Source organism: Lepidothrix coronata, unplaced genomic scaffold, assembly GCF_001604755.1.
Source record: "Lepidothrix coronata isolate B3197 unplaced genomic scaffold, Lepidothrix_coronata-1.0 Scaffold62, whole genome shotgun sequence".
Taxonomy (NCBI): domain Eukaryota; kingdom Metazoa; phylum Chordata; class Aves; order Passeriformes; family Pipridae; genus Lepidothrix; species Lepidothrix coronata.
The window spans coordinates 3,472,810-3,616,988 of record NW_016690242.1 but is presented as its reverse complement, the minus strand read 5'-3'; the positions used below and the strand labels follow the sequence as shown (position 1 = coordinate 3,616,988).

At 38.6% G+C, this 144,179-nt stretch overlaps 1 protein-coding gene across 4 annotated transcripts; it reads left to right on the top strand.

Annotated features, from left to right (window-relative positions):
* Window positions 1-56,551: 56,551 nt before the first annotated feature.
* On the top strand, window positions 56,552-134,408 carry LOC108498682 (calcium-binding mitochondrial carrier protein Aralar2). 4 transcript variants are annotated; one of them, XM_017817675.1, is made up of 16 exons: window positions 56,642-56,668; window positions 58,885-58,899; window positions 62,621-62,635; window positions 80,149-80,202; window positions 84,790-84,932; window positions 91,507-91,622; window positions 110,208-110,347; window positions 116,362-116,508; window positions 118,071-118,209; window positions 119,047-119,140; window positions 119,317-119,401; window positions 121,566-121,650; window positions 122,112-122,270; window positions 129,028-129,080; window positions 130,120-130,200; window positions 134,337-134,408. In XM_017817675.1, exons 1-16 carry the CDS (start codon window positions 56,657-56,659, stop codon window positions 134,391-134,393), a joined length of 1,395 nt encoding a protein of 464 aa, XP_017673164.1. In that variant the 5' UTR covers window positions 56,642-56,656; the 3' UTR covers window positions 134,394-134,408. The 4 variants fall into 4 exon arrangements, with proteins under 4 accessions (XP_017673167.1, XP_017673166.1, XP_017673164.1 ...); XM_017817679.1 differs by lacking the exon at window positions 134,337-134,408 and adding an exon at window positions 130,293-130,334; XM_017817677.1 differs by lacking the exon at window positions 62,621-62,635 and having other exon boundaries at window positions 56,613-56,668.
* Window positions 134,409-144,179: the final 9,771 nt, after the last annotated feature.

Genomic DNA, 144,179 nt, shown 5'->3' with positions numbered 1-144,179 from the left:
GTAGATCTTGTTCTAGTCCCACCTCAATAAAATGTCTCTTACTCTACATAGACACAATTTTTGCAGACTTATTCCTGCCTGGAGAGTTCAGACTAGAGCAAGAAGATCAAGAAGAGATGCTATACTTGAAGACTGAAAGGCATCAGGAGCACTGCGTAGAGAGTTGCTTGCCTCAAGTTCTCTGCTGGCAAGTAGCGGAAGCTTTGCATACAGTTAGAAACAAAAATTTTCTTAGATCTGAGTGAAAACTGAAAAGAAATATGAAAGGGAAGGAAAAGAGCAGGCATCATGCTTCAACTTCTCCCTTAGTTTTAGACACTGAGGAATAGCTAAAACATAAGTGTAGAGTGGGCAGGAGCCTAAATCCAACTAAGGTGTTAAACCATTTGTGTGCTGCAGGGGAGAAATTAGTGTGCAGAGCAGAAACATTTATCTCATTGTTTACATTCGATCTGCACATGTTAAACTTTGATAATTTCTTGTGTTCAATATCAGTTTTCCTCCTGCTATGTGTGTGTGCATACATCTGTGTGTGGGGTGCTCACACAGATTTAAAGCCACTTTTCTCTGGTAAACTTTTAAGAGCTTAAGTGTAAAACATTACGCAAGCAAGTATTTCTGTGAAGCTTTGGAAGATATTCAGAAAGTCTTGTTATCGGCTTCTTGTTGGCAGGCTCATGGCATGCTTAAAACACAGTGCCAGCCAGCGTTAACAAACAACCTTTTATTCCTCTACCACATCAGTTCCTCAGTGCTGAATGTTTCTACTCATATGGCAATATTTTAGCAAGCTGTTGAGTTTTACTCCACTGTAACTTCAAGGACCAAAGAGCTGCGCTTTTTCAAAGTTTCAGAGGAATGGAATAAATTTAGGTTAAGTAACAATGATTATTCTAGGCAAAGATTTCCTTCATTTAACCTCCCCATAACCAAAAAATGCAAGCAGCATTACCACTCATTAAAAAAAAAACTAATGAATTTCCAAGGGAAATTAGAGAATCAGTCCTAAAGTATTTGGATTAGAGAATCTAATTCTGCAGCCTCTTTGCATATGAAGCAAAAAGCAGAGTGGATAAGAGCCACATGCTACGCAGTTTCTCAGCCTGGCAGATTTATTTTTCATTCCCCCTCTCTCTGGTCGGAACCCCTGTTTCATTCTCTGTACCCTTCTTGCTCCCATAAAGTTATTTTCTTTAATTTCCCTAGAGTGGTTGTAAATTCAGACCTATATTTAAATTTTTACAGAGATCTGACCTATGTTCTGCTTGACCTCCAGCGCCAGGACTTGGCCTCACCTTCAGAAATGATCTGAGTGCTCAGTCACCGGCAGGTGAGTCCTGGCTGCACTTTGAGTGAGGATACAATGGCTGCTTTGCTGCAGAAAGAGAAGTTTGCACACCTACAAAACACACTGACTAGCACAGGGAACTCGATCTTTCAAAGACTTCCTCACCACCTTTTAATTTTGAAGCATTCCCAAGGAAAGTCAACAAATCAAGACCAGATGTATCTTCTCTGGTGGTGCTTGAGGGGCTGCCCAGGTTCTGAAATTGCCATGGGTTTTAATGGTCTTACAGTGGGGCAGCACCCAGGAATGCAGGGCATGGTGGTGGGCTCTAGCACCCTCCTGTCCAGGACAGAGTGTGGCTCCCCAGGAAACTGTCTCAGGAGCTGTGGCACTAGGAGGCCCACATTTCTTACATCTCCATCTCACATTTGTTTAGTTTAAAAGGTAAACCCTTTTTCTGTCCCTGACTTTCAATCCCTCAGACCTCAGCATGCAGTAGGAAACTGGTGAATTATGTTTTGCAACAATTATATATCTGAAGGACAGTACTACTACACCCAGGTGCCCCTTTGTTTTCCTATTGCACCTCTGCAGCAATTTTATCCTACTCTACCTGTACAACCTCCAAACTGAGCAATTGTCTTCAGACAGTCAGCATTTCGGTTCCACTGCTGGCCCAGCCAGTCTTTCCTCAGCTACATGTCAGTTTGACTCTAAAAAGTTTTCAGGTAGTGAGTGGAAGACATGGGTGGAGGGATTTCTGTCATGCCGAAAAAGCAAATATCCTTCCTCTTCCATAAAAATGAGCTTAGAAGTGGAGAATAACATACCATGCAGAGAGAGAGGGCAAGGGAAGGAGGAGGTTCTTGTGGCTACATTGCTGGACAAGGTCTCAGAGATCTGGATTTAGTTCATCACCTGACCTAGGTTTGCCTGAGTGTTGTTAAGGCTTTTACTGACCCTTTCCACTGATTCAGATGTGCCATGAGTAGCTCTACCTCAGCTTCCAAATTGCCAGGCACGATGTTCCTCCACCTCCTGAGCCCCTGTACATAAATCATAACAAGTCTGAGAAAAAATATGCTTTGAGCAGAAACAGTGAGCTGAATTTTGCTTGTGAGATGGGACCTGTGAGTCTTTTTTGACAGGTATTTTGTGATCCCTGCTCCTGCCATAATGTTGAAGAACAGGAGGGAGATGATGGGAGCTAGGATGCAGAGGCGCTAGATACCTGCCACAAAGGAAACTGCAGGCTTCACCCAGAAGACATTTGCAATGTTGTTTCAAAGCCATGGTCAGATTCCCAGAAATTTGCATCTCGTTATGGACATTTGCCAGGCAGGAGAACATGGCAGTATCCTTCTAATGAACTGTTCCTGCAAATGACGAGCTCGGCTCCTTCACATGTGCCTGTGTGCATGCATATGGGGCACTATTATGAGCATCTTTTTAGGGATATCTCAGCCTGTGTATTGAAGCCCTGAAATATGATGCTGAAAGAAATTCTGGAAACCAGGATAAAGCCAGAAACGGGTGCAAACACAATTAGAATGTGTGGTGTGCCGTCTGCCTCTTTAATAAATGTTTGCCTGCAATGAAATACAATTAACATGTAAGATAATGCAGTTTACCTCATTTAGCTCTTCACTGGGTTTATAAACAAATTCTGCCAGTTAACTGTCCTTGTTAAGCAGATGCACTCACCATACATGAGCTAAAACACACCGCAGACTGCAAACTGGAACAGGTGCAGGGATTATAATGGGATGATGAATTTGTCAATTTACCAGCTCTACATGTTGACAACAAAGAATGCTTTTTATTTAAAACACTCTATATTGAAAAGCACTTTTTTTCTAAGTTTAAGGAGTACAAGGTGAAGGGAAAAAATGCAATAAACCTTCATAATGCATTCTAACTTCTAATGATGGTACAGGAGGTGTTTCAGATAAATTCTACGTACTTTGTACTAATTAAGAAGGCCAATTATGCTGATCATTTTGAAATGGAGGAATTACTGGAGGAAAACATAAGGAAAGTTTCTGATTCCTCTGAGGAGGTGCTGTGAGCAAGGAAGCTATGGCAGAGAGGAAGCCACGTAGGGAGAGCTGTAGAGGCTGTGCTATGAGGCTATGCTGTACATAGCACAAGATGACCTCCACAGAGAACTGACTGCTTATGTTAATATTTTATTCACATTACAATTGATTCCAATGCTGGTTTTGTGCTTATTCAAATTACCATCAAGTCTGATTTCCACAGGCATTCTGTGCCAAACAATGCTCACAGGCATCTCTCCAGTTCAGAGACACCACAAAAGGATACAACTCCAAGTGAGTTAGCAATTTGCACCTTTAAACACCTAAATACCTCGAAATCTGGGCTCTTGTGCCTGGATTCCTAACATTACCTTCAATGCTTCATGCTCAATCTTGCTCAGAAGCACCCTGAAGGACAGTCATCTCTCTTCAAAGTTGTCTTCTTGAACCTTTGCTTTGTGATGTTAGCTAATATTGGAACGTATTAATTGCTATTAATTGTCTCATCACTCTCAATGATTTTATGTAGTTTTCCAAGAACAATTCAGTTTAGGTGAAGTTTCTTTGTCTTTGCTTTTCAGTTAGGGCTGGATCCTCACCCAGCATAAATCAAGTAGTTGAAGGAGCTAAGCCAATGTACATTTCTAGGGAACATTGTGCCTATACTGTGAATAACAGCTGAAACATTACTATTCTCAGCTACTTTTTCAAATAAATTATGCTAGTTTTAAGCGTAGATAATGAAAGCTTGGAATCAGCCTTGGTGTAAATGCATATAACTCCTTTGACAGCAGGAATGTTTCATTTGGTTACCCCATAGCTGAATTTAGCCCAGTCAGTTCAGCCTGGCATTATCAGTGGGAAGATGTGGCTGTGAGTTCATGAAATGTCACAGTCTTTTAGCTACAAAGGTGACACTTTAAATTGTCTTAAAGAGTAAGTGTGCATTTAATTTACATTTAGCAGGATGGTTACTGTATATCATTTAAATACTAAATCAGTCTAAGGTTTAGTATGTGCACTAAGGTTAAAGAGTAACAGTAACTAGAGAGAATGGGGCAATTCACCCCTGATTAAAGGGGTTGTCTCAGTGGAGCTCCAAAAGGGAACCTCTTGACTCTTTTTTGTTTGTTTGTTTGTTTTCTGTTGTTTTGTTGTGTTTTTTTTTCAAAATCTTTCAGCACAGAACATAGAAGACAAACTAAACACTTATTTGCTCATCTAGGTGGTAAACCTAAAGAAAGATTAGTGTTCCCAAAGGCTGACTTTCCTACCACTGACACCGCTGCTCCCCAAAATTGTGGCTATATTCTTCAAACACATTTTGACTGCTGATGCGCCTTTTAAAACTGCATATCTAGGTCTGAAAGGCACAGGATAAGCAGCCAGAAACACAGAGAGGTTTTTTCTGGGAGGGGGGCAGGATAGCAAGACTTTTTATTGTAAGGTGAAATGTCAAAATGTAAAGCGATCATTCCAGAATAAAAAAATCCCCACAAAGCGTTTCTCTGAAATGGAAATAGTTGATCACATGTGTGTTCCAGTATCTGGAGTTTTTTAATGTATCTTTTTTTTTTAATATCATTAAGCCTATTATGTTAAAACATTAAATGAAAACCTTGATATAAAAACTTGTCTTTCTGGGAAATTGAAGTGCTGTATTATTAGAGGGTAGAAAGGTTTATTTTTCTCTCTTATATTTCAAAAAAGATTCTCATCAAAGGTCAGAAATTTTTGCAAAGTATTTTTACCTTTGGCAGTTTTAGGTAGGGAAACAGTGTGTGTAAAAGATTACTGTAGCTTTAGTAAGCAGAGCATTATCAGGCTAATTTTCTACATACACACAGAGGATGGATGTTTGAACACAGTTCTGCCTGCAGGTGCTTTAACCAATTGCTGGAATTTCTATTCTATGCAGAAATGTTCTTTAACTTTCGGTCATCTTCCTCTCTGAAAAATTTCAAATATTGCTGGATATTAAGGGAAAAAAATGGAGAGGAAGTGAAAAACATCCTCCTCTCCTTTTAAAGGCAAATGTCATGGCTCTGCATCTGAATTTTTTTTCTTTCAGGAATTTAAGGCTGCGAGTTGCAATTCCTGGACAAAGCAGCAGTTGTTCTAGCCCAACTGCATAATTTTAGCTACAAATGAGAAATGGACCTTTACAGTTTTTGAAAGCATATACAAAAATCTCAGAAACAAGAACATGACAACAGGATCTTCCATCTACAGGAGGCAAATGGAAAATTCTCGGTGCTTAAACATGCGGCAAATAGTTCAATTTGGCATTATCAGTGACTACTGGCTTCTTCTGTTTGTTTATTTTTTTTACATCATTAGACAGAAAATATCAGATGAGGTCCAACAGGCTTCGTAAATCTGAATTTTGCTCTGACACCTTCATTTACAGCTGTATGTGACAAAAAGTGTATAACAGAGAGCAAGCTCAAATTCTTGGCTTTGAAGTGAAAATTGTCATCAATTGAAAGTATGTTAGAGGCAGTTTTACTGAGGAAACACTAAGTCTAGAATATGTTTGATCAAAGCTTCCTTTTATACCTTTTGATTTACAGGAGGATTCCTGAGCTGAGAGGAATCTTGCCCATGTTTTAAAATTTAGGGTTGAGCAAGACAATGGAGGGGCAGGCTCTGCCAAAGCCACTGAGAAAATACACACAATCACTTCACTGGGACCAAAGATTCATCTGAGGTTTGCTTCAGACCGATCTCTAACACTACACCTTCTGTGGCAGCTTGACAAGTAAGGCTGCGTATTTTTCTATTTATAGGATAAAGGATAAAGCCTAAAGTAAAAGCACTTAATGCACGTAGCACTGGGAGATCATATATTAAATAGAAGATTTTTTTTTTTTAAACTCTTTCAGCCTTGAACCATAGTAAAAAGTTTTGGGAAATAGTGCATTTACATCCAAGATGACATTTTTTGTATCCTCTGAGGATTTAAGACCCAAGGGTCATATTTGATTTGCCAACTATGGAAAAAAACCCTGTTGTTATTGTAAGTTACTTTAAGTCACTCTTGCTCTGCAGCGCCTGCCATGCTCATGCTTTTACTTGATGGTACGTGTAAAGTGTTTTAAAGTGGTTTACCTTGACTAGATTGATTGCCTTTACATACATATATGAATATATATATATATATATGTATGTATGTAGCCGTGAATATATATGAACACAAAAATAACTGAGACAAACTATTTTCTGTTAGCCAACACTGAGAACCTGTGGGGTTGCCTGAAACTGAGAATCACCAAGGATTTGGCTGTGTATGGTAAATAGTTTTTCCTCAGCGTGCTCTGGAGATCATCGACCTTTGATGAACCCGTACATTGTTTGGCAGCTGTCCCTGTGCTCTGTGAATCTCACTACACTTCCCCAGCAGTAATTGTTCATTAGGCAACACCTCACCACTGCAGGGCAGAAACTGCTATGGACAGGCCTTGGCAGAGGGTACAAGTGCCTTGTTTGCAGTAGCAAACAGAGGCAACGTCCGAGTTGGAGTCCAGGACTCTCTCATCCCATTCCCACCTTCAGTCCATAGATATTCCAATGCCAAGAAAGAGGATGGATAATGTGGTTCTTCCTCAGCATCTTATTCTGAATTTTTGAGCTTGTGTATCTTGGTAAGCAGCTGTCAAATTAAACAAAATAGGAGTGGAGGAGGAAGAACTAGATGTCAGAGCCCAACTCTAGTCTGCTTCCATTTAGCCTAGTTCATGCACTGACATTTTCAAACAATGCATTCAATTTTTTTATACTAAAAATGAAAAAAGCATATTTTCCCCTTTAAGCCTGTGACCTTGTCTTTTGCTGATGACTTCAGTCATTGTTTGTAATAGTCAAACCCCTGGGGGAAAGAACAGAGTGATTCATTGGTGTTTGGGGCACTTGAATTTATAGACCACTAAACAGACTGAAATTATTCTTACTTGAATCTTGCACGAGACAGTGTTCAAAACTAGAAATGTTGCCAAACCGAAGCCCTAGATCCGGATTCATATTTCAGTGGGCAGTGCAACCTGTTTCCATAGCAGGACGAGATGTATAGAGAACTTCTGAAAAGATCTCTGTTATGATTAGTCAAATTTATGAGCATTCACTTTATGAAGGAACCCACCACTATGTAAATATTAGACAGCTTTACTGACAAGGAAGGTAAAGCATGGTGTAAATCTCTGCCAACATATATGTGCTAGACAGAGCATAAATTATTTCTCAAAAAGAGGTACTGGCTTGAGATGTTAGAGTGTCCCCTGCCAGCAGCTGCTGACCACTGTAAGCTGCCACCCTCCCTGGTGGGAGCTTATCTGGGCACTTCCTCACCCACTTTATGTTATCATCAGCAGTTTTGTTTATCTGGCTCCTGTAGCTGTATGTCCGGCACTCGAGAAAGCTCAAATGAAGGGCAGAATTTGATAACTCCCAGCGGTGGGATGGGTTGAACAGGTCTACAGTATTGCAGGGGTGCCAGGAGCATCATGTTGTCTTTGAAGTGCTATCTTCTGGGCAGTGCCAATTAACTTGTTCACAAGAGAAAGCTAAAGCCGGGATTATATACTCCACTTCACCCAACTCTGAGCCAGCAGTGGTTTTCATTTTGCAAACCAGGACCTGAGAGGTGAGGATTTGCAAATCCAGATCTCCTTTGATTTTTGTCTGTAATAAAAATAGGTCGGATGTAGAACTCATTGCTAACTCCGAGGAAAATTTTGAATTTAATTGGAATTAGCCTGACCTGCCGTCTGGATTCAACTTTGCAAAACTAAGTTCTGACAGACAAGCTCTTGTGAAATCCAAACAATCTCCACTTTGGTTATCTCTGCTATGCGTATTTCAATAGCTCTTTGCCAGCTACGATGCTTATGATAATAAGAATAACAGAAACCAAAGTCAAACCACAAGTTAAGCTGCTTATTATATAATTTAATTAAACTCCACTGCACTTTCTCTTCCAATTCCCAACTTACAAGGGTTGAATTGTTAGGTACATTTTTCACATTGAGATTCTGAAGAGTTTATTTTGACCTGGCAAATGATTTTAAGTCTGAGGAAAAGCAGGTCGAGCAGTGGTGAAATAAAATAGGAAGTATGCAGTTTCTTCTCACCAAGCCTGGTATCTGCGTGACTCCAGCACACAAAGAGCTGGTGTGAATTTCAGGTCCTGTGTCTGCCTTAAATCAAGGCATTTGCAGAAATTAGTCATGACAAGGTTTACCCAGTGGTCTTTGCTAAAGGAGTATTTTGGGGGGGAACTTCTACATCAGATGCTTGTGACTTATTGGCTTCATGAGGTCACATGTACCACTGAGTTAGGAAGGAAGGAAAAAACATGTAGTTATTAGTGAGCCCCTCCCCTCCCTTCCCCCCTACTTTCCCCCCTCCTTCCTCCCTCTCTTTATTCCTCTTGCGTGTGCAGTTTCCTTCACAATATCTGCTAAACTTGCACAGTCAGGACAAAACTATCCCTCTTTCTTTCACAATGCAAGGTCCAGTGTTCCCTTTCTGCATGCACATATATTGATTTATATCCCTTCAACCAATTGACAGATTGTCCCATAACACACCATTTAACTTCTGTGTCGCCAGGACATTTGTTGTCTCCCCTTCATTCTTCTTTCCCCCTACTTTGGCTTTAAAGGCCACATTTTCCAAGAGGGAGACAATCATGAGAAATAATGTTTTTTTGAAAAGAGAGTGATTGTCACTGAAACTGATATGTCTGTGTGATAACAAAAACTGTCATTGCCTCACATGGAACATGTGCCCCAGGGACTGGGAAGAACAAAGAGATCCTTAGAGAGGAGCAACGAGCCATGTGCGTCCTCTCATCTCTGTGGCACCAGGCAGAGCCCACAAGCCATTTTTCTCATACGCCACTGGGACAGATAAATGAAGGAGCCATTTGAACTGTTTCCATTTAAGGAAGGAGTTAAATATTTGAGTCATTCTTTTCAGCTATATTATTCCTTCTGCAGCTTAGAGGCACACAGTTGCTAGAGGAAAGACCAGGGACAAACTGCTTCTTCCAAATGTTGGGGTTGATTATGCAAGTTCTCCACCTATCAACAGAAATATCATCTCAGGATTCCAGTCTTTTCTTCTGTCCTCTCCCTAAGCATCAGCTCTTCAGTTCTCTGGAGGGAAGCAGGTCACCTTCTCCTCATGTTTGCTATTTTAGCAGACTGAAGCCATAAAGAGTACTTTTGTTTCCTGAAGTATTTCCTAGAGAACAGATGATACCAATATACCAAGTTTCTGGATGGCAAATGTCAAGCTTTCTGCCGTCTGTTTAATCAACTGATCTGCTGCTATCTGCCAGCTATTAGCTGTTAATTCATTTCATTGCATCAGCTGCACAGTGTCACCACTCACATCCTTTGTGTCACTTTTCTCTATCCTCACGAGATGCAAAACGAATAACTTGCAAAACAGTAACTGCAATCACATCTGAAAATGAGCCCTAAACAAAATTAAATAACATTAGTTGTGCTGATCAATGACCACTATTAAGGCTGTACAATAAAAGGAAATGCAGCTCAGCTCTAGTTGGAGGAAATAGGACCCTGTGGGCCACTCCGAGGTTGGTAACTTTTCCCTCTGAGGGATCCTGTAGGCATTCATTCAATCAGCAATATTTTCCCTAGTGTACATGATAGTAACAAACAGGACTTTTTTTATTGACTTAGTACGTGACCAGGATGTGTGAGCTCTGTCTGCAGAAGCCTTGCATACCAAAGTGGGATTGCTGAGGGAACAGGGACATACGGCTGGCTTGCCTTGCCTGAGCTAGAGATACAGAACTAAGGTGAAACTCAGATAGGTCTCAGGTTCCCATATCTCAGGAAGTGTGCCATGGTACTGAGGTATAGATACCACCAGAAGCTTGCTGGTTGCTTAAAACAGACAGTACCTGTTGCTATTGCTGCTGCTGGATGGTAATATGATACTTTTGCCACTGCTGAGGGTGCACTTGGCAAAAAAAAAAAAAGTTTGGGAACTACTGAAGACAATCACATCATGGCTAGCCTTCGCTAATGAAGATTTGGGGAAGACAATTTTTTGTTAAATTACTTTCTTACAACTGAATCTTCTGAACTATAGGACATAAAATGAACTATCTATATTATTGACAATGGGTTGGATCCTCAAATTTTTTAAAGTTCCTAAATACTACTCACGGACCATGACTTCAACTGGCTTCTAGTTTATAAAAACAATCTGTAATCCCAATATCTTTGAGAATCAGGACTAAAATAGTATAACCAGGTGCAAAGCAGTAGTTCAATATAGACACATAAGAGAAGATAATTCTTCATGCAAAACTGCTGCTTGTCTTATTTTCTTATATGGCAAAATGTCCAAGAGGATATTATGGCTCATTATAAGATTGCATATAAAATGAAACATAATCCTGCACTTCTTATTTCTACATTCCAAACCACAAAGTTAAACTATAATATTCAGCAGCAGTAGTTGCTTAATACTGTCAAAAAGCATAAAACATTAAGAATGTGTTTTGCTGAGAAGAATATAACAGACGATATCCATGTAGGGGATTAATCCCAGGGATCTTAAACATGTCCACTAGGAGAAAAAGACAGCATGAATAGTCTTTGCACCTATGTTTGCACAGAATGCTTGAAGGTGTTTGTCTAAGGTATTCATTTGGGCTCAGAAAATCTTTCCAAGGGTAACTCAAACCCACAATAAAAATACTTTAATAAATCATATAGCATGCGTCCATCTAGCCCCATCCCACTGCTTTGGGCTGCAGCTGCAGAGGTCGTAGAGACTCTATAACTTCCAGTGGTGCCAGCAGCACTCACATAGCTGTACTGGGGCTGTATTAGGGCTGCCCAGAGCTGTTGGACAGAAGCTCTTGCATCCCTCTGCAATGCTGCTGAACAAAGGACCATTATTCCAAAAATTTCTCTGCTATAGACAGAAAAACAACAACAACAAGGCAAGCTGAATGGCCATCAAGAGCAATTACAACCACAGAGCACATGATGCACTATTGATTTAATCTGTTTCTCTATTAAAATTACCTCAGACTGTGTTTGTTTACAAGCTGTTTTATCAGATTCAGGCAGTGCTAATTATAAAGCAAAGCCAGCAGAAGTGTGCTCTCCACAAGGGTTCTCGGGGCTCAGGAGAGCTCCCACCCTTTACCCAAAAGCCCCACAGTCTTGGTGGGACACATACCTGGGAGCTGTGCTGGAACCAGGACAGGAGAAAGCACAGGATGCTATGTGAATGGGAATCAGAGATGTTTTGCTCTCTATAAATCCAAATGGATGAACTGTATACAGCATTAACAGTTGCTAATAGTGAATAATTTTGCAATACCGTAAATATAGCATTTGTTCCAGGTTGTGGATCTAAGTGCAAATCTAGCTTGCTGCACATAGGTAAATAAGACAAACCAGACTTTATTTTGTCTTGATACTTAGAGAAAAGAGGCAGTTAACTGCTGTTGCGTATGGCTGTAGCAGCCACATCTCTTTCTCTCAGCAGGACTTGCTGATTAATGAGTGCACAATCCCTATCAGAAAGCAGGCTGTGGTGCTGCAGCATCACCCAGCTCCCTCCTTCAAGCCATTAGGAGATCCCACCAATGCCCCACCATAGTCTGCTGGTCATGAGTCCCCGCCAGACAAAACTACAGTCCTTGCCCTGAAGTGCTCACGGCATAAGATTTCAAAAGTGGACACAAGTCACACAAAAAAACCACATGAAAAACAGCCCAAACCCCTAGACTGGTGGAGTAGTGTCCTCTGTGAGGGCATGGTCCCGTTGGCACCTACTCCACTGAGATGTTTCCCTGAGAGTCCAAGGTGAGATGAAGGAAGGCCAGGTGTACCAAAACTAGGCTCTATCCTCCTGCATACATCTATCTACAAATTTGCACCTATTAAAAAAAAAAAAAACAAACAAAAAACCCAACAAAACCCACTCCAAAGTCTCTGGTTGGTAGTTGCTGATCGCAAGTCAACTGATTTTCCTCTTAGACACACTTCTGCTCATGTACCTCTCCTCCAAAATCCAGCGCTAGATCTGGTGTTACCAGTTATCCCGTACACTTTGTCTTTAGTGTTATCTGCAGGTACTGGCTATCACAGCCTGTCAGAATGCCTCATGCTGAATGACTCACAGGACAAGATGCCTTTACCAGCCTTGCTGCGCTGTGGTTTCTGAATGACTCTGTGCATGTACAAGAAACACCCCTCTGATACAAGCAGCTTGTTTATCTTGTAAAAATTACTTCTAAATCTTACATTTCCCTTCCAGCTCATCTATTATTTGTGGGAAAGCAGAGAGTTTCTTTTTATTCCTGTCTGTCTTCCATTAAACTAAAGGACTCTATAAATCAATAATAACCTTTTAGAGATGAACCTCTTTGTAATTATGTCTGCAAAGCTAGGTAATTGTTTGCATATTTTTATAGAGAAATAAAGAAGAGAAACATGTGTTCAATGCGATTGAAACAGAAAAAAAAATAATAAAAAAATAAATAAAACTCCTTATCAGCATAGATCACATTCACGCTTTTCACCAACATTTTATATTACTCTTACCCAATTAATTTCTTTTACACAAGACTAAAATCACTCAACCAGACAACAGTGCACACATGGGAGAGGGGAAAGTACAGTCTCTCAATTGGGATCTGATTTGGATTTTATTACAATATGGTCTTTATTAAGGATAATAATCTACAACCTCTGAGTTAAGGGAATGGTTGATTTCAGTCAAATCAATCTCTGTGTATCTCTCTGATGCCTCACTGACATTTCCCAACAGGAAGGGGCTAAGAGCCCAAACGGGAGTGATCTCCGATTAAGAAACAACACAGACATCTTGAAGGCACTTGGTTTGTAGAATAAGATGACAGCAACCAGAGCGCCCTGGGGCACTTTTCCAGGATGTCTACTCCCTGTGTGCCAGCCATCTGGGTTCATTTAAAGTCTCTGCCTGGCCCTGCATGTTTGTGTGTGCGCACACACGCGTGTGCGAGTGGAAGGTGGGGAGCAGTGGTGGAGGCAGTGTCTCAGGTTGCAGGCTTCAGTGTGGGCTGTGCTGGGGGCTAAACCCTCCCGCCTGGACCTTCTCAAATCCGCCAACATCATCTGCTGGTGCCTCCAGAGGAGCAATTTCAGCAGGACCAGCTGCAGGGGGGATGTTTAGCATATTCTTTATTCAAAGTGAAAGACGTTAAGCAGGAAATTTCAGGAGCCCCCTTGTTCAGAGAAAGTGAGAGGAGGATCAGGGGAGAAAATAGAAACTGGAAAACATCCATGAAATTAGTCCCAAATCATTGCCTATACTGAGCATTTCCTGACAAGCTGTCTGTCACATATTTGTAGCAGGTTATGCAAAAGTCTCCTTTGCCAGTAGCATATCCACATGACTAATGTAAAAACTCAGCTACCACTGTTTCAGAAACTACATCCGCCAATGTGTTTTATTTGGAATTAATTTTAAAAAGGAACATAATAATTTTTGAAGGGAGAACTCACATAGGATATGGCCAGCAGACAGCTTTGAGCCATACGTTTCCTCTTCTTATTATCCCAAATCTAAGACATTTTAAAAGATGAGTGTATCAGACTGAACAGGCGTGCTGCCCCTGTGCCTCGCCTCTCAGGCAGTTCACCCTGGGCAAACGAGCTTCAGTATGGCTGGGGTAGTCCCAAAGAGCTGCAGAACTGGGAGGGACAGAAGGACTTGGAATTCTGCAGTCTCACAGGAATGGGAAATAGGTAGAAATTCAGAAGGACAATATCAATTCTGAAGATACAAAGCCAGGAAACCTCCTTGGGAAAAAAATCAAGTGGATTCACAGCATGCTGAATTGAGTAGCATGACACTAAGTTTAAAGGAGGACCATCTGGATCAAATAATCACTGAACATGCAGGGCTGAATATATAACAGAATGAGAATTTATTTTTTATTTGTGCTTTTATGCATTAAAGTGTAAGAGAAATTGAATAAACTATACAATTTTGATAGCAAAATTTTAAATTCTAATTTTAGATGTTTAATTTTAAAAACCACCAATTACTTCTAGAATTTTCAGATTGGTTTCGTTGAATTTAGTGATTTTGTTCAATGCTTTTCACCAGTCACAGTCTAAGGGCCTAATTTGAGAAATGAGGATGTCGTGCAGGTAGGAGATAGAGCTGTAACAGTAACATTAACTAGAGAGTGTGGGGCACAAAGGAATGACCCACATCCATGCAAGAGCAGCTCAACTTTTATATTCTAACAGACAAAGGCAGGACCATTTTAATATCTCCATAGAAAAAATGCCTACAGATGAAGAATTGTGCTGCAGGTTTTGCCAAAAAAGGAGGGTGTTTCCTGCTCAAAATTATATTACCTCTGTGGTTGTGCTGATTATGTCACTAGGTACCAGATTTTCCAGGTGAGATCTGCAATGGGTGGCAACGGTTTCACAGGCAGGTCTCTGCTTCTGGTGGGGTCACTGGCATACCTCCTTGACGTGTACTGCAGGACAGGTGAACAAGAAAAAACATCCAGCTCCTGCTATATTTTATCACTCTGACTGATGAGGAGATCCATGGATCTCACTACATCTGCAGAGGTGCAGAGAGGCATCTCCTCCCACTGCCAGGCTCTCATTAGCCATCTCCTAACGGCCTCAGCTCACCAAATTGCTCATTGCTCATAAGCAGCTGTATTATCTACTGGCTCTCAGTGAAGTATGATCAAAGAAAATGGTAGCACATAAGTAAATGTCCTCCTGGGGCTTTACTGTAAGGTTGTATCTGTGTATTCAGGTTTATATGAGTACATTCTCTGTCTGAGCCAAAATGAAAAAATTTATGAGGGAGGATTTAGCCAGATGGGACTTTGCCATGCTTGATGAGATGTGTCCAACTTTTTGAAGCAAAAAAGCAAAACCGGAAAAAAATTGTGGAATTGCCTACTGTGGAAATGTATCCTCTGATGCCATGTGGCAATACATGTGGTGAAGGGCCAGCATCTGAGAAAAATTCAACACAGGAGAGCAGATTACACTAATTCTGCTGACCATTCCCCAGGTTAATTTGTTATTCTTTCAATGTTAATGTCTTGCCTTTTTTTTTTTTTCAGAAGTCTTTAATGAAGCAAAAGTCTGCTTTTTTTTTTTTTTTGGTGCAGTATAAAACACATGATAAGAAACAGTTTCTGCTGAGCATAAAGTGTATGGAGCAAATAGCTACACATTAGAAAAAGTAATTGCAACAGATGCACAAAGGAAGAACCAGAAACAATACACAGGTCTTTGCAGTCCCATTTCTGTGTCACATCAGTTGGACCTTACTGAATAGCCCATTGAAAAATAATTATGATTGGAATGAAGTGGCATTAAGACAAAAATTGCAAATTCATTCCCTGAGTAGCTCCTCTGAAGCTGGTGGAGTTGCCCTAGGGATGAATTTAGTCAGGTATATGCCAACTGGCCGTAAGACATAATTTGAACTTTACCTTTGCCAAATGAGCAAATATACACACGCCATTTATTGCCAGTTCTGTTGGTTTAAGAGGTGCTCTGTATTTCAAAGCTAACATTTGTACCACTTGTTGCTGTGGTTGTCTTTTATTAACACAGCAAATAGCTAATGAAAATCTATGGCCTTGGAAAAAACCAGCTCGTAAGTTAGGACTTATAAATAAGTTTGCCTGTCATATATACGCAGCATGGTACCCTGCTACTTTTTGTCTCATTCAGTCAGCCCATTTATAAGGATACAAAATCATCGCGTACAAAGGTTGCAAGGAAATTTTTTTTCCAAGAGGAAACAAGCCTGGCTCAACTGCAAACAGCTCATGCTCTATTTAAAACCAGGCAGCATTCATTTCTCATGCCAGAGAGCCCAATTCATCCAGGGCGTTAACTCCACAAACTCCAGCAAACTTCTACCAGAGATTAATTTAGTCCGAAGTGCTTTAAAATCTCGCTTAATTTATACATGTTTCAGTTTGGCTTTAAAGCCATTGGGACGCTCCCTTCTCCCACAGGACCGGGTGTCGCTGTGCTGCCTCCCCCCTACCAGTCCAATGCAGTGGGACATGTCCTTGCTGTCCCTCAGCAGAGCACAAAGGGAGATAGATGGCTGAAAGCTATCCCCTTTCTGAGCTGTTCTCCTTCCTCAAGTCTCCTGTTCTGCAGAAAATGTGATGCCAACCTGACTATAATACAGTGTGACCCATCCAGCAGTCACATCTGTCACCAGTTTGGGGCAGGCATTTTGTGAGATTACACTTCCTTCAAGGAAGCCAAGTTGGTTTTTATTAACAAGATGACAGCTTTTACATAGGTCCATTTAGTACAGTTTTGGATTCCCACATGTGCAAGGGTGCATTTCTGTAAAGTAGAAATAAACTGTATCAAGTTCACCTTATCAGTAACTCCCTGGCCTGCACCAGAAAGTAGTTTAACCCATAACATTCAAACATCACAAACTTGTATTGTTTGAAGTGTCCTTTACCTTCCTTTAATGTTGAATATAACATATCTGTCTCTTAACAGGAAATTTGACTTGTGAATGTCCACCCTAAAGATGCCATTAATATATGGCATGAAAGCATGGTGCCCTGACAAGGGATTTGCATTCCAGCTGTAATCACTAGACTTTCACTAATGGGAGCTATATGGGTCGGATTTGCAGAAGCTCCTCCCAGAATAATTAAAGCATTGAGCTGTTAGGATTTTTTAAACAAGGTTTCTGGCCCTCTACAAAGCATGTGTGCTATATATCCTTAAACATGACATGTTTTCCTCAAGGAGTTCCTTGTCAAGAATCTTTGTATTTAATAGTGGGTGATGATGAGAATATGCCCTAAATGAAATGTAATTGAAAATGAGATTATGTAACTTTACTTCCTCCATAAGTAGACTTTCCCTTGACATATTGTAGTCAGGGTTTGTACTAAAGTCTTTAGTGTTAAGCAAACTGACAAATACAAGGTTTAAGGAATCTTAGCACTGAGATCTGATTAACATCTGCTGGTCTTCTGCAGCAGGAGGAAGCAGAGCTGTGTTCCAGAAGAATAAACTTAAAAGAACAAAATCCAGCAAGTGACAAATTTAAAAACAAAACAAAACAAAACAAAAAACCAACAAACAACTTAGTTTAAGGTGAAAATCCTGATGTCTCTCAAATAAATCAGACATCAAAACAAACAAGCTTTAATTTACTAATTACCTTATTGGTTGTCAAATAAAATTTTAGTCACTATTAGCCCAGCTGCATATGCTCCTTTCCAACAGCTCTTGAAGAGCATGGACAGAGTTCTTCTTTTATTAAAGACAGCTAAATTGAATATTTTTTTTACATCCAGGCAATATTTTGCTTGAAAGTTTTCATTCCCTTTCAGCAGGCAAAACACAGTCTGATTAACTGATTCTCAGTGAGACCTCAATTAGAATTTGACCTGCAATTCCCCTTCAAACCAAAAATTAAGAGTCAATTTACTATTTTAAATAATGCAACAGTGACTGCACTTTTAATGTCCATATGCTGTCAAAACAATAATTGAGTTTGTTGCCTACAAAATACCAACTTCCAAAAATACTGTAGAGGGAAAAAATGATGGGCTACTCTTTTGCAGTGGACCTGATTCTTTTTAAACTTGGCCTGTGATTCTGCAAGTGATATTATTTCTGAAAAAAAACTGTGTGTCTTTTTCAATTTTTTTTTAACCATTATTTTTTAACCATTAAAGACTTGCAATTTATGTTGTGGAGTGGTTATGGCAGCAAAAAAATATTCTTTTTTTCTTTGCAAAACTGATGGAAGTTACTATCAGTAAATAGTTTTACTCACCATGTTTATCATAAACCTGCAGCAAGATTACTGGCTTGTAGGTTTAGTTGAATCAGTCTGGATTTTTCTCATACAGCTTCTTTCTGAAAATGAGGCAGCTATCTGCTCCACCTTTCCCATCTTTGCCAGGCAAATAGCGCTTCTGTCCTTGAGTTAGACCACAGGTGAATGAAATGATCAGTAAAAGTAATTACAGTATCAGCAGGAGCTAAGCTTCTGCCGATACTGCTGCTCCCATCTTAATTTTCAGTTAAACCAAATCACTCTGTAAAGTGTCTGGGGATGAGGTTTAGGCATCTGAGATTAGAAATTGAGATTAGAAATATCTTTCTGCTGGGGGCAGTCCCCTCTGGCCGTGTATTTAACACACATCCAGGTGGAAGGAGATGTCAGTTTGAGTAAAACTATTGCTCCCACTGCGCTGTGGAAGTTACGATAATGCACTTACAGGAATCACAGCACTGGTTGCATGGCCGAGGAGAGGAAAGAAATAAAACAACTGTTGATCTTTGAGGCAAACAAATAAGCAGCACCAAAAGGATGCTGCTACAGCTTGCTGACTCAGGTCCTCCACCTAAAAAGCTGTGATACACAAGAGGAAGCTGGGTCCTGATCTGAACACAACCACACCATGTTACAAGCAAAGAAGAGGGAGCCCTGATAGTGAGGGTCACTGTCTTACTCCCCTCTCTATGGGGCAACTAAATGTGGGACAAAAATTCTTTCTGATAAAGTAGATTTGCACATCTGCATTTCTAAACACTGCAAAAGATGAGTAGAATGAACTTTATGTTCAGAGAGGGTTTCTTATTAATATATTTTCATCTGCTTGGGTAGGTTCGTTGACCGGAATTCCATTGGAGTTTAGGACAATCAACAAACCAGAATTTTTCTTTTGTGAGAAATAAAGAGGATGTCTACCAAACATTCTTTACTAAATGGGTAATTCCATCAGTGTATACCCTTTCTTATATTTTGCATGAGACACTATAATATACTCTGTCTACTGCAGGAACATTTCAGTTTCCTAAAAAGGTGAGACTGAGGCTTAGAGACAAAGCAGGGCACAGGGAGCAGTCAAAGACAGTGGAACACAGCCATGGCAGCTGTGGTTCCTCATTCCTGACTAGTTGAATGCCAAGCATATCCCACTGAGACATTTCATGTGCAGAACAGTTGTTCCATGCTTATGCAGTAGTAAATACATGTGTGAATGAGGCTGCAAGTGCTGTAAAACGTTATAAATTGGGGAGCTGGTACCTGTTACTGAGAAGCTCGGGGTTTCCTGGAACCTCCTGGCACCGGTTTTGATCCTTAATATCTCAACTGGGGTAAATTACCACTGTAATGATTCAAATAACTCTGAAGAGCATGGGCTTGATCCACAGAGGCACAGTTCAGCAGGAAGGGCTCCACACCAGGACTATGACTACTTCAGCTTCAGCCTGTCAACAGGGGGGCAGGGGGCAGTGGCTGGGGACCTCCAGTCAATGTGCCCAGGGCTCTTCTGGCCCTGAGGTTGGCTGGCATGGGATGGTCTGTGTCCATGCTATTAAACTGTCAATACCCCCCAGTCAGTTTAAAGGGTGAATGATTGATTTCTAGTGCCTGGAAACATTCTTCAAGGCTATTTAATGTATTAGTATGGATATAGTCAATCTGAACTAACAACCAAGTCCAGAAAAGGAGCTGCAGTCCAGCTGTGGAGAAGGAGCATCACCAGCTGTCCATAGCCAGGAGGCAAGGATGGGGAGATCAGAAGTATTGCTCCAATTTAGTAACATGTTGCTGTTTTTCTGTTTGCTGTCCCCTATAGCAGGCATATTTTCCTTCCTTGTCCTTTGGGTCTCACTGATAGTGAGCGGAGAAATATTGTCACCTGTGAGCACTCAGACACACCATCATGTTTCTGTGTTCCTTTCATGGGATGGAGATTGAGACTATAATATCTAAGTAAATGACCCACATACACCTCCAAACACAAGATTATTGCTGTATAGATTTTCGAACAAATAAGTGTGGCATCAGAGAGCCAGAGTTTCAGTTTCAGTAATAAGTCAGCTGAAATGTGTGGAAAACTCACTCATCTCCAGACATATGTTAATTCTACAGCATGCAAATCTGACTGATACATGTTTTAACTAACAGAAGAAAGAATTCATGATGATGGAGTGTAGTTTATCAACAAACTTTCAATGACAAAGCTGTCGAATCCCAATGCAGTTCTCTATCCATTGAGATGTAATTTTTCAGCAGTTCCAGCGAAGCCCTGCAGCTTTTCCAATGGAACTAACACCCAATTTTTTGTTTTATTTGGGCTGGTCTGTTTCTTGGAGTCTTCCTATCATGCACATATGCCATTTTCTAGCCCGATTCTCCCTTGTAGTACTCAGCTGGAAGCTCTTCCATCCAAGCCACCACCTACAGGCATGGTGGAAGTGGGCCACAAAACAGCCAGGATCAGACAAAGCCCAGAAAACATTTGAAGAGAAACTGCAAAGAGGAAGAGAACAATACTGTCTGAGACCGGGGTGAAAGTTTCGCTGTCTCTTTCCTTCCAGAGTCTTTTTTCCAGTGTTTGCTCAATTTTTTATATTATCCCCTGCACTACTTTATGCTTGCATCCCTGGGATCCCTTTTTTTCTGCCAATGCCTCAATGTCCTGTCCTGCTCTGCATGATATATTCTTTGCTTTTCAATTTCCCCTACGCTTACCAATCCTCATGTAGTCTTAAAGCTTAGTGAAATGGATGTTGAATTCTTTTTCTGTTACATGTGGCTCATTTTCTTTTTATGACTGCTGCATTTTCTACTTCTTATCTGTATTTGTATGTAAATATAATTTCAAATTCCCATTACATAAAAGAGGGACAGCTAGCACAAATGGCCAGCAGAGCTATTGAAAAGCCACCACAGGACATACATCTATATGAAAGAATACACTGCTTTTTGATACCAGTAGTTGCAAGGTCATTAATGGCAGGAATAGGAGACAAACAGTGTTAATAACAGGCTAGTGAGGAACTGAAGGGGCTTCATGCTTCCCATGAAAGCTTTCAGGATTTTTTTCAAATCCTTCTCTGACAGGAAAGGAACAAGAGGACTGGGAGATTTCATCCACCCTGGTTGTTTCTTTGGTACACCATAGCCAAAGCAGGATGCCGTGAGAATGGGCGTTTCCTACACGGCCAATGAATACATTATACATAGGCCCTGGCAGCAGTGGAACAACCTTTATCTGCCCTTTTCTACCTGCAGTCCTCTGAATTCATAGAGGATTTAGATTTTATCTTTCAAGGTAATTGCAGAGATCCTCACTCCATGGAGAAAACAAAGAGGTTATGAGAGATTCAAAAAGGCAACAGAGAATGTTACAGTGTGTTTGCTTTGACACTTTCCATATTAAATCTTCATACTCTCAAGATGCATCCATTTGGATGGAAATCAGTGAGGTGACTCATTCCCATGTGACAGTGAGTGAGAATTTGGCTCAATTACATAATTTGTCCTAAAACTTGAAAACAGGGTTTTCTCCAACAATAGTCCGATAAAGAAAGCTGGGATCTTGCTTTCATTTCTGCTGTTTACAAGTTTAATTTAGGTTAGGTTAGACCTCTGCTAACTAAAAAATGAACAATTGTGATCAGCTGTTCACTGACCAGCTGATCAAGAACTGCTTGTTTAATTAGGGAAGAGGAATAATTAGCTTGTCAACATTTAGACCCCAGAAAACTCTAGCGGAAGGCTACATTGAAGGATTCCTATTGCCGTATTTATTGACCTTTAAACTCTTCATCTCTTCTGTCATTGATGTTTAATAGAGTCACTTAGGCTGTCAGGCTAATAACTAAGATAATGAAGTAGTCTAGGACCTTGGTTTACTGCTTTGTTATTCTAATGCTAATTTTAGAATGCTAAAAATAGGTTCACTAAAAATAAGACATTGTGGGTGGGTTTTTCTTCTAAAACAATTGAGCTTCTGTTACTCCCCTCCCAAAACTATTAAGACATCATTAGATTTCAAAGAGGTTATTTTGTAGTAAGAGTTAATCATCATTTTTGCAGTGAAGGGCTTCGTAAACCAAATTCCTGGGGTGATTGTGTCTGAGGAATAAAGAAAGATGAATTTGTTACTTGTTTACAAATCCATATTGCTAAACATAAAGGGAAAATAACACATGTCAGAGTATGTGCATCAGTAAGGTGAGTCATTTTATTATAAGGACAATATCTTTAAAAATCAAAGTCACCAAAGCAGAAGTGATCTCTACTAAAATATTTGAATAGCATGTTGATTGCATGGGGTGTTTGTAAGGACAATGTAGGTTCTTTAGATGTTTACCTAGCCGCTTTTTTTAACCTCGAGTTTCTCAAATTATTTAAATGTGATTTTGTTTAGTAAATTTCTGTGTGCAAAGTATTTGAGCTTCAGATAATGTTGATATAGCTCCAATTTCTTTATTTACCCCTAGGTTACTGGTATATATTCTTACCGTTGCAGCCATTTTAATATATTCATGTTTTGGTATAACTAGCAGTATGCATAGATGAAAGCAGTGTATGACTCTGCAGGAAAAAAACATGCTCCCAGAATCAAATTCTGAGGAGAAAAAGAAAGCATTTAAGTATGTTTTTAAAAAGACTTGCTTGACACATATTTCTCACAAATCACTTTATTAGAAAACCCTTCTCTGTCTTGGTTTTATTTGCAGATTTTTTGTTTTCTTTTTTCTTCACACAAAAGCCCCATCTCTTCAGATACTCTCTCATGCCCGAAATCTGAAATCCATTTACAAATTTTTACTCTTCTTTTAAAATAAAATAACTTTTTTTTCTCAGCCTAGACAATACCTGTGAAGAGTACTATGAGATTTGGACAATTAAAAGCATTGAAGGATGTGTTTTTTCAGGAAAATGTGTTGGATATTGATTTATATATTGGAAAATTATATTTCAATGGGATTTTTCTTAATAGGAATAAAAGAAAATAAATTTCTTACATTTTGGATCTTTTTTCCCAAGATGTCAGCTCCTCTTCATTTTAAAATTCTCTGTTCACTACACAACATCAGTTTGACCTGTCATCTTTGCAGCCATAAGGACACTTGACTCTTCTATTGGTCAGCAGCTCAGCAATTGATAATTTTTTTTTCCTCCTGTTGAGAAAAATAATTTCCTTAGTTCCCATCTCTTCAGACGGCATTCTCTGAAATGGATGGCCTTAGATGTCCCATAGCCTGACAAATTTCCCAGATTATTATTTTGGAGCACACGGCTGATTGTACCAGACAGGGGGAATAACACTACTGCTACTCTCAGTCTGTTGAAACCCCTGTCTCTCCCAGCCCCCTACTGACTTGTGATTTAATGCTGTGTGCTCTGTCTAATAAAAAAATTCCTCCAGGCTGAAACCCTATCAGTTTTATTTGTCTGGTAACCCCTGTGCACAAGTTAAGACACAACACAAACAACAGTAATGTCTTTGATACTGGTTACACTATTTACTGCACTTTCATACAGTACTTAAACCTGGTGGCAGCTTCAGTGTTAATTCAGAACAACTGCTATGATCTCGCACAGATTATGCTGTCTTCTGGGTCACATCTTTCTCCTTGTGGATCCCTGGCTTTGAATGAGATGAGGTTTTGCCTTTAGTGAAAAATCTTTTCTGGAATTTCTTCACTATTACTCCAGGCCAAGCAGGCTGTCAAAGGCTTCATTCAGAAAAAAGATTTTTATCCAACTAAGCTAAGTCATGCTGATCTCTTCCAAAAGGACATCCTACCAAAAGTACATTCCCCTGCATCACAGTATCTTCTGATACATCAATTCCCATGCTTCCCTCCAGCATCAGTGGGAGCAGCTGTTGAAGTTGGAAGGCAGCATGGAGCATCAGTCCCGTGGGGTATTTTTCTATTTTTAGTCCAAAGCAATGCTTTTGTTAACTGTCTGTGAACTTCTCAAGTTGCAGTTTTAGGGAATGAGGGAGTTCTGGGTGAGAGATCAGGTGGTATCAGAGACAACCACAATTCACAGGCATACTGACTCACCCCATGCTCTTGGGGTTGCTTACTGACCTTCATACTGTATTAATGTGGTGATGTTTCAGTGCCCCCATTTTTTGGCTGCTGATAGAAAGCACATATGCCTGGGAAAGCAGCTTCTACATGTCAACATGCTTGCTCTAAATGGATATCTCAGTTAGGCACAGCTCTGGTGGAATATATATCAGTGTTTTAATCAGTCCTCCCCACAGGGAAGAGATCTTTTTTGTCAAGTGCACCACACATAGATCACAGCGTTGTTGTAGACAGTGGACTTGGGGGTTACTATTTCAAAATAAGATATGCTTATAGAAATACATATCCATTACTATGCCAATAGAATAATTTTATTCCCATAATTTGCAAGTGTTCTAGTATTCTCCCAAAGATAAATTTTGATTTAAAAAAAAGTTTCTTTCTGCAGAAATGCTAATGAAGACCATATTTCATCTGCACCTTCAAGTTATTTCTCTGATGAGCATTCTCTCTACTCTCTAATTATTCTGAATTTGTCCTTGGCATATACCTGCTAGCATGTCAGTTCTCACTGCTCCGGGAACAGCTGCTGCACTTTACTCTGGTTTTTCTTTTCTTAAGGGTTATTATCAGGGAATTCACCACTTCCATCCAAACTTGCAAGCTTTCCCAGCTAGCATGAGCTAATCAGCACCTCATTAGACCAAGCTTACACAGGAGCTTAGTCTCCAATCTCCATGCAGTGAAAAACTGGCTGCATCACTGATTACAAGGGAAGGAGGGTTGTGTCAGCAGCCATGCTGTTCTGAATCGCCAGAGCACAGTTAAGGACATACTTCCTGGCTACATATCACCTCAGCAGAGACCACAAAAGCAGCTTCAACATGCTCCCTGATCCTATGGCCATGAGCCTGCCTGCTGGAGACACCTCCACCCGCCAGCACACATCTCCTGTGATAGCATATCAGAGCCCACGCCTCCATGCCCTTACATGATTTGCTCCCAGACAGAGCCTTTTTCTTCTGTTTCTGTGGTACAGGCAGGGAACTCAAGCCTTCTGTCTTCTGAATTGACCACACAGATGTGCCACCATACCTGCTACTCATAGAAAGAGGGCTTTCTGCCACCACAGGGCATCAATCCCACACAGAAATCCCAGTGCACCAACCGTATTTACATCTGAAAAAAAGCGATTTATTTTTGGCTCTCACCGATAGTTATCTGCTGCAAGATGACATCAGTCTCATCTGCAGATGGGCTCACCTCACCTTGACAAAACCTAGAAATTACCTCTCTTCTTTTCCCAAATAGCTGATGACAAGTTCTTGGGCAAGATTGCACTGCGCTCGTCTCTGGCCAGGCTCCTTGGCTCCACCAGAAAGAAGCACTTGAGGCCTTGAACAGTGGGCTGCAGAGGGAATGCGGGATGCCAAGGGACATGCCAGCATATATTGGCTGCAGAGCAGAAATCAATCAGACAGCAGTATCGCAAGGGATAGGAGCAAACTAACTGTAAGATCTCCCCATAATTAGGCTTCTACCCCAAGTTCCCCCTTTCCTCTGTTGCAAAAAGCCACTTTGGCCCAGTGGAGACAACCACTACTACTAGAAACCTGCTGCAGATTTCCTACATGGTTTTCCTAGTCTTAGGCAAATGACTTGACTACGTCAAGGCATTTCCCGGCAACCAAGATTAGGCACCTGAATCCTGCCCTAGGTGGCAGTAGTAGGACAAAGAGAGATGTGGAGCGCTTGTCTCTGGTGGGTGTCCTACCTCGGATACGGCCCTTTAGCATTGCCTAAGCCTATATTTAACCATGCACATGAAAACGAAAACTCATTGATGCTGCACTGCCAGCTGTAGCTTGCAGGCACATCAAGAGGGAAAAAACCTCAGTATTTCTACTCATGGTCAGCCAGAGCTCATTTTTTGAGGGTATCAATATTTCTCTTGCAAGTTATCTTCTGTAGAACATAATTGTATGACCTTCTCATTAACAGAAAGACCTCAATGCCTGAGTCTGCCCTACTCAGTGCTTACTACAACAGCCTTATAGTGCCTGCTCACTCAGTTGCAAACAGTGCATGTTGGTACACTCACGACTTGGGTTAGTGCTAGTTCAGCACTGTCCCGAGTAAACACTGCAGCCACTCATCTAGTCTCCTGTTTTTGCATGCCTGGATATTTCAGGAACACATTTGAGCTACATGTTTCACCACAGCTGTATTGACTCTGAATGAGAAATGGCAGCCTTAAAAAACACTCCAGCTCTCTAACTCAGTGAAGGGATTTCCAAATTGTGAACTGAATGTCTTTAATGTCAGAGATATTACAATTCTTTTTGGCTATTCAATATAATTGGATGGCTTACCTATTTGCTGTGCCCTTATGGGCTTTGTAAAGCTATTTCTTTTGTTTAGAAAACACCTTTACTACACTCTAAGAAGCACCTGAAAAATATTTTACCAAGTGACTGAGGACTTTGAAGGAAGCCAGAGTCTTTGCCACAGATGCCTTTAATCTGAGACATAGCTATGCTTTTATTTATACATTTATATTATATATGTGTAGGTCTGTGTATACATACATGAAGACATTTATTTTAGAAGGGTCTCAAATTATTTAATCAGCTTGCTTTCAATATGGATTATTTTCTTACAGATGCACTCATGGTACTTAAAAAGTTTATAAATGAAGATTGTACCAAAAATTACAATGCAGAGTTTATAATCTCACACATATTAAAAATAGCTGCTTTTCCCTTTGTGGGAATGCAGTGGCATTCTGCCATCGTCCATGCGCACAACTGCCTCACTGTGGGATTCGTTAAGCAGGCATAGCTGACTCACGAGCTAAGTGACTGTATGATTTAGCTAATTTGACTCAGATGTATGAGAACCTAAAGACAGTGTATATGCAGCTGATGTGCCATAGGGGATAAAGGTTTTGCTAGCTACCACAGTAGCAGCACTGCATTTTACTGACAACGGCATGATGACTCCATTTTTGGATGTTTAAGTAAAGAAAGGGTTTGTATGTGCAGGGAAAGATTGGTTTTCCGTGGAACAGCTTGAAGTCCTGTAGGTGCTGAGCTCAGCTTACACAAGATTTTTCTCAGAAGGCGAGCTGGGAGCTGGCTTTATGTCCACAAGTCAGTATTTATTATCTTTTCTGTGCCAAATCCTTCCATCTCCTGTGTACTGAATTGATCACTGGTTTATTATTTTGAAAACAATAATTTGAGTGCCTATTTCAGGCAGCAGTTTCTTTTTTCTTCTTTCTTCCTCCTGATCCTAGTTTGCCACTGTTTGCCTCTGTGCAGTGACTTGCTGCATACACATAGCCCTGGACATATCCCAAACTGGTTAATGACACCCTTCCTACCTCAAATGACTCACCCTTTGCTTCCAAAAAGTCATCTCTTTTCCTTTCCTATGGACTGTCATATAGTGCTGCTGGAGAAAAATTATCTGCTATATTTAAGTGGTATGCATGTCTATTATTTCACCAGTGTTTGAATAAGTCTTTTCAGGATTGCTCCAGATGAAAGGAGGAGGTGTTAATTGCTGTTATTATTAGCCAGAAATGCAGCTGAAAAACTTTATTTCAAACTGGATGCAGACATTGCTCCCCAAGAGAGTTTCTGGGCATGACATCCAAAGAATTTTGGTGCTACTTGTCTTCCTCAAACTGCTACTGGAATACAAAGCTCAGTTGCAGCATCCTAAAACAGATTAATTTCCAGAGCAGCTTTGACTCTCCAGCAGACACCTCTCAGCCCAGGGCCACCCCACCACCTTGTAGGGCCATTGGAGATATTTTTGAGAAAGGACTTTCTGAAGTCCTATTACCACTTCCTAGTTCCCATCAACCAGACATAAAAATAGAAGATATGAGATTTTCCAAAGTAAGAAGGATCATTTTAAGATGATGTTTGAGGGGCATGAGATTTTTCAAAAGAAAATTTCTGATCAGTAGATCTCATGGCACCAAAGTTTTTTAAAGTCTGCTAATCTCAACAATAGGCTCTGAAGAATAAAAGCAGGCACTTCATTAAGTAGAACCATAGTGCCACGACTCCCAGCTGTGATTTAGCTAGAAATATTTCAAAAGTCTCTGTCAATGTAATATTTAAACACTGTACAGGGAATATAAAAATGCGAAGACCGACCCAGAAGGACAGCATATCAATTCAGAGGTGAGAAGTCATATCATATTTCATCAAATGTAATTCTATTCATTTATTCAGTTGCACCCCACTGCCAGCCATTGTAGGAAGCAACAAATGTGGTATTCAAAAGTCTTGAGGCTCCTCCCAGAATAAATGAATAGCACTGGCTCAAACTCCACTCAAAATTTCTGGGCTCACTAAGCAGCCTCCCAAGGGGCTCTCAGAAGATGACAACTCCATGTGTGTCAGTGCAGGGGCTTTGCGCCGAGGGTCTTTCACAGGGGAAATGGTGCTTGGCTTGAGAACACACACCAGGTCATGTCTGGGGCCACATGCTTGCATTCATTAGAGGGAACATCCCTGTAGGCAAGTGCCTCGTCATCACACCACTTCCCATGAGCTGAACAGTTTTACAAGCTTAGCACAATTCTCTTAGTCCTGCCTTCAAGTCCTTGAAAAGTGCAGCCTCCTCCCGTTTTGCCAATTCCCTTCCCAAACCATCCATTGTAACCTTCTGGTGCACACAGAGGTCACACAGCTCTGCCACTGTCCTCATAACTCTTCCCTTCAGGAGTTCTGCCAGTGTTAGGGGTTTCTTGCTCGAGGATGACCACAGCTCCCCTTGTCCTTCAGCAGGATCTCTGCTAGAGAACTGTGTTGCCCACCACAACACTCTGCCCTCTTTCTTTCGTATGTTCTTCTGAACCTCTCCATCAGTTCTGTCTTGTGCAATATTTTTGTTTTGCCTCCTGTCTGGCACTTCTCACTCTGTCTTTCCGTGAGCAGCAGGTCATTGTGGTGTTAGCAGGCTTGTACTGCTGAGTCCTTCCTGCATAAGAAATTAGGATTTATATCTAACCAAGCTAATTTAATGATTGCCTGCAGGTTGTGAAAGGAAGAAAAGAGAAATCAGTCTCTCCGGCTGTACAAGATCTTTTTGCACTGTTACCACTGACAGGAAATCTTATTAATCAACAAACTACAAATTCAAACAACAATTGAACAAAACCCATGTGCTTGTAATGTGCTCTGAAGTCCAGAAGCACTCCAGAGGAGGTGGAAGAGCAACAGGAGAACCACAAGGCTGGGACCTTGCCTAGAATAAAGGACATATCATAGGACAATCAAAAAACAGTACTCAGAAAGATCTCCACCATTGCACCATAGTATTGGATCAGAGGAAGCATCTCATCAGATTTCAGTGCAAGTCTGGAGAAAGCATGGCAGATGAAGCAAGCACATCGAACTGCTGGGTCACACAAACAAAACACATTTGTTACATGTCTCTTTTCTCAAATCCCAGCAACATATCTGAGCATATATCCAAAATGTATATGAAGGCTGAAAGTAATTTAACCCAAACTTGGTGTAATCTATGAGGATTAGGATATAGAAGAGCTATAAAAAGTACTTAATTTAAGTTCAAACTTCAAAATGTTCAGAAATGCAAAATTGGACAGTGGCACAATTAAAATTTTAGCTTCTTTGTAGTTGCTTAAATTTTCAATATGTTAGCTCAGATGTTTTCCCATTAAAAGAGGGCCAGTAACGTTGTTAATTCTTGCAATTTTATCATGGATTTTTAAGTACTTTAAAAAATCAAATGACAACAAAGGTCTCCAAATTAATTTTTAAAGATGATGCTAAATATCACAGCATATAAAAGTCTCATGTTTGAGGATTTAATGCACTCAACCATTCTTGAATACAGTGGGATAAAACAGGATATAGCAAGCATGCATGTATCTGGGAACAGTGTGGGAATAGCTGCTTTTATTATGGAAGTCATCAGGTGTAACTACAGAGGTCAAACATCACCCTTCATTCTGGAGATGAATCAAGTTTTAGAGAGTTTTAGATCTCATTTATTGCAATGTCTTGCCTTATTTAATGTAGTAATGGAAGTCATTTCATGGGCTCTAAGCCTTTCCCCTGCTTGAATGCAAAGAACACAGAAGTCTCCCTTAACCACCAACATAAATCTAGGTAGTCTTCCAAAAGAGATCAGCCAGATGATCAGAGAAATATGATTAGGCAGTTTCAGCAGAGGAATTTATGTGTCTTCCCCAACTAATGGGGATGGAGTATTAGCAGATGTGATTCACTCCTTGTTTAACAGTTCTCCTGCAGAAGTAAAGGGGAGTCCTTCTCATCACAATTCAAATTCTCTTTGGCATCAAAAGGGAACACCAGGGGCAAAAACTGAGTGCTTTTGAAACATAGAAACATAGAATCATAGAATGTTAAGGAATTGGAATGAAACTCCCATCAACAGTATTTTCAAATCAGACCCAGTTTTATTGGTGAGTTGTATACTATGATATAATGTAATAGGCACAAATAGCTTTTTTGCTCAGACTGCAGGAGAAGAAAATAAAAAGAGGGGATGATTTGCTTTTTGAGATGCTAAAGGACTTTTGCCATGCAAAGTGGAGCATTCTGTGCTATATTTCATCCCTCTGCTACAGCAACGTTTACTATTTTGTCCTGCTTTTTCCTATTTCCTCTTTACAACCTTACCAAAGAAAAGTTTACTTTTTGTCACCATAACATCTTTGCCCCAGACAGAAACACACCTAAATAACCCTTGTGAGTTTGCTGCCAAGGCTACTCTATGAATGAGCTGGCAGGGAATGCTGTTGGAGGCACACAAACAGCACCCCTTCCCAGGGATGTTGCACCTTGTTTTCACACTCTGCCTGTCTGCCCTTGCTCACCTTGGGACACGACCTCCCACCTGGATGGTGGCTTTTGGCTTCCAGCAAACAGGGCAGTGGTAAAGAAGCCGTTTGGTTGGTTGTCCCCATCCATGGACTGAATCCATCCAGGCATCATCACCCACCAGAGACTGTTTATTTATTTCATGTCTTTTACCGGCTCCATGGCAAAAGCTGTAAATACTGTCTTTTATCCCTCTTAAAACTCAGAAGAAATGTGAATGTTGTCTTAGCACATTTGAGAATGAACTCCTTTGAGAGAAAAACAAAACACATTTTGCATGCACTTAGCAAGAGTTTTCTCCAACATGTGTGAAGGGCTCTTTATTTTGCAGAAATATGAAGAGGATAAGGTCCATGGCCCATAGTCCTACTGATGTGGGGTGCTCATACTCTCTGTCTGGCCCAGAGCAGCAGGAGGGGTATTTGGTAACCTTCCCAAGAACGGGAATTTCTGCATCTGCACTATATTTAAGTCACTTTTAATGGGACGAGTGAAAATACAGGTAAGGGATTTGGGTTCAGCTATTGAAACCCCAAGAGACCAGAGAAAATATAGTGGAGAATTATATCCATTGAGGGATTAGGGGGCTGGGCAGGAGATATTTGGGCTGACCAGGTGTGAGATCAGGAATGTAAAGGGCAGAGCTCAGCCTGATGCTCATTTCAAGACAAGAGTTACTAAAAAAATATAAAAATATAGCAGAAAATCAGTGGGAACTTAAGGAACTCAGCATTTGTCCATTTGAAAGGTCTTCACACTTTGGGATAGCCAGGGCATGGTTGGCGTGAAAAGACTACTTTTGTGTTCTTGCAGAGCTTTTGCTTTTTCACACTGAATTTCTGCAGCAATGCCTTAGCAATGTGCATGTTGGAATTGAAAGAATATATATCGTCATTTACCGAAACACAAGCTGGTAACACTGGTTCAAAATATTATATCCTTCTAGTCTTGTGGTATAAGAGTGACAAGAAATAATAAGGCACAGAAATATGCATCATCATTCTACTAATTTGCCTTTTTATCCCATTTTAATATTTTTCATAGCTTTTCTTGCATGGATTTTCTGCACAGATTTCCTCTCATCCTCATTTCTGAGAAGTGGCCTTTAGGCAGAAACCCCTTTGCTTCACAGTAACCATAAGTGCATACCACAGAGAAAAGGTGGACTGGTGCTGCTAAGAGCCCGGACTGGTGTGACAGCCCCACACACAGTGCTCGAACCTCCACTGCCCTTTCCTCTTCCACACCTCCACTGCAAGAGCTACAGCAACTCCTCTTTGTTTTGGAGATGTCCCTTTTCTCGAAGCACTGATGTCCTATCACTTAACATAAGGTGAATAGAAACACTGATTTTTTGTTGACTTAGCCCTGCTGCTCACCTTTTGGAGTCACACTGTGGCCAAAGGTCTCTGTAAGTAAGCACTGGGCTAAGGAAAACCTGTTTGCATATTGCAGTTGTAAAGGCTTACATGAAAATGTGAGTGATTGTACATGCTTGCAATTACTAATTTGTCCTAGTGGGTAAACAGAAATGTCAGTGGTCAGGGAATAAACAGGTTTACACATCCTGTGTGTAAACCTGGGGCTGTGCCCTTCTTCCATTGTTAGCTATTTACATTATGAAAATCTAATTGACAGTTAAGATGCCAGAGGTTAAAAATATTCTGCAAACTTAGCTGAAAAAAAACAACTGTCAAGAGTTCAGGTAGTTTCTATTTTTTTTAATGTACTGTCAGTAACACATTCACATTTCAAGAGGCTCTCGTATAAATATTTACTTGCAAATGCCAGTGGAACAGAAAACTACATAGTGACTCTTGATGCTCTGAATGAGGATTTGAGCCTAAATTGACCAACTGTTTTATACGGACTGCCTTGGTAAATCTGCTGCCTCATTTCCAGATAATCTCATTTACTCTTTATCACCTAAATATTTGTGGAAAATTGTTTACTTCTGATTTTGATAAAGCCCCTATATTTTCAAGTATCATCTGCAATGTTGTATAGAGGACTGCATCCCCAAATGTTGTAAAGCAGGATAACTACAGTGAACTTAAAGAGGAGAGCTTGGTATAAATGAGCTGAAGGTCTGGCCAGCCTAACCTATGTGAAGAATTAACAGCTTTATTTTTAAACTGTTTGTAGATTAAGGTAAACTGGTAATGGTAATAATGCAATTGGCAATTGGCTTCTAAGCTTTACCAGATTTTTATCATAATAGCTGTTAGGAGGCAAATCAATGGCCTTTAATGAGGACTTACAAATACACCCTGTAATATCTTCCTCCCTTTGTCATAGATGTTCTGAGGTTCAGGGTCTGAAAAATTAACTTTGTCTTCCTGGTGGACTCCTCTCTGAAACCTCAGCTGTCTTGAGATCAAAGAAGATCCCTTGTTTGTGTTGTCATTTTGAGTGACAGATCAGCAATGGGTAATGCAGTTGATTAACCCCTACTATGAAAATAATAATATGTCTTCCTGAGTTAGATCGGTAAAATCAAAGTGATAGTCTAACACAACTTAATTTCATCCTTCAGAAAGAAGTCATTCTTGAGCTCACTATAGCTTCAGAGATCTTTGTTTTTTTGGTAACTGTTTCCTAATTAACCATTTCACTGTCCAACCCAACATTTCATTTGTCTTTTTTCACTATAACACATTTTCTTTTTTTCTTTGCATCATTTTCCCCCTTCTTTTAATAGTTGGGAATTATTTTAATGAAACAATTTGGAGGAAAATCTACATGTGGAGGCCATCAGGAAGCAGTGAATATTTGTGGCAGCGGCACCATGAATCACAAGTTTCTGTAAAATCTGCCAGCAATATCAGTCAAATTCTCCCTGGACATCTGTGTGTGTCACGGAGTTCTTTCTGAGGTCTTTCTACATGCTGCAAGAGAAATCTGTTTAGCTAAAGTTCATAACTCATGAAGGTGAGAAGCACAACTGAGCTTTTAGGTGGTAACTGGAAGGTGAGTTGACAAGGCATTTGTGGGGGGACCAGATTTCTGTTGACAGGGAGAGAAAGGATACAACCTGCCTTTTGGCATTGTGGTCAATGCTTTTCTTGCCATATTTGCAGTTCATTTTCTCTAGATGCTCACTTTCAGACATAATGCTGACTGTACTGGAAATGTGAATATTTGAATATGCACTTGGAAAATTTCTAGCACGTGGGCACACGCCATATAACATTTGCAATCCTGACATCTATATTAGCTGGAAATTGCAAAATGGCCATATGAGATCAGCTGGTTTGCTCTGCAGTAGTGACCGGTACTAGCTGCTTCAAAGAAAAATGCACAAATCCTTGCAATAAACTTTTACAGGATAGTTTGTCCCTAAGGTAGTTTCCCTCTTATTTTTCCGTGTTAAAGATGGCTCTTTAACTGGCACATAAAGGGTCACCAATTCTCAATCTCTTGCTACTTAATTTAAAAATATTTTCATACTATTAATGTTTTACAGAAAGTTACTGTCAATGCAAATTTCAAATCTTTTTTTCCTCGTGTTTTTAATCTTATTAAATTTTTAACATCAGGGTTACTTTAGTAACAGGCTCCTAGTTTCCCTAGCACTTTCAGACAAAAGGAGAAAGTCTGTCTTTTGCATGGCTGGAGATGCAAATTCTCTTTGCAACTCTTGCTTTTCAGAACAGTCTGGCAACTACTTAGGTGAAACCCAACTCTTCAGAAGAGATGGTTACCTCACATCAGTTCCGTTGCCCAGTTTATTTTTTCATGAATGTTTTTGCAAACTCATGGGGCACAAAAAAGAAGCAGCCAGAGTCAGAAGAAAGAGGGATTTAATTTTAAAGGTATCCATTGCATCATCTTGCAGCAAGAAGAGAGAAACACAGAGAAATATCTATAGAATATCTATCAGTGAGTGAATGAGTGACTCATTCCTTCCCTGCTTTATTTAGGTTGAATAGTAGATTCCCTCACTCTGATTTCTCCTATAGTCACTCTCTCCCAGAAGAACCCAACACATTGAACTATCTGATGTCTATTTTGTATTTGTGTTCCTGTGATCTCAGACACCTGGCTTGGTCCTAAGGTGCCAAGTCCAGTGCTAGGGCAGTTCTATTTTCTCTAGTACGTTGTATAGCCAGTAAATAACTTTGAGGCTGTCTAGCATTACCAAGGTAGTATGGGAAGGTCAGGCTCAGAGTATCTGTGAACTTTGACATGAAGCATTTGTTAACTTTGCCCCCTCAAACTAAAAGCAAAGGCTGAAGCAGAGGCACATCTGCCATCTTGCATTGCTAGTTGTAGTAAATTCCCTCTGTTTCTTTTACACTGCAACCTGTCCATGTGAACCCTGTCTTTCACCAGCTTTCAAGCGTTCAACTACCCACACTTGTAGGTGCTGGGAGGAGGAGTGGAGGACCAGCAGATGTGGAGCTGTGGCACTTCCTCAGTCTCTTGGGAAAGATTCTTCACATTTGCTCAATCAACTCATGTACATGCTGTGTCATGATGACATGTCATGTCAGCTGGATAATAAAGTGCCACAGCCAAACCTGTGGCAGTGCAATAGGATACTCTTTGCCATTCCTACCTGCCCTGTCTGATGCTGCAGGTAGCAGTGTGTGCTGTTTGAGGTGCCAGCCTGCAGAGTGCATGAACTATTGCACATCTCAAAGCAAGGTGGAATGACAAAGCCAAGTATACTAAGAAATTAATCAATTGGTTTTCTTTTTTGATGGTATTTCCTCCTGATACCTTTCCACAGGCATAAATTGCTCTGACATTTTCAGACTCTTACACCTAAAATACCAGGATATTCACTTCCATCTGATGGGAACAAGAAATTGTTTCATGTCACAACATGGGATTTACTCAATTTACCCAACTGAATTAATGTCAGGATTTTATGTTAAAAGTTCAGGATGCTTATTAACTTTTGGGAGAAAACACAAAAGCTCTATTATACACCTTTACTGTATTAAAAAAAAAAACACAACAAAATCTTTGATGTGTTCAGTATGCAACTTTTTGAAGTTTCAAATAGTATAGCAGGCGAAGCGTGGAGCACAGAGCCTTTGCTTTGGTCCCCGAATCTATTAACCTGTGATCTCAAGCAATAAGCAACTAATAAAAGCAAAATTAAGATACTGGAACAGATTTTCTTATAAAATTAGACCTTTTTTTTGTTTTAGCAGTCTCAGAGTCTCAGCAGCTTCTGCATGCTAACAGAAATTAAACTACTTTCAAAGGGAATAGCAAGCTGTATAGTCAGAGAGAGAGAGAGAGTTTAAAACCCTTCACATTCATTAAAATGTATTTGAAGAATGATAAATCTTCCTTGCATGTCAGACAGCCATCTTTTCTGCTTTATTTTAAAGGCTACTTTCCAGAGATCTGAGAGTAAACAAGCATGAAAAGGCCTCTTTTACTGCACAATTTTTTACTTCCCTCCCCCCCCCAATAAAAGTGTGTTTATAGCTTCATATGCAGGACTGGAAAGGAAAGGATGTGAGTAAGAAAGATTAAAGGTATAAAATCCACAGGCTACATTTGAAGGTAACTTTAGGAAGCTTTTTTCAATGAAGAATATGAAAATAAATTATTTCCCTCATTTGTTTAAACCCAACTATTGCGACTTCCTTTTTTTCCCCCCTATTTTTGCATATATAATTTTATTACTTGGTATCAGCTTTTATCTGAACCTAATGAAGGCCCAGCAAAACCTAAATACAGTAATGACATTTTCTGCACTAACTGAACATACAGCATCAAGTGGTAAGTTTTAGAAACAATTTCAATTTAACTAGGAGACTAGCCAGCTTTATGTAGCTACAACATTGCAATTGATTCTAATTTTTAGGTGTCAAATGGGATGGCTAACTACTCCTACTGTAAGATTTATGGTGTGGCTGTTTTCATAAATACAGATTATTTAGAAAGAAAAGGAAAATCTTCAAGCATTGTAATGGTCACCTTTTACTGATCTAATTAAGGTAGGAACAATTTACATCAGCAGAGTCACAGGGTTTTCTTTTCAACTTTCTTGCCCATAAAATCACAAAGCGTCTTGTCTATACTGTCTGCAGTGAAGGAAGGATTATATAATTTCTGCATTCATACCATACAGTATTAAGAATGCTACATTAGTTTAGTTGAAAGGAGACATAAACCCCATCTAATATATTTTGTAATTAAGGCAAGTGACTTTGCGCATTCTCTGTGTTCAGCCATGCCTTCTATTCAGGGAGGGAACAGTATTGCTCTATTCTCCCCTTGCTATGTGCATCATGGAACTCATCACCCATTTTAATATTGCTCTCTGGCTCCAGATAGTGCTCTCACCTTCCCTTTCATTTGGAATTGCCACCGTACTCTGTAAGAGTCACAGCGAGTATCTCATGTTGAGACATCTTAATTCCACTCCTAATGCCATCTGACCTTCTAATCATGATTTTCATGCAAAGCAAATATGGCCTAAATGATCGGGAAATGTGCATTTTCCTGCCTCACTCACAGAAAAAAAAGCCTTTGGATGTAAATATCTACCCCTTTTTGAAAGACATCTTGTATTTGCTCTAAATATATGTATTTTCCTAATGACTTTCTGATATATTTTAGAGCACCAAATATCACCATTAGCATATTACAATACAAAGCAATTTTTGAGAGGAGGATATTCAGAGAGGCAAAGCATTATCCGAGGATATTACCTAATTTCAGTTCCCTCTCTCATAGGTTTTCTGCATGACCTCAGGACATTCTCTTAGGATAAAATTTCTGAGAGGGATTTGTACATTAAGCCTTGATCTAGAAAAGAGCTTATGTGATTAAAATGGAACTTAGGGAGGTTTTAAGTACCTGTGACTGAGACTGCAATCCTGCCAATTCCTGCTCAACTACAGCTTAACCTCAGAGGCACCGGAGGAACATATCAGCCTGAATTTTTATTATTTCTTAAAATGCTTTAGAGGCACAAGGTAGTGCAAAAGACATGACGCCATTCCAAAGCACACAATCGTCCTTTAGCAACATATATGGAAAATGAATGGTAATGAAAGGCCCAGTGGTTTTACTATGGGAACCGGACACTGGTTTTCTTCTCATTTGGGGCTTGCAAACGATAATATTATTGACTTTCATTTAACAAGGCTATGATATTCAGATATTCCCAGGTTTAATTTCCAATTATTTCAGTAGGATCTGACAGCCCATACAATTATGAGGTTTGTTCTTTGAATGCAGAATTTGCTTTTGAAGATGTGACTTACATATTTTGGTGATGTTACTTGTGGTACCTCTGGTTCCCAGCTATTCATCGGTGAAAGGAGCTTGAAGGTGCTTCCCTGCTTACCAAGCTCTTATGCTAGGTAAGCGTATTAAAAAACATGTAGCTCCTAGGTGCTAGTGGAAATCTGTACCAGATTAGTTTTGGTTGAATTCTACTCAGCTAAAATTCATGTTACATTAGAAATAATTTTAAATACAGAACAGCCCCAGGATGTGTTAGAAATTAAAATTACACTATGATAAGTGCTGGAATTGCCATGAAAGAGACACCTTAATATTCTGGTCCTTCTCTGAAATTCTAGAGTTTGGACATTGTTCGGTTCGCCTTTTTTTCTGAAATGATTAAATCAAAGTTGTCAAAAAAGTGGAGTAAACAAGTGCCACATGTCAGAAAAAAAAGGCTCTTCAAGAGTCTTTCAAAATCCGAGAAAGTAATGCATTTGTTGTGCTAATGTGACAGTCATTTGTGCAAAGTTATGTGCTGGTCAGAAGGAATTATGTATATTGTAGTTTTTAGGAAATTACTATATTTTGCAAAATGTCTCATTGCTGGTCTGTAGAACCTGAAGAGAGAATGGGAATCTAAATGTTGCAAGTATCCTCCTGATGTAAAGGGACATTGATACAAACAAGTTCTTAAAACTGGAATATTTCCTTCCACTCCTACATATTTAAAGTTGTTTAGTTGTTTAAAGTTGTTTTGTTTTCCAAGTAGTTGTTTTACTAGGTAAGAAACTATTTTCATTATTTTATGCATATTTTCCTGTTTACTTATCCAAATTAGTTTAAAATAACTCTAATAACTCTAATGAGGGACCTTTGGGAAACATTTTTCTTTGGAAATTGTTTCACGCTCTCGCAGATATTTCTGCTTGGAACTTACTCCTGTTACTCTACTCACAAATGTAATTTGTTAAAATAATCACATTAACTTTTAATCCTTGCAACCATTCTCTTCCAAGGCTTTTCAAGGTAACAGGCAGTGCTTAATCCAGCTCTCTACCCTCCTCCCTTGGCCTCCTCTGCAGCCACTTACATGTCTCATTCTTCATTTGCACCCCAGGCTTTCTAGCCCCAGATGACCACCAATACCAGAAAACACTGTGAGATGGTCCTGGAGCTCAGCTTCAGGCCAGGCAGGCGAGGATGCTGGTAAACTTTACTGTCCATGTGAGCTGTTGGTGCTGCAGCCAAAAGAAGCAATTCATGACCACCTGGGCATATGTCTGGGGGATGCCTCCACCTGAGACTTCTTGCTACCCTCACCCTGACTTCTTTGCACACCCTCTGCAGAACTCCTGCTCCATGAGCACTGAGGGCGAAAGAAGCATCATCTTGACAAGGTGCAATACTTTGCAGAGCAAGTCATTCAGATTACGTCATTGGTGTGCTAAACCCTGCTTTAGCTTAAATATTCTTGCCTACTTTTCACTCACTTAAGCAGCTCCTGCCTGCGCAGTCTCCTGTTTAGCAATAGCCACTCTCAGCTGGCTGTCCTGGCTCTGTATCTAGGAGACTTTTTGGCTTACTATGTGTACTGAGTTAAATGTTCGGTTTGCAGGGTTTTTTGTATCTGAGCTTAGCTGTGTGGTTTGTTTAGTTCCTGGAGTCTGGGGTTGGCCATCTGAATTCCTAGGTTTTGTGTGTCTGAAGCAAACCAGTTTGGTTTTGCAAAAATATTCTACAGTATGACAGGCTCTTGAATAGCAATCAGTGTTCAGCAGCTATGACAGACAGCAGTATCCACAGGAACTGGGTAATCTATGGAGACTCAAGTAATTGACATGTTAATGGTTAAAAAAAAATTAACTCATTCTAGGAAAATGAATGGCATGGTAGTTTTTTTCAAAAGGTTGTGATGTCAACATCAATAATTGGCCCTTAGAATATTAGCATAATGGAAATATTAGCAATGGCTGTGTTCCACAGGGAAGAAAACAATCTGTCACAAGGAAACATAATAGTAAACTAGTTAGAGTATAATAAATACAACATATACTTAAAGCCTAAAGGCTTATTTGTATGTTACGATTGCTACAAAACCTCTTACTGTATAATTGCTAATGATTTAATCAAGTGTTTGAATTTCAAGCCCTCTCCATGACAGCAAATTAAGACCTTTTAAACCTGAAGGTTGGGGCAGGCACCTATTTTTGAGAATGGGCACGTGTACTGCATCACACTAACCCACCCAAATCTCTGGTCTGAGGGTATTTCAGTAATGTGAACAGTCATTAGGACTAGACTTCCCAGGCACTGAAGATGAAGAAAAAGGTCTCATCTACTAAGTGGCCATATGGTATGTAACAGCTTTCTGTAACATATATGGCAAGGTATGACGTTTATACCAAATCATCTTTCACTTACTGGTCATAGCCTAACTTTTCTTTTTTGAAGTTACTTATCATAATATACGTATACTATTTAAGTGCCTGAAATTATCTAGTTCTGTAATGACATGATTTTCCACACATTGCCAGGAGGAAGATATCAATAAAAACAAGCAGTTAGATTTAGCTTTATGCTGTTTTCTATAAGCTAACACTGATTTAAAGAGGCCTCTGCTAGCTCCTGTTTCCAGCTTTCTGTAGGAGAGGAAATGCTGGTTTATTCAGGAGCTCTACTTCCTTTACTAGAAGAGTCCTCTGTTACACATAAATTAGTCTGTATAAATACAAACCACGTTTGAGAAAGTTACTCCCAAAATGCTGTTATGCTGCTGTCTGACAGCCATGCAGCCAGTGGGAGCAAAGATGTATAGCTGCCGTTTTTCACTGAGGGAACAAAGGGACATGCTAAGCTACTATGTCTTTTCTTTGTTGATATTGGACACTTATTCTGGACAAAGTGATCCAGAGGAAGATAAATAAAAAAGACTTTGATTTTTCAAAATAGTGACTTTGAATTGGCCGGAAAAGAAAAATAAAGAAAGCCAGTACCGTGTTACCACATGCCAGGAGACAGTGGTAAGTTTTTATTTTTATAGCACATTCTGGAAAACATCAGGGAAGGAAAAAAAATATCATAGAATCACATAATTATAACTGTCTATATTAGGAATTAAAATGCGTTTTCATATCACTTCTCTTATGTTGCACCTTAGGAGCTTTTGCACATTTTAGATAATAAACAACATTTACAATTAAAGACATTAGTAAAAAATACAAAATTTATTTGCATTTTGATTGGAGGAAAATATCAAAGTAAATTTGTCTCAGTTTCTGAGCTTCCACCTTTGAAAGTGATCTTTGATGTTTCTGTTGGCTGAAGTGGGCCTCTGGACGCGTGGGAAGCTCTCCCCTTGTGCCTGATTGCACGACTGGGACTTCATGTGGTAGGTCTTTGAATGTTCACCACTTTACACAGAAAAGGCTCTGATCTGATTACCACACTGTAACCAATGCAAGTCTAGAAAAAGGGAAAATGGAAGAACTGCATAATTTTCATCCTTGTATCCAAAATAGTAAGCCCATTAAGATGTCATCTGTAAAATACTTTTTTTTTTACTTTACAGTGAAAGTGGCTTTTGGGCTTTTGTGGAAACCTTCATTCTTTCTTTTGAAGTTTATAAAAAGCTGTCACTCCTATATTGAGACACAATCCTGAATGACCTCTGCAGACCTCAGTGGACTACATATGTGGATTCTTCTGGCCACATTGGAGACCATTTTGTCATTGCCTTCAACATTTTATGTGTGAAAGGCTGGTTGAACTGGGCAGTGAAACCAGTCTGACATTTCATAGAGCTGAGCACCTTTAAAAATGGAGTGCACCTTGTAAATAGCAAAAAGCAGAAGCTGAGGCTTCTTGAGGCCACGGAGACAACGAGCTCTGCTGTGGGGCAGCACAGACACATGGCTACAGGCGTCTTGTGTGATGTGATGATAGCAGGGCCAAAGTGTGCCTAAAAAGGGCATATCACTACAGTTCCTCATTGCTGGGCACAACTAATAATTACCTATTGATAATTCCACGGAATTAAGTCTCTTTTATACCACTGTAAAGCTTATTCTTACACAGTGTAATATAGTAACAAGCAGAGAGATCCCTGCTTGTTCCAAACAAGCCAGCCCTGGCATCAGAAGAAATAAAATTACACTTTCCAATGCTGAGACTAGCAGTACAACACCCCTGTCTCATCAGCATGTATCAAACCTAACCTGGATTGAATAAAAACTATGACCAAGGGGCCAGACACTCCACCGAAGTTATTTTGGAGTCCTTTTCAAAGACAAAGAAAAGAACAAGCACATCTCTAATATATTTTTGTGAAGGCAAAATTTATGATTTATAAATTAAATTTATTATTTTGCCTTCTATAGAAAAAATAATACATTTTTTAAATCCTACTGATTCATTATATCACATCTAACATAGCAAAGGTCCAATCTCTGCTGGAGTCATTGCTACTAACATAAAATGAATAAATGGTAACAAAACAAACCATAATAGGGAACAGCTGAATACCTAGACTGGATTACTCAAATGCTAGAAAATCCATGAGCTTTAGTAAAAAGTGGAACCAAAGAGAATAGACAGTAAAAAGTTCTTTTGAGGTAATGCAAATGCTTGTAATCAAACTCAAATCTGAAGAGGTAACTATCTGATGAACAAAGCATCCAAAAGAAGGCAAAAATGATGAAGCAATATAAAAAGAGAGCTTCTTATCTCAGGATGTATGTGCAGCCTGAGTTCCATCTCAGGCAATACAGCATTCTTATTACTCAAAAGTAGTCATTCTTTCAATGCACAATAAAAATTACCCACAGAACACAATTCTAAGTTAAAAAAAAAAAGAAAAAAATCTCAGAAAGAAAAGATCAGTGGAGAGAAGTTATCTTCTCTTGGCTCCAGCAGCATTTTCTAAAATTCAAACACAATTTGTGGACTCAACACAGTTTTATTCTAGTAAATGTGACAGGATGGGATTCTTAGTATTCATAACAAAAAATAATAATCTGCTTGGTCTTGAGTAGTGGCACTGTGTAGTGGTGTGTTCAAAAATGTAGTTATATGCAGTGGAAAAGGGCATCTCTTTTTGTAGTTTTAGATTTATTGCCTTTCAATTTCTTTGAAAGTCAATCTGCTTTCGAATTTTTGAGAGAGCAGAGACTACCAAGATCCTTTTTTTTTTCTAGAGTAATCCTTTTCTTACAACATAAAAACTATCTTCTTCATGAAGCAAACACCTTCAGATGCTTTCAGTGTCCTCTCAGACTCTTCTCTTTTCCTTCCTGTAACCCCTAGACTTTTGCTTACTTTTACTTGATCAATGTTTTGAGATTAACATGATGAAAATCAAATATGATATCCAGAGTCAGATACCCACAACTGCAGCTGTATCAGAAATACCATCATTGTTTACTGCTATAATTCCATTACATTATAAGGACTATTAGTTTCTTTCACTCTTAGTAACCTAGCATGTTTTTTGCTCCTGCTTTCTGTTTTCTCCCTGGTGACTTTGATGTGTATGGTAGGATGTTGAAAGCAGTCTAAGGACTCCACATGTGATGTAATGGGCTAAAAGGAGCAGGTACCTTTCACAACAGTTTTCGTCTTTTCTATTAATCTCACAAAGTGTGTGAGCCTGTACAGAGACAGAGGAAGTACCAAACCAGCATTTAAATACATTTTCCTGCTTACTATCACTGATTTTTCCTGTAGACCCTAAGGAGTCAAGTACATAAACTAAAAGGATTTCCTCACCATTCCCTCCATGCCCATATCCTCTTCCCCCTTGTAGTTCTACCTCAAAAAGGAATCCCTATGGATGCCCAGTTTCACCTAGCCAGAGCTGGAAACAAGCAAAAGAAATGCAGACATAAACAAAAGAAAATTTAGGTGTAACATTATGAATATTCTCCTAATTTCAGTATTTATTACCAGTTTCCATAGAAAATGTTGACATTTGTATCACCTGAATCTATTGTAGCTGAACTAGAGAAACAACTAAGAAGCTGAACAGGATGGACTTTTCCTTGGGATGAAATTGGCTTAATTAATCCTTGCTATGTTCACATGCCAGGATTTACAGAAGACAGTTTTTAGACAAGCAGACATGATCCTAAATATGAATGTGGATTCATCTAAGGAAAGCTCACAGCAAATAATCAGAGGTGCCAGAATTCATGGTTATTCAATTGAGGAGAGAACTTCTGTAAGGTGCTTCCTGAATCAGTTATGGCTATGGTATGACATGAGGGAAGAACTACAGACAAAAGTGAAGAAGAGGACACCCTTGTGACTGCATTCCATAGCCAGTGGTCAACTACTATAAATGCCATAACATACAATGTGGGCAAATATCAGCTTTACCTAAAGTTATAGATTGTATACAGAGTTTGGATCAATGGCTCATTTTTCTTTAGAGTCTTCTCCACTCCAGCAAATAATCCTGTTGACCTCAGAAGGATTTAACTCACATGAACCAAGGCCATTAGATCTGCTCTGGAGAATGTGATTAGTTTCTTTAACAAAGTCTTGCTGTGTGTATCCTATGTTGAAATCTGAATTCTAAGCCATTGTTTATGCTGTCATAGACCCCTTAGCTAAAATTGCCTGCCTGGGACCTTAAGGAAAATGCCCATCACAAAACTGTCCTAACAAGTAAACATGTTTGTAACCTGAGTCTACTTTTGCTTTCTAAAGGCTAGTTTGGGAGAGTTGCAAAACCTCAGACTCCTCCAGTTCATTCATTGCAATTGTTGCTCATAGCTGTGGTTGTTTTCCTTTGGACGCTTGCTCTCCTTTTCCTGCTCTGTGGCCTGTTTTGCACAGTTCACTCACTCAGGCCATGGAAATAGCTTCCCTTGGAAAATAACACTGGAGATCTGCAACTTAAAAATGTCACAACAATGCAGAAACAACTGCAGAGAAACATTCAGAAGAAAATGACAAGTTTTCAGGAATGTCCTTTAGCTTGAAAAGCGATCCTTTATAAAATGGGACACACTGAAGATAAACTGAATTTCTCAGAACTATCAATACATCTCCGCAATGGAAGATTATTTTTTGTGTTCACTTTGCTTTAATGAGAAATAGGATTTACAGCTAATGACACCTTTAGAATAAAATTAGAGCATTGCTTTGTTTTGTTTTTCAAGGAGCAGTGAACATTAATAATTTATAATTAATTAACCTATAATTAACAAATTAAACCTTTCACTTCAGCCTTTGGTTTCTTCTCAGTTAACTTTGTTCTTCAAGAGCTGTAGCCTTTAACCAGTTTTTTTTCTGTGAATTTATTAAAAAGCTTTTCCCTCAACCTTCAGACAACCCAGCATGACAACTGCAGAGTGAATCTTCCAGGCATCAGATGAAAGCAGTCATATATATGTGACTTCGACTCCAGAGAACTGTAAGAATACACTGCAGCACATCAAAACTTCACTTTCCACTAAAAATGAGTGTGCATATTGTCAGTGTAATTTATTATTTTTTACTTATTCAGCAAGAGAACTGTGCAAACCTAAAGGTGGGATCTGTGATCTTTATTAACACTAACTTCCAAATTCAGGTGTGCACCTCACTCCTCCGTGAAACAAGTTATGCTTTAGGCTACTGCTCATCATGAGGAATGAAATCCCTGAGAAAACCATTAAGGAAGAGTGTATCTCTAGAGGACACTGCTAAACCATCAGTGTTGCAATAGTATCTGTAATCTGTTAGCTTTTGTTTTTAAAGCTGGGATCCCAACTTTTACGTCCAAAGCTGTATTCATGTAAATGTTTTTATTTTCTCTGGTAGTGTAGAATTGATATTCCTTTTGCATTTGCAAATATAAATTGCAATTCACCCTACACTTACAATTAGTTCTAAATCAAAGAAATAAAATTGGATACCAGCTGAAGCAAAAGGCAACAAAGAAATTAGTGAACTGTACAAACTCCATTTCTAATTGGAATGCTTTCTACTGTCACAAGATTATTTCTACAACTGCGACAAAAAACATTTTCCTCCAGAAATTTTAGTTCTGTCTTGCCAAAGTAAATATTCTTAATCTGTTGCAATTTTTTGTCATGCTTTAAGGACCAACATACATCTGTTTGAGGCTTTAAAATGTCTGATCAATGATCATTTCAAGGGATGTCAAAATTGTCTATAGAGTCCATTCTGTGCAGCCTTTTACTCTTCTAGGAGACAGAACATACAAAGCATTTTAATTCTGACAAAAAATACTGTGTTTAATCTGAGCTATTTTTTGTAACTTGTCCTTTTCTTCAAAGCAAGTGGAATCTCTCATCTAGCACTTCAATACAACAAGTAATCACACATATTTTTCTGCCATTCTACTGTTTCTAATTATACCTACTTACATTCTATGTCTCAAAAAAGAAAAGAATGCAATAAAGAAAAAATGGGATTACACAAATAACTTATTCATCATGCAATTGGAGGTAAAATATAAAGTTTATTTCAGCATTTGCTATTATAAAATCTTATTTTCAACTGCCTACAGATTAAACCATCACTCTGGGCCATAAGTAGCTGGCTGCTCACAGTAATATTTTTTCGAAAGTTTGAACAGAACTGATGCAGTCATTCTGAAGAACAAGGTGAAAGGAATGTCTTTTCAATGCTAATTTTTTTCAGAAAGTTAGCTGTGGCATCCACTGTACTCTGGGACAGATGGATGAAAACTAATAGACAGCTAATGCTTGTATTAGAGATGTGCTTTTTTATTACCTCATGCCAGTAAAATGACCTAATTTGGACAAGATGAAAACTTTGGAAAATTTTAAGTCCACAGATTTGCAGTAATGGTTTGCTCAGGGTTGGTACCTAAATTCTTCAAATATTTGTTCTACATTGAGCCAGCAGCTGAAGGATGTTGGCTCTCCGCATTTCCACAGAATGGCTACTCTTTGTTGTTGTTGGCTAATGCAGCACTTTAGACCCAAACTACAATTAGAGAACTTCTTTTCTGCTTCCAGTGCACAAAAGAGGATAAAATGGCTCAACCAAGGCGCAAGAGAAACAATTCAGAACTGATGTATTGGGAAAAAGAAGCAGAATTTGAGGTAAAAAAACTGACACCAAGCAATAGGAATTATTGAAAAATTTTAAATGAGATGGCAAAGGACTTCAAGCACCGGACTAGGAAAGGAAACCAGATGAACTGAAGAAGGATGAGGTTGCAACTACTCAGATTAGAAATGAGTCAGAGAGGGTAAGGCTGCTCATTGACAGAAAGAATGTAAGGGGGACCATGAAGAGAAAGGCAATTGGCCAGATATGTAATTTCTTGAGGAGTAGCTGTTGGGAAAAAATCAAGACATTTTCTTCAGCAGAGGAAAATGAGTTAGGAATAATTAAAATCATCTGCCACCAAGCAACTGAGGACCGCCACCATTTCAGCAAGTATTTCTGAAGCTTTCTCTGGCTGTTGTGTGCCCACTGTGAGTCACACTGTGCGAAAATTTGCTCAGTGGTCAAAGTCCCTGTGGGATAAAGTATTCTGAGGCAATGTCAGTTCGTGGACCTTGGACCTGCAGAACCTTACAAGGAGGCTTCTCTGGGGCTGCAGTACCTCCTGACTCTATTCAAGAAAAAACACAACTTTGGGATCACGTTCCCAGCTATTTCACCATCCTTTCATGGGCATGACACAGTGAAGCTAGGATATCTCTTCAGGTGCCACAGGTTATGAAAAACATCTGACTAGGCATTTCAGGACCTTTAATAGAAGCTGAATGCAGGTTAGTTATGCAAGACAGACAGAGATACTGACCTCTGAAAAGCTGGCAGGAGCTTTTGGAATCACCTTCTGATATGCATCAACTAGCTGACAAGTAATGATTAACAAATTCCATATATCAACTTTAGACCACATAGCTGAGGTCAGAATAAATGGTTCATGTTAATGATTTACATAAGCATTTCAAACTCCCTGGCACCAAAGTGAGTATCTTTGATTTTAGCAACAAGAATATAGAAGATCTGTCTGAAGGGAATCTGAAAGCTCAGCTATCATGATACTTCAGTATCTAAAGTTCCTCCCTGAAATAGAAAGTGGGATCATAGACACTTAAGCTCAGCTTGTTTCTACATAATCACTCATGGACTATTTTCTTCCTCCAGAGATAAAGCTCTGACTTGAACTAAAAAGACTCTCAAAAGATACGCTTTGTTAAGCTTCACTTAAAATGTGCCAATGCAAATTTAGGTAGACAATCCCACAAAAATCGATCAGAACTCATCTCAGTTCTTGTCCAAAAAGTCCTGAACAACAGGCGTGCAAAAGGCATTGCAGGTCAGAAAACTCAGGCCTTTCAGAATAATAAGGAAAGCATGTTCTGGAGCTGAAAGTCATTTCTGTTCATGCCCAATCTTTGAACAATACGAATCCCCTACTTGATGTCAAATAGAACAAGGGAATAGAGAGCAGGCTGTTAGTTTGCTTAGTTTTTAAGGCAAAATAAACCAAGACCAGAATCTCCATTATATACCTAGGAACATATTTGGGAACCAAGTAAAGAATGACAGACTGGAAGATAAGCATTGTATTTTGCAACTGCCCAGAGTCAAGAAGTCTGACAGATGTGTCTCATTCACTATAAGAGTTCCAGCTGCTAAGTGCTATTCTATATGGAATTCTGAACAATACAACAATATTAGTAGGTACCTTTAGGAGTCTCTTAGAGATTCAATTCCCCCAATAACCCATAATATTAAGTAGGCACCAATACTTTTCTGAAGTTCCAAATGTTTTTCAGATTCAAAATCTATGTGGACCTCATCAAGCCCAGTATCAAAGAGGCAAAATGAAAGTGAGCGGATCCATGTGAAAAGAAAGTGCCAGTCCCTTATGGAAGAACAAACCAACCTCTAGGTCTTCAGTGCTGGTGACCACCTTAGCATCTGATTCGTGGCTGAGGATTCAAGAAGGGTATTGCTTTCAAATCTTGGGAGCAAAAGTTGCACATATTCTCTCAATAAATACACCCTACCAATTTGAGCTATCTGGCTGAATTTAGTAACAAGCCTCACAGTGATTGTGTGTGCTCTTCACTGACAGGGATATTCTAGAAGAAGAGGAAACTACACAGGCCTCGAGTGCATTTTATGACTATTTCTCTGATGCTCCTAGAGAAGGCTAAGGTAAGGGATTTCCTCACCAGGCAATGAACATTTAAGTAATAAGCACTTTAAGTCACTCTATATTAATATAAACAAGAAAGCAGTACATGACAAAGTGGTTCTTCTTACCACAGCACAGAAGAACATTTTTTTTCCTTTTGCAAGTTTTCCTTTCTTTCTCTGGAAAAGGACACTTTGCTGACTCACATCTGATTAGCTCTGTTACTGTAGTAGAAGCAGTGGAAAAGGAGAAAAGATCTGGATTCTTTTCTGCCTTATACATCTCTATCCACCCTCAATATAATAAAGGATAAATCGTATTTCCAGATCGGAATTTTCCTACTGATTTCAGTGAGCAAAGCAGGGGATTTTCTTTATCTATTGTTTAAATCTTGCTAACTTCAGAAATAGTGGACTAAACAATCAAAACATCTGTTTCAGTTCAACTTTCAGGAACTTAGTGGAAAGCTGTGAAAATCTCCTTTTGATAGGTACGTGTGGACATTGGGCTGGAAAAGCTCTGAGATGCCGAACAAAAGCTGCACAATGCACTTTTACTGAGTCACCACCAACCATACAACTCATCCTGAGAAATATCAAACCTAGTTCTGAATCACGAAACAGTAGACCCAGATGGTTTCTTTCCACCTCATTAAGGCTGTTCCAACCAAACTGAAAACAACAGCAAACAAAATTAAAAGAGAAAAGAGGAGAGAAGCAATTTACCAAGCAAGAAGCTGTGTGAACAGAGCAGCCTAGAAAGTGATTTCCTGTGGATTCTTCTGGAGTTTAAAGAGATCAGTAGCTGGGCCGACGTCTTTCCCTGTAGTTAGGCTTTCCTAGTCCCTCTTTAGATATGGATTCTTTGGAGTCTATCAGGATACGAACTTACAGTGTAGTGTGGTCTTCAGTGGAAGAAATAAGAAGTCTTTATCGTGCCATTGTTTTTTACAAAATGTGGATGAATGTAATACCTCAGGCCTGGTTGAAACTGGATACCTGCTGACTTCTGACCAGATGCATACAAAAGCAATGTGACCTGCATTTCTTGGTAATGAAATTAAAAACAAGTACTCCAAATAATTAGAAGTTACCATCTTCCCAAGGTAAACACACTTGCTATCAATGCTCCCAATCTCATAAGTCATTAAAAACCTTTTGAACTTTTGCCTTAATCCATCTTATTTTAACAAAACAAATACCAAAAGCTGGCATATGCTGATAACAGAGAGGTGTAAATACCAAGGTGGGTGATAGTCTTTGACTTTAAGCAAAGCACTGAAACTAATGGAAAAGCTCCAATTGGCTTTAATGGACTTTGAGCCAGACCATCTTTCTTCAGCTACGGAAAAAGTCTAGCTCATAGTGGGTATTTTGGAAATGTGTATTAATAATTAATAGAAGTTGCATCTCCATGGAAAATAAAAAATGATGGGTTTTGGCTGGAGAATGAAAGAAAACACAGAGTTTCAGGATGACCAAATGTTTGTATTTTCAAACACGTAGGTTGAAGCTAAAAGAAACTCAGTGCTTTTTATAAAACTCTGCAGAGGTTCTATTACTTTCTGCAAAGTCTTAGCTAACGAAAATCCGGCTGTCCTCTTGTACACAATATATGTTCAGTGTGTGCAGACACTCATACATACAGTTTATAGACCTACAAATGTTGTTAAATGATGCCTAGTCTCTTCTGTGAGTAAAGTCTGATTAAAGTAGTGTATCTATTCAATGGATTTAGTAACAGATTTCAGTTTATCTTGTTAGGGATAATACTTTATATTCTAGGTATTTTGGTGACTAAGGTTAACTTTATAAATAGCAAATTAATATACTGTGTTAAAAATCTGATCTACTTTTGCTTTTTATTTTGCAGTGATTGACTGAGCTATTATAATTTTTTTCCTCTTCATAAATGCTTCAGTTTTGAGATGATCTCTCTTTGGCATTTTAATTTGGAGTCAGAATTTTATTTAGTTAATAAATAAAATTACAAAAAAAAAAAAGGTAATTTACGCTTTGATAAACCTCCATGTTAGCTTCCAGCCGTGAATAATGGCCAGTGAGCATGCAATGTGGCTGGTACAGGTTCGATTTGGTGTAAGGTGAAACAATTCTAATGTTATTGTTAGGAGCCGGCATTTGCACTTATGCAAATTTTCACTGGTTCAGAATAACAATGACTTAATGCAGCAGCACAGTTCAGCACTTGACATGTAAACACAACTGTTACTGTGATTTATTTTTTTATATCCCTCTTATTAATAAAACCCAAGAAAAATATAGATAACTCCTATATCTATAATATAATTTATATTCAGTACTTATCTTACAAAATGTGATACTATTAGTACAGAGTATGATAAATATTCTAAGCATACACAACTTGTGCTAGGTGATAAAATATTCTGAGCATGTCCTAAAATGATTCTCTCATCAGAGATGGCTTGTTACCTCCACCATCAGCAGATACTGATAATTAATCAACTGAAATGAATCTTTACAGAATAAACAAATCTGTTATACATGAAGGATGATTATGTTCTTTTGGCTGTGAAGATTTTTCATAACTTATTCATGCCAGTGGTGTGCCTGAGTTATGAAGTATTTTTCCCTTATGAAATAAATATAGTATCTTTCATTTGTCCTATGTCCCCTCTATTTTCTGGGATTTACCAATGTAAATCAGCACAAATCTACCACCTATGCTAATTTACACCAACAGAAGAACTAACCCCCTACTCATCATCAGCAGCAATGTTTCTTGAGTTATTTCAGAGGCATTCCTAAAACATAGCCCTGGTAAAGCATTTTCAGCAGCAATGCCTGTGTAAATGCCATTATCAGCCATAAGACAGAATCATAGTTGTCTCCTTCCAACTTTGCGAATTCTACTCTCCTGGTAGACGTGATAGAACACACTGGGGGATAGTGTTGCATTTTCAGATGGGAAAGCCATGAAAATATGCTACCATTTGTATGGATTTTTTAATGAATTATTCATACTTCTGCATTCTGCTTTTACATTCACTTTTCCTTGAACTATTTAAATGACCAGTTTAGTTTTTCACTGGAAGAAATACTGATAGACAATGAATTTTAGACATGCACATAAAAGTGCTTGAAAATCTTGTTCTAAGAAACAGGGAATAAGATCGTGTTTGGCTGACCTTCTCAGCAATCACAGATAAACAACAGACTTTAAAATACAAATATGTGTGACTTTAAAAAAAAATCAGCAAAAAAAAAGAAAATACCGACAATCATCAGACAATGTTATAAAATAACCAGAAAAACAGCAAATATATTTGAGGAAATCGTGATCTGCAGTGAATATCCTTCAAACAGAGAAAGAAGAATTGTGAATGATTCATTCAGACTGAGTCATACTTTATTTTATTAGAGAAATTCTCAGGGTTAGGCCTACTGTGCGAGCACAAATTCTTGGCTAAGAGTTACTAAAACTGATGTGCTAATTCACATCAGCCAGACATCCTTTATTAAAAACAAAACAAAAAACCCACAGAAAGAACAAAAAACCCACACCAAATCCTTGACCTAAGAAAGGGGATACTGCTTCCTGCCTTTCCTTGAGACTTTCCTGAAGGACAGGAGTCAATAAAGAGTTTTAAGAAATGAGATCTGCTCAGGAAAACCTTGTACTCATTTCTTTTTAACATTCAGCTCTTTCCTACTAGGAATGAGGCCACTTGTTTATTTCTACTATAAGCTATACTTTTGTGAAAACATACTTGGTGCAAGTTTTGTGGAAAGTTAGCAAAATATCCATGGTGCTGAACATACAATATAACCCAAAAGAAGCTACCTGGAAGACAGTTTCGATATTGTGAGACAGAGAGAAGACGTACTGAAGAAAACAGCTCAATAATTTGGATAGTGTCACAGGTCTTGAGGGCCTTGGGTCAGTCTTTGCTTTATCTCAGCCTTTCACTAGGGTAAGTAGTGCGTCCAGATCTTTCCAGATCTGAATTTTCCTGACCCAGTCTTCTCCAGACCTCCCCCGATGCACTTGGATCTTTCTAGATCCAAGAAGATATTTTCTTGTCTTTAAGGTACACACTGCAATGCCTAAATTTCTGGCATGCATCTGCCCATGCAAAATCCAGAACATTGTATGAGAAGTCATAGAAAGAGTAACGAAGGCAGTAATAGAGTAATGAATAAGATCCAAAATAGCTGACACACTGAGCTCTGCATTACACTACTGAACATGTAGATGTTAATTCTTTATTAGTCCTTTACCAAGTCTAAAAAATCATGAACCCCAGGCTGTCAGTCTCTCCAGGGTAATTGCTAACAAGCTCAGCAAAGATCTTATGTGCCTATTGAGATAGAGTTGCCTTGCTATACAACACCCTAATAGTTAAAACACCAAGTAGGGAATCAGCTCTCATTCTCTCTTCTACATGAAAACAATCAAAGCCTAATTTTTCATCTAAAGGACTGTGTCCAGATACTTGTTTGTGGCTTCTTTTGGAAACAAGCTACAGCTCTTCCTGCAAAACCCATGTATGTAAAAACAAACTCAAGATGCCCTGTATCAGAAGAGGGAACAAGAAGAAGCTAACTCCAGGTTGTTTCTCACTGTAGAAGGGAGCCCTGGAATCAGTGTGCTCTTGTTTGGGAGCGCTACATGTAAAACACATAAAAACCCATTGGCTGGGGAGACACAATGTCCTAACTTCTCCAAGAAATACTTTTGTGCTTTGTAATGAAAACTGACTCACAACTTTACCCTCATCCCATTACATTTTATCATACAAAAGAGTCATGCTTCTCTCCCAGCATGACTTGGATTTTCCTCTGCACAATGACAAGTCTTCACTAGAAAGAATGAAAAATGTTCCTCCTCTACTCCCCAGAGCAGTCTATGGCTTTGTGGTTAAAACATACTGAAAGGAGTATGACACATGGGCCTGAATCTAACCTCAGTCAACAGGAGACTTTGAAAACAAGTTGCTTATGTGGCCAAGGAGAGTGCTATAATCCACTACAGTCATATTGCATGCCATTTAAAATGTGACCTTAGCCTTCATTGTCTTTTCTATGAAGATAAGGAACTTGGGCCTGTATGTGCACATTGGACATGGTCAGAGACCTCTCAGGCCAAACTCAGATTCTCATGTAAACAAGGCAAGGACCTTCCAGTCTTGTCAGGAGAAAGGCAGTGCTGAAGGCATGCTCAGGACTTGAGGCACACGAAGCTCTCAAAGGATGGGAAGTGAGGCAGATTCAGACTAGATAAAGGCAACTGGCTCAGGACCATGTGGCAGTATAACGTGAGAATTGTAGTAATTTTCTTAGCAGTCTTAATATGGAAAAAAAAGTCCCATTGAAGCCCGTTTTCACAAAAATAAAGCTCAATAGGACTGACTTTCAGTCTCACATTTAAATATCCTGACTTCTGAATATACACAGAATGTTGTATTTGTATTCTAAGACAATTGTTATGCTATTTTCTCTATGTAGTTTTTCTCTTCTTGGTGGTATCATTAAAATAATTGGAGATTGTTTTCCATTGTTTATAAATGGACTGCTATTATCTATTCATTTATGACAAGGTGACAGTATTTACTTATCTAGTTTGCAGATAGGCACTACATAATCTGTTTCTTGTGTTTATTTGAAAAGGTGTTTCAGGTTGGAGGAAGGCTCCAAGTCTCCTATTTTCTAGGACAGGGAGATGCAGCAAGAAAGGTTGTGCTGTCTCATGGAACAGCTGAGCACATGCAGCAGGCACAGGGATGTGGGGCAGGTAGAAAAGAAAGAGAATCCAGCAAGTGGGAGGGTTTTTATAAGAAGGTGAGACTGGGAAACTGCTGAGGAGATAGATATGTTGCTGGGCCTCACAGGGACACAGGGGAGACTGTACAGTCTGCTGAAACACAGAAAGTAGTTAATTCATTGAACTGAAAACATAAAAAGAGCCATCCTGTCAACATTTATAGGGGGCAAGTGGAGATGTGTTTATGAATCCTTATAATTTCTCTACTGTGAAGATGCATTTAGGAACCCTGATCATTCCTCTACTGTCTCCAAGACAATTAAAAACAATTAAAGAGTTAATTGTTCTGTTTTATAACCTGTTTTGTATCTGTCTTTGAGATCCTTTGCCCTTTTAATATCTTTACAGAACTCCGTTTAGAGAAAGTGCTGGAAGACCTACCTCAAAGCTATGACTAACTTGATACATAATTATCAACTCAAAAACTTGCCCCGGAGCCATTCTTACAAGTAACCTTTTAGTTACACACACGGGGCAAGGTCTCTGCCTCCTCTACCGACCCCAGTCTATCCCAAAATCCCCCCAGGAGCCAGAAGCTCTGAGGCCAGCCAGAGCGGACATTGGCAGCGCTGGCGATTGCCCTGGTGGCAGCCACAGCCTGCATGGCAAATGGTGCATCGGCAAACATGCCCGGACAGGCTGTCCGTGGGCAGTCTGCAAACTGCCTGTGGTGCTGAGCGTGCCGTACGTGTGGCCATCCCGGGTACAGGCCTGGGGCTGCTTGTGTGTCATGCTCATGCTGACTTGGAAACTAAAACAGCATTGGCAAAATTTGATTGAAGGCACAGATCGTTCTTGGGACATCCCAGAATAACTGGGGATGCTGCAACTCGATGAAACATCCCTCAAACAGCAGCCTGACTTGCAGGGAAGCAAACATCAGGGTTTGCTGTGCAGGTGTCGGTATCCTGCTGCTTGTCCCGGTGTCCTCGTGTCCAGCACAGTCCGGCACACGGCGGGGACATCCCTGGGGTCAGCAGCACGAGCCTCCAGCTGGCGACAGGGTCAGTGTCTCCAGCGGCCGCAGAGGCCCTCGGAGTTAGGAGTGTCTCTGCGCCCGCTGAGCCACCAGCGGTTACCGAGGAGGAGTCCCGAGGGCGACCGGGTCCCCTCGCAGGGGTGAGGCAGTGCTCGCTCCGCAACGCCGGCGACCCGCCGGGGCCGAGGCCGCATCTCCCGCCGCCTCGCCCGGCGCCCAGCGCGGGACCCGCGGGGCCGGCCCGGGCCGTGCCGGGCGATCACGGGGCCGCGGCGGGGCCGGGCGGGGGCGGCGCCCCGTCCTTGCCTGGGAAAGCGGCGGTGACGGCCGGCGCTGGCGGGCTGGTGCGCAGGCGGGGAAGCTGCGCGCCGCGGTCGGAAGGGAGGGGAGCGGAGGAAGGGAAGGGACGGGAAGGGGTGGCCGCGCCGGGCACAGCATGGCTGCCAAGGTAAGGCACCGCCGCCGGCGGGCGGGGAGGCGGCGGGCGGCGCGGGCGGCGGCGGGGAAGGGGCCGCGGCGGGGCGGCTGCCGGGCTTGACCTCGGGCCTGTCCTTGGTGAAACCCGGCGGTGGCGCCTCCTCCTCCTCGCGGCTCGGCGGCCCCGGGGGAGCCGGGGCTGGGCTACGGGCGGCCCCCCGAGCCGGCGGGGCTGGTGCCGGCGCGGCAGGGTCCGCACCTGCCCTCGCCGGGAGCAGCGGCCTGCGCTCTGCCTGCGCTGCACCATCGGCGGCAATGACACTGCGCGGCCGCTCTGCCCGCGCCGGTGCCCGTCCCGCCGTGCCCCTGCCGGTCCCGGTGCCAGTGCCGGTGCCGGCTTGAACCCACACTGCCCCGCCGCCGGGAACCCGCGCCCCGGCCCGGCCGCGGCTCCGCCGAGCGCTGTTGGGCCCGGCAGTGCCTCAGTGAGAGCCCCGCCGGGCGCATAGTTACACAATGTAGAGGCGCATAAATATACGCGCACACACATGTTACACACGCACACGTTTTTGGAGAGGATGCAGCGGGTCCTCGGGACAGTGGCTGGCGGGTCCGGGAGTGGGCACAGATGTTGGCCCTGTCCTGCTTGCAGGCCTTAGCACCGTAGTCCCTTTTTGCTTTTTCTCCCATTTTGGCCATATATACCCATTTTTACCTTCTCTTTCCTCATTTGGTTATAATTTTCAACCCTTTTCACTACTCAGTGCTCTCCTGTCAGGCTGATACCTGCTATTTAGGTTTTTTTGCTGATCAGAAGGATAAATTAATTGAAATACTTTAATTAATTGCCTAGTAATACACTTTCATCCCAGAAAAAAAAATTAGCTATTATCTGGATCAAGGCCATATCAAATGGCAGATAAAATTATGTTTAGTGTTGGCGTTTCACAACTTAACTACTTTTGTTACGTTTCATTTTTGAATACTGAGACTTTAAAAAGAAATTACTCCATGTACTTCTTTTGTTGACATCTGTGATGAAGCATACACTGAGGAAACGTCAGAACACAAAGCATCCTCAAACAACTCAATGCAGCACATGTGCCTGGTCTGGCTGGATTTGTATGCTCCTTTATTTCAGTGAGTGCATGACAGAGCTGCTCCTGTCAGCACCTTCCTCAGTATGAACTTAGGTTATCTGAACAGCATGCTGTTATAATAAATTGAGCAGTATGTGATTCGTCATTGCAAGGATATATGAAACAATCATCCCCAGATCTTGCGTTTACTATTTGTAAATCTCAGCTGTCCTGTCTAGCTTTTTTTTTATTTTTGATTGCCCACTGTTCCATACACACAGCATATCAGTTACATCTTACCAAACTATTGGTGTTTAAAGACTTTAAAGTCTTCCATTCACTGAATTTATAAACGTGTTACTTACCTTTTCCCCTCCAAGCAGTAGTTCATAACTGGCAATCTATTTGAATCCATTCTAGTCACATACACCTTAATAATACTGTATATATAGTTAGTGTTTGTCTAATCAGGTAAACATGCATGGTCCATTCTACACATTTGCATGGTGTCCTTTTTCTCTTAGTGAGGTTTATTACGCAGTTCATATCTCCAAAATCTACACAAGCATGTGTTGGAAAGACTCAACACTTAACAAGACACTGAACTGAATATTGTACGTTTCGGGTGACGTCAGGCTTGGCAGAGAGATATCCAATAAAAAGAATAATGGCTTAATCCTAGCATTATGAGCAACCTTGGTGCATTGCAAAACATAGATACAGCACTTTGTGCCGTAGGGTGTACAGCCCTCACATAGGGGCTGTACACCTAAGAAGGCTTCCATTTGGAAGCTTAGATGTGTTTTGAGTGACTTATGTTAAAAAAAAAAAACAACACAGCAAAAAACTGGGAGCAGCTAGAATGGATCAATTATTGTGTTACCTTGTGAGACCTCAAGGCGCTTTTGTCTTCTTGAGTTGACACAGTTGCTGTTAAACACAGGTGAATTTCTATTTTTATTGAGATCAGTAGCAAAATGTAAGTAGCATTTCTGCTCTAACAGTAACATCTGAGCTTAGGTTCTGCAAGCACACATATGAATAACTTTGCCACGGAAAGAGCTTCTGGGCCTGAAGTTACTCACATGTGCTTGCAGGCATGGGCCTTGATTTGTGTTCTAACTTCCTCACTGATGCATCTCAGTAATGTTTGCCTTTTTCACCTCAGCCAAACAATGGACTGGTGAGTCAAATGCTTTTTCTAAAATTTCTTCAGTACCTTTTCCTTGCCAGTATCCTGCATGACTGCTTCCTTTAATTTTTTAATTATACCCTTTTGGCCATATGAGTATTTGGGATTGAATGTAATTTGTCTTCACTTGCAAGATTTCAAATGTTGACATTTTAAGCAGACTCTAGGAATTCAATCTGTCAAAAGGAAAACACAAACGGGATACTGTTAAGGCTGCGTAGTTAAGCACTCAGGTATCAAGAAATGGGCATTACAGTCCCATTTAATTTTCTTTGTTGTATATTACTCGATGTTTTGCAACTTATACAATGTTTCAAACAATGTATGTTGCACATCAGTGTCTTTTCTTAAATTTTGAAAAAATTTTCTGAAAATGTTTTGGGAAAACTCGGCTGTAAATTGTATTCACACAAATTACCAGTGAAAACCGCAGGTGAGATTTTCCAGTTGATTATTACTCCATTGGTAACTAAATTGCCATCCTAGGTGCTGGCTTCTATTTCTGCATTGTGCAAAAAATAGGCTATGTGGAACATCTTTATGACAACGCATGTACAAAGCACTAATGTTTTATATACTGTGTCATGCTTATTTCTTCATTTTGAGTGTTTAACAATGCAATCACAATGTTGTTTTTCTGCCCTTTAGCCAGATAGTTCTAAAGAGAAGTTACAGAGTCAGTCTAGCTAATGCCCCTTGCCATTCACCTGGTGTGTATTTTTCAGCAAAATTAAATGTTTGTGTTGAGTGACTGTCAGTTACCCTTGATCCCTATACTGCTACACAGTTCTGGACATAGCTGTTGTCTCATGCATGTGCAAATTGTGACTTGCTGTCTTTTTAAAGTCCTACTGCTTGGTAAAATATAAACATATTTTCAGTGGGAAGTTCTGACATACTTCTCTGTGAGACTTCTTTCTATAGCTGATTTTGCCTGTGCTATTGTGCTACTTTGTCTGTTCAACTTAAGGTCAGAAGCTTATTTTTGTAATGGGAGCTAGTATATATAATATTTTTAAACTGTATTTCATAACCACTAAGCTGCATTCAAAACAGTTAAAAATTGCATTAATGAAAATTCCAAACTCAAATAATTTTGTGACATAAATCAAAGCCTAGAAAACTGTAAAAACAGTGGGCCTAGCACGGAAGCACTTGAACACCATTAAACTTCATCTATGCTATGAATAGCATGTGAGTAAATTTCAATACTTGTACTGAACTGCATAGTAATGATACAAGAGTTAATTTTTAAATACTGTGGAGTATCTCTCTACTTGTGATGTAATTGGTTTTTTCGTGTGCGTGTGTGAACTTTTATCCATTGGACATATACTGGTTACCTGTATTACCCAGATTTAAAATTGTTGTCTTATGTACAAAGTGAACATAAATATTGCATGCTAAAAAAGCTTGTAAAATGGCTGTTCAAGTGAAGGCATGAACCTTATATCAGTACCTGGTGAGACTATTTGCACGCTTTAATTTTATGTGCATGCATAAGTCTTTCGAAGAACAAGTGCCTGACTGTCTGAAATATATACATAATGTAACACAAAGAGATTTGTTGCTGACTTATGTGACAATATTTGGGATAGTTCTAATGCAAGGTAAAGAAAATTTATTTTGCAGTTTTCATGTATTTAACAGGTTTTTTTAATTTTCTTTCCTCTTGTGTTTTTCTGGAACTGTTTACTATGGAAGCTGTATCAGTGGAGTTATATGTTCTTTCTGGTTACTGCCATATTTACCTCTAAAATCCTAAACCATATCAAAAACAGTTAATCCCAATCACAGGCTCCTTGTATGCCTTGGTGTTATTATAGTCAGACATTTCCAGCTGAACACCCCAGTCCTGCAGTATGCATCACCTTGGCTGAATTAATTGGAGTTGCCTCAGGCCCTGACTGTACAAGCCTTTTTATTTGCAGAAATGATCCAGTGCTTGCACTCGGTGATGTGAATTAGTGAGGTTTGGATAAGCGATGGTTCAAATGCAGACATCATGGCAATGCAAGTCCAAGTGAACATAATTCCAAACAGTGCCGAAACTATCGGATGCTGGTGCATCCATACTGTTTTGATAATTTTGCTATCATGCACACCCAGCATGTCCCTTCATGCATCATGCAGCTCCACTGAGCCTGTTCGTTCAGCTCCTTCTCCCATGCTTCTCTCCCCTGTGCTAGCAGTAGGGTGGGATGTGCCTGGGAACAGACTGGATTCGCTCTTCTTGCCCTCAGTGATGCCATTCTTCCCTTCCTCCATCAAAATGGAAGAGAAGAATTGCATTGCACTGCATATGAATTTGTTGGGCCCTCAGAAAGGAAGAGGTGAGGGATTCTAGCATGATGGGCTACTGTGTCCATGAAAGGAATGGAGTCCCTTGTGGACAGGCTCCAGCCACTCTTTGAGAAATGTGGTTGGTGAGTAAGGAGAGGTCCATCTCTGTTTACCTGAAGCACAACTGAGTTTGTGTACTTAATGGTACATGACTTAATACCATCATAGCACTTAATGGTACTGTGGTAATTTTTTTGGATGTGATATCACTAAGTAATATCCACATGGACAGTCCTGTTGCTAGTCTGTACAGGTCCAGTGGTGCTTACTGATGTGTAGTTATATTTTGGAATTGTGCAGAAGTATGTAAATTCTTAAACACTATATGTATCATGAGACTCTTCTTTCCACTTTCCCCCTCAGAAAAAACATGTATTTATGCTGCTTATGACTTATTACTGCATCTTGATACCTTAAGAGAGCAGCATTTGCCTGATAGAAGAACATTGAATTTGTATGAGCGCTGATAACTTCAAACCTTCTCTAAGTGCAAAGTAGCATGAATGATGACTGCAGCTGAAATAGAGGAGAAACCAAATAATTTACTCCCCATTGCTGTCCTCCATGCCATTGTTTATGTGTTTAGTTTCATTTGGTTTCTTTTACTACTTAAGTCTTTGCTTATGACATTTACTCTTAGGAGGAATGCTTGAGTCCTAGTCTCACAAGACACACAGCAGTTTACAGGGCCAACTGGCAAGAATAATCCTAGGAAAGGCACTCATGGAGAGACTCTGCCATGGAAGAAGTCCATACAGCTCTCTTCTACAGTGAACACTGGGTTACCCCAAAAAGGAGCTTTATTACACTGAGGTTTTTGTTTCAATTGAATTTATCTGTTTCTTTGTACTACTATTTCCTCCCTGCCCCCCACCTTTCTTTCTCAGAGCAAAGTGAGGGCTAGAGGAGGTGATGAACGAGGTTGCTATATGTCTTCAATGTGTTAGAGATGTACTGATAGCATCACATGTTGCAACTACCACTTGTTTTAACAAGTTTTTGAAACTTGCTCTTTTCTGTTATGTTGTCCCTGTAAGAGGAATTGCAGGGTGACTTTGCTTCATGTACAGCCTAGGAGAGTGCTACTAGACCTGGTAGTTATGTGTACGTCTTGTCTCTCGTGATGCCTGCTGAAAAGTATTTAAAGTTACCTGGATCTTACCAAGTCAGGAAATGAATTCCTCTTTCCATGCAGCTTTGGGTACCAGGAGGTTAGAGAAGCATTTCCAAATGTGCTTCAAACAATATGTTAAAGGCACTGCTCCTCACGCTGTAATGTGCAGAAGCTTACAGCCCTGAATGGTAACAATGTGTCTTCTGACCACCTTGTTTAGGCCAATGTTTATTTTATTTATCTATGTTGTCCCAGGAGTATGACAAGGAGGTACGTGATACTGTATTTCCTGGAAGATGGCATGAACGTGCTGCTTCATTTTTGCTTTTTATCTATGGAATTGCCACTGCTTTGGCTGTAGAATGGCTTTATCATACTGAATAGAGCCTGTATGTTTGTATGGTGCCAAACCTAAACTTGCATAAGGCCTCTGTGCACTACTTGGCTTTACTAATAATGCTGTTTTCCTTCAGCTACAACACAATCTTCAGAAAGAGCAACTGATGTTTTATGGTGCTAGATAACTATGGCTAGTAAAATGTGAGGTTGCATATTTTCTGGTGCATTTTCTGTCTGGAAGGTATTTGTATTTCAGTCATTTGCAGGGAGACAAAGAGGTCCTTATAAAAATACTCTATATTCAATTGCTTTGGAGTAAAGCAATTTCAACTGAAGCTGTGTGAAAACACTTAAAGGAACACTGTAAATGCATTTTTCATAAATTTTTCAAATAATGTCATGCTATTTACAAGTTCTTAGAAACATGTAATTGCAATTATATTCTTTACCAAAAATGTTACTTGACCTGCACAAAATCCAGCATGTTAAAGGATGAAATTGCTCTTAAGGAATGGGTTGTTGGCATTTTTCTTTCTCTCTGAAGATGAAAAAAAGAAATATTTGAGAGAGAGAGGGGAAATAAATGCTTGTACACTAAACTGTAGAGAAGGAACAGAAGAAATACAGCTTGTTGCAGGACTAATCACATTCCTCTTGTTGGATACTTGTGAGGTCCCTAATGTCAGCTGCTGGATTCATATACTTATAATGTTTTGCATGCCCAGGCAGCCTGCAAAAAGTGTTTTTATGCTGACCAGTAAGGTCCACTCTTTGGATCCTTGGAGATCTGCCTTGCACTCTGGCTTACTCTTGGCCATGTGAAAACCTGAACCTGCAATTTAGGCAAAGGTGACTTTTTGGTGCTCTTTAAATTAACATCTACATGCCTAACTTTTTTATCCACTTGACTTTGGAAGTAGAATTAGGAAACCTACTTGAGGTGTTAGGAATAGGTACCACAACAGCCGGTGTGCTGACTAGAGAGCATCTAAGGCAGCCAGTGGGAAATTAAAAGATAGGAATGTCCCAGAAGGACCTTCAAATGGCAAGGTTTGCACCTCTGTTTCAGGCAGGACTGTTGTGTAGTCACAATACAAGGAGTGGGAGGACAGACAAGTGGGCCAGAACCTGATTCAGTTTCTAGCAATTAGGGTACCCAGCTGGGAGGGGGGACATTTGGATTCTCTGTTGCCAGCGATGTTGATGCATTTTGCATGAATGATACCTCCACCTGCCACAGTTTTGGAGGGTTGCTGTGCTTGATGCTTACTACAGTTGTGCCAATGCACATTAGACATGTTGCATGTGTGGTTGCTGGGCTGGAGCTGGGGTGCAGGGTCAGCATATCTGAAATGTCTCTACATGCTCAGGCAGGGCTGTGGCAGTGCTGGGTGTGCACCTTGGTGAAAACCTTAAATTGCATGTGACTTTCTGCTCATGTATGGAATGGTTTTTGCATCATGCTGTGACTGAGGTAGTGGAGGATGCTAATGCATCTGACCCTCAAAGTGGGTCAAAGTGGAGTTTGGAAATACACAAACACATGTTTTATTTGTAGAGAGCACACTGAGATTGGCAGACTTGTGCCCAGACAGCCAAACCTTTTAAAATAATTTTAAAATCTTCTTAGTATCATCACTACTTCCATAGTTTTAGGAGCTTATTGGTTCTTTTTTGGAGTCCAAGGCTAGGCTAGACCAGATCTCTGTGACTGGTTCTTTGCCTGTTTTGGCTTCCTAATACCGGGCTGTTTGTCTTTCTTCTCTGATGCCAGGGCTGAACTTGGTGTAGCTGTTCTTTTGGTTAGGTTGGTGTGGAGCTGTTTGTTTCCTGAACTGCCAGGTCACTGCATTTTTTAAAAGCCAGTGGTAGCCATGAAGCTGTGATTTGACTTGGATAATTCAGTAGTAATGTAAGGGTGCTGGGTTGAATTATAGGGGATAACTGAGTTAGCAAAAACTGACAGTTGTTTTTTTTTTTTAAATATTAGTTTTGTTTCTTTAAATCAGATCAGTTCTCTAATATGGTTCACAGCAAAGCAGCTTAAAGAGTTATGTGGATGTCTCTGAGCACAGAAATACATTAGGCTGGAAACCTGCAGAGGGTTTTGTATGACCACTATAGGACTATTTACTGCCTTGCATTTATAGATACTTTTGCATTTTCCACTTCTCAGCAGAAGGCAGGGTTTTTTTACCAAAATTAGCTCTATGCTTGGGTATCAGGCAGTTTTGTTTGTTGTCAGCCCTTCATGCTTGATTCATGCTGGGATAGCCATCCCATGGGCAGGACTTTTTTCCTAAAGGTAGGAGCCATGGTACAAGAATATAACCATGGGGATATAACTGTAAGTATTACATAGGCAAAACTGTGAGGTTGTCATAGAACTAATTGTTCAACTAATTATCCACTAGTTATTTAAATGCCAGTGGGCAATAGTTTAAATGTTCAGAAGAGAGAAAGTGAAAAATGGACCGGAAATATCAAGAAAACTTTGTCATTGTTTTCCTTTTAAGTATTTATACTCAACTCTTTGAAAGTGTTTTGTCCCATTTTCTCTATATGTTCCAGGAACTGGACTGATAGGAACATTTTTAAAAGAAATTTTCCAAGAAAGCAGAAATAAAAATTCAGACTGCCCTTGTGAATGGTTTGTAGTGTTGTGTTGTTTTTGTTTTAAAAAGATGTTTCTCTGATTGGCTTATTTATATATTCAAATGTGAACTGACTTAGCTGTAGAAGGAGTGACTGGCCTCTTGTGTTAGGCAAGTTTATAGTTGTATTTGCCTTAATTATTCTCTCTGGTTCCTACATGTTTTTCTAACACTGCTGATCAGTCCTAGCTCAACACCACACACAGAAGATGACTGCAGTCTTACTCTGTAGGAGTCAGGCAGCTGATGAAATCCTAACTCTCAGAAATGAAATCCTAACTCTTCAGAAATGTGAGAAATTAAAGGGGGATGACCTTAGTGCTGAAGGTGAAGAAACCTTGAGTGCCATGCAGTAATTTGTGGTTTTTTCCTTAGGTCAGTAGTTTTTGAATCATTGATACATATGTGAATTGTTAAGCACTATGACATTTTATGAATTATCCATATCAAAACATATAGAGATCAAAATTAAAAACCTAGTTACAGAGAGATTTCACGTGTTTGTGTTTGAGGTTACTGTTGCCTTTATGACTATGATTTCCACATGACCTCAGTTTTGTTCCTCATCATCCAGTCCGCCTTAGCATAAATAGCTTTGGGTTGTCTCTTCAGCAGAAGACCCAGTCTCAAAGACTTTGGATCAGAGCTGGAGGGAGCTTCCTCTGCGAACAGATACCTGAGACCTTTTATGGGAGTTATCATTGTGTTGGTTTTTTGTTGTTTTGGTTTGTTTCCCCCTCCCCCCCGATATCATATTTGGAAAACTTGGCCAATCTGAGTTTATTGTAATAAATAGTACTACTGCAACTTGTGATTGCTTTAGTTATTCTAAAATACTTTTCCATTCTTGAGTGACAATATTTCTTTGCTCTTCACTCAGCCTGTCTTGTCTCCTTAGTCTTTCCACATTTTTGGCATTCATGCTGTTAATATTTTAGGTGGCTGTGGTTGCAATGAATAGGACAGATAACCTCTCTTGAAACTGTTAATTCTTTATTACGGACTCTCCTTATGAGAGGTAAAGAGTTCCCAGCCATATTAGTGCTGTTTAAAATATTACTACTTCTCTTTGATTAAAAACAGGTGCAAATAATGAAAAAAGGTGTTAACACAGCATCATATTGCATACTGTTGGATTAAAGAAATTTGTTTTAATGTGGAGTGAGACACACAAACATGTGTCTTTATTAAGACCTGTAGGATCATCTCTTTTGTAAAGTGCAGTGCTTCACAGAAAGCAGATAAAGACTGTACTGCTCCAGCACCTCTCTTGGGTATCTGGGACAGACTGTCTGACAGCAAAACAGACTGATCAGGGAGGCAAATTGATATACTGATATACAAATTTGATATACGAAAATGATATACTGTAATTTGAAGAAGAATCTTTTAGAAATTGACTTTTTTTAAGCACATTAAGTGCTTTTTGACCAGCATATATTATTTGTTAAAAGCTGCCAGAATACAGAATTAAATTCACCTGCTAAGGTGTAAGTTTTGGTGAACCAGCGATGATAGTCCTAGAGCTGTAGTTATCTGTAGAACTATTGTTATATTATATTGAGATTAACCACAGATTATATAGCTGGAACTTGCTTGTGTCTTCTGTTCAAAATAGAAATATCAAGAGAATACTTTTACTTGAAGAGTATTAGCATGTAGTCTTTAAGTTATTTTCCAATCTTCAAGTCTCACTGTAAATCAGTCCCATGTGAAGATAATATACTCTGAAACTCTTGAAATCTGTTTTTTAAAAAAAAATCCATCAGTATGAAAATTTCAAGGCTTTTATATGCTATTTTTGCATTGATGGGACCCCATCAGAAGAGTAATACATGTGCTTTTTACAACTATGATTGTTATGGCCTTGATGATTAGGGCAACTGAAGAATTGGAAAGAGTAACCTTAATTCCAAAGCTGGAATACAGAAGAAGGTGTTGTGTAGCTAGATGACTACAGTTATTTGCCAGCTTTATAAATAGGTAGAAGCAGACCTTGTTTTCCCTCCTCCTTCAGATGTCTTTATGTAATTACTGTTCTGAAGTATTAAAACCATGGCTGTTGAACAGCTGTAAAGCAAATTTAAAGTATAACATTTCTGAGCAGTTGTGGAACTGCACAGGGAGGGAAGTGTGAGGGATCAAAGTCTTAGTATTTCTTATATAGTTGAACAAATTTCTTAGACTAAAAACTTTAGGAAAAGAATGAGAACAGTGATTTGATGTATTTGAATTGCATTTATCATTTCCCCAATAGAGTTTATTCTTTCTCCTTCTATTTTTGACACTGTGATCTTGTTGGTACTTCCTTTGTAATTGAAATTGATTTACTGGACTTCAAATTGTTATGTAAAATGTCATTGATCACAGATTTTTCCAGCTCCATGTGCTATTTTGTATTTATCTTTTCACATTTTTCAGTCTCTGATCTTTTTTCACTGAGAATTTAAAAATATTCTTTCCTGGAGCCAACCTTCATTTCTATCTGAGAAGTGAAGTTTAAACTTAACAGGAAATGGAAGGTTCAAAGAAGGCGCTGTGGCAGGTTGGAGTCTTTTTTTAGTGCTAGCTTTGCAAGGAGATGAGAAGAGAAAAATAACTACCACTCTCTGTGCTTTGTTTTTCTTTCTGACATTGCGTACTGGGAAAAATGCCTGTAGATTTCAGGATATGGAAGGGCACACATTTTTCTACCTTCTTCCTGATAGTGTTTGCATACTGCCTAAAAGTGCACTTAGTTGACAGGGGAGGATGCTTTCACAAGGATGATCCTAAGCCAGATGCCAATCATCCAGCTAGTAGGAGGAAGACATTCTAATTGTCTTTATATTTAAGTTGCTGTTTCTTATCCCAACTTACCTGAACTCTCTCAGCCAGTAGAATCATCATTTATTTGGGGTTTTGGGGTTTTGCCTCAGCCAATGGATATTTAATTCTGGGAAGTTACCAGATGTGCGCACTTCATCAGAGTAAAGCAGTAAATTAGAATGGTATTAAAGGAATAAATTAGAGAAAATTATTCAGTGTTGGACTAGCTTGAGTGCCATCTGACTACATCTTTCATCAAAGACTGATAGATGTTAATCAAAATGCAGGTAACATCTCCAAAACATAAAGGGCTGTCAGTGGGATCATGACACAAACATTCTATGTCTGTGCATGCAGCTCTGGTTTAGAGGTGTGTGTTCAAATGTGTGCGCCTATCGTTTCCAACACTGAGAAATGAAATCTCCCCCTTTAATACCTCTTAGTACTTTTGTGTGTTTGTGGTGTTGCTTTGCATCTTTTCTGCAGTTCTTTTACGCCAGATGCCCACTACATCTACTTGGTCAAGTCTGGGTCTGGTATGTGCTCTTAACTGGGGGAAGAGAGACTAGGATGTTGCCACATATCAGTAGCAAGGCAGGAGTCTCCCTGCTTAAAGGACTTAATTGAAAAGTATATTCTGCAGAAGAAGTCAAGCATTATCATCTGTCCTTTGTTATGGGACTTCCCTGTCACATCCATCCATTGCATGACCTGGTATATAGATCTTAATTTAGGATAGAAAAGATCTGAAAATTTGTATTTCTGAACAAACAGCTGTTACTATTGTCATTTTCTGTGCCTTGGAAATACAATCTATTTCCACTCTTCCCTGGATCCTTGGCTACTAAAACCTCTTGGTCACGTATTTTATTATTGTAGGTCTTTATCATGTTTGACAACTACTATTTGATGAAACATCACTCATTTAACAGATCTTTGACAGAAGAAACCTTTAAGTGAGGCACTGAGTATGAAAAGCCATTAGAAAAACCACGGTATGTAAAAATACTGCGTCTGCCTGATTCCTGCTCTCAACCCATTGTGCAGTCTGAACTTGACTGGAGAAATCTTCACGTGTTTAGGGGAAGAAATTTTTGAATAATTTCACATTTCCATTAAAATAGTTTTTGTCACTGACATCAAGTCAGCCTTCCTCCTTCCTGTCACTTCACCTGTCTAAGACTGCTTGCCATTGTGTGTCAGTCTAACTGGAAACTACTTGCTAAAGATCATGAATTAGTCCCATGTTGATGCTGTTCAAAAGGAAGAAAAACATGGCAACAACAAACTTTCTGCAATTGCTTTTGCTCTGTTAACAGACCTAGATCAATCTGCATCTTTTCTTTCAAGACTGACTGGTGTTAAGCAGCAGGTTCAGTCTTTTCTGCATTGTGAACATTATACTACAAAAGTTTTGAGCTTCTCAGAGTAAAGAAAATGATAGTGACTGTAAAACTCTTGCAATTTGCTTTTGATTTTCCATAACATGTAACATACAGCTTCAGTATCTCAATTGTGAGAATAGCCCAAACCAGAATACTTAATTCTCAAGTGTGTAAACATTCAACCCAAATCCTGTATAATTGAAATGGCACTTAGTTCCTTATTCTGTGTGCCTTTGACAAGTTAAGGATAGTAAACCAGCTTTTTCCCTTTTTCTTGTGGATGTGTGGGGAGAGAAGGAGGGAAAGAGGGCACTGAACTTTTGAAAATGATGGAAGGAGCTTAGCAAAGTATTCACAGAAAGACTGCCAAATTCACTTATTTTCCTTCAATGTTTTTAGGAAGTTTTATACAGATTATGTGCCTACAATTCTTATGAGGCTTTTGAAAGCCTGGGGGTACTACTTTGTGTTGTCCGTGACCCACAGTTTGATCAAACAAAGGGGTATATAATAAATACCAGTGTGAGGTCTCCTGGCTTATCTGTTCGCTGGAGACTTTCTGGGCTGGTTGTGAAAGCTTTGAGGTGTAACCACTGATTGATAACTCAGCATATTCTTGAGGTGAAGCATTAATTTTTTGCATTTCAAAATGCTCGATCAACTGATCAGAAAGAAGTTTTTGGAACTTTACTATGGTTTTGACAGTTGATGCTAAAAAGTAGAGTGCTGTGGAACAGCAGACATACTGTTCTGAATTAGTTTAGTCATGTCAGGGTGCTGACATCAGCCCAAATGCCCAAGGAACGAAATGGAAGAGCTCCTGGTTAATGAGACATTGAAAGAATAGTGGCAGAATTTCTCTAATATCTTAAACTCTGCTCTGTGTTTTTTTAATCTGGTATTTTTAGATTTTAGTTTAACTACAGTGTGCCCAAAGAAAATGGAAATTCCTTTCTTGGGAAAAAAAAAGGGTTTAAATCTGTTTTCCCCTCTTCTAAAGATGCCTGCCTGAAAGTAATTTAAGGATTTTTTTTTTTAAATTCCTATCTTTAATAAAAATGTTCAGTTTGACATCATTATTATTTCCACTGCAACCAAGTGATCTCACAAAAATATTCTGAGGGCAATGCAGCAGAAGTAAATTTAATGTTTTAATGAAACAGTTATTGCTTTATGCAAGTATCTATCATAAAATAGACTTACGGATGAGAAGCCAAAATCATTCAAGCTAAAATCAGAATCATTTGTAATTAAAATGTATTAAAATGCTGAAAATATTTCCACAGTTTCTTAAGGAGATTAGAAGGTTTGAGTTATTGTTGTCAGATATCTTACAACTTCTGTAAATTATGGAGAACTATTGTGAACTCTTTAACAATCTTGACTGGATTGCATCAAGTCCTTGGTAGATCATCATGGCTGGGCTTCGCGAACGAAGATTTGGGAAGGGCTCTACCCACGTTTGTTGCAGGTGCGTTGGTGGCTAAAAAGGCCAATACGAGATAGACACGTCTGGTTGCAAAAGGCACAGCAGAAAGACTCCTTAGGTGGTAAATTCTGCAAGACACGATTCTTTCTGCGTTGTCTTTTCTCCTCAAGAGTGATCCTGCGTGCGTTCTCAAAAGCATCAGCAGCGTCACTGGTAGATAAACCTCTAGTATTACAGTGACTGCCTTACATAAACGATATAGATCTTCATTGGGTTATTTTATATTCCCACATGAAACTGCAAATTATTTGCAAGTACCCTCTTTGATAGCTTCACCTTTCTGTTCAGATCTTCAGCAAGAATGAAGGTCATGCAACAGTAGTGTCCTGTGGCAACTGTGTAATCTGCTAATATTTAAACACCAGACATTTGTTTGTTGTTAATACTGAAGGTAAGAATTGTGAAATAAAATGTTAATCTGCCTTTACTTTGTACTCCCTGTCTTCAGGGAGATGACGTAATAATTTTAAACTTAAACCCATATGATGGGAGTTGAACAAACAGTGATACCCTTGCTCACGGGCAAAAGAGAGCATGTTTGCAAACACATATTTTGGCATATGTATTTTAAGATGACAGGTCTTTAAGGGAGACAGATATTTTGTAATGTGAAAGGTCAGGTTTTCCATACTCAGAGGTTGACTATGTTTACCTGGAAAAGGTAGATAAGGTAGATCGTTACTCTGACTCGGCTTTCACAGACCATGCTTCTCATGACACAGTGTACCACTATGGTTAGTGCTGTAGAGAAAAAAAAGAAATAAAACCCATTTTTTTTGTTTGAAGTAGCACTGTGTTATCATTTTCCAAAGTATGTGTTGGAATGCTCCTGTTATTTTTGTTAGCTGTGAGGAAGGGTTCCTGACTGCAGCTTTTCTTTGAGTCTCACCATTTATAGCCTTTAATAGGTTTACTTTGTGCATGTGGTGCTGTTTCCCTTGTGCAGTTGTCTTTTGTTCTTTTCAAGGTAGTAGATTGGATCCATGCTCACATAAGGATTCATGCCCACTCCCACACCCTTCCCAGTTCTCTGAGCTGCTGAGGTGTAGGATTTTAAATAGAGTTGAATAGATGGAATTGATTAAAAATAGGATCTCGAAAAGTGAATTTCTGTGTTCAAAGAAGAAAACACAACACTGAAACAAAACACATTTATCTGTCAGTTATTCCTACATAGTTCCTGTCATGCAAGTATTAGTCAAGGTATGTAATATATAGGAACTTTTCTCCAGCATATTTGTTTCACTTGCTCATTCACAAGCATGAAGTCACAAATAACAAGTTACTCTAGCAACAACCTCAGACAGTGTCTATAAACTTTCCACACATTTATAGGGACTGATTGCACATCTATATACGTTTTTTTTCCTTATCATAGAATTAGTAGTTACATAAGAGCAGATGATTATCTTACAATACCCCTGTGTGGCACTGCTTCTGGTTTGTTTTCTTCAAAAGGCAGCAGATTTTTGTTTATTGCTGCAAACCATCCTGCTCAGTCACTGGGACCTTATGTTGACATCTGGGAGAGAAAATCACTGAGAAACCTTTTGTAATACTGTTCAAGATTTCTATTCCCACCATTGTTTGCTATCTGGGTTCTGCAATTTATGAAGGTGTCAGATAAAGCATGGGATTTTTTTTTTTTAGGTTGCTGTGTGTACTGCATGGTGTTAGACACAATGCAGGACTCTCAAGAAGTTCCCTGGCGGTGCAGCATCATACTGGTGTGTTGTATCTTTTGATTGTGACTCCTCTTGGTGGAAGCTCCTGATCATTTAGGGTGTTAAAGCTGCTTTGTGCCATGCCAGGGGCAGAGTGAGCATTTGGGTGATTGTTGGGGTGTGAAGCTCGAAGACAGGTGAAACCCACAGTGATTGTTGCTGTTGGGAACCTTGAGCAACATGGGCATGGGGACCTTGGAGTTATTAACTTGTATATTGCATTCAGAGGTGGGTCTCCCAGAGCTCACAGGTGCTCTGCCTAGCTGTGAGACGATGCTTCCTGAAGGTGGTGCCTTGTGAGAACGATGGCGTTAAACAGCCTTTTGTCTTAGTTGTCACTTACCCATTGCTTAATCCTGGTCCAAATACATATTTTTTGCTAGTAACATTGAGTACCAGATAAGATTCATTCTGGCCTAATAGTCTGCCACTTCTCCCTTATAATTTCTGAGTGATAATAGGTATCTTAACTGTCTGCTTTTTTCAGGAACTACTTTGAATCCTGCTGTTACACAGGAGAATTTTCCAATCCTTTGCTTCTTTGGGTGAGATGAACATTTTCCTGCTAGATGTAAGCCTGAAGTTTAGCTCTAGAAGACAAATTGCTAGAACTGGGATGACTGCTTTCAGAAGATGAACATGAAGCAGTTGATGTCTTGAGTTTATGGTCAGCGCATTGGCTGTACAGTAGTACTGTTGTAACAAAACACGCCCTGGGAGAATCAAAAGGGAGAATCTATAATCTGGGCTGAGGTAGCCACCAAATGTGTTTTATCGGGTTTATAATGCCTCCATTTCTGAAAGGTGTAAGGAAGCAAAACGGAGAGCAAAGTAACAGTGTTAGCATCTATCATCTCATCCATCTGTGGTGAGCAGGAGGGACAGGTATTTTTGAAGAATCCCCATGACTGGATGAAAGTGTCATTTGACCTTTCTCAGTAGCTCATTTGGAAATAAACTTTTTTATTGAAGGACCCATAATATATCTTACGTATACTTATTGCATTTCTTCAAGTGAGCCATGAGCTCTAGTTTGATGAGAAACATTGGGATAACAGTGACATACATTCTTAACACAGCATAATGGCCATCGCAACATACCTTGCTGGTGTGTCTTTGGATCACCATCCTGAAGATCATCTGAGTAAAAACGTGTTGTAGGGGAACTATGAGACAACAGGGAATATTACTTTGAGAAAGAACATGGACTGATGCATCTGCTACCATGCAGACTCTGGTAGCACTTTTTGGTGGATTGGTAAAGTGATTTGAGAGCTGAACCTTTTCTCGTAGCAATAAGAAAAGTGAAAGAAATTTCTGGTTTTAATAAAGATTTTGTTTTCGGGTTCAGTTTCTTGCTGTAGTGTGGTGCATCGATTTTTGTGGTAGGAATGACAGCAATTGTATCCTTGTCCTAGTCTGGAGACTGACTACAAACCAATAGTTCAGTTTGTTCCTAACTGCATTTTCTGATATGTGCTTAAAGTTTGGAGTGGATAGTATTGGACCCAGTATTGGCTTTTTCCTTTAGCTAAACAATTTTACTGAGTAATGACAATGCCTAGCTATTTTTACCTTAGTATCAGGGCAGTTTTATTGTCCTTTTGTTTTCCAGGTCTTTAAGTAGAAAAATTGTAGAAGTACACAGTCTAAATGTATTTTTACATAGCATCAATTAGCTATTCTTGGAAATTCTTGTAGCAGTTTTTGTTAAGATATGTACTACTTCCACCTTGGTTTCTGTACCTCCTTGGAAGGTACCTCCTTGGACAAACTGGACAAGGATTTTTCTGTCTGTATGTAATTGGTAACTGTGTGTAGGTCCCTAATCTGTTTGTGTGCAAAAATACTCTGGTTCATTGGGAATATCCTTGTGGGGAAACCGTCTTATGAACAAGCCAGCTGCATTTGTTCTGGGACTTGGACAGTAGGATCAAAGCTAGAAGGTAATTGCACAGTAAAGGAGACTTGTTAGCTTTGATGCACTTGAGGGAAGTGAAGGTTCCACTTATTGTGGTGGAGAAGCTGGACTGGGAATTGCCAAAGACTTATAATTGTGATGGAGTGTGGATGGATGTGAATAGTTTTGTTTGAGATTTGCTGTTTCTGTTAGCTAGCAAATTTTGTTTTGCTTCACCAATGTGTGGGGTAGACTCAGCGTAACTGTCTAGTTTCAGTAGTGTTTATTCTGTATCTCTTCATACTGAATCAGCCTGTAGGATCTGAAAAAACTACTGGTTATTGGTAATAGCATTTATTTTTCTTAGGTTCACTAGGTGTTATTAGACAAAGGAATGCACTAACTGCTGCTTAGTGTAAGGTTACACTTTTGCAAAGTGTAGTTGTAATGTTTGAGGATCAGAACTGCTTTTAGAAAATAAATGTTTTTGACTAAAGGCTTATTGTGCTCAGACTGATCAGACTGAATGTACCCGCTTGGTAGTTATCAGCTTCTCTTACAGTCCTTCTTACCCTAAGCCTTTGGGTGGTTATGCCAAATGCCACCTGACTACATTTGCTTGGGAGAAATACTCGGTTTACTGTTTGGGAGCTCTGGCAAGAAGGTTTTTGATCTGCATTCAGTGCCAGCTCTCCTTTTAGTTGTCTGGTTCTGTACTTCTCTGCTTGGTGAGCTGGTCCACATCTTGCTTCAAATCTTCCCTGTAATGCCGAGTTCTGCATAGTTCGCTTTCCACTGCAGATCACAGTGAAGTTCTTTTACTGTAGAAGGAATGGCAGTCCTTTTGCTGAGAGGAGAATGTGCATGTTGGACTAACAAAAGATGCTTACTGAGGCAGCTGAAATAGGAGACAGTACCCTAGACAGATGTTGATGCAGAACACTTGTAACCTGGGATGTGGGTGTGATGATGGAAAGTGACCAAGGGGACTTGTTAGGTTAGAAGAAAGATTTGTGGTAGTATTAGTGCAAGTATGGAAGAAAGGTGATTTTCATCTAAGTAAGCAAGTTAGTTGTATTAAAATAAAAAACAGAGTGTTGTTTTAGCATAATACTTAAACAGTAGTAGTAGGTTTCTGATCTGAACTTTAACTAACTTTAACTAACTGCACTTTAACTAGTTTCCAGTATTCCAGTCATGCATTTAAACAAGAAGGTAGGGTCAAACCCTGGTTTGATCTCCTTTAGAGTCGCACATATGAAGTGTATATGTATACTTTTAGCCAGAAGGAAACATTATGACCACCTAATGGGACCTCTTACATGAACTGGGCCACATGTGTTTGAGTCTTGCAGGTGGACTCAATAACTTGTGATGAAACTAAAGAATACCTCTAGAAGACATGAGGTTTCAATCCTGATTTGTGGTCTTTTATTGGTGTGAAATTGTGTTCTTTAGTTGTGTTTAAGAATGGATGAACTTCAGAAAAATAATCTTAATTTCAACACAGGCTACTAGAGCTTGTGATCACTTGTTGGGCTTTTCATCAAACATCTCTCTGTATATGCCTATGGATGATGTTCTCTAGAACTAAACAGACTGAGCTCACCACTGTCCACCAGCAAGGCAGCCCTGCCACAGCTCTGGCTCTGTACTTGAAGAAGGACTGCTCTCTGGCATCTTACCTGGTTGGTGTCAGGGGGGACATATTTACCTCTATCAACTTTCTCCTTCAACTGAGTTCTATTCAGATTAAACCAAGAGGAAAGAACAATATGAAAGATGTTTATATCTTTTTCTTTGTTTAGGACTTGCTGTTGTCCCAATAAACTTTCTGTAATATTGTAGCCATTCCAAGTATTCCAGTCACCTTTTGACTCTCTCCAAATTGTGACTACTAAAGTCATCTTTGCCATAATGTTGAGAAAGTTGAACGTTATGTTTTTGCCATCAGATTAATGCTATATTACCATAAATGCTGATTTTCCTACTGTCCTTTTTCTCTCTTGCCTGCCCATGTTCTTCTTTACTAGGTGGAACACTTGATACATTATTAGTCCTTTGTGTCTTTTGATATCATGCACTCTTTGACAACCTATTTCTTCTACCTTATGAATGACAAATATATTAATACAATTGATTGGAAATGTAATATAATTTTCTTTGATTCTCAATGGATTCTGTTTTCTTGTGTTGTGCAGTTTTATTTTTCTGGGAAGACTTTTTGCATTTGGTTTGAGTATGGAAGTGAGACTGAAAATGCATGTGTGTGTAAATTGAGCATAAGTCAACGAGGAGAAAAGAGGTCTGCTGGAGAAAATTAAGATCAAGGTGCAAAGAAGTCTAAGGATATGAAGAGCTCCAGCATGCAAATCAGTCTGTGTGTTACTGTCTCTCACTTACAGAGCTTTCCCTTTCTCTGTGCACCCTATGTCTCCCTTTGCTGAACGTTACTGCTAATTGGAGGGATTCAACATTTTTAAGTTCAATTCTTATATTGCCTGTTCTGTCTGGTTCTTCACACACATTATACCACGCATGTACACATAGTATGTTGGTAAAGACTTTCAGATGTCTACCTTAGGAATAAAAAAATCCCCACTGACATTTTCTGTACATTATCCCAACCTTTCCTGTAGAATGTTCTAACTTGGTTATAATCCTGCCCTTTAGTTTCTGTACGCCCTGTTGTCTCCTGGGTTTTTTTTTTAATGGTAAATGTTGTTTGTTGAAGAGCTTTCCTCAGTGAACCTTACTTAATAAAGTTACTGTTTTAAGTGTTAGTGTCTGTTACACAGAATTTTCTTGTAAAGAGCAGTAACAAACATTATTTCCCTCAGATCTGCTTTATCAAATGCCTCCTCAAGCAACTAGAGATGTTAGGCCTGCCACCTCATAGCTGGTTTTATCTTTGTGGAGAGAAGATTAAGTAAAATGGAGAAGTCTTTCCAGTAACAAAACACATTACCTAAGCCCAGTTATGTGAGAGTCAGTAAATATCACCTGAGTTGACTGGAAGAGAAGCAGCTTTTGTCTGTGGGTCACTTTTCATCAGGCATGCTACCTGTCAGTTTGCAGTCTTGTTGGCATCAGATTACTTAGCCCACCTTCAACTGCTGACATAACTGGGAACAATTTACAGAATGGTATGGAAAGTGATATTTTGACCTTTTCCAAAGTGGAAATCTGCTAGTAACAACTGTCATCAGGATCAGTTTTTGAATCTGTGTGTGCAGCTTCAGCCTTGCCCATAGCTGGGTATGGATGAAAAGCTGAATTAAATACTTCTCTTAGCACTGGTATGGCTGCATTAGCATCGGTCCTCTTGAAGCTTCTAATGTAACTTAATAGAGCCTCTTTTCCTTAATTGGGGTCAGGTAAGCCTTTCAAAATGGACATTGGTGGATGACACACTGATGTACCAATTAACACAGTGTTAACCATGCATTTCCTCTCCTGTTTGCTGGGAAATGGAGGAAAGCCATGGTCTGCAGCCACTGCTTGGACTGCCAGTCTGCAGTGCTTCTGTGTATTCACTGACCCGACCAACTTCAGCCTATGGTTTGAAGAATCTAACTGTTCAAAAACACCGCCTAAATTCCCTGATAATCAAAAGGGGGCTGAAAAATGGCAACTGGACTGTGAGCACAGCTCCCAAGTTTCTCAAGACTGTTAATTTCAGTGAAACCAAAGGAAAGTGAGTGTAAGTTCAGCTATCAGCATGTGCCTTTTCCTTTTTTTTTTTTTTTTTTTCCCACCCCTGGCTTCTTTAGGCTTAGATTTCTGTGCAGTATAAAATTTAAACTTTAGGCAGATGAAGTGTGATACTGATTTATATTTAATGGCTATAAGTGTTTGAAATGTCATTTGTTTGCCTATACTATGACAAGATTCTGAACTGAAGCAGCATATACATGGTTTTTTTGATTTCCACAAAATTCCCAATTGCTCTAGACTAACAGATTTTTACAAATGGGGTTAATTAAGTCTTTGCTTACAGTGATTATATTTAAGACAGCTTGCACTTTAGAAAACACACATTTTTACATTCCCAATGTCACAATTACACTTTGATTTTTTGCAAGTGGTTTCATGCGGATTTCTGTGCAAGCACAGAATTGGGATTCCAGCTGTGGACTTTGTCAGTTGAGTCCTAGCATAACTTCAGGCGTGGTTTTTCCCTCTAAAAGCCCTCTAAAATTTGATAAGAAACTTTAATCATACACTTTTTCTAAAATACTCTGGGTTTTGGTTTTTTAGTGGGACTTTTTGTTGTCTTTTGTTTTTGTTTAGTTTTTAAATGATGCATTTAGGGTGAGGAAAAGCTTACTAAAGATTCTTTATTAAATATACGTGTGAGGATGTAATGCTGTTGTACAGACTGACACTAGAAATGCACTTGCAGTCACATTTGCCTTTACAGTCTACATTGCTCTTAAGAGTCAGAAAGGGAGATAGTGTTTTATTGATAACGTTTCTGATGTCTAATTCTTAGGTGGGGGTAAGATTTTATGTCTTGCCCTTTGGCTGTTTATTCCTCATTACAGAGATGTTTTCCCAATTTTTTTAAAAATCCAGGTCTGCTTACAAAGTAATTTACTTTTTATTAGAAATAGGTTGATGTTCTGTATTGACTTTGATGATGATGGTTATTATGCTGGCAAGCAAGATTTTATCAAAGTATCCTGAAGAAGGAAAGGGAAACTCTATAGCAGGCACAGACCGAGGGGATGAATCCACTTACTGCCAAAAGCAGCAAATGGATTGTATGGTGTGTCAACCATGATAATACTGATGGACTTAATCCATAGTGAGTTGAATATTTTTTGATTCAGTGTTTTGGGACAAAAGAGTGTAACTATTTTGGGTTTGTGGTGGTAAATGTAACTTAGATTTTAGTTGGAACTGGCTAGTTGTCTGATCTGCAGAAAATCCAGATACTCTGTGTTCTGAATTCACCTCATCAGAAAGATCTACACTGTAAGTTTAAAATGTTGGAAGTAATAAACCAGATAAATACATTGAAATTCAGTCTTTTATGGAGCTGCTTTCTTGGAAAAGTTTGTAAGAGTATTTTATTCTTGCCATTTATCAGTTGTGGGCTGTGTATGGTACTCTGAAATCCTTAGGTGAAAGGTGCTGGAAGCGTAAAAATCTGTATGGTAAAGATGGTGTAATGCTGCATCCCAGCAGAGAGGTATGTTGTAAAGATTTGATTCTTGAATGTCTTTATGACTTGTTACTGTGTGCTTGTTTAAGAATTGCAGGATTGCATAAAGAAAGCAGTTAGAACAAAAATCTTGAATATCTTTACGTAAAGTGTGAAATGAGTAAAATAAACATGGCCAGCTAAAGCAGTACCTAATTTATGTAAGGTGAACATTTATTTTCCTCACTCGTTCTGTTGTTTGAGTTCTTTTTAAATGACACTTTGACATCTTTTATATAAATTATGCATATTAATGTAATTGTATTTACTTGTAGGTGGCTCTAACCAAGAGAGCTGATCCAGCTGAGTTGAAAACAATATTTTTGAAGGTATGTGTAAAGTAAATATTTTACTCTTTCTGCTTAAATTTTTCGTATCTTTTGCTCTATTATTGCAGCATACAACTCTTGATATTTTTTCCAACCATTAATCATTCTCTGTATTATTACCATGTTAGACTTAAATACCATTATCAGAATTGAACAATGCTCACCAAGAAGCCACATACATTCCTGAGTGATTATTGTATTGACTCAGAAGAAGTATTGCTATCTTAGAAAAAACCCTCATTGTTCAGAGAATGTGGTGGGAGTTTCGGTATTGTTCCTATACGTGGTAAAATGTTTGTGTAGACACCTTGCTGTTAGACCATTTGGTAAATTTTCTTATTCCATCCTTGTTTCCTTTCTTCCTTTACAGTTATCTCTGCTTCTCTAATTTCTAGAAGTATTGGGAAGTGCTGGCCGTATTTATTATATGACTAAAATTCTTTCTGTGTTGGCCTGCTGTAGAAGTATGCAAGTAAAGAAATGACTCATTTACTTGCTTGTGTACTTGAGGGAAGTGTGCTTTAGTATTTTGCTGGAAGCTGGGATGTGATTATCCAACTCTACTCCATTCCTCTGAGACCCCACTTGAAGTACTGCATCCAGCTCTGGGGCCTTCAACACAAGAAGGATATGAACCTGTTGGAGTGAATCCAGAGAAGGGTCACAGAGATGCTCAGAGGGCTGAAGAAGCTCTCCTATGAAGACAGACTGAGAGTTATGATCGTTCAGCCTGGAGAAGAAGAGACTCCAGGGAGATCTTACTGCGGCCTTCCAGTACCTGAAGAGGGTCTGCAAGTAATGTGGAGAGGGCCACTTTACAAGGACATGTAGTGAGAGGACAAGGGGGAATGACTTTAAACCGAAAGAGAGTAGGTTTAGATTAGATATTAGGAAGAAATTCTTACTGTGAGGGTGGTAAGACCCTGGAAGAGGTTGCCCAGAGAAGTTGTGGATGCCCCATCCCTGGAAGTGTTCAAGGCCAGGTTGAATTGGGCTTTGAGTAACCTGGCCTAATGGAAGATGTATTTGCTCCTGGCAGGAAGGTTGGAACTAGATGATCTTTAAGGTCCCTTCTAACCCAAACCAAGTTATTGTATGATTCTGTGAAACTGACTTTCTTTGACCTGTTTCCTAAATTTAAATAACTATTCCTAGCCTTCCTAAGATTTATTAGTACAGTATCTATATTAGCTTGGTATTCTGGTATGAAAAAAAAGAGTACAGAAATTGGTGGTCCTGAATAATGTATGCGAGGTAGGTGCCACAGTGCTGTAGAGAGCTGTTGTATCTGAATTATTTTTATGAAGGTGTTGAGTGCCTAAGAGAGCTCCTACATTTCCGAGTTCTTCTCTCCACCTTCGCTCTCTCCAGTATCATGCCCCACTCTCCATGTACTTCTTGGTATGTTTTCCATTGTCCCTTATGAGCTATTCTTAACAATATGTGTAGGTGTCAGAATGTATATTGCCAGTATTTATAGTTTTATCATATACTGTCAGTATTTATAGCTCTGAAATCAGATTTTTAGTTGAGAAAGCTACAATTTAACTTATTAAGTCCTGGAATCTTCTGTCTGTCAGGAGAGCAAAAAGACTCTTGAAAAAGAATGGGTTATGTGATTTACAGAGGTGTATGCTTAAAGAGCAGGAGCAGGGCAGCAGATAAGGCACACAGTAGACCATTGACCTGAGAAGATGGTAGCAGTGAGAGAAGAAATAAACACACTAGAGAGAAGCCTGGTCCCTTCTGCAATATGAGGTGATGCTCATTTGGAGCGGGGGGAGGTTGGCTAGTTGGTTTGCCGAGAATAGTGTGAAAATTGTTTCCTACCTGCCTGTGGGCGTTTCTGAAGGTTGTAGCACCCTCACTGTTTCGGTGGATTGAATGGGTCTTACTTGAGCACACTAAATGCCACCTCTGGCTTCTTTTTCTTCCTTTTCTGCTTCCCCTTTCACTGAAAAGAAGGAGTCTCAGTAACATGGAGTAATGGAATATGAGCTAAACATTTTGTTCAGTGTAATACAGAATTGTTGTGCCACTTACTAGTGAGAAGGAAAAAGCATGAGTGAATGTGGTATGTTGTTTCATGCTCTACAGATAAATGATGGCCAGTGTTAATTAAGCTGCTTCAGATGATTTTAAGTGGTGAGGCCAATACAGTTGCTTCTGCAGATAGTGGGATCTTCACTTACAAAATAACTTGACAACCATTACTTCTACTTCAATTAAGAATTAAAAAATATGATCACCATGAAGGAGTGATACCCACAGTGTGGAAATAAGTATGAAACAATCAGCTTAAATACAGTTGATTGCAGTCAACTTTTAGCATATTTAATATGTCAAACCCCCGATAAAATATTTGCAAATCTTACTTTAAATGGGATTGAACTTGTTATTACTTGACTATCTAAAATGTATGTAAATAAGTTACCAAAAAGCTGTTACGTACTATTGTATAATATCAAATTCTCTGTGGGTGTAATTGCCAAAGTGGGGAAAACTAAAATTATAAAGAACCAATTTTTAAATGTTTCTCCTCCAAACCCAATAGAATTGATGTTCGTTTTTTTTTTCCTGTTATGATAATTTCCAGGAGTACCTCTACTTTTTCTAAGTCTTCTACCATAACCCCTAAGAGATTAGATTTTAGTCAAAGTGATCAAGCTGACATTTTTCAAGGTCATTTTCTATAGGTAGTAGAGAGTACATGATTGGATTTCAAATACACTCGAGTAAATCACAATGGCAAGAAACAGGGGGACCTGAAACCTTGTGCTGTTTTCTGTTATTGAGTGCCCTAGCAGGGGGTTAGCCTGGATGAAAAAAATGAAATATAGAAGGATAGACTGTCTGACTTATTTGATTTGTTTCTCAATAGCTGCTGTGTTAAAAGTTTCTAAGGCTGGGATTCTGAAGGATTCTGTCTTTCTGCAAATGATTACATTGAAATCAATTGATCTTTTAGTTCTTTCAAAAGTATACAATTCAAAATTCCTTGCAGTGTAGAAACTAGAAAGTTTGCGTTACAGTGTCTATTGAAAAAGGAATCCTTAAGCGCTAACCAATATATAGATGCCAAAGCAAGTTATGTTTTGTTTGGGCTTGATTCTCTGAAGCCTTGTTTCTTGAAGATATTGTTGTACCTGAAAATGGTATTTATATAGCACTATAAGAAAATAATCTACTTACTGTTACACTTTGGCATCCCTCTGAGAGTTATATGCCTACAGCAGGTATAACGGTATGCTGCAGGCACCGGTAAGAAATGAAAACTGGCAGTTTTCTTCCCTTAGCAGAGCCATAGTAATGTGAAAGAAAACATGTCTTTGAAGTACACTACAAAATAGCAGTAGGCATCTAATTTATTTATTACTTTACTGTGGATAATGCTCTATGGGGAGCTGCAACAATGGTTTATCATCCTACCTTGCCTTAAAAAAAAAAAAAAGAAAGAAAAGAGAAATTAGCAGTTTCTTTCCTGTTCTCAGTGTACATTTGTTATCCCAAGACAGACCTGTTTCCTTTTAAAGCTAACACATGGTTCTGCAAATGCCTCTTCATTTTCTTCCTCTTAATTGTTGTCCTTATCCTTTTTCTTTACTAGAAATACATTTTTAGAGTTGATTTCAAATTTAACCTTCTGCAGAAAATGAGGGCTTTAAAATTTGAGGGATGACCTAGGAATCAGTGTTGGGGTGGTAACAAAGGGAATTGTATTTATTTATTTAGATATTATCTTCAAAAGTGTTAGTATTACTTTTGTTTGTAACATATTACTGGAGGCTTCCCTTTGGAGTAAATATGCTTAGGTCTGTCAATAGCTGTTTTCTGGAGTAGTATGCCAGTAACTGTGGTGTAAAGCAGGAGTAATTTATGCCAGTGGTGTTTGGTGAGGTGTTAGACCTCTTTTCTTTTTTCTTAGTGTGCTGAACTGTCAAAGTTCTTGTTTTCTTTACATTTTTCTGTAAATTCTATTCTTTGGCTTCCTTTCAGCATTTCAACCAAAGAGGAGTATCTGTAGATTCTCCTTTCCTTAGGGACCAGCTGTGGCTGGAGGTGGTGAGGTGGAGTTCTTCAAAACAGCACCCCCAGGTGGACGCTCTTGTGGGATCATTTGCTCCACTGGCATTTCAGGGCTGTAACTCTGCCTTGTCCTGGAGTAGAGTGACTGCACACAGAAGTAATTTCAGATAAATAAGATATGCCAGAGTATCCTGTTGATGTCAGAGTTTCAGTGGTCCTGAGATTCCACATACAATGCTTGGAAATGTGTGTGTGCTTCTTGTTCTACTTCAAAAGAAGTATTCAATACTGGAGCATTTCTAGTCTACCATGGAGAAATTGTTGACCTGATAACCAAAAAATCATATATTTGTGATTCTTTGGCTAGGAAGCCAAGTCTTCAGCTTCCTGAGTGTTTCCCCCTTTTTCTAGACCTTGTTTGCGTCTAGGTTGTAGGTTCTTTGGAGCAGAACTGTCATCTGCTGTAACATAGGCCTGCTCCTGACTGGAAACCATGGGTGGTGGTAATAAATGCCTGGAGAAGGATGTATTGAGGCACTAAATATTGTATTCTTTTAACAGTATGCAAGTGTGGAGAAGAATGGAGAATTCTTCATGTCTCCTCATGACTTTGTCACCCGATACCTGAAGATAATTGGAGATGGTTTGCCTAATGCAAGCACTGTACAGCTCCTTGCAGGTGTGGTGGATCAGACAAAAGATGGGTAAGTGTTTTTTTGTGATTTTGTTTTTGTTTGTTTAGGTGAGGGTTTTTTTGTTTGGGTTCTTTTTTGTTTGGTTGGTTTTGGGTTTATTTTTTTGTTTTGCTTCTTTTTTCTTTTTTTGGTAGTTGATTGGTTTACTTTTCTTTTTCTGTTTTTCTTTGTTCATTTTTAAAATTGAAAACCATTCTTCTGAGAAGTCTAATCCCTGAAGGGTGGTGTTTTGGTTTTCACTGCCCCCTCCTCGCAGATGCATAAAGGAATACAGTATCTTCTAAGTATCAAGAGTAGAAACAATGTTTTCAACAGCACCTACCATTTAGCGACTCAAACCATTTTCTGTCTACTATGTATTTTTAATTCACGGAACCTTTCATGTTTGTTGGCTGGCTCCCCTAACTCCTGCTTTTCTTTCCTTCCATGAGTCTTTCTGTCTCTGTTTACTTTATGTATCTGTCACAAACACATCCAAATTGCAATCTAAAATAAGTTTAGATGGTGTAGGAAGAGATCCTAGAAAAAGTTACCCTGCTTTATTTTGCCATGGCTCTGTTAAAGGTTTTTTTGCTGCTGTTTTTTTCCTTCAAGAGGGAGGAGGAGCATCTAAGGTATTTAGGGAGTCACTCTGCAGACTTGAGAAGACAGCAGTGAAGTTGGTTGCACATGGTTTGCATTTGAAAGGCTGACTTTGCCAATGGGCAAGATCAGCTACCCCTCCATCTTTCTCCCCCTACTTAAATGAAATCTTAGCTTTTGCTTTTGGTACTTGCCCAGGCAAGTTGTCTCTTCACCCATATGAATGCATTTTTTGAACCCTCCCTTTAAAGTATCCTTAGAGAAACTTTAGAATAATTAGCTGTGGTCTTAAAGTGTATAGTAGTGGCATTTTTAGAAACCAGAAAACTTCAGGCATGACTCATATCAGTGGTTGCAGAGAGTAAAATGTGAGATAAATAAAGTATGACTAGAGAATGCAGGCTTCTTAGGGATAACTGAGAACTTCTGCAGTAGTTTCTGTGCTCTCTTTTCTGTTCAGCTGGGCACCTTAAACCTTGCAGATGAGTTAATGTGGTGATTGTTACTCTAGTAAAAGATTTCTGTAAAAGGTTATGTTGATAACACTGATGGCATCAAGAAAGCAGTGGCTTCAGGTAATGTTTGACTGAAAACATTAAGCATTTCTCAGATTTCTTCCCTTGGTTTGATGCCTGCAAAAATGTCATTTTCCAAATTACATGGCTTCAAATCCGTTTTGTAATAAGAAGATTGAGAGCATAATCCATACCTTGTGATTTGGATCTCCCTCACAAACAGAAGCTGGTGTCAGGAAGAACAAAATGTAAAACTGTAGCCTATGTGAACTTGTTGACAAGTTGGGATTTCATAACTTGGCATGATCTTGTGGGAGTTTTGTGGTGGAGTATTGAGGCTTCTAATTGCTGCTTTCTGCTATGGGCAAGGATTGTTTCTGTAATCCACACTGTGCAGTGACAGGGGACTGCATGTTCCCAATGTGTCTTTGGAGAGTCTCTTCTGATGTTCAGGCTGTCTTTTTATTTAGCTGCTACACTAATATATGAAAGAATGGAGAAAGTTTGGAAAGTGATTGGCATCCATCTGTTTAGTCTGCATTTGCATCTTGTTCTTGTGGTGTATAATGTAATTGACAGAGTGATCCTCTGAGACAAGGGCCAGTTGCTTTTTGGTTCCTGGCATGAAATCTCCTAGAGGTGAAAACGTCTAGGAGGACGTCCTCCTAGAGGATGTATTAGTCTTCTTTTGAATGCTTTCCAACTTGGCAGGCCAGAGCTCCCAGTTTTTAAGGTGAAGCACAAAACGGCTTTTGTTAGTGTTCATTTTTAGTAGGCTTGTCGGTGTTTAGAGACTTACACATATTCAAGGTCATGAAAGTATGTTCAATAATTTAGCTTTAGTATAAAATAGAAAGTATCTTGCAAGAGCAATGACAAGTTAATTTTGTTACAGTGTTAGTGGCTAAAAGTAGTTTAGTTCTGAGAACACTGCTGTGATATTTCTAGAAGCATTTTATCCACTGTCTTGGATCCCTGGTTTGCTCTGAAGAAGCAGGTGTTTTTCATGACTGATGAGCATGACCACTTGTCACTAAAAGGGTCTGAGCCAGGATCACAAAGGCTGTTCCTTGCATTCTTTAGAATGCTTTTCAATTTCTTCTCATTTTGGTGAGAAGGTAGGTAGAGGTACCAAGTGTAATCAGTGTGAAATACTAAACTTGGTAAGTCGCACAGGTGCAAGACAGACAGCTCAACAGCTTCTGACTCATGAGCAGAGGATATAAATGGGCAAAGAATTGCTTACCCCAGAGTTGAAGAAGTTCTGAGTGTAAAGTGGAAAGAACAGCAGCTCTTACATAAAATCCCACAGTGTACTGTAGACAAAATCTCATGTAGCTTTAGCACAATTCCTGTATTGCCAGAGATTAAGGATTTGAGCGTATCTACAGGAGCTGCTGTTGTTGTGACAAAGGTACAAGACCTCTTAAAGCATATTCTGTCATTCAGTGAATATCTGTTGCCATGGGAGCAAGTTTTGCCTCCATCTTAAGTCAGGGCAGAGGTTTATTTGGAGGTAGGCTTTCCTGCTGTTCTCTTCTGAAGGCATGATTTTAAGGTTTCCCCTAAGAAAAGGAAATAGTTACCTTGCCGATGGCCAGATGAACCTTTCAAAGTAGTTGATTGGTAATAACACAGGGTTTTTAAAGTGTTATATTGCATGGTTGTTGTTTGTATAAAACAGATTGAAGAGCCTTGACTGGTTCCTGGCCTCATTGCTAATCTTAGTTTAAAAATATGCTTTATTTGGCTTCAGCTGGATCAGAAATTCCCCCAGAATACAGTGGCTTTCTCAAGGCCCGCCAGCAACAGGCCAGGCATTTTCCGTCCTGCCTACTGTAACATTGTTTTTCAATTTTTTGTTTTACTTTTAAACATGTCTCTAACAAAATAAGTATTTACTGCATGTCTCTATTTGGACTGTAGTAACTAACACTTTACTGAGAAATACCATTGCTTTATTTTTAGAAAGGACAAAGTATTCAAAAATAACACTTGGAAATGCCAGCATTTTTCATTATTATTTGGTATAAATTTATCCTCTAATGGACCAATTTGCACTATACTTAGTTTACCTAGCTTGCAGTGTAAAATAATAGATGTCGCTTCAATTTGTGTCCCATTATGTTACCGTGTTTAAATTGCTGATACAGTAAAAACATATGCATTGATTTCTGAAGAAAACTCTTCATCATTGCATTTGTATGTTTTATTACAGTGGGTAGTGGCTTTTTTTCTTTGCATGGCTATATGCGGACTTTTTCGGGTGGGAATGCATCATGTCTATGTGATGTCCAGATGCCACAGGCGTGAGCATCAAAAGAAGCAGCATGGAAGAAAGGAGAGAGCAGTAAAATAGTGGGTTTGCTGCACCATACCCAGTTGTTGTGTTTGGACTGAAGCTCTTGTGTGTGGATGCTTTTAAAATATCAAGATCTGAGTCTTCCTGAATAAATCATGCAGTATTGACACTGATAATGAGGATGTGAAGGTGAAGGAAGACTTTGACCATTTGGGTAGAATATCTTCAAAACTGAGATAAAATTTCGTAAACATTTCAGCTTCCTCTCTTTGTGCTGTTAAAATCACTGGGTTTTTCTCTGCTTTTGTAACATAAATGAGTACTTCTTTAGGTAGATAAAATATACTACTTAAGTAGTATATTGAAGTCCATGTTAATATGTGCTGTTTAATGACACCTAATGTTATTCAGTGAAGGGCTATGGTAAACCCAAAAGGGTGATGCTAAACTGGAGAGAAAATGTGTTACCCAGGCAACTACCCTTGTGCACTATAGAGAAGTGAGCATATGGCTATGTAGTACACATTATTTCAGCATCTTTAAGCATTAAGAATCACACGTGTAATTGACTGTGAAAAATTACTGCTCAGTTACTGTATTGTATGGTCATAATAGAAGTAAATGAATACGTCGTTGTTAGAATAGATCTGTTGGGAATCACTAGCAGGCTAGTCTACTTAGGGAGCAAAAATACAATAAGAAGAAAATAGCTGGTTTAATTAACATGTAAAAATTGGGTTAATTTGAATTCAGCTGGCACAGCAGATATTAATGTCTCTTCTTTAACAGTCTGGCTAGAGCCACACAATTTGTACACTTTTAATATTCCTAGTACTGTGAATAACTGTTTTAAAAAATAGATAAAGGGTTATTTTAAGCATCTATCTGTGACTTAATATGGGGATTATTGCTTCCAAGTACTGAAAAAGAGTGCTTCTACCAGTATAAAATCTTGTAGCAGTGTTAATACATGGAGTTTTAATCAAATCCAGGCCTAGTAGCATAGTAGCATGTTCTTAGCATGGTGGTGGGATTCTACTGGTATAGGTGCTGTATTTGTTTTCTGTGTTCTCATCACTGTGTTGGGATCCATTGGTAAGGACATGCACTAGTTGTTGTTTCACACAGAAAACAGCTTTACCATAATGGTGTTGACAAAGATTGTACATTTATAATTCTAAACAGTCCTGTTCTAGAGTCTTGTCACCTGCTGTCTGTTCTGTTCTGTTCTTTCTCTGTGTGTGCATTATAATCTTTGGGACAGAACTCAGTGCTTTGCATCTTTTTACTGTTCTGTCAGGTATGTAACCAATAATAATGACTAATAATGACCTTTTATAGACTGTAAGTCACATTGTAACAGTAAATATGCGTAAATAGGTTGTGATATATTGGTATAAAATTGAAGGAAATGTTACTTTTGAAAAAAATTAGTTTAGAAGAGATGGAAGTTTTCTTCCTTTTAAAGGCTGAGTATATATTATTATATTATTATTATTCTTATTACTGAGAGTTCCCAAGGAGTTTAAAGTAAACCATTTGATGGCTTCCCGTGTGCTAAAATGCGCATATGTAATAAGTCACTGACTTCTTTGCCAGTAAAGCCTAAGGCCTGCTTATATGTTTGCTGGCATCGTCAATTGTGAGTTTAATCTTAAGAATACCTGAGGAGGTTTCTTTTTATTTACTTCTCTCACTATGTAATAACCTATGGTGGCAAGTTCTCAGAGTTAATTGTTAAACTCTACATTTCTTTTACTTTTATTTATGCATATATATTGAGGGAGGTAACGTAGAACAGCTTTTAGGCCTTCTCTGTGCTGTGCTTTTAAAAAAATGTCCTCTTTTGTTCATCGTCTCGTGTTTTTATGTTCCTCATGGAAGTCACCTTTTCTTACCCAGTGGATGTTTGGCTGCTGACATGCAGCAAGCACACTTCTGTGTGACTTGAAATTAATTCTTTAAGACAGGGTGACTGGAAATTGCTGTATAGTCATGGGTCATCATAACTTGATGGAACGAATGTCTTTTCCAACCTGTTGAAGCCCTCGGTTCTTCACTGTTACTGCATGCTGAGTATAAGTTTTCATTGAACTGGCTGCAGTATTGTTTTGAGTCAAAGTCCCAAGGGGTTTTGTTTTTTCTTGACATTTGGTACACTAAATTTTGTGCTTCTCAGAAATAAATCTTTGTTCTCCGGGTGCTGCCATGTGAACCCATTAAAGCTACACGCTGGCTACACTGACATACAGCAGCCTGAGAGAGGGCAATCTTAAGTCTCCCAGACTGCCAGCAGGCCCTGCAGCCACACATTTGAAGATTTTAAGCTGTACAACCTAGACATTAAAGAAGTAGCAAAACAGAAGAATGGTTGGCCTTTGCCTCTTTAAGAGTAGGAGTCTGATCTCCATTTGAACTCTTGGGTGTGACCCAGGGAAATTAGAACAGCTCAAGGTCTTTGCTGTATCAAATCTACTGCTGGAAACAATGCCAGGTTGTCTAGTTAAGTATTTCTGCTTATGAACTAACTTAAGGAAGGGCATCTCTGCTTTTATCTGTGCTCTGCTACTGTGCTTGCATATGGGGAACCTGGCTGTAATGATGAATTTGAATAAGCTGCTCTTGGGCTAAGGAAGAATATGCAGACTACTACTTGAAATTAATGACTCAACACGCAGGACTGGAGGGCTGTGATGGATGACTAATAAGTTGCTAGCAAACAGATAATGCATTCTGATCGGTTCCTTCTAAAGTGAGTGGCAGCATGTAGGTCTTGAATGGATTTGCTTTCCAAAAGCCCTAAGTACTGAGTCTTGAGGGGAGTTACTCATGTCTTTATTACCTCTGTCTTGCCAGTGGAGAGAGGCATGCTCCCCCAGAGGGCAGTTCAGTTAGGCATTAAAGCTGAGGTGAGTAGCCACACTGAGTGTTTTGCTTATGTTCTGTTGTGACTTGCTAAGAGTAATAATTCCTTGTCTAACAGACATTTCCGTCTAGTGATATAAAGGCCTCCTGAAAGCATTGAGGATAGGGCATTTTAGGTTCCATTTTAATCCCTATTGATAACAGTTTGTACACATTTTGGTTGTAATCTTATTTCTTTTGTATAATGTATGTTATATTGTATTTCAGTATTCTGCAAGCAAGTGGTTTCATAGCTCTTGCTTTTTACTTCATCCCTTAGGTTGATATCCTTTCAAGAGTTTGTGGCATTTGAATCAGTCCTGTGTGCTCCAGATGCATTGTTCATAGTAGCCTTTCAGCTGTTTGACAAGACTGGCAAAGGAGAAGTTACTTTTGGTAAGATTGTTTTACATTCCTAATGTAAAAATCTCTACCTATGCCAAATTATTTCACCTTCTATTTACTATAGGAGATGCAGTGACTGGCAGTGGAACTACACTAGTGCCAAGCAGTTTTATGTCTGAATTCTTTTAATCATTTATGTATGCACAGTATAAAGCCAAGGTCATGGTAATTATCTTGGTTTTCTCTGGAGAACTGGTCACCTCTCTTTTTCTCTTCCCCAACATGCTTGTGCAGGTCTTCAGACGAGCAGTGAAAGGTGACTAGAGGAAATGATTGTAAAACCACAGGAAAGTTTCCAGAAGACTTGGGTGAATGTTGGATCTAAAATTATCCTGAATTATTTTTTGTTTAAATTGGCTATATTTCAAGATGGCTGAATTTTAAAGCTTAAACATTTATTCAATGAGATTTTACAGTAATAAATTATTTATTACATGTCCCCTTGCTGCCCCACCCCACCAAATTCAGGTTGCATTGGAAGTGTGGTGTTTGCATTGATAACATGAAAAATACTGAGGCCAGTTAAAAACCTTATTAGGAAGACTGTTTATTTCTAGATCCCCTAGAGACGGCTTTTGGTATCTGTAGGAATATCTGCCACCTACCATTCTATCTGGAAAAAGGATTCAAAAATTAGCAGTTTTAATAACTTCTGCTATTGAGTTTGCTCTTCAAAAACTGTTGGGGATTATTTTGCTACGTACCTAAACTGTATAAAATTGCTACTTTTAATCTACATTTGGACATGGTTATCCCTGTGTATCAAGTTTTATTAATTGGTTGTTAAACAGTTTTAAGTAAGACGAAAATTGGATGGTGTTGACTCTGTCTTTCTGAAATATATGGTTCACACTGTCTTTTCCTAATATTTCCCACCCATGTTTTATGCTCAGTTAAAAAAGCCCTTCCCTTTCCGTTTGAACTAACAAGGTTCTGTTATCGTTGCTTGAAGCATCATTGTATTCATTCTACCATCTCCAAAAATCTGTATTTGAAGTTGCAGCAGGTGAGAAGACTTGTTGTCTCTTCTTGTGTCTGTTTTGTTTTTTCATTACTTTGGTTGTCTGTTGAGATTGTGAAAGACTTTTTGTGTGCAATGTTTTAAAAGGTACTACAGATGCTAAGAGATTTGCAAGAATTTCAGGAAAAATTTCTGCAGATCATAACCTTGATGAAGGAAGTATTTTGTGGCTTTCAGTCTTGTGTTTGTGGACAGAGAGGCAATGAGAGGTGCCATGCTTTTAAAGCAGGAGGGAGTGTGCATTTTGCTAAGGTTTTGTTCCAGAGAAGACAAGCCAGGGTTCCTGGAATGCCTGTGATGTGCAGGTTCTTGTCTGCGTCAGAGCCTCCGGTTGCTTGGAGTACTCATTAATAATCTCAGAGTAACTGTAGTCGTTTGATCTGAATGCTGAATCAGTCCAACTTAACTTTTTAACTCTTGGCATTCTTGTTCTTATATTTCCTGCTGTCAAGTGTTTCCCTTGGGGTTTGACACAGTGAGTCAAAGGATTTGTTTGGCATTTGAAGTCCATTGAAGTCCTTCTAGTGATGAGACAAAATCCCATGCCAGGCTGTATTTAAGATATTTGAAAAAAGGAGACAAGCCAACATTGGCAGAACCTCAGATAGCTTTCTTTTAATTCATTCATCTCCCCCTTTGAAACCATAAATGTATTTGTAACTTCTGTATAGTACCTTGTGGCTACTACCCCAGCAAATGCCTGGAGTGAGGAGAGTGGGAGAGCTGTCTCAATGTTGTGCATTCTCAGCTGAAATGGTTGATCTTTAGACAAAGCTATCTTTTTTCCTGTCACAAGAAAAAAAAAAAAGTTTTTTGAAAATTAAAAAAAAAATAGCATTGTGAAAAAAACCACCTAATATTTTCATAAATAAATTACTAAAATACTGTCCTGTAGCTTTGGCACTTGGTGCCTTAGTCATGCATCTTTGAAGTTAATTATGAGATCATTTTCCATTCACCTGAATGAGAATGGTATCAAGTCCTTATCAAGGTTAGGAGACTTAAATAGGGGTTTTGTATACTGTGGAATTATGGTGTGAAAAGAGCAGAAGAAAAGGGAAAGGATCGTTTTTCAGTATACTGCTGTTATGTGTAGTATATCAAGGATCTCATTTTAAGTCTGTATCTCATTTTTTTTTGGTAAAGAAACAGCATGGCTTATCTGTGCAGTCACTGTTTTTCTGTACAGTAAAATAATGGTGTAAATATTTTAGCTTATACCAAACAGAATATAGGGCTTCTCAGCTGTGAACTTCACATTTTCTACTAAGCAAATTGTCCAAATCTTATTCTTCCACAGCTGCACTTAGCTTGGCACCTTTGTAAAATGAATTAATAATGGGCTTTATGTCAATTAGCTTTTACACTGAATGCCACATCCAGGCTGTGGATATTCAGAGAAATGTTCTGGTTAAAGAAGTTCTAGTATTTAACGCTTTGCATGTACTTTTCTTGAAAAATGCTGCACTATTACGTTAGCTTCTGGATTGGAAATGCATTTGCATTTTAGCCATACGTTGACATCTCTACAATTTTAAATGTTTCACTTCTTTCAAGTTGAAAGTTAACTGTGCCTGGTTCTTTGACAGGGCTAATATCTATTTAAAGGGCTGATCTGCAAGCAGTGTGGGTATGTGGAGGGGGGGGAAGTATTTCTAGTTTATTGCTTTTTGAGGTGAATTAAATAGCCACTAGTAAATTAGTGGCCAGTGCTTGATTGAGAGTACACCTGGCTGTTACATCATGTCTTAGATTTACCTGCTGCTGAAGTGTCAAAGCTTTGACAGTTTGCAAGGAGTTAAAGCTCTCAGCAGGAAAGTGAGAGGAAGTTTAGCTGGCTTTTAAATTCGAGGCAAAGAGCAAACCATTGCTTCTTGCTGTTGAGTGTTGACAGGCACATAAAAGCTGATAATGTAAGTCCAGGGGTTTAAGAGACTTAGTAGAGTTGCTTTTTTGTCGTATGACTGTATTTTAATGCCTCATTAAAGAAGCTGAGCCCTTTGAAATTCTTTACTAGATGGCATTTAAAAAAAGGCAAGATGGTTGGATAAAAATGTCAGTGTTTAAAAACTAACTCATCGTAACCTTCATCTTTAATTTTGAATGGGTAAATGAAAAGATGGGACCTAACAGTTCTGAGCAGTGAATACCATAGCAGTGATATCCACAAACTGGAACCTTCCTTGTCTGATATCAATTCTCCCAGCCCCAGTGAAGGGCAAAATAAGAATTGTCCATGTTGGTTTTGCTCACAGAGAAAGGAAACAAAAAGAGATGAGGTTGCCTGAGTCTGTGCTGCTAACCATCGTGAATCTGGCTTTGGAGATTTTAATTCTGATTTGTTTTAAAGTAGAATTTTCCACCAGACATTCTTGCTCTTGTTCTTAGTGAAATGTAGCTGTGGTATACTATGTGATTTTATGGTTTTGGTTTTCTTTTTTAAAGGTCCTCTAATTCAATCTGAAGCTGTTTCAAAATGGATGCTGTGCTGCACTGCTTTGAGAAATATGAGTATGATGTAGAATGTCAGTTCTTTAATTTAAAAAAAAAAAAGTATAACAACACCCCCCCCCAAACCCACCAAAAACACAAAGGAAATGGGGAACGCAAAGCCCAAGTTTTTGTTTGCTAAGCATAACAACTGCAGAATTGAGTAATGTATTCTGCTTTGTCTCTAAACAAGACTTTATTGACATGCAGGCAGCAGCTATTGTGGGTCGCTGTTTCTGTTATTAATTATTTCAGTACAGTTCTTAGATAAACACATTATACATCTTACTAAGCATTCTTGTTTGCTTATCTGATACTTAAATTGCCTGAATACTTGTTTGTAAACTTTCTAAAAGGACTGGCTCTTAACAGCGGTTTAAATAGCTATACAGCTATTGTGATGAGCTTCAGAGTTTTTTCCTCTATGATAATGCTGTGATACTTTTTCAATATGCAAAGAATTATTACAGGAGTTTCATAATTGCTTTCATGACCAAAGAATTAGGTTCAGATTGTGTGAGGCAGCTCTTGCTTTTGTTACAGAGGGTTACTTATTTTGTGCTTTGCACTGTAATTGCTGATATGACTTGGTTCTTCTTATAGAATCTATAATTTTTTTTATTTCTTGCACAACACCTAGCTTAGTGATGCCCAGCGTGGTACAGTCAATACCATATAAAGCAAGGGAAAATGAAATCTGAACCAACAAAATAAATTGCTGGAGCTGTAAGCTTTGATCACTTGATAAACTGCAATATTCAGTATTTATTAGTGACATTTCCCTTGCTGGTTCAAATTGCTTAGAAACCATTTGTAGCTAGTGATGTGTTAGCTTACACATCACAGTTTCACCTATACAGTGAAACGTGTTGGTTTATAAATGACAGCTGCCTAGATAGGATGATTCCACTGGCAACACTACAAATGCAAAACCTGTTTAGTCTCTGATATTTTTTGTTATTTTTACTGGATTTTGCACAAATAATTGCCAGTTTTAATTACAAGAGGATGTAAAGTAGACTTGTTAGTATATTTGTTTTCCTCAAAATGATTTTTGAAATCTTCTCTGACTATTTTTGGAGAATTTAATTTCTAGACATATGTCAACTTTTTTGTTTCGTTTTTTAACTTTTAACTAATGTTACATAACCAGACAGACTTTGACGCAGGCATCTTAAGTAAAATAGAGCCTGTTTAGATACAAAATGAATCTGTCATTCTAAATATTATGAGAAGCTTTGTCCTTTTACACTGCTGGATTTCATTTGATCAAGAAAATGCAATTTAGTTTTCTAAATCATCCATAACTGAAATTTGGTGTTTCAGTTTGTTCTTTGTTATTGGTTACGTTCTGTTGTTTTCTTGGGAATGATCATAGAATCATCAAACAATTCAGGTTGGAAGGGACTGTGGCAGCCTTCTGGTTCAAACCCTTGCAGCATCATCAAGACCAGGTTGCTCTGGGGGCAACATCTAATCAAGGTTTTACATATCTTTGGGGATGGAGATTGCAGCCACCATGAGCAAGCATCTTCCAGTGTTTGACCACTGTTATAGTGGAAAATAATTTCCTGAGGCCTGTCTGGGATTGCCCATGTTCCAGCTTGCATCCATTGCCTCTTGTCCTTCCACTGTGTGTCTCTCTTCGCTCTCCCGTTGGGTAACTTAGACACCAATGAGGGCCTCCTTTAGCCCACTCTTTTCCGGGTTAAGAAAACCCAATTCCATCAGCTGTTCCATGCGAGTCACATGCATTATCCACCAACTACCTTATATGGAGAAAATAGAAGTGATCCTTTATTTTAGTTAGCCAGGTTGTGCTGTTTACCTTGATGAAAGTGGTCTGATTTTTTTAATTATTATTATTCAGAGCAAAAGGGGTAAATTTAATTTTTATGCCCACGTGGAGACTAGTGCTTTTCAAACTTGAGGTCTTTGGGTGCTGGCAGTTTGTTGCTCACTTCTAAGGAGGCCAGGAAAGCTAATAAAGAAATGTAAGGCTGTTGCCAGTGAACTGATATTATGGATCTTCACAACTCAAGTAGAAATATTTTTAAGGGAAATGGAAAAATTTTGAAAACCCTTTAAGTAAGCCAATAATGGATGACTTACTTAAAAGGATGATGAGGATGATGGTACTTTTAGAAAGAGCCTACTTTTGTTGTTGTTTTTGTTTTTGCTTTTTTTGTTTTTTTGTGAGTTTTTTTGTGATATTTGCAGTGTTTAGCACAGGTAACAGAAGTGCACACATATCTCAGTCAAAAATCAGGGCCAAGAGGAATTGGATGCTGTATGGATATGTCATGAGGAAGTGAATTAGTAGGTTTTTAGATATGACAAGAGCACGAATAACCAGAGCACAGGAAAGGTAAAAGGATAAAAAAAGTGAGAACAATTTCAGCAAAGAGGTGGAAGTTGAAGCTTATTATGGATATTTGGGTTGGGAAAAATCATGAAGGCACAAGCACGTTCTAGTGTTTTCATTAATGTAAAATTAACCTGTACGACTTTGCTGTCCTTGTTGAAAAGTTTGAATAGGGCAATGAGGTTATAACCAAATTGATTGAGTTTGATAGCTAGTGCCTCTCTCCTGACAAGGAATGCATGCTGAACTTTTTGTTAGGACTTGTACTGGACTTTATGGTTTACTGGGGGCATTTGGGGAATTTATGTTGTTGTTATCTTCTTTAAAGTTTGCTTACAACATCTGAAAGGCATTTGTTTACCAATACTGGTCTTAATCTCACCTCTGTGTATAACAGGTGTACAGCCTTTGTTGCTTCTTCCAACCACAAAATGGATGTTGTTCACATCTGAACAGAAGTAACCACTTTTAGTGGGAGGCTCCAGTCTCCTACTTCACTGCCCTGCTGTGACTGCCTCCATTGGGGCTGTCGCAGTACAGTCTTTTTTCTGCCTGGAGATGTGCCAAGTCAACCAATACATTTTCTAAGGGCAGCCCAACAAATACCAGAAGTTTTTTCTTTCCATTGACGGACTCCAGGTGTTAATATGTTATCTGGAGGTGAAAAACCATTGTGAAGGCATCCATTTTTTTATATATGTGGAGCTTTATTGCACTTGTTTAAATGATCAGCTTTTACTACAAAAAGAACCACTTTGATTTTTGGAACTTTTAGAATGACTTATGAGCAATGTTTTCTGAACAACTGAATGTAGATACATACGAGTATCAGATTGGCATGCAGGTATTGTATGGTATCTTGTCAGAGATCTGAAGAACTGCTCAGAAGCTATTCCAGTTCAGTGGGTCAAAAATCCACTTTTTATGAAAGGCCAACTGTAGATTTGCACAATTGACTATAATGGCTCCAATTTTAAAAGATAGAGGTAACAGAGAGCACTTCCAGTTGGAGGGATAATTCAAGAATACCACATGCTCAGATGGCTAAAATATTGTGCTTTCTGCTGCTACTTCATGCTACTTAAAAAGAAAAAAAATAGGTGTGGAAAAGGTGGGAACATGCCAATTTGACAGTAAGTTTCAACTATATGAGGTCACTCTTTGGTTAACAGTAAGCTGAGGGTTAGCCATCTGTATATCCTGCTGGAAAAAAAAAAAAGCCCATCATGATTACTAGGCAGCATTTAGGGAGGAACCAGAAGCTTCCACACCAGAATGTATTTAACGTGTCAGGAGCAGTATATCACTTTAAGCTTGTTTTTTATCAAGATTTTTTTTTTCCCATCCTCTTTTCAAATTGTCCTGGAATTGCAGATTAGAAGGTAAAAACTTCAGCAGGTTTTAGTAGTTAGGAAGATTTTTTGTAATTACAGATTTTAATATGAAATTTTAGATAGCAAAATACACATATTTTTGTGGTGTGTGTAATTTAGTTTTCTAAATTGGAAAATCTGCTGTTACCTAGCAGTTAATGACTATTTTTTCCTAACATTTGGAATGCAGAACCTGATTTGATAAGCTGATAAAAGAAAACAAAACTGAGAACGTGTTGGAAGTGCTCAAAGTCAAAATTACAGTTTAGATAGATTTGGGGGTAGATAGTTAGACATTTTAATTGAACTAAAATAGTTTTATACTAATACAGTACTGTTGTGGGAGTACATTTTGTGGTGTATTTGAAATTGAAGTATTTAAGTGAGGGAAAATGTATGTAAATGCTTTACGAGAAATTGATTTTTTTTTTTTTACATCACCTATCTCAGCAAAATAGCTGTTAAAGACATAGAGCTCTCAAGTCTATGCTGGAGAGTAAAGTGTAAAGTTTAGGATAATTTCTTCGAGGTGGGAGTTTGCTTTTGTCACTTTAGTTGGTATATTAAATTGCTGTAGGAAACAATCATGTGAATTCTGAAGTAAATTTTTATTCCTGGACAACTTAAGTGAAATCAGCCCCTACCAGTGTTAAAAAAAAAAAAAAAAAAAAAAAAGAGTGTTCACTAGTCTGGATTTTAAGTCCTGTGTTTTTAACATCTCCATGATAGGGAAGACAGAAACGAGTCCAGATGATGATTTCACTTGCCCACATGGGGCACTGACTTTGATATGACAGCTTTGGTTACACACAAGCAACACTGGCTTATGTTAAGCTGCAAAAACCCCTGCTTGTCCATTACAATTCAGCACTAGTCCACAGTTGGACTAGCTCAACATAGTTGAATTGGTTAAAATTATAGCTTTTATTATGTGAGTTAAATGTTGTCTTTAGGAATTTTCTCTGAATTTGGAGTAACTAGTCCTATGAAAAAATAAGCTACCACTTACACAGGCCTGCACATACACAGAAAATTATCAAAAAAAGTAAATTCTGGAGGATTTAGGTGTTTATATGCAAGTATATATGTGCAGCCACATTTTTCAGGTGCAGGTGAAACTGATCTTGGTCTAAATAGACCAGGTGGACTAATGGAGGGTTTTGCGCTCTTTTGAATGCATCTTTTTCTAAAATGGTGGTGATACTACATGATAGAGCACAGATAAATTGCATTGACCTGAGCTGCTATCTTTTTTCAAAGCAACCCCTCCACCCTTCTTGAGTTGTGTAATATACTCCCGTTATCTTTGAATTATGTGCTCCATTTCTACCCTACCAGCTTCACTTTGAGTGTTCTACCAAATACTTTCCTTGTCATATTTTAAGAAGGAAATAACCTAATTTAATTTTTTTTTTTAAATTCAGAATTGCAAAATAGGCTGTGGTCCATGTTCTGTGAGGAATTAAGAGGAAGTGAAAGTACAGAAGTACACCATTAGTTTATTATTTCAAGGCTTCTAACCTGTGGAAAAAGGTGGCTATGACAACCCTTCCTGCTCTTACTGCTTTGTTGAGGGAAGTTGGAAGGGTGAGTACCTTTCCTTTGCTGTCCTTAGTAATCAAACTATTTCAATATGTTATTTAGTTTACAGCATGGCCACTATAAAACTATTCCAACTATTTCCTCAATAAAGCAGTGCAGCGGTGAAGAAGGTGATTTTAGTGGTTGTACATTCAGAGTGTACCTGTTCTGGATAAATATGGATAAATGGAAAACCCAGCACAGTACTTGGGCTACCCATTGTTCCACATCTTAGCTGAGCAGATGTGATGTCAACATATGTTTTCCAAAATAAAAGTCATCATTCTAGAAGGTGGAAATAAACTCTAACTAGCTGTGTTTTGAAGTTCATAACACTAAATAAAAACACAACAAAACAAAAAGCCCAAACAAAAGCCAACCCAAACCTTGGATAAACCTCAACACTTTCAGTAAAACAAGATAATACAAAGTATTGTCACTGGAGTATTTCTGATGTGCATATATGCACATATCTCTGTACACATATGTTTTTGCACAAGTTTATTGTACTTCCAAAATGTTATAGTCAAACAAGTGTGGTAGAATGCCAGTTTGGCTGAACAGGGATCTTGTTTGGAGCTAAGGCAAAAAAAGAAGGTGTATGCCCAGTCAAGGCAAGGTCGGGTGATATGGGAGGAATATAGACAGTCTGCTCACCACTGCAGAGAGAAAATTCGTGTGGCCCAAGCTCAATTGGAGTTGAAGATGGCCAGTATTGTGGAGAAAAATAAAAAGTTTTTTTAAATACACTAATTGCAAAAGGTAGTTGGCTCGTTACATGACGAGGATGTCACCTTACAAACAGGGACATAGGCAAGGCACAGATGTTTAATACTTTCTTTGCCTCTGTCTTCAACACCAGTGATGGGCTAAGAGGGTCCCAGTGTCCTGAGCTGGAGTACCGTAGGGAATGTTATGAAACTGTGTTAGGGGAGATTTAAGTCAGATTATAGAAGAAGGTTATTCACTCAGAGCATGGCTGGGTACTGGAACAGACCCTCCAAGGTAGTGGTCACAGCACCAAAGCCTGATAGAGTTAAAGAAGCATTTGGACAATGCTCTTGGGCACATGGTGTGACTCTTGGGGTGTCCTGTGCAGGGCCAGGAGATAGACTTCAGTGATTGTTGTGGGTCCCATCCAACTCAGGATATTCTAAGATTCTGTGATTTTATTGTGTCCAGAAGCAGCAAGAGCTGCTCCACCAGGCCGGTGACGCTGAGCTGAGTGTGGGTGCCAAGAGGCTGGGACATGGGCACAGCTCTCACTGATGAAGGGTACAGTCCCACACTACTTGAGCACAGACAGAAAAGCAGGTCTGGTGACAGTGACCAGGGTCAGCCAGACAAGTCCATAGGGATGAGGCAGATCTGAGGTAAGGCTGGGAAGTTAGGTCATGGGGCTGGGGTCACCAAGGTGCAGGCATCCCTACAGCAAGCCTCAAGCAAGAGGGATAAAGGAGCTGAGATGAGGCTTCTCTCACCTCTTTCTCCTGCAACGCTTTGCCTGGCCCCTTATCCCTTGTGTGTGTGCCTGAGTCATGGGAAAGAGGTTGCAGAACCTGGTGGTGCACTCAGGGTCATGGAGCTTATGGAGAATGTGGAGTTGTTTCATGTGGCCAGTGAGGACCAAAGCCTGTGGAAATCATTCTATTCTCATCTCCTCTGGGCTTTAGGTGAGGTCTTGCTTGGTAGTTGGCAAAGGGCTGGGGTTTTCTAGTCATAATGTTGAAACAGCTACTCTTATCAAAGCAAAATTGTTTTCCTCTTTGCAGGAGGTAGCTTGTGTTCTTCACAGAAGCTGTTATTACAAATATCATCAGGATAATCTCATTTTTTTCTCAAGGCCCAGGGTTTTGGCACAGGTTTTCTATACCATGTTCAGATAATTTAATTGTGTAAAGGAGTAACAAATAAAAAATGTATAGAACATCTATAAAATAGAGCTGAGAATGACAGCATTTTTGCAAAAATTTTGCAGCTATTTTGTTAGGTAAGTGGGATTTTTGTATATGATCATGAAATTTTTGAGATTGTGTTGAGATTGTATTAACTTTACTGGACTTGATGACACTGTGTGAAAAATATATATCCTTGCAGGAATAAATAGTTTGAAAAAATTTCAGATTTTATATGCCAGATATTTATGGACTGTACCCAGTAAAGATTTTACTAGCTTGTTCTGTCAATTGACTTTTCTTAAATGTAAAATACAGTGGGATAATGACTTTTAGTTTTTTCCTTTTTAAATTTAATATTTATAAATCCAGATTTCATTTGGGGAATATTGATGGTCCTTGTGTCAAGAGTGTCTGTAGTTATTCCAAAGCATGCTTTATTTCTATTATGCTTCTTAATCACAGGAAATGGAATGTCATAAGAATGAAAAAGAAATGGAATCACAGGAATGGAAATTTGAATGCAGTATGGTTGGTTGTACAGTAAGCATTACACATCAGTACACTGCAGAGAAGAAAGTCCCCAAGACTTAAAGGACCAAAAATCCCCACTGTAAATCAGCAGGCAGTTCACCTGGAGGGAAAACAGAACAACTCTTTCATACAGTGATCAGAAATAAATGACAAGGTAGCTATTTCTTAGTTAGAGACCATGCAGGGAGAGACAATTATTTGTTTTAGAACCTTGCAATTTATTTTAAATTTGAGTTTCAAAGTTGATTTTTCTTTTAAAGATTGATAAAAGTGATGGCATGGATTTCTAAAAATGAATATTTAAAATCTTCAATCTGTTGTTTGTTTTGCTTTCTGACAGCTCTGGTTCAACCAACGCAAACACACAAATGGTTGTAATTTTTTCTAGTTTTAGATTTTTTGTTATGCTGTTACGGCTCTTGACACTAAAGCATTAACATTTTGCCTTTTTAAAACTAAAGCAATTAAACATTGTTTTAAAATGTATTTTAAAACTTCCATTTATGAGATATTTTGATTAAATACTGCTTTAGTGTCGCGCAGTTGCCCAGTTCCACAGTTGTGGAATCTCCGTCCTTGGAGGTACTCACAGAATCACAGAATGGGTAAAGGTGGAAGGAACCACAGTGGGTCACCTTGTCCAACCTCCCTGCTCAATCAGGCCATCCTGGAGCACATGGCACAGAATTGTATCCAGAGAGTTCTTGAATATTTCCAGTGAGGGAGACGGCACAACCTCTCTGGGCAATCTGTTCAGTGCTCAGTCACCCACTGTCATGGTTTGAGAGCCCTAAAAATTTAATTCCCTATCTTCAAACCCCCTCAAACATCTCAACTCAATGTGAGATGGCTGCGGGGGTCGGGGAGCAGCAGGACCTTTCCTTCTTCCCTCCTGGACTTTTATTTGGAAGGGAGAAGAGATCTGATCCATTGTAAATACTGATCTATCATAGTAGAGATAGTTGAGATGGTGTGTGTAATGTATTATAATATTTATGTTTGGGGCCTCTGGTGGTCTAGTGGTTAGGGTGCAGGACTCTCACCGCTGCGACCTGGGTTTGATTCCCAGCCCCCTGGGCAGATGGAGCTCGTCAGCCCTGTAAGGCAATCCATCTAAGAGAAGGTCACTCTAAACAAACCTACGTCCTGGGGACCTCACTGCCACTGTCCAAGCTTGCTCGGCCCCGGCAGATGAACCTCAGGATTAAAGGGTGGGCTCAGTTCAGCGCACGCTGTGTCTCACCTAAAAAATCCACTGCGCAGGCTCGAAGGGTTAATGACCTTTCCCAAATCTTCGCTCGCGAAGACTGGCCATTATTATTATTTATTTATGTGTACAGTCATTGTAATATATTCCCTTTCCCCATTTTAAGTCTTGTGTGGTTGTCTCGAAAAAACCATCTCACATTGAGTTGAGATGTTTGAGGGGGTTTGAAGATAGGGAATTAAATTTTTAGGGCTCTCAAAGCATGACACTCACACAATAAAGTTCTTCCTCATATTCAAGTGGAACTTCCTGGGCATCATTTTCTGGCCGTTGCCTCTTGTCCCATTTCTTGGCACCACTGGGAAGAGCCTGGCTCCATCCTCTTGATACCCTCCCTTAAGATACTTGCATTGATAAGGTCCCCTCTCAGTCTTCTCTTCTGGAGGCTGAACAGGCCCAGCTCCTTCAGCCTGTCTTTGTAAGAGAGGTGCTCCAGTCCCTAATTATCGTTGTAGCCCTCCACGGGACCCTCTCCAGTAGTGTCTCTTTTTTACCAAGGAGCCCAGAACTGGTCACAGTGCTCCAGATGCGGCATCACTGGGGCTGAGTAGAGGGGCAGGATCACCTCCCCCGAGCACTGCTGGCAGTGCTCTTCCTAATGCGCCCTAGGATATTGTTGGTCTTCTTGGCCACAAAGGCACACTGGTGGCTCATGGACAGCTTGTCCACCAGGACACCTAGGTCCTTCTTTGAAGAGCTGCTTTCCAGCAGGTCATCTCCTAGCCTGTCCTGGTGCCCAGGGTTATCCCTCCCCAGATGCAAGACCCTGCATTTGCCTTTGTTGAATTTCAGACAGTTCTCTGTCCATCTCTCCAACCTGTCTAAGTTCTTCTGATGGGCAGCACAACCTTCTGGGGTATTGGCCACTCCTCACAGCGTTGTGTTGTCAGGGAACTTGCTAAGGAGGCATCTACCCCTTCATTCAAGTGATTGATGAACAAGTTAAACAATACTGGGTCCAGTATTGAATCTTGGGGTACCCCACCAGTGACAAGCCTCCAACTAGACCCTGTGCCACTGATTATTACCCTCTGGGGACTTAACATTCATCCAGTTCTCAATCCACCTCACTATCCACCCATCCAGTCTACCCTTCCTCAGATTGTCTATGAGGATGTTGTGAGACAGTGTTGAAAGCCTTGCTGAAGTCAAGGGAGACAATATCCACTGCTCTCCCCTCATCTGTCCAGGTAGTTGTTTCACCAACCATCAGGTTGGTCAAGCATGATTTACCTTTAGTGAATCCATGCTGACTACGTCATCCATGTGGATAGAGGTGCTCCATCACCTTTCCAGGGATTGAGGTGAGGCTGACTGGCTGGTAGTTCCCTGGGTCCTCCTTCCTGCCCTTTTTGAAGACTGGGCTGACATTTGCTTTCTTCCAGGCATCTCTTCTGATCATCAAAATCTTTCAAAGATGATAGTGAGCAGCCTAGCTATGGTGTCAGCTCACAGCTCCCTCAGCACTCCTGGATTCATCCCGTTAGGGCCCATGAACATGTCGATGTCAAGTCTGCCTAGGTGTTCTCTAACCCAATCCGCCTTGACCAAGGGAAAATCTTCCTTCTGACATTCCTTTACCCTGGTCTTCTGGGTCAGAGATTATTGAGGGGATATTCAAACCTCAACTGGCCATGGCCCTGAGCAACCTGATCTAATTGACTGGTTACTCTAATAGCAATCAGATGTTCTTTTCATCACAAATTGTTCTGTAGCTCTCTGAGACAGGTTCCTTTAAAAAAGATGTAATAACTCCTGGCTACTGGAGCACACTGCAGCTTCTCTGTTTTGCTGTTTTAAGTGACTTATGGGTAGCTGTGGAACTTCAGCTGCAGGTTTAAGGCAAAAATACATTTTTATGTGTCCATTTTTTGTTTTAATACTGGACTTAGATGATTAGGAGATGATACTGTTAGAACTGAACAATAACTTCGAATGACTTCTGGTATGTATTTGGATACCTTTTGAGGGTTAAATCACAGGCTAAACACTTCAGATTTGTTCATGGGGTATGAATGAATGGTCTTTATTGTCTGAATTGGGCAATCTGACTACAGATGAGACTTGAGACAGTGACATCGTGGTAGATGAATGGATGATGAGACCTAGCAAGGAAAGAAGGAAAAACACTGTTCACTGAGCATATGTGAGTTTGTTCACTGAGCATAGGAGTTTGTGAACCATAAATAAGTGCAAAAAGGAAGTACAGGGTATGTGTAAAAAGGCAGTGGCAAACAGGATACCACGTCTCATGCCATCAAAGAATCAGTAGAAGCACAGTAGGCAATCTTCCAGTCAGCTGCCTGCACTGTATAATCAAACATGCACTCTGTCAGAAAAGCATCTGGTATTAGTTGCCAACTCATATTGACATCAATATACAGTATGATTGTGAAAACATCAAGTAGCATGTGGAGTTCTCTGACTATATCTACACTAATGTGGTAGTCTGTGTCTTCCCAGTCATAGCAAAAATTAAGTGTGCATCTCCGGCTTGGGCTGTTTGGAGGGTATTTGTACTTTCATGAACTTCTGAGGCATGCTTGTAGCCTTTAATCTCTGAAACAGACAAGGAAATGCAAATGGCCTGGATATAGACCTTACTATACTCCTAATTGGCTGGATGAGGTTTTTAGTTTCATTGCTGTGGGTTCCTTTGCCATTTATAATGCCAATAATTAAACATCGTATTTAGTCTGAAACTGCCATTCTTTTCACTTGATGTTTGGACATGAGCCAGCAATGTGTGTCTGCAGCCCAGAAAGCCAGCTGTATCCAGGGGTGCGTCATCGGCAATGTGGTCAGGAGGTTGAGGGAGGTGATTCTGCCCACTCTGGTGGGACCCCACCTGCAGTGCTGCATCCATCTTTGTGGTTCCCAGCACAGGAAGGACATAGACTTGTTGGACTGAGTCCAGAGGAGGGACAACATGATGATTAGAGGGACAGAGCACATCTCCTACGAGAATTGGGATTGTTCAGCCTGGAAAAGAAAAGGCTTCGGGGTGACCTAACTGCAGCTTTCCAGTCCCTGAAGGGAGCCTATAAGAAAGAGGGAGAGGGACTTTTTACAAGGGCATGTAGTGATGGGACAAGGGGGAATGTTTATAAACTGAAAGAGAGTAGGTTTAGATTAGATGTTAGGAAGAAATTCTTTACTGTGACGGTGGTAAGACCCTGGGACAGGTTACCCAGAGAAGTTGTGGATGCACCATTCCTGGAAGTGTTCAAGGACAGGTTGGATGGAGCTTTGAGCAACCTGGTCTAGTGAAAGGTGTCCCTGCCCATGGCAGAGGAATTGGAATGGGATGGTCTTTAAGGTCCCTTCTAACCCAAACCATTCTATGATTCTATGTTTGATTTTCTTGAACTGGAATATTTCTTTAAGGCCCCAACCAAAGAGGGTTTACAAGACATAGAGCTGGGGGAGCAAGATGCATTGTTCCTTTAAGGTGGCTAATGTATGATAACAAACTAAAATAAAATTACAGTGGCATAATCAAAGGACACTCTGCAACTTTCATATGTTAACAAGTTGAAGTAAAGATTGTGTGGAGCCTGGCTGCATCAAAAGGAGTTTGAGACTACTTTTATACTAGCTAAGGTTTTGCTCTCTCTTACCTTGCATCAGGTAAGAATGCGCCTTTTTTTCTCTTAACAAAGGCAAGTCTGGAGTCCAACCAAACATAGCTTTTGGTTAATGGTGATGGATTCCTAATCTAATCCACACAATATCAGTGTCTTGCTCTGGGGAAATTCTGAAGGTGGGATGAGAGGGAAAGAGGAAGAAGATGAGCATCTGATTTCTGTGTAGAGACAAGTGACAGAGATGTTTTGGGAATATCTTTATTCCTCTGAAAAGCAGAGTGGTTACTACCAGGAAGAGACAATCTTTATTTCCTCTTGTTTGCTGGCAAGACAGGCTATTTTCTTCATGCTGGTTGCCGTTGCCTTCTTTGTAGAAAATCTGGCAGAAAGCAGTTTGATCTTCAATGACATGTGGCAAGGTGCCTCAAGCTGTGTCAGGGGGAAACATCCTAAATGGGAAACTTCAAGTGGAAGGATAGGACCTCACCCTGAACAAATAGACTTTCCCTCCCACTGCCTTGAGAGCAGAATTTTGCGCCTGGAGAATGCTGGCAGACAAGATCCAAGCTGGCTGTGATGGGGCTTGAAGATACAAATGAACAATGAGGCTGTCCTGGGGGCACTGACTTTGCTTGGAGAAAATTCTCATAGTACATTAAGACTTGAAGTTATGAGTTTTATGAATTTGAGGCTAACTGGGGTCAGTCTTTGTGTTTGTAAGTTAAATCCAACTTGCTCTTTCACCACTGATTCGCTGGGATCAGTGGGTGCTGTATTTGTAAAGGTGAAACTATTGACTATGTTGAGAGATGGGAAGATGTATGCACTTTCGTCTCTGCTCTCTCTGTGAAGCCTTCTTGCTTTAGAACAAGCTGTCTCTGTGGGTAACACCAACTGCAGGGCATTAGGGGCTGTGCAACAGGACACCTGCCCCTTTCATTTCCTTGGGACCATTTTTTCTTCATTCATGTGGACTCCTCCTGAGATCTTCCTTGCTCTCAGCTGTGCCACTTTGCTCTCACTTTTTCCTGCTTTCTTGCTTAAAATGGGGGATTCCACACTGGTTGGGTTTCCTGGCAGCAGCAGAGCTGCTGTGCCTGGCTGGCATGGACTGAATGAGAAGCCAGAACTCAATGTGCGCAGGAGAGGCGACCTCATGGCCCCAAGGAGTCAGTTCCCACCTTTGCTTGTGGCACTAGTATGAGCTGGAAGGTGGCTCCCAGTCAGAGACTGGCTCCAGCAAGGTGGCTCCCAGCTTGTTCTGCACACAGGCAAGCACAAAGCTGTGCTGATTTTCTCAACCCCAGGCACCAGCCATGCTTGGGAACTGTCTTGCAGCTCTGCTGCTCACAGAGACAGACAGGAGCTCGTGGTTTGGACTCCTGGTCTTTCTTCCACGAAGTGTGAAGGAAACAGACCAGCTCTTGGCCCAGCCTCTGGGTAGGGAGTGTCTCATGGGAACCAGCTCTCTGTGCCCACAGGAACCAGCAGGAGACAAGAACTGGCTCTTGGCTCGTGTTGCTGGAGTAGTCGTACGGCAATTAGGAAGGTGTATAGCAGCTGGGAACCTCTGGCCTTGAGCTTGTCTTTGGAAGATATCTTTGCCCTATATTTTTGACTGAGACAAGTGGGCACTGTCATTTGAGACAAGTACTTCCTCAGNTCTTATTGTTGTTTTCATTAGTTAAATATACACAATGTATGGTCCTTATTACTGTAGAGCTTGGTGTGTATCAAATAGTTTCTTCTTCACCAAAACTGCTGAGTATTACCAGTCTGCAGAGTGTTTTATAAACCAGCTGTGACTACTAACCTGAACTAAACTTTGAAGCTTGCATGTAGGTATGATCAAACATACTTGTCGCACTGCCCCCCTCCTTGTAGAAGATATTTAGGGTTAAAGTCTGCTTAGTGCTGGAGGTGAGGATAAGTTTTTGTTCCTGCCTGCCATGTCTCCTTCATCCCCTGTCCTGCATGTCACTGCTCCTGTAACTAACTACAGAAAAGTAGATCTTGAAATAATTGAAATAAAGTTGATTTGTTTGAATCATGAGAGCTCAGAATAATTCAAAAGCCTGAATTATAGTGACACAAAACTTTCATTGTTAGCAGCTTGAAAAGATTATGATGAAAATCGGCTAGCTTTAGTCATCTTTTTATAAATTGTCTTTTAATTTTAATCTTTTCTTGCTTGACTTTGAAACTTGAAATATCTGCATTTCTTCTAATCAAATGCTGTGTGTATAAAACTTCACAAATAAAAAGATTATTTGGAAACTATTTGTGAGGGTGATGGTTTTGATGGTTTTGGTAAACAAAAAAACTTAAGTTTAGTTCACAATATGTTAGTAATTTATAAGAATAGTATTGCTTTCCCGTTACAAAATATCATATTTGTTTATATGCTTGTCTCTATTGTTGTTTTATTTTATTATTAAATAAACATTTTTCTTTTCTTCCCAGAGGATGCTAAGCAAGTTTTTGGCCAGACCACAATTCATCAGCACATTCCTTTTAACTGGAATTCAGAGTTCGTACAGCTGCATTTTGGAAAGGATAGAAAAAGACACCTAACATATGCGGAGTTCACTCAGTTTTTACTGGTGGGTCTAATACAATGCAGTTTGTCAAGAGTAATAAGAAGGATGCAAGAATCAAAGTATTTGCAAACGTGCCAAATACCGTGCTGTTAGGAAAGTTGAAATATAGACCAAGTGGAGGCTTCTACAGTCAGACTGCTGGACTTGTATAGTATGTTGATAAATAGGATATGCTATTGGTAAAACTGGTGATTCAGACTAGCGCAGGTTTTCTCCTTTTCCTTTGTATTTAGCACCTGAATGCAGAAGGTGATTTTTTTCTACACTGTTGTGTAGACAGAGACATGAAATTAAAAACCTAGACTTTTATGTCTGAAAATCTCCTGTTTATTTAAATCCATGAGTCAAAGAATGTTACTGAACATTTTGGATTCACCTGCTAGACTAGTATTAAGTACTTTTGTCTGTAAACAGCATGTTTACCAAATATGTATTTAATTCAGAGATGATATCCAATGAAAATGTTTTGTTGCAAGCCATTTCCACACACTCTCAGATAGGGCAATGCTACATAGTTTGCTTGTGGTATATAGAGAAGAGAATACTGTTTTTTGCAAGGAATTCTTGGCTGTTCATACTTGTGGATACTTTGTTACAGGAAGTAAAATATTATGCTAATAAAAAAATAAACATTAACTGTATTTCAGTGGTACTGTTAAAAGTAGTTTTTGGTAGGAAGAGTGATCCTTGAAGTGGTGAAACACGTGAGTTTTTATTTGAATGCCTCCTGAATATTTAATGCCTGTATTAGTATTTACACTAGAGAGTTTTCAAATGGAAACCTGCTTCAAGATTGCAATGTTTCTTTTTTTCTTGTTTACACAAGTATGTTAGTTCACAGTAGGAGGTGGTATCATTTTGATGAAGAATAATTAAGATAATGCTATTGAGACAAATGTTTCAAATTGACTTTGTAGAACAGAGCCTAATTAACTTTGTATGAAGAGGACGTCAGGTATCATATGATGAAATTGTATTCCCCCAGGTTTTGTACTGACTATTGTAACTCCTAAGTAGCTAAGGCACAGACCAGTTTTCTGACAGAATAAGGAATTAGAATATCTTTCTAGCTTTCTAGCTTTGGAGATGAGTCCTAACTACTAGGCTCTCTCATCCTGTGGAGGGGTGTTCCTTTCTACTATCTGAAAGGATTTTTTTGGATGTGGTCATATTTTGGGGATAGTTGTATTTCATTTTGGTGTGTCTTGCCACTGCCTCCTTTTTTTTTTTTTAAACTGGCTCTACTGCAAAAGTGAATCTTAGCTAGTTTCAGGGCAGAGTGAAAGGTTGTGTTGGAACACGTCAGTGGTCCTCATAAGCCAGACAGCCCTTTTGGTGATGATCCATGTAGGACAAGAAAGAGGGAGGAAGAACACTGGAGAATGAGGATGATGATTCTGAGTGTCCTCTAGAGAAGTGGGGTACACTTAGGATAAGTTCAAAGGCTGTTAATAAAGATGCTCTCAACATTGGTGCAGACAGTAAGGACTTTCAAATAAATTAATTCTCCTAAGACTGAAGCTGCCCGCTGTCAGTACAGTCTGTTAGGATGCTCAGTCAGTCCCAGTAACTGGGTACATCTGTTACTCACTTTCTAGACCTGTAAATCTTTGAATCACATAAGTTTCCCTGCTGATATATTATAGATGCAGAAGTTTGGGCACAGAAATGGTTCTCAGCACAATCTGGAGAGTTAGTGTTCACAGGCATAGAAATCTTCCTTTAAGCTCTGTAACCTTTGGTATTCAGCCTTTCCTTCTGCCTGTGCGTGAGTCAGTCTTCTTGATCAGGTGTCTAGACCTTGGACCTTAGACAACAGGAGACCACAGTGGATATCAAATTACCTTTCTGCATTCCTGATGTGTGAATGCACTTACATTGCACTTAACATGGACCCGATGGTTCTGTATGGTGCTTCAGGTACTGCTTTGTAAGTACAATGCAGTTTGCAAATTTTAATGTAATAATCTAGCTAGATTCAAATTCTTTTACATTCATGTTTGATATCTGTCACAGCATTTGAGCTAATCATCACTTCTGGCAATGCTGAAGGTACTTGGAAAATAACATTAGTATATTTTATCCATGCACGAGATGGATCTCTTGTGGCTTTAAATAAGAAGAGTTTATATGGGATGCTGAATATTTATATCGTGCCAGCACTTTTTCTGTCTGCAGTAACTGAGATGCCTGAAAGTATAGCCTCCAAAGTCCTTGGCTCTAATACAGTTAACAATCTATTTGCATCAACTTAGAGCTCAAGGTGTGTTGTTTTACCCTGCTTCTCATTTTGCTAGCTTAAAATTAGCTCATATATCTCCAGTATATATCCATCACATCTGTTTGAATATGGTCATGTTCCATCATCACTTAATTGGCAAGTCTGCCTTATGAAGAGCAACATCAGCCCCTTTCTTGGCGTGTAGAATCTATTCCACAGGATGAATTTTAACATATGCTTATATGTGGGCCTGGTAAATCCATTTCCACATTGTCTGGGAATTCATTTATACCCAGCGTATTGGTTGATGAAGTAGTACTCTCTATAATTGAACCCTGGGATCTGCTCCAGTGGCAAGGATTGTGCTGTATCTGGTGGCTTGTAGATCCATTGGGATGGAACGCAAACATAAATTTCTACCTAAGTGGAAAGTAAAGAAGCTTTTAATGAGCTGTAAGTGGAAGCTGAGGTGAAATCTCTAGATAGGATATAATTTCATTAAAATTCTAGTGCCAGTGTGCCTGCCATGATGTACAAGTTGATTTTTCACAGTCATATGCTACTTGGGAGAATTCTAGACTTCCAACATCAAGGAAGAAGCTCATTTTCTATGTATATCTAAGTTTACAGAAAGTCTAGTCAGAGAAGGTTCTTTAGGATGTGTGATTTGTATTGCAAAGTAATGAGGATTGTGTTTCTTTAAACCTTTATGTGTCTAGGTAAACAATAAGGGACCGAAATAGGTGAAATAATAAAAATTATTGCAACTCAGATAGCAACTCTGAAGACTACAGCTTTGCTTTATTGTTTTTCAGTTTATTTTTAAGGTGATATTTTTTATATTAGCTGCATACACCCAACACAGGTGATGTTACAGACATCTCACAAAGAATTCCAGGATAAATTGCTGGCAGCTACTGAGCCTCATTTTGAAATGTAGTTAGTCGTGCTGTGAGTTATCTCAGCATTCAGGTGTGGAGACTGAGGGGATAGCCTTTCTTTTGAGGTAAACACTTAAAGGAGTTATGCATTGGGCAATGATTAGAAAAGTGACATGTCTGGTTTGTTTGTGACAGACTTTATAGGTGAAATTTAGTTTTGAGACTGTATTACAATGTAATGGTCTGCACGTTCTTGTATGCCATGCTGCCATCCATGGTCATGGTTTGGGAATGTCAGGTGGCTGAAGATCCCTATGCTTCTTTCCACTTGATGCAAGTGGACATGTAGCACTGGTCAAAATAACTGTAGCCTAGAAGGTCTCTATCTTTCTGAGAAGGTGGTATCAACCTTCTCTATCTATTTGCAGTATGCTTAAACCATTCTGAACTGGAACTTACATTCTGAACTAAGGAGGAGGTGTGAATAGGGAGTTCCAGAAGACTGACATCATCCCATTCAGGGTTTTGTCTTGCTGTCTGTCTGCAGCTAAATGGCTTTTTCTGGCTGACAAAGATGAGCAAATGGCAGCACTGAGTCCTTGACCAGGTGTTTTAACCAAGCGGGATAATTCTTTCTAGTGCTAGTGCTCAACTGTAGTACTAGTAGCCTTTTTGCAATTAGCTAGGTGATGACAAGAAACATGCACTTCATGTATCTCTTTGGAGTGTAAGCCCTGCTTTGTTCTGTGGCTGAGGCGTCACTGTCAGCCAAAGTCCCACCAATGGTATACATACCTCCAGACTCACTGATGGGTCTACAGGGATGGTAACAGATTGGACTTTTGCAAATGGTATACAGGTTTTTTTACTGCATCTTAGTGCTGGATTCTAACATAACAACTGCCAGCAGTTTCAGTGGTTAAAAGAAATTGAATGAGGGAAGGTGAAGAAAGCAATATTCAGAGTTTCCCATGTAATCCTTTTGCTAAATAAAATTTATTTTTTCTTTGGTGATGCTTCCATTTAATAACAAACACCTGCCAGGTGGTGAGTATTTAGGATACAGGAGTTTTTATACCTAATTCCTTTTCAGAGCTCTCTGCCTCCCAAGTAGCTGCCAGCCTCAAGCTGATGAAGTCTTTTCGTGTTCATGTACTCGTCCACCATAAACCTTCCAAAATTGCTTGCTTACAAATTTCTGTTCAAATTATAGTCTCAAATGAATTGAAGTAAGAGCTTACATGGCTGCATCCAGCAAGAGTGAGTATTATTGCTGAATTGTAACACCTCCACGTAGGGGTCTGTAATGTAAAGGAAACGTGGCAGAACTGAAATTGTACCACTTCAAATTATAAGCCCCACAAGCATTTCCCATCAAAAGAAGAAATTTCTGAATAATTTTGTGAGTGAAGCATGGATCAGTCCTTTCCCTCCATTCCTTTCCTCCTTGTGCCTAATGTAGTAGGAGGTTTTCATCGTACCTTTCAGGTCATGGTACAGTGTTCTAATTAGAAATTAGAACTAAAATTGGGGGAATCAGGAGGCAAATGAAAAGACAATCATGGTTTGAGTGGCAGTGTGAGCTGAATGAACAGAAGGAGGGAGGGAGTGGCAGATGCAGGCCTCTGGCATGTCTGATCCTACTCTGTCTGAATTTGCCTTTTGCCTTTCACTCTATTTCCTTGAAGGCTGCTGTAAGACAAATATCAACTTACAGGAGATCATATTCACTATGAACACAACATGATGGTGGTTCTTGACTAGCCTGAGTCCTAGATTAATATGTCTTTTAAGGCATATATTTGCAAATATAATGGAAATAATTGGATAGTGTCATGGTCCACCACAAGACTTGCTTAGTATTGCTGACATATTTTTGCTTTGATTCCATTTTCTGAATAACTGATTATGAGTATGTATTCAGACTAAGCCCTATATTTCCAATGAAGAAGTTTTTATAATCCTTGCAGTTTAAAGGGAAGACATGACAATGATTTGTTTTCCTCCATTCAGCTGAGAAATACAGACTGGGAGCTCTGACTACATCACCAAAAGATATATTTCTGGTTTTTTGCAAACCTGTAGAACTGAACAAAATGTTCACATGTATTATCAAGTTACTATCAGTGCTTGATTGTTTCTTTTAAATGGGAAAAAAAAAAGTAGTCTAACAGTAATTTAAGAAGAAAGGGTGAAGGTCACAGTAGGAAAGATACAGTATGAGGGATTAAATGCCTTTTTTTCTCCTCTTTTCTCTCAGTGGTACATTAGAATCACAAAATGATATTATCGGAGGGTTGTATCAGATAATGCTTATGCCCGTTACTACTGTTGAAATATTGAGAACTGATCTTTAATCAGTCACGATACAAGGAGTTCTGAATTAAACTGCTGGTGTCTTTTGTAGACAAAAACCTTTATGTTTTAAATGGGGATGCTTTTTCAGGGAATGCTTTCCAGATTAGTAGGTTTCTACATGGAAGTCTCTGATGATTGCATTGTCCTTGTTCAAGGAGTAGTGAGCACTTTTACAGAAAGTATTTTGACCTGCTGTGACACATTCAATATACTGGATAATGCACATCATGGAACACTTTAATGTTCATGAGTGGAAGATTACCTGCACTGGCTGTTGATATGTGTCCTCCGTTTCTCAGTTAAATGAATTGCACAATGTAATGTCCAGAAGGCAAAGAAATCATGATGTTGTCCTAGATATTGAGCTCAGTGATGGAGACCATATATGCTCCTGATAGAAAAGGACAAAACCTAGAGGTACAATATCCAATTAGATTAAATGTAGTCCTGTTTTGTTAAGTATGAGAAATCTTGTAAGACTGCATTATTTATATTAAATCTAAGTGTTAAGATGATGATTTTGAACTTAACTATTTTTTTCCCCTATATGTTTTCAGGAGATACAGTTAGAACATGCAAAACAAGCTTTTGTACAGAGAGACAGTGCTCAGTCTGGAAGAGTCACAGCTATGGACTTCAGGGACATTATGGTCACTATCCGGCCACACATGCTGACGCCATTTGTAGAAGAATGTCTAGTAGCTGTGAGTAGTTCTGGTATTCCAGCTGGCAAAGACCTGGAATACAGATGCGGGATTCCTTTTTTATGTACCTTGACCACTCTGTGTGACATGTAGTCCATCTCGAGGATGTATGTTTTAAGTTCAGCAGTTGTTATCTACACAATATGCAAGTTAACCCTTATTGCAGAATACATATCCTCAATGTTCCTGGTCTCCTGAGAAAAAAGACAAAGCATGTATATGGACCTTAGTAATGGCCTACAAATTAGCATTTTCCTGGCTATTTGCAGTCACTCCATCATAGTAGACTGTGTCAGTATGTCAGAACGCCATTGCATCCCACTTAGGATATCCTTCTCAAAGAACTTGGTTTGTAGTGTAAATTCTAAGCTCCTGAGTGTAATTTCCAAGTACCTGGGACAACTTATGAACCAGAACATTACCCAAGGGCATTCACTGTATATTGACTGGTAGTTGTTACACTTGACTGTACATTTTGTATCAGTTTGAAGTGCACAAACCAAATTAAATATTGCAATTCTGCAATTTCACTGAAGAAATTAAAAAAGGTACATTTGGTTTTGACCACAGTTTCTAATCTGAGGAACTTGTAGCAGCACTTTCCAAGTAATGCAAAGCCTGGCTATATCCAGGTTTAAAGAAATCTGTTATTCTTTGACTTGCAAGGAAGAATTCCAGGGAAATGTGTGAAGTGATGAGAATTGCAAAGTCTGATCAGAATTTTGGAAGATGCAAACAGCAAAAAACATAGCCAGAAGACTTAGAGACTGACAGTGAGATCTGATACTTCCATGGTTCCTTCACAGTCTTGTTACCAGCTTTCTCAGGTCATATGCTCTCTCATAAAACATCAGATAAGATTTTGATTTTTCCCTCAAGGTCAATTAAATTTTGGCAAGCTTATGCATTTTTTTTCTGAAATTTGCTTGATTGCTGATTTTGTAATTTAAATAGAGAATTGATCCAGTAATTTTTCTATGTGCAGACCCAACACCACTTTAAAACAAAGGTTTAGGTTCAGTTCTCACCTGAGAATGAATAACTGTTTGAACCTTATTGTTCCTATTATGTTTGACTGCCTGATATAAGCCTGAGAGCTTATTGCTGGTTTTCCATGACTTGAAATGCCTGTGAATTTAAAAGTTTCAGTTGACCTTTTTAAGAATATGTTTTTATTTTGTTGAAATTTTCTGTATAGTAATATGCTTTACATGTAGAAGTAGATTTCCTCATTACTAGAAATAAGCCAACTTATGAAACATTTCCAACTGAAGTAGTACTGAAACTTGAACTTTGTAAATTACTTCTAGTTATGTTGTTATAATCCTGCATATGTATTTGTTTAGATTTTTAGGATGGGGGAGTTTTATATTCTGGTCATGATTAGTTTCAGTAACATAATAATCTTTCATAGTTTTCTTTATTTTGCACATTTTTTAAAAAAGCAAGCCCATGCTACTGTTGTTCTTTAAAAATAACATTTGAAAATCTTTATTTTGATATTTTTCCTAGGCTTGTAACAGTCTCCTTTCTCTTTTCTTCTTTTACTGTCTCTACTCCAGGCTGCTGGAGGTACCACTTCCCATCAGGTCAGCTTTTCCTATTTTAATGGATTTAATTCTCTCCTTAACAACATGGAGCTCATTAGAAAGATCTACAGTACTTTGGCTGGAAATAGAAAAGACGTGGAAGTCACTAAGGGTTGGTAGAAATGTTTGCAGTCTGGAAGTTTTCTTGGGCATTTGGTTGGGGCGGATGGAGGGAAAGACCTCATCTGTATGCTTTTAAATCAATGGGAGGGGGAAAAAATCCTGTCTCATTAGCATTCCTTGGTTTGCCACTCAGTTTTGTACACTCCTGTTGGAGTCCACCCTCCAGGTTTTTCATTTTGTTTCAATCAGAAAAAGGTCCTAGTAAACTGGTGGGGGGGGCAGGGTGAGGAAAGTATGTAAAGATATTTAAAAGTTTCAAAAACTTCCTAGGACTCCTGCCAAATTGGCAGCCTATTAAAGTGACCTTCAAGGGTAGTTGAAGAATTCCATAAACTTGTATTGGCGGCACAGTAAGCTGATCTACAAGCTTGGAACAAGATGTTATCTGCTATATCTAACCACTTTTATAGAGAATTCCCTGTGCAATGCCAGAGTTTCATTAATGTGGCCTACTGGGACTATGCATGAAAAGTTCCACATCCCTTGACTCCTGTTTTGGGGGGTTTTTTGTTTGCTTTTTATTTTATTTTTTCCTTCTGACCTGCAACTGATTGATACCGTATGTCAAATATCCTAAATTATGCTGGTAGCACTAAGCTTTAAGACCAGAGAGTTGTAGTTACTTGCATGAAGGACTGACTATTTAAATCACATGTTTATGTAGTGGCAAAACCACTTTTGTGTTGAGTCAATTTTATTCCCCTTTTACCCCCCTCCAGCCAGCCTCTTGTACTTTATACTAAAATATAGAGCAACCTTGGGGTGCTCTGGATTATTTCTTCTGGTTTGATTGCATTTTCTTTTCTGTATTTTTATTCTGTTGCAGAAGAGTTTGTTCTGGCAGCTCAGAAATTTGGTCAGGTTACACCCATGGAAGTTGACATCTTGTTTCAGTTAGCAGATCTTTATGAGCCACGGGGGTAAGTGAAGAGTTATCTATCTTCCTCTCTTTCCTTTCCTCCTCTCTAGTTCTTGGAAGGAGTAGAAGGTGATGTTGGGGAACAGGAGAGTGTAGTGTAGTGGCCACGTGCGAGTAGCTTCTTGAGATCTGAAAACCCATCTCTAAGCAAACACTAAGCTGAACTAATTTCTTCAGGCGCATGACGTTAGCTGATATTGAAAGAATTGCTCCTCTGGAGGAAGGGACATTGCCCTACAATCTGGCAGAGGCTCAGAGGCAGGTAAGAACAGAATCTAGTATAATGCTATTCTATTATTTGTTTCCAGTGCCAGGTAAATAGATAACCAACTTTCTTCTGTGTTGTCATCTAAGTTGCTTTTTTCTTGTGTTTTGTAATATCTGTGAGTAATACCATCTTATTAGAATTTATTTTTAGCCTGTGTCATATTCTTTCCGTCTCTTCTTTGTGCCCCTTTCTCTTGGGCTGTATTTTGACAGGTCAAATGTAATTTATTTTGGAAAGATAAAATGTGTAGGAGTGTCATCCCACCATTCAGTAAATATTAGGTGTATACTTAATTAAGGTGTTTATGTTTCGTGATTCTGTTGCTCTCTGTTCTTTTTAATGAGGAAAAGAGACATCCTGCTTGATATATGGATGGTAAAATTCAGTATCTAGCCTATTAAATGGCAGCCCTTGTTCTTAACATACATCCGTGTTCCTGGCTTCAGAGTGTTCTCTGCTTTGCTTTATGCTCTGCTGAATATCAAAACAGGAGAGATTATGTATAGACTAATATCACAGTTTCAGTAAAAACATTATTATTGTCTTCATTTCCAAAACCTATAGGGTATTTACTTTAAGTGATATAACCACAAATGAACTTTTTTTTGTGTTTGAGGCAAAAAGAAATAGGAGTGTTCTTTAAATGTCAAAACCTATTGATCTTTTAGTTTTCATATTATTTTATTATATTTTAGATTTTCCTTGACAAGTTTCTATACACATAGATTTACAACTAAACCTTCTGTTTCTCTCTGTCTCTATTTTAAGGCAGTCTTAACTTTGTGTCTTGTGAGACCAAGGGTTTTTTTGTTGGTTTTCTTTTTTCCTGCTCTAGGTCTGTGCAGAGGCGCCAGTTTGACCACAATGAGTTGATGTAGGCTACATTTTTAGGACTACCAGGCCATAAGCCAGGCCTCTGTGTGTGTGTGTGTACACATGCGTCTCTTTTGCTTCTCTTTTTTCTTCTCCTCCCTCCCCTACATGTGAACACCCCCACCACCACTCCAAGACAGTATCTGGGGTGGTGGTTTGTTTGTGCAGTGACTAAATGTTGATGATGCTGGGATGAATTCAGATGAGTTGGCTCCCAAAAGCTCACCATCTATTCCTAGAAGACTCCTAAAGGAGTTAAAAGCATTTGCATTGGGCTGAATGTCAAGGAATATAAGTTACAATAGGTGGCGGTAAAATGTAGCCAAAAATGTGGTGATGAAAGTAACAGCTTCCTCAGTTTTTGCTTTGGGACCACTGTCTTTGCTAGTATGATTTACATCGTTCTAAGAAGCTAGGATATATGAACCTGCTTAAATCTTACAGTTTCTTCTGCATATATGTCCTACCTTTTCATTTTTCCCATTCAATTCTTTCTTAATGTCAGCTGTTTGATGCTGAGACTGAAAAGATTTTCAGCTACGTTGATACCTTCAATTTCTTTTCTGGCCGATTCCACCTACATTGGAATATTAACTAAAACCTTTTCAGGAAAATATATCCATATATTTATTTTGTCCTTTTACTTGTAGTATTCTAAAAAGAACGTATTACAAAAAGTGATAGTAAGTATGGAAGGTTTAAAGCCCCTGCAGAACTTCTTTTTCTTTATTATTTTCTTTCATCAGATAGTAATTTTAAATCTGGAGCACTTCTGAAATTTATTTTTCGTTGGGTTGAATCTAGCACCCATAGACTGTGAACAAAATGAAATTGTGCGGGTGTTTTATGAAACTTTATTTTCCTTTAGCTAATATGTATGAACAGTGCTTGCATACTTGTTTTGATAGCCTGAGAAGTAATAGATATACCCGGTTTTGGCGACAGTAGAAAGAAATTCCAAACTGGAGTTGCTTTTAGCTGCAGAAAATTAATGACTTAAGATGCAATATGTATGCCCTTTAGACCATTGATTTTAGAGTTGTATAATTTTGTTGTAGTATCAGTCTGTTTTCTTTGCTATTCCAGTCTGAAGAGGCTGTGTTATATGGCACTTACAAATCAGTGAAAAAGAGATAATTGCAAACAAAATCTCCAGTGTATGGTGAGATTTTTTCCAGGTATCTCTGTTCTTAGATCTATCTGCTCATGAGATGTTCTCTTGTGAACTATGATGTTCTGATTATTTTTCTTCTCTTTCCTTTTGCTTTAAATTCTGCCCTGACAGAAAGCTTCAGGTGATGCGTCTCGACCTATTCTCATCCAGATTGCAGAATCAGCGTACAGGTTTGCCCTTGGTTCAGTTGCTGGAGGTTAGTCATGGCTGAGCAAAAGAAGATTCATCTTCACTGTTTGGGTTTTTTCTTCTTTGCTTTTGCCCTTCTTCCCCTTCTGCCTCTCATTTAAGAGTAGAAGGCTTCTCAGACTTGCCCTTGGAGCTCTGTCTAAGGGACAGGATGACTGTAAGATTGAAGATCATATAAGATCATTTGGTCTGCAAGAGTTTTGGAATTTATGAGCCATTGGAGTTTCCAGGTGGTGTTGCTATCTGATTTGTCACCAAACAAGTTTCAGGAGAACACGATTAACAGTGAGGTAGGGCCAGGAAGTGCTTTTGGTTAAAACTGTGGGAGGTAGTTCAATGTATCCAGAATATATCGTGGAGAAAAAAGATACAACTGATATGTTAGATGTAAATGTGAAAGATGACAGTTGCAGTCAAACACTGCAAATGCAAAATCATGTTTTCTTATACCTTGATTTTTATTTGCAGCTGTTGGAGCCACTGCAGTCTACCCAATTGATTTGGTAAAAACTCGAATGCAAAACCAGCGTTCTACAGGCTCTTTTGTGGGCGAACTTATGTACAAAAACAGCTTTGATTGCTTCAAGAAAGTGCTGCGTTATGAAGGTTTCTTTGGGCTTTATAGAGGTAAGTTTAAAAGGTAATGATAAGATATTAATAAGAGTTTCATGCCACTTTGGATTTTTAAGCATTTTTTGTTAAGACTGCAGTTCTGCCTAGTTTGTGCTTTTGCTTCTTCTCTGTTAGAGGAGAAAGGTTTGCAAACTTATTGATAATTAAAACTTCATTGTAATGAGAACATTTCTGTAGGACCTCTCTGTCCTGTCCCTCCTCATCTGCAATAGGGCAACAATAGCAATTTCCTACAGCAAAAATACACTGTTAGTCAAGTTTTCATTTCCTTAGCAGTCCTTAGTACCAGTAGTGTTTTGTCCTGTTTGGTAAGAAGTTAGATCATCTGTGAGTATTTGTTGTTTGGTTTTGGGTTTTTTTTGTTTTGTTTCACAGTTCTTTCTTATCTGTCTTCTTTCTATTTAAAAACAAAGAAAATATGGTGCCTTGTTATTAACCAGATCTTTCTTTGTGATATGTTTTAGACAAAAAAGTTCTGTCTGAACCAACTGCATTTGCCTGACTAATCATTGGAAATAGTCATCTTTATCAAGTTTTATATGTACCTCTTCTTAGCTTGTCACTGTGAGGTCAGCCAGAGCAATTTGCTGGGTTTCAACCCACTTAGCTATATATATACATAACCAATACACCCAAGTTAGGAAGTTATCTGTTTCGAACTGCCTTTGTAGTCAATGCAGAAGGCCCCACTGAAGATTCTGTTCAGGATGTAAATCATCCTAACTTTGGATATCTTAGATGTAAGTGCCTGTAGTTAGATGGTGGCTTTTTTTTTAATTTATTTTGTCCTTGTCCCAGTTGTGGTATCCACTCTGTCAGTTCAGGTAACTCAGAAGGAATCATAAAGAATCAGGAACTACTCCATGAGACTGCAGTTCTTCTCTGTCACAGAGTTAAAGTAAATTATATTTCTGGTGTCCCAGTTATTGAGATCTTTTATTCCTCTCTGCCATATCCATTGAGGATAATTTCAAACTTGAAATCTTTATTTCATTTTTAGTCAGAATATTCATTTTTGCTTAGAAACTTTTTGCACTTTTAAAAATAAGAATATTGTAATGAAAGAAATGAATTGCTAAAAGCAGTTGAGTCAGGAATGAAGAACAGAGGATTTTGATAAAATAGTGTAATGATTGGGCAAAACTATGCACAATTTAAAAAAAATTAACAGTTTATAAGACAATGTGGGAAACAACATTAAAACTAGGTGCTGTGATGTATCTGTACTCTATCACATATGACCTGAGTTACTGGAGGTTGGCTAAGTGGTTCTGTGCAAAATACAGGCTCTCTAATTATTTCAGCACAATTGGAGATGGGAAAGGTCTGTTATTATTGACTGAGTTTGAGGCAATTTTTGGAGTAGACATAATAATTTAATAAAGATTACTGACATGGTCTCTAAATTGTAAGGCTTTATATCAATCAGAATCTTTGAAAGTCACAGTTTTTCGCTAAAGAGGCAAATGTATTCCCTGCAAATGTATATCTGCTTCTTCCAGGATCTCAAAAGAATAAATATGCAGAATTCCACTATTACCTGCTTCTGTCTTATTGAAACTCTGAAGCACAGTGGTTTTTTTCACCTGGAAAAAAACCTAAAACTCAGAAATGTGTGTTCTTACCTCCATCTGCTTGCCTTGTCTTTGGAGTGATTTTTTTCATTGCCAAATTTAGGGAGCTTTAGGAACCTTCACCAGTATAGCTTGTCCTTCCATTCCCCATCCCCTTTACTACTTTTCAGTCTTTCAAGTAATACTGAATAGTGAAATCTCAGGCAGTTTAGTGGATCTGAAATTCTAAACCCAGGCCAATAATCTAATTTCTGGATTATTTAGTAGAACACCATCATTTCAGAGGCAAATTGAGACCTATATTTCTACAGATTCTCTATTTTAAGGGCATCCTGACTTAGCTTCTCTTTTAAGGAGTCAAATAAAGAAAACTCCTTAAAAATCTGGAGCTTCCTCCATGGAATTCTTTAAATTTGCACTGTTACTTACTTTCTAAGGAGATGATGCTGGAGAAAGTTGAACAACTGAGTGCAGAAGTTTCCAGTTCAGCTTAAGAAGACAAAAAAAATTTGAAAGGAGCATTTTATAGATTAGGATAATTACCCAATGTAATGCAGTATACATACAGCAAGAATCATCTCATTCTGGTCTTGAAAACTACACTAGCTAAGACAAACTACAGAGTACATTACTTTTTGCTACTCATCAGTAGCTGCAATTCTTTCTTGCACTGTGATGTGTTCAGATTTAAGTCAATGTGGGTGGTTTTGTCCCCAGTGAAGGAGGGAGTAGTCATTGGTAGAGTTCTCCTGCTTAGCTGAATAGTGATGCAAAACCTTTTAAAAAACAGTAGTAGAAACATTTGGAGGAGTGGTCCCTTTGTCATGACGCACTTCAAGCAAGCAGTAATTATAAGCCCCACTCTGAACTCAGGCATTTCAGATGATATTTTTAACACCAGGCACATATTTTCCCCCAGTGAAGTGAATTGACTTTTCTTTTTTGTATCATTATTTTTTTCCAAACTTGGAAACCATGTTCTAAACCACCATCTCAGGTAAGGATAAATTACACCATCTTGTGGATATAAAGAGAGTACTAAATTTTGTTTGTTGTCAGTTTGGTACTAAGGGTAATCAGTGTTTCCACTGAGAAGATACTTTGATTAAAAAAAAAACCACAAACCCAAACATTATATAAATCTCTGCAGTTTTCATAATATGCATTATTTGAAAGCTGTGTTTTTAGATAATTTTTTTTAAGACTGTATATTTGAGAAAAATTTTTTATCTGCCTATTTCTCAGCATGGCTAAAAAGAATACTTATCTCATATGCCTGTAATTTACTACTGTGTCTACATTTATACCTGAAATGCATATTTAGAAACTTACAGGTATATACATACATATATGCAAATATAAGAAAACTTTGAAAGCTGTGATTTGTCAAGATCTCTTCCAACTGATGAGGTCACCTACGTTTCTTAATATTATTTAAATCAGAAGTCCACCTGATGAGTCACAGACTGCTTCACAGTCTTAAGCAGTGAATCTAGTAGAGATTATTTCACCTGTGCTTGATAGAAAATTTATGGGAAATTTAAGTACCAGAGATAAAATGTAGCTTAGGAAAACATTTGGTAGCCATGCTGTTAATGCGACTTTGCCTAAAGGGTGGAAAAGACAGGAAATGCTGTTGAAGACACTGTCATCTGTGATCGTTAACTGTTTAGGAGCTTGTTAGTTTTATTTCTTTTGATGGTACTTCTGGCACTGCAGTGACTCCAAATGCCATCTAATCTTAGAGTTTAATCATTTGTTCATCATCCAGCTTCATTATTACTGATGGACTCCCATGCTAATGCTACATCAAGACTGTGGCTGAAGCTTTCCTCCCAAATTAGGCAATGAAGTACCATCTCTGTAGAATGGAAATACAAGCTATCTTGTACCCCAAGTTCTGTCAAAGCACAAAGTTTTCAAGGAATACCCCCTTTCCAGTCTGAGGGAGCTTTACTTGAACGGCAACTGGTGATTTCAATTTCTAGTGTGAATCCTGCAATGGAAAAATTTGGCAGTATTCCATTACTGCCTTCCTATAAGATGCCCAAATGGTTTCAAATATTTTACCTAGATGGAGCAACAACTCCTTCAGTCAGTGGGTTTTTCTAATATGAAGGGAAAATTACTTCTGTTACACAGTGTGAAACTGAAGTTTCCCTGTTAGACATCTGAAAAAATACTTTGTCCAAATAAGATTTTTTTTTAACTCAGTGCTATCACAACTGGGCTGGATGAGCTATTGTATATTCACAATGTATTTAGACTGCTTTCAGAAAATAACTTGTACAGTGTCACAAACTGAATGCAGCTCTTGGTGCTCTCCCTTGCATATACCTTCACCTTCCCATAGCGTCCTACTACAACAGTGTCAAATATGAAGAGGTACATCATAATTGCTACTAAAAAACCTTGGATATAAAAAAATGCATTGAATAACATGTTTACTCTGTATTATACTAGCAGGCTACCTATGTGCAAAATGTTATTCTCTGATGTTATAAAAGGCACGTATTTTTAAGACACTGTCAGACATTTCTAAGCCTGTTCTCCATCTGTGTATGCATCATATTGCTGATCTGCTAATGCTTAGTAACACTGAAAAATTCCCAGCATGTCAGGATAACCCCAATGGAAACGTGACATTTTCATATGGGTCCCTTGATGTGCTTGCTTTCTTTCAAAACTTAGCATCTTCATCATGTTTAGAAATCTTTCAACAGTGTTTCAGGGCTCCCATCAAAACAATAAAGAAAAGAAAATTTAATTTTGATGGTCATAGCATATAGAATGCACAGGTACCACTTAAAGATGGCTTTATTGCATAGATATGAGATCAAACGAAGGGTCCCTCTACCTTCCTAAGATGCTTGACACAGTAGGCCTTGCTGATGTCTGGCAAGGCTATAAAATGCAGTTTTAAAATCTGTGCTACCTTTTTTAAATACTGTAATCTACCCTGCAGTAGACATACACAGCATTATCTGAAATTAAACTTACAAAGCACTTTTATATTATAAAATCATGTGTGAAGTAGAGAGAGAAAAAGAGAAAAATGGTCTGAGTTTTTGGTTGTCCAGTTGGGTTTTTCTGCTGTTGGATTTTTTTTTTAACAGCTACCTACTCTATTTAATCTTTCTCTTCTACCTTCAAGTTTTGTGGAAGGTTTTGAGTTGTAACCATCCAATTCAGATTTGAATGCAAAAGGAATGAACCAGGTGGGAAAAAATAACTTGTGCCAAGATAAACCCATTTTTCCTGCTACTTTACAAGGGTCTTTACAAATGCAAAGTCTTGGGACCTGAAAAATGAAAAATGGTTAAAAGGCCGTCTTCAGTTCAGTGATTTGTCCTGCTTATGTTGCTTCTAGAACTAGAGCTTTATACAGATCACTAACTGGACTATTTTTATAATTTCATATCTTGATATTTTAGAATGTCTTTTTCTGTGATTTATTTGATAAAATATGGCTTCAAAGTCACGTTATATATAGCTCAGGTGTAATATATGTATATGTGATTTTAAAATTAATTATCTCTGTGTTGTTTTGCTTACAGACCTGCTCTAATTCTACTGGATTAGGTTTAGGATTAGGTAGTGTCCTTTTAAAGTATATGGAACATTTTTTTAGTCTCTGAAGATATAAATTCATTAGCCGTAATGTTTATATAGAGACACACATGTCTTATAGCAAGATGTAAATATTATAACAATTACAAAGATAATTTTGTAATGAAACAATCCTTTATGTTGTATATTCTTGTGTTTTCTTTATAGTGCTGCATATAATGTAATATTTAATTACACAATTCTGTGTGTCTTAATGTTTTTTCATTGAGGTTTGGATTCAAGTCACCTGTGCAAGTAAAACTGTTTAGAAATTCAAATTTTGAAATTTAACTTACTCTGCAGAATTTCTTTTTGTTTTGATCAACTGTATATGAACTTAGTGTTACTGTATCCTTTTATTTTAATATTCAGTCATAGTTGTCTTGGGTAAATGTTGCATGTATATGTACTGTATAAGGACATTAGTACATAAATATGTTTGGGCCTTCTGATACCACAAGTCAGATGGTGCTTTTCTTCAATGTCATTTCCTTATTAAGAGCATCAGTAGGAACTAGTAAAGATGATGGATGGTAGCAGGATGGAAGAATATACTAAACTAGTGCAAGTGTATTTTTCTCTGTGTTATTCTGACGTTTGGCTCTACAGGAAAATGCTTTTCAGCTAGTTAACTTTTAGAGGTGGAACCTTAATTGTCTTTTTTCCCAAAATAAAACCATGGATAGGTGAAAATGTCAGGCTTTATAGACAATAGGCTAAGGTGCTGCCTGAGCTACTAAAACAAACGGGTCTGTACTAGGAGCTCTAGCTGCTGTGATTTTCTCACATTTCTGGATGGTGTCCTAATTTCATTATGCTGATGAATGCTTGCAACACCATCCTAGCCCTAGGCTTTGTTAGTAAGCTTTGCCTATTTTTAGTCTGTGTCATTCAAATGTTTACAAAATATTGACTGTTCACTTCAAGCGAGTGAAGCTGACAGTCAGAAATTCACATTTCCAATTCTGTAGCACATCACTTTTTAACAAAATAAAATAGGAAATTCCATGCCTGGGAAGAAAGCAGCATAACTTCCTCTGTTTTAAGAACTGGTGATTTAGCAGGGCAAAGAGCTCAAGAATGCAGTCATACATGTTTGAATGTTTTGCATTATTTTGATTCCTATCCCCTTGGGTTCTGCCATCTAATGCCATTGTTTCTGCCAGAAAAAGGTACTGCACTTATGACATTTAAAGTGGGTGCATTGCGTATCTCACAAAATTCATTAGAAAGTCTTGATTTTTGTGTGAAGATGCAGAAAATAAATGTTAGTTTAGGACAGTACAGAAACATAGTTGTCAAATCTGAACTAGTGTTTAAGCATAAAATGAGCTAGTATGGATATAAAAAAATAAAGAAACCAGTATGTATAGGCAGTGGTAGCACTTTAAGTGGTAGCACCAAGTTTGTTCTCAAAATTGAATGTTTAAGTACTCTCATTAAATATAATAACAAAATTGCTGTAAAAATCGCCCGTTTCTGGGTGCTGATCTCTACATATATTTGTTGATTTGTTTATTTAAAACCAAGTTACTCGATGGCTTGAATTCTCTATTTCCATGTTACAGGTCTGTTACCGCAGCTATTAGGAGTAGCACCAGAGAAGGCCATAAAACTAACTGTAAGTTTGCAAATGGGTGGTTTTCACATTTCTCCACGTTGTAAAGGGCATCAAATTACAATTAACCTGTTAAGGATTTTTATCCTTAATGTGTCAGCAACATGGTAGAGTGTATTCCTTCATTTGTACTTGATACAAACTTAATTACAAAAAGCACAAAGCAGCTGTTAATATCTTACTTGTGAACAGTATCAGTGACATACAAGTCACATGCAGAGATATATAGGTACATTTTAAGAATCTTAGTGAAAACTTATTTTTGGACTCACTCCAAAATATAACAAGCTTATTCAACTTGTTCAGCTCATCTCTTTGTTTGTAAGTCATGCAGGCCTTTAGTTTCACTTCTTAGTAACTATTATTGGACTAATAATTATGAATAACTATTTATTGGACTTGGAGGGCTTTTGTTTTTGTATCTCCACATGGTTCCTGTATGTATGACTCTAGCAGAACAGGAGGTTATATGAGCATGTAATCAATTGTTGGTAAGAAAGGAACTTGTTTGCATGATATTTTTTCTAAATGTTTTACTTCTGTAATTTTGTTATTTCTTGAGCGATTTTAAGGCACTGAAGAATTTCTTATTATAACCCAATCATAATGTATTGTTTATTCACTGATAAGCTAGTATTCACCAAAGCTAGTAGTATGAATTTAAAAAAGGTACTTAATGCTATTAATTGAATTGCCATTGTATTAAAACTTAGTATTGAACATTCTGATATTAATTTGATATTATATTTAAATGTAGTGAGCATGTCTAAAATATTAGATTATTTTATTTTTTCAGATTTTTAATTTAATTAGTGATTTATATTTTTTCAATAATAAATATCTGAATTATGCTTCAAATTTTTGTTAGAAAGAAAATCATAGCTTTAGAATGTTTAATACAAAATCTAAGATTTGTTTGATACCTTGTAGTTTGGTAACTTCATGGATGTATTTGCATTTTCAATTGCATGGAATTTGCAACTGATGAATGTTTTCTCTGACCTTTTAATTTATTGACTTTCATAAATGTTTGTTTTTTAAGGTTAACGATTTTGTGAGAGATAAGTTTATGAGTAAAGATGGCTCTGTCCCACTGGCTGCAGAAATTCTTGCTGGTGGCTGTGTAAGTATCTTTGATTTCCTTCATATATGAGAGTCATGAAAATGTGGTGTGGAAGATGAGCTATGTGGACTAAGGCTTCTGTTTAACCACAGATCCGGTTCAAGAGCAGACTCTACTAGAGCATCTCAGTTCTTTCCTAGATAGGCCAGCCATTCTTGATGAAAGGGTAAATGTTTCTGTGCATCATGCCTTTTAACTGCACTCTATAATTCTCACAGCTTAGAGTTTGTTTCCTTAATAAAGAATGTGTCTTTATTCATGTTGGCTGTAGCTTATGGCCTAAAGAGGATTCATGCTAACCTTTCCAGAAGTTAATAATTAGTTACTACTTTTTGGCACCCACTCTGCCACGTAACTTCTTTCCCGATGTGTTATTGCACCCACTAATTTTCACTTTTTGCAGTGATACTTGCTTTTTGAAATGGCAAAAACTACTCATGCTTCTTTGAGTTCATAGCAGACGTAGGCTGTGTAATGCTAACTCAGTGCATAATGCATTCCTGAATGTAGGTTGTATTTAAAACCCACTAAGTTTTTAAGAGTGTTTTGCTTTTACAAAGTAGTATCTTAATGAACAACTGGCATATTACTGAGTAAATGATAATTCTTCATGATTTAGTCTAGTTCTGTCTGTTCATATATATTACTGCTTACTTTTTCTGGTGTATTGATTTGTTCAAGCAAATGTAAATAGTTAGGTAGAATGAATAGTTGTTCAAAGAACAGTGCATTCTACAGATAAAGCACACTGTTTATTTAAACCAGCTTTGATCACTGGGGCAGAGCAATGTTGGTATATTTTCAGTCTGTCTTTGTTGCTGCTGTCATAAGACGGATGAGGTCACATTTTCAAGCAGCTTCTACCTGTGTCGAAAACTACAGTGAGCAGCAACTTAAAAACAAATGCTTGTGTCTTAACCTCAGTAGGTGCAGAGATCTGTGCTGTATGTGCTTGCAGAAAGTGAACTACGATTATCTGAGCCTCAGGGTGCAGTGGCTCAGTTGCGTTACAGGCTGAGAAGCCCTGGCTTTCTGTAATTCTCAGGAGATGGGGCAGGATTTGGCTGCTGTCTCACTGCTCCTTCTGTTTGATCACTGACCTGTTGTAGACTGCCAGGTAGGATCCCCTTGTTCTGTAACTTTAGGAGCACTCAGGGGAGAAAAAAAGAAGGGGAGGGAGACAAGAATGTGGGTCTCTAAAGCCCTAAATGAAAAGCATGCTGTAAATGAAGGAAAAATGCAATAAAGTGCTTGCAGAGTAAAAAGTATTTGCCCCTTACGCTAATAAAAAGTCTCATGAACGTAGCAGCCATAGAGAATTCAGCAAAATTTTCATTTAAAATGTCATTTGATCTAGAGTTTTTATTTTACAGACTGCTGTGAATTTTTTAATGCAGTACAAGAAGCACTCTTTATAGAGACCTGTCATTCATAAGAATGCTGCAGCAAGCTTTTTGCCAGTAGTTCACTGTAAACTAAGGATCTGCTTTAAGAGATAGGTGGTTTGAGATGTATTTTAAATGTACTGTAAATGTTGGCTTGTCCTCTTTGATATTAGAAATTAATATTAACAGTGAGATGCTGCATAAAGTTGTAGTGGTAGATGTATGGTGGCAGAGTGCCCTGAGTTTTCTTTTAACTGGAATGCTCCACTTAAGGGCATAGTTTGGTGCCAGGTAGATAGGTTGCAACTTGTTTCTTGTGCAGGTGGTCTTTGGGGATTTTTTTGTAATTTTAAACCCAATTCAGACTAGCAACAGAGTCTCTCATTACCAGCAGTGCCTATTTTTTGGGGGGTGAGTTTTTTTCTCATGATGTAAAGATATGTGTAAAATATGAGATGCCCAAGACAGGCTTTTTTCCTATAGCTTTCAGCATTGTATTGGCCTAACTTTTTGCCCTCGTTTAAGTCATCATGAAACCTATGATTTCACTGTGGAAGCAGCAAGGACACTGTTGAACGCTTTTGAAAATTTTCAGTCTTGGATTTTTACCCAATTTCACAATGTAGTAATCGCTTATGTGGGAGGCAAGAAGACAGGAGTGCATAATGTGTTGGAGTCTAAAATGGGGAAACCAACTAAGATGAATATTATAAGACACCTGCCCTACCACCTTTCCGCTTTCCACATCTAATTCTCAGCTGGGATTGTGTTACAAACACAGATTTAAATTTTCCTTCTTCAGTGCTTCTGTTTCCTTAGAGTGTATTCATTGCTTATGCAAGAGCTGTGTGCTGGGATGCATTCTAGATTGTAATGTTTTAGATATCAGCCTGTATTCACCTAAGAAAGGGAGGACAAGCAGATACTTGGATGGTTTGGGTTGTTCAGTAACACAAAGGGCTTTGAAGGGGTCAGTATCACCTGACTAGCTCCACTCTGCTGTTTGCCCAACCATTGCCAGGCGTTGACTTTTAAGTCCCCAAGGAGTTCGCTTTGCATCATAATTACTGAGAATTAGTACACATGGCTGACTTTTGCACTTGTAACTAAAGCCGATTGTTTCATTGAACAAGTCTTTTTCTGTTTTGTAAACTGTTTTCTCTCCTGAAAAAAAAAAAGAAAGAAAGAAGAAAAGAAGAAAATAGTTCTTTTATTTCATGACCTTGTGGCACTTAATTCAGTTAACAGCCTGTTTCATAGCTTTTTATTATGTGAAGATGAAAGCGATAGTTCGGTTGAGTTTTTTGGGGACCCCCAAGAATATAATTAAAAGTATAACCTTTATACTTAGGAAGGGTTGTTATGTAAATTACTAACTCAAAATTACCATCTCCTTTGTTTGTAAGAAATTTTCCTAGTGACTATAATATTTGTTACGCATAAAAAGTATATGTAACTTTCATATTTGTGCAATGCCTGACACCCACCATGAACTCTGGTCTCTGCTGTGCATTTAGGACTCGTGCAAATCCTATATAGCCCTTGTCATTATTAGGCTAGTATAAAGCTTCAGTTCCAAGGCACAGTGTAATGATACTGTAGAGCTAGGATCTGCTGAGCATCTAAATCACAAATCTGACCTAACCTTATTGAATGGAAATGTGCACAAATATGCTAGGTTTGATTTCTGCTAATGCTATAACTTACCTTTGGGAGTTCTTTAATAAAAAGATGGTCTTGTATAAGCTATAACTACGACTTGAAATCTCTTTTTTAGAGTGGCAATAATCTTGAAGTTTCTGTAGCTTTCTTTCATGGTCTTTCACTTGATTTAATATTTTAAGTAAAAAATAATTGTAGGTCATACCAAGTTTAGCTGCTTGCTTCTTATAAACTTAATTCATTTAAAGGCTTCTGATAAAAATAACCTGAATTTTTTTATGTAGCTCTGGTCGGTTTTTTTTTTTTTTTTTTTATATTTTAGCCAACTGTTGCATGGTGTTGATGAGATTTCATTAAAAGAAATCAATCTTAAGCACTGTCTTACCTTTAACTTTTAGGTAAGACAGTTGTTTTACTTAGTATCATAAATAAAGCATTTCCACATTTAATGAAAAATTTATGTTTGTGTAACTGGGATAGAGATGCAAATATGCAAAATCGTAAAACAGAAAAAATCATAAACCAGAAAAAATACTAAGAAAAACAGAAATATTGGATTAGGATGACTAAAAAGAATTAACTATATAATATATGTTGCCTTGTCTGCATATATTAATACAATGATATAGGTAAATACGCAGCTAAATTTTGAGCAAGAAAAGAGAAATACATTTTGCTTTATTAACCTTTGCTTCTGCTCTCCCTTCTCTTTCCCAGCACACACAGTCTTTTCATTCCCAGCTGCTCAGTGTGTGCTCACTATTAGCCAGCTTAAATCATGTAGCGTGGTACAATTACAGATCCCATACAGATCTGCTTTTGTTTAAATTGTCAAGACAATTTTAGATGTATTTCTAGAGACTTTATAGTAATTGTAATAAAGTTAAAACATATTGGACCTGCTTGGACAACCTCAACTCTGCTGTGGAAAATAAAAATTAAATACGGTTAAGATGCAGTTCAAAATCCTGTCCAGAATTAATTTTTATAAAGGAATGTAATGTGAAATTCCAGATAAATTGTGCCAAATAACAGATCCAGTGCAAATAGTTTTATTAAACTACTTACAATATTTATTTTATGTTTCAGAGAGTAATAAAGATAAGTCCACATCTGAGCTGCATTTTCTCTGTGGCATTGCAATAGAGATAGAAGGTGTATAGACTGCAGTTCCCACACTTAGATCTCTTACTTGCAAAAATTCAGGTATTTGGAAGTTTCAGACTAAAGGAGACTGAAGGTGTCATTCTCGTTTTCATTATTCAGAAACCTAAATCTGATAACATTCTATTATATTTGGCAAGGGAGGCTGAGCTGTGGGTAAAATGAAACTGAGCATTATATTTGCCAGGGGAAAAAAATCTCTGCATGTATATCTGAAAAAAAATAAAAGGCAAACAAGTGCTGTTACACAGAAAAGTTTTGGTCTAGTTTATTGGATAGTTAAGTAATGATGGTCGTCTTGATGACTGCTAATATTAGCTTTGAAAGCAAATGGCATATGTCTCTTGAATGCTTAAAAGATTTATTCTCAGAGGTCTATTCTCCCTGTAGGTAGAGAATGTAATTCCCATTACTTTCAAGCGAAGTTCTACCTGCATGTGTGTGCCCAACATTCACATCTGGTTTAAGCAAAAGTTCAGAATCTCCTAAAACGTACTTTTTTTCCTTGATTAAGTTTAAAGCTGTTTTCTTCTTGCATAAAATTTATGTCGTTAAATGAATTAATTAGATTTAAAGTCTATTTAATATAATGAATATAATGTAACAGAATATACTATAATTAATTAGGTATTTTTATACTGTAGTTTTCTTCTCTGAACCACTGTAATTGTAGTTATTTTCAGCATACTGAAAATCCTTTAAACCAAGTGTAAATTTTTGGTACGAAAACCCCAACTAGATCTGGACTTAAATTTCACTTCACATTTGGAAACTCGTATTTCAGCACTGCTCTGTTTTAATTGTCTCTGATAAATTTTCATCTAATTTTAGATTTAAACCTTATGATGAAGTTTGGGAAGGCAACATACAGTAACATGATACCCCTTCCAAGAGGTTGTATCAAAGGGTGGGAAAGTTCCTGGTGTAAAAGTTCCTGCTTTTCTGTGAGCTCACCCTATATTTCCTTGCAGTTTTCTGAAATTTTCACCTAGTCATACCTGTTTAAATTGGCCTTTCTCAAATCAGTGGTGAATTTTGCAGAACATGATTTCACTCTGTTTTGAATTTTCCTTTTGGATTAGTTAATCTAATTCTAATTCTTTTCCAAAAAGTATTTTTCCATAACAAATTAGGGATGCTTTCTTATTTTGTGTCCCCTCTCCTCTTTCTTTTCACTTCCTTTCTCCCGTGAAAAGAGCGAGAGAGAAAATTTTTCAAACTGTAAAACAAGGAGGGATGCATAGGTTTAGGTTGATATGTTTCTGATTCCAGAACCTAACAATTCTGAAAGCTTAAAAAGCTCATTTTTTTTCCAAAAAACATATACTTATTATTCATTCCATTTGAAACTTACTCTTTTTTCCTATTATATTAGAAATAATGACTGCAAAATTTTATATGAACATACATTACAGTTTAAAACATATATTTGTTTTGACAATTATATTTTATTACACATCCCTTTCTCCTATTACTTCTTCTTTTACTGGCAGTAAAATATTACAGTGTTTACCAGTGCAGGTTCAAAAATAAAAACAAACCAAAAAACAAAGGCTCAAACTCAAATCAGGAATTAAAATCTAGCTTTCTATGAGAAAAAGAAAGATATTTATGATGTCACAGTAATTTATAATGTGACCAAGAAATAATGGGTCATAGTTTTAATACAGCTACCATGCCTTAAGACTTGAAAGGTCGGTAAATCATTAAATGATTCTACAACTAGTCAAAACATACAAGTAGAGCAGACAGAGCCAAATGTTAACATATTTGACAGGTCTGTAACCTAATTGCTTTTATAATGCCAATCAAGTAGGCTCCACTTTGATTTTTTGGCTAGGCTTCTGAGAACTGAATTACCTATAACGTGGAAAATATCAAATCCACAATTTTAATTTTTTTCCCACTGCAGACTTGGTCAGTGCTTATAAACAAACCATACTCCTGTTTGTTTCTGTTTAGCCAGGTCATTAATATTCTATTGTAGGACAGTCTTCACAACTTGTATCAAGTCTTGGAAATCTGTCTGAAGCAATAGCAGGAATGTACTTCTGGTCAGACTAATTACAGGAGAGTAAAATCCCCTCGTCAGCAGTTCAACTGAATTCATCTAATGTTCTTGGGGTCTGTTGCCATACAATATGAAGACTTTTAGAGGTAGTTTGAAGCACTACAGTGGCACTCTCTAAATCTAGCTTCTTAGCCTTGTTCTTTTGTAGAGTTAGTATGTGATTTTGTGGTAAATGATTGAATAGTTCTGTGCCTTAGCTTCATTTTATTATGCAGTGAGGATGGCAGTTCTTCCATTCTTGCAACTCTTGAGTACATTTTTTTTTTTATGACAGAGAACAATCTTTATTTTGTGTCTGTACTTTAGGAATCTTGATTTTAAATAACATTAATGGATGATAGGAAGTGCACAGGAAAACAAACTGCATCCGGCAACTGGCAAGGAGTAAGGACTTGGGACAGAGTACAATGTTCAGGAGGACTTAATGTGATAAATAGTTGACTAAAAATTTTGGAACTTGCACCTGCTCGTCTTTTTGTGAATTAAACAAGTAACAAGACATTGTAGACAATTTCTTTTGCAGAGGTTGATTTTTGATAATTGCATAATATGTTACTAATGTATTTTAATGGTTGCCTTTAATTGCCATAATTGCAATCCCTGGGTGATATTGTTGAGAAATATTAACACTCTAATAGCAGTACTAGTCCTTTCTTCATCTGTGAAACCATAAGAGGGGATATGTAAATCGGATGGGATGCAGAGGAAAGATCCAGGCTGACCCTAAAGGCTGGTAGCTGAGAGCAGGAAAGGACCTATGATTTGAAGTAGGTAATAAGCTTAATTAGTGGAACAAGAACATTTGGTGGTCAGTAGCACTGAAAGGAAAAGAATCTAGTACTTTCTTCTGGAATGGAAAACAGAGAATTTCCATCCTGAATTGCAAGCTGTATTCTCTTCAGAAGGTACACTGAAGCTTTCAAATGGAGATGTGAAAGCCCGAGGAGAGTTGTGTCTGGTGTGCTCATTTCTTATCTAACCTCGTAAGGGCACAAAATGCAGTTACATTAAAAAGAACAGGAATTTCTTCTCTTAGTGTAATGAGGGGAGTGAAAATCTGTTTATTTTCCAGTAAGTTTATTGCAGAGTGATTTGAACACATGAAGAAGTAGCAAACATTCTGACTTCTCGAACTGGAGTATTTTTAAGTAGTTGTTATTAAACTTTTTTTTTTTATCACTACATAGTGGGTTTTATTTCTCCATGGACAAAACCCCCAAACAGCCTTCAGCTATTTCTACTTCTCCGTTCTGTTCAGTGAAGCAGGAAAGTAGAAGGAGACATGATAGTGCTGTATTACTGTACAAGACTATACTGCCATCGAGAGGTGTTGGATGATATCATACGAATAGCAGAGTTAAAGAACTGCAAAAATGAAAAAAAAAAAAAANCCAACTGAAACCTCTGTTTGTAAAAGTGTCATAAATATTATATTTGGGGTTTTGAGGTATTACCTTTAACTTTTAGGTAAGACAGTTGTTTTACTTAGTATCATAAATAAAGCATTTCCACATTTAATGAAAAATTTATGTTTGTGTAACTGGGATAGAGATGCAAATATGCAAAATCGTAAAACAGAAAAAATCATAAACCAGAAAAAATACTAAGAAAAACAGAAATATTGGATTAGGATGACTAAAAAGAATTAACTATATAATATATGTTGCCTTGTCTGCATATATTAATACAATGATATAGGTAAATACGCAGCTAAATTTTGAGCAAGAAAAGAGAAATACATTTTGCTTTATTAACCTTTGCTTCTGCTCTCCCTTCTCTTTCCCAGCACACACAGTCTTTTCATTCCCAGCTGCTCAGTGTGTGCTCACTATTAGCCAGCTTAAATCATGTAGCGTGGTACAATTACAGATCCCATACAGATCTGCTTTTGTTTAAATTGTCAAGACAATTTTAGATGTATTTCTAGAGACTTTATAGTAATTGTAATAAAGTTAAAACATATTGGACCTGCTTGGACAACCTCAACTCTGCTGTGGAAAATAAAAATTAAATACGGTTAAGATGCAGTTCAAAATCCTGTCCAGAATTAATTTTTATAAAGGAATGTAATGTGAAATTCCAGATAAATTGTGCCAAATAACAGATCCAGTGCAAATAGTTTTATTAAGCTACTTACAATATTTATTTTATGTTTCAGAGAGTAATAAAGATAAGTCCACATCTGAGCTGCATTTTCTCTGTGGCATTGCAATAGAGATAGAAGGTGTATAGACTGCAGTTCCCACACTTAGATCTCTTACTTGCAAAAATTCAGGTATTTGGAAGTTTCAGACTAAAGGAGACTGAAGGTGTCATTCTCGTTTTCATTATTCAGAAACCTAAATCTGATAACATTCTATTATATTTGGCAAGGGAGGCTGAGCTGTGGGTAAAATGAAACTGAGCATTATATTTGCCAGGGGAAAAAAATCTCTGCATGTATATCTGAAAAAAAATAAAAGGCAAACAAGTGCTGTTACACAGAAAAGTTTTGGTCTAGTTTATTGGATAGTTAAGTAATGATGGTCGTCTTGATGACTGCTAATATTAGCTTTGAAAGCAAATGGCATATGTCTCTTGAATGCTTAAAAGATTTATTCTCAGAGGTCTATTCTCCCTGTAGGTAGAGAATGTAATTCCCATTACTTTCAAGCGAAGTTCTACCTGCATGTGTGTGCCCAACATTCACATCTGGTTTAAGCAAAAGTTCAGAATCTCCTAAAACGTACTTTTTTTCCTTGATTAAGTTTAAAGCTGTTTTCTTCTTGCATAAAATTTATGTCGTTAAATGAATTAATTAGATTTAAAGTCTATTTAATATAATGAATATAATGTAACAGAATATACTATAATTAATTAGGTATTTTTATACTGTAGTTTTCTTCTCTGAACCACTGTAATTGTAGTTATTTTCAGCATACTGAAAATCCTTTAAACCAAGTGTAAATTTTTGGTACGAAAACCCCAACTAGATCTGGACTTAAATTTCACTTCACATTTGGAAACTCGTATTTCAGCACTGCTCTGTTTTAATTGTCTCTGATAAATTTTCATCTAATTTTAGATTTAAACCTTATGATGAAGTTTGGGAAGGCAACATACAGTAACATGATACCCCTTCCAAGAGGTTGTATCAAAGGGTGGGAAAGTTCCTGGTGTAAAAGTTCCTGCTTTTCTGTGAGCTCACCCTATATTTCCTTGCAGTTTTCTGAAATTTTCACCTAGTCATACCTGTTTAAATTGGCCTTTCTCAAATCAGTGGTGAATTTTGCAGAACATGATTTCACTCTGTTTTGAATTTTCCTTTTGGATTAGTTAATCTAATTCTAATTCTTTTCCAAAAAGTATTTTTCCATAACAAATTAGGGATGCTTTCTTATTTTGTGTCCCCTCTCCTCTTTCTTTTCACTTCCTTTCTCCCGTGAAAAGAGCGAGAGAGAAAATTTTTCAAACTGTAAAACAAGGAGGGATGCATAGGTTTAGGTTGATATGTTTCTGATTCCAGAACCTAACAATTCTGAAAGCTTAAAAAGCTCATTTTTTTTCCAAAAAACATATACTTATTATTCATTCCATTTGAAACTTACTCTTTTTTCCTATTATATTAGAAATAATGACTGCAAAATTTTATATGAACATACATTACAGTTTAAAACATATATTTGTTTTGACAATTATATTTTATTACACATCCCTTTCTCCTATTACTTCTTCTTTTACTGGCAGTAAAATATTACAGTGTTTACCAGTGCAGGTTCAAAAATAAAAACAAACCAAAAAACAAAGGCTCAAACTCAAATCAGGAATTAAAATCTAGCTTTCTATGAGAAAAAGAAAGATATTTATGATGTCACAGTAATTTATAATGTGACCAAGAAATAATGGGTCATAGTTTTAATACAGCTACCATGCCTTAAGACTTGAAAGGTCGGTAAATCATTAAATGATTCTACAACTAGTCAAAACATACAAGTAGAGCAGACAGAGCCAAATGTTAACATATTTGACAGGTCTGTAACCTAATTGCTTTTATAATGCCAATCAAGTAGGCTCCACTTTGATTTTTTGGCTAGGCTTCTGAGAACTGAATTACCTATAACGTGGAAAATATCAAATCCACAATTTTAATTTTTTTCCCACTGCAGACTTGGTCAGTGCTTATAAACAAACCATACTCCTGTTTGTTTCTGTTTAGCCAGGTCATTAATATTCTATTGTAGGACAGTCTTCACAACTTGTATCAAGTCTTGGAAATCTGTCTGAAGCAATAGCAGGAATGTACTTCTGGTCAGACTAATTACAGGAGAGTAAAATCCCCTTGTCAGCAGTTCAACTGAATTCATCTAATGTTCTTGGGGTCTGTTGCCATACAATATGAAGACTTTTAGAGGTAGTTTGAAGCACTACAGTGGCACTCTCTAAATCTAGCTTCTTAGCCTTGTTCTTTTGTAGAGTTAGTATGTGATTTTGTGGTAAATGATTGAATAGTTCTGTGCCTTAGCTTCCTTTTATTATGCAGTGAGGATGGCAGTTCTTCCATTCTTGCAACTCTTGAGTACATTTTTTTTTTTATGACAGAGAACAATCTTTATTTTGTGTCTGTACTTTAGGAATCTTGATTTTAAATAACATTAATGGATGATAGGAAGTGCACAGGAAAACAAACTGCATCCGGCAACTGGCAAGGAGTAAGGACTTGGGACAGAGTACAATGTTCAGGAGGACTTAATGTGATAAATAGTTGACTAAAAATTTTGGAACTTGCACCTGCTCGTCTTTTTGTGAATTAAACAAGTAACAAGACATTGTAGACAATTTCTTTTGCAGAGGTTGATTTTTGATAATTGCATAATATGTTACTAATGTATTTTAATGGTTGCCTTTAATTGCCATAATTGCAATCCCTGGGTGATATTGTTGAGAAATATTAACACTCTAATAGCAGTACTAGTCCTTTCTTCATCTGTGAAACCATAAGAGGGGATATGTAAATCGGATGGGATGCAGAGGAAAGATCCAGGCTGACCCTAAAGGCTGGTAGCTGAGAGCAGGAAAGGACCTATGATTTGAAGTAGGTAATAAGCTTAATTAGTGGAACAAGAACATTTGGTGGTCAGTAGCACTGAAAGGAAAAGAATCTAGTACTTTCTTCTGGAATGGAAAACAGAGAATTTCCATCCTGAATTGCAAGCTGTATTCTCTTCAGAAGGTACACTGAAGCTTTCAAATGGAGATGTGAAAGCCCGAGGAGAGTTGTGTCTGGTGTGCTCATTTCTTATCTAACCTCGTAAGGGCACAAAATGCAGTTACATTAAAAAGAACAGGAATTTCTTCTCTTAGTGTAATGAGGGGAGTGAAAATCTGTTTATTTTCCAGTAAGTTTATTGCAGAGTGATTTGAACACATGAAGAAGTAGCAAACATTCTGACTTCTCGAACTGGAGTATTTTTAAGTAGTTGTTATTAAACTTTTTTTTTTTATCACTACATAGTGGGTTTTATTTCTCCATGGACAAAACCCCCAAACAGCCTTCAGCTATTTCTACTTCTCCGTTCTGTTCAGTGAAGCAGGAAAGTAGAAGGAGACATGATAGTGCTGTATTACTGTACAAGACTATACTGCCATCGAGAGGTGTTGGATGATATCATACGAATAGCAGAGTTAAAGAACTGCAAAAATGAAAAAAAAAAAAAAAGCCAGCATATTTTTAAAAATTCACATGTGTGTGAATGCATAGCTAGCTGACTGTGTGTTAAAGCACATTTAAGGACATGCAGATTTCTAGTTATGTGGGTATGAGGAGTTCTTGGATGAGAGAGATGTTTTGTTTTCTTACTTTAAATCAAACAAGACCATAATTACTTGCGATTAGGTCAAATATTAAATACTTTCAGAATAATATGGACCCTTTGGAGGCCCTTACAGTTAATCGTCTATGCAGTACCTCTAGGTATCTACTCCTCTAAGTAATTAAAAATTGTAGTTTTATGATAATAACTGAAAAGTAATAGATTTGCTTTTACAGTCAGATAATTTGTTTCTTTAAAAAATTATTGGAAGGGTCGAGTCAAGGGTATTCAAGTTTATAACTTCAGTACAGAAAAATTGATGTCACTGGGAATTGTCTATATTAAACAGTTGATGAAGTTGATTTTTCTGACACTTACTGGAGAAATCATTAAGTTTGAGCAACCTGAACTTAAATGGTGCTTAATCTGGACAAAAAAAAAAAATCAAATTCTGCCCTTTGGGAGCATATTTCAAAATTTTATAATGAAATACACTTTTAACTGCAAAAGTTAGCAAACAAAAAGACCATAGTCTTCAACTTTTGGCCAAACGAACAGGGTGATACAATGTGCTGCTGATGTTTTGTCTGTTTTTTCCATACCAGTTTATACCAGCGCCTTGAACAGACTGCAAACAAATCGATTGATGAGATTTCTTTCATTGCATTCACTATGCAAAAACTCAGAAAGAAGACAGAAACCATGTTATTTTGATTCAAACCACTGACTTTGAGATCAGGATATCTGGAGACTCTTACAAGCTGTGTGTGTTTGAGCTGGGGGGATGCACACTGGGCATACAATTAACCTCTCTGCCTCAAAATCCCTTCTTGTAAAACCAGAGTCATTGTACTTTCCTTACAGGAGCACTGGGAGGAAATACATTAATATTTATGAGACACTTGCATACTATGATAATGAATAGCACAATAGGAGTTACCAGTGCTAGATAAGCAAGAAATCATTTCATTAGAGAGTATAGTAGCCATCTCCGGTTTGCTTCCCCCCCCATTTTGAGAGTGAGGAGCTGCAGTTACCAGCACAGATGCTTAAATAACAGAATCAAAGCTCCCCACCAGGCGACTGTACTTGTTACCGCTGGAACTGCCTCTGCACAGGCTGATAAACCAGGCTTCCTCTCCATCACAAGGCAGGCAGGTGGTAGAAACCCTCCTGTTGAGACCCTCTGTCAGGTATTGTCTGGCTCACCACATTCAGTTATTCACCATTTGAATTTTGGAGTATATCTTTGATCAAACTCAGAGATTGTTCAGGGAGTTCTGGGCTAGTACCTGGACATTTTGGAGACTTCAGTGGAAATGACCAGTGTCTTTCTTCACACTTGCTGTGAGGACAGCAAAATTGTTATTCTTTTTAGTACTGCCTGGTGCATGCATGTCTCAGTGTTTTTAAAAATTTGAATGCTGAGAGCTTGATTGTATGAGGTGGGTAAATAATGACATCCCCATTTTTATATAGCAGGCTGAAGCAGAAGAAGTCTTGTATGATTTAGCCAGAGCAGCAAACATCTAATGCTGGAAGTGCCAACACAGCCAGGTTGGACATGAAAACATAAACATTTATATGTGCTAGCACCTGAAGTAATTTCTGTTTGTTTGTAATCAGAATTTATTTGCCTTTATTATCTTTTAAAATCAGAGATGTGTTTCTATTTTCTTTTTTTAAATATGGCATTATTTTGGTGCATTAATAATACTACTGCTACTTAATTTTCTTGTAATCTTTTAAATTTTAATATGGTTTTCCATAATGAAAATTAAAGGAACAGTTCTCATGGAGTCATGGCACAATGAACTGCAAGGGTATCATACTGAGGGAAAGTAGTTTTATTGTGCTAATAGATCAATTGATATGACTTTTTCAGCAGTGTGCTTTTAGAGGATGGCT

What these genes read in the sequence shown, in the direction of transcription:
- LOC108498682 (XM_017817675.1), top strand. An exon ending in CCTTGGTTCAGTTGCTGGAG is followed by an intron (nt 121,651 to 122,111) that starts GTTAGTCATGGC and finishes TTTTATTTGCAG; the next exon opens with CTGTTGGAGCCACTGCAGTC. An exon ending in TTTCTTTGGGCTTTATAGAG is followed by an intron (nt 122,271 to 129,027) that starts GTAAGTTTAAAA and finishes TCCATGTTACAG; the next exon opens with GTCTGTTACCGCAGCTATTA.